The sequence below is a fragment of the Acomys minous genome (genome assembly GCF_964271855.1).
Source record: "Acomys minous genome assembly, chromosome: 16".
NCBI classification, from domain to species: domain Eukaryota; kingdom Metazoa; phylum Chordata; class Mammalia; order Rodentia; family Muridae; genus Acomys; species Acomys minous.
In genome coordinates, this window is record NC_140498.1 from 71,274,755 (window position 1) to 71,409,954 (window position 135,200).

At 48.8% G+C, this 135,200-nt stretch overlaps 13 protein-coding genes and 1 pseudogene across 29 annotated transcripts in view; 7 read left to right on the top strand and 7 right to left on the bottom strand.

Moving 5' to 3' along the window:
• The window catches only part of ZNF3 (zinc finger protein 3), a 12,074-nt gene extending 3,399 nt beyond the window's left edge, over nt 1-8,675 (bottom strand). The window contains exons 1-5 of one of the 2 annotated variants that reach the window (XM_084764538.1): nt 8,572-8,675; nt 5,079-5,198; nt 2,826-2,917; nt 2,260-2,386; nt 1-347 (exon numbers count right to left, since the gene is read on the bottom strand). The exon at nt 1-347 is cut by the window's left edge and continues 3,399 nt beyond it. In XM_084764538.1, coding sequence (XP_084620664.1) covers nt 1-347; nt 2,260-2,386; nt 2,826-2,917; nt 5,079-5,133 — 621 coding nt within the window. In that variant the 5' untranslated portion in view covers nt 5,134-5,198; nt 8,572-8,675. Of the gene's footprint in view, nt 348-2,259; nt 2,387-2,825; nt 2,918-5,078; nt 5,316-8,571 lie in introns of those variants that run through there. The other variant, XM_084764537.1, reaches the window with a different exon arrangement.
• A 5,883-nt stretch (nt 8,676-14,558) lies between these two features.
• Nucleotides 14,559-18,069, top strand: COPS6 (COP9 signalosome subunit 6). Its single transcript, XM_084763216.1, has 10 exons — nt 14,559-14,703; nt 14,913-15,035; nt 15,543-15,674; nt 16,035-16,123; nt 16,228-16,290; nt 16,848-16,895; nt 17,213-17,327; nt 17,405-17,497; nt 17,590-17,690; nt 17,818-18,069. Exons 1-10 carry the CDS (start codon nt 14,562-14,564, stop codon nt 17,956-17,958), a joined length of 1,047 nt encoding a protein of 348 aa, XP_084619342.1. The 5' UTR covers nt 14,559-14,561; the 3' UTR covers nt 17,959-18,069.
• A 569-nt stretch (nt 18,070-18,638) lies between these two features.
• On the bottom strand, nt 18,639-26,172 carry MCM7 (minichromosome maintenance complex component 7). 3 transcript variants are annotated; one of them, XM_084763200.1, is made up of 15 exons: nt 25,997-26,172; nt 24,576-24,655; nt 23,747-23,911; nt 23,534-23,658; nt 23,281-23,461; nt 22,842-22,979; nt 22,347-22,496; nt 22,072-22,186; nt 21,854-21,985; nt 21,605-21,688; nt 21,118-21,511; nt 20,747-20,830; nt 19,959-20,127; nt 19,102-19,211; nt 18,639-18,969 (listed from the first exon to the last, which is right to left on the bottom strand). In XM_084763200.1, exons 1-15 carry the CDS (start codon nt 26,025-26,027, stop codon nt 18,768-18,770), a joined length of 2,160 nt encoding a protein of 719 aa, XP_084619326.1. In that variant the 5' UTR covers nt 26,028-26,172; the 3' UTR covers nt 18,639-18,767. The 3 variants fall into 3 exon arrangements, with proteins under 3 accessions (XP_084619326.1, XP_084619328.1, XP_084619327.1); XM_084763202.1 differs by lacking the exon at nt 25,997-26,172 and adding an exon at nt 25,470-25,573; XM_084763201.1 differs by lacking the exon at nt 25,997-26,172 and adding an exon at nt 25,084-25,276.
• A 66-nt stretch (nt 26,173-26,238) lies between these two features.
• Nucleotides 26,239-32,445, top strand: AP4M1 (adaptor related protein complex 4 subunit mu 1). The gene is made up of 15 exons (XM_084763215.1): nt 26,239-26,533; nt 26,637-26,725; nt 27,107-27,213; nt 27,293-27,389; nt 28,567-28,677; nt 28,823-28,903; nt 29,723-29,785; nt 29,869-29,935; nt 30,027-30,080; nt 30,195-30,301; nt 30,426-30,520; nt 30,758-30,802; nt 31,649-31,699; nt 31,799-31,910; nt 32,022-32,445. Exons 1-15 carry the CDS (start codon nt 26,365-26,367, stop codon nt 32,244-32,246), a joined length of 1,473 nt encoding a protein of 490 aa, XP_084619341.1. The 5' UTR covers nt 26,239-26,364; the 3' UTR covers nt 32,247-32,445.
• TAF6 (TATA-box binding protein associated factor 6) lies at nt 32,418-42,717 on the bottom strand. Of its 5 annotated transcripts, none has more exons than XM_084763207.1 (15): nt 42,695-42,717; nt 38,984-39,199; nt 38,474-38,560; nt 38,198-38,351; nt 37,928-37,984; nt 37,686-37,805; nt 36,961-37,106; nt 36,795-36,872; nt 36,597-36,698; nt 36,299-36,481; nt 35,125-35,199; nt 34,895-35,020; nt 33,576-33,749; nt 33,194-33,391; nt 32,418-32,928 (listed from the first exon to the last, which is right to left on the bottom strand). In XM_084763207.1, the coding sequence occupies exons 2-15, from the start codon at nt 39,137-39,139 to the stop codon at nt 32,548-32,550; spliced, it is 2,037 nt and encodes a 678-aa protein (XP_084619333.1). In that variant the 5' UTR covers nt 39,140-39,199; nt 42,695-42,717; the 3' UTR covers nt 32,418-32,547. The 5 variants fall into 5 exon arrangements, with proteins under 5 accessions (XP_084619333.1, XP_084619329.1, XP_084619331.1 ...); XM_084763203.1 differs by lacking the exon at nt 42,695-42,717 and adding an exon at nt 42,539-42,668; XM_084763205.1 differs by lacking the exon at nt 42,695-42,717 and adding an exon at nt 42,113-42,531.
• A 157-nt stretch (nt 42,718-42,874) lies between these two features.
• CNPY4 (canopy FGF signaling regulator 4) lies at nt 42,875-49,671 on the top strand. Its single transcript, XM_084763219.1, has 6 exons — nt 42,875-43,117; nt 45,986-46,112; nt 46,211-46,307; nt 47,204-47,326; nt 48,555-48,672; nt 48,763-49,671. The coding sequence occupies exons 1-6, from the start codon at nt 43,003-43,005 to the stop codon at nt 48,918-48,920; spliced, it is 738 nt and encodes a 245-aa protein (XP_084619345.1). The 5' UTR covers nt 42,875-43,002; the 3' UTR covers nt 48,921-49,671.
• Nucleotides 49,672-49,952: 281 nt separating this feature from the next.
• On the top strand, nt 49,953-58,890 carry MBLAC1 (metallo-beta-lactamase domain containing 1). 2 transcript variants are annotated; one of them, XR_014775686.1, is made up of 2 exons: nt 49,953-51,213; nt 58,818-58,890. XR_014775686.1 is itself a non-coding variant. In XM_084763217.1 (1 exon), exon 1 carries the CDS (start codon nt 50,274-50,276, stop codon nt 51,054-51,056), a length of 783 nt encoding a protein of 260 aa, XP_084619343.1. In that variant the 5' UTR covers nt 49,953-50,273; the 3' UTR covers nt 51,057-51,247. The 2 variants fall into 2 exon arrangements, 1 of the variants encoding a protein (XP_084619343.1); XM_084763217.1 differs by lacking the exon at nt 58,818-58,890 and having other exon boundaries at nt 49,953-51,247.
• Nucleotides 55,882-72,641, bottom strand: LOC311586899 (NXPE family member 3-like). Of its 2 annotated transcripts, XM_084763213.1 has the most exons (6): nt 72,335-72,641; nt 68,092-68,828; nt 66,995-67,077; nt 62,993-63,058; nt 61,065-61,277; nt 55,882-58,306 (listed from the first exon to the last, which is right to left on the bottom strand). In XM_084763213.1, the coding sequence occupies exons 1-6, from the start codon at nt 72,389-72,391 to the stop codon at nt 57,774-57,776; spliced, it is 1,689 nt and encodes a 562-aa protein (XP_084619339.1). In that variant the 5' UTR covers nt 72,392-72,641; the 3' UTR covers nt 55,882-57,773. The 2 variants fall into 2 exon arrangements, with proteins under 2 accessions (XP_084619339.1, XP_084619340.1); XM_084763214.1 differs by lacking the exon at nt 62,993-63,058.
• LOC311586905 (large ribosomal subunit protein eL22-like) lies at nt 61,335-61,804 on the top strand (annotated as a pseudogene). Its single transcript has one exon. The product of its transcript is annotated as a large ribosomal subunit protein eL22-like (transcript).
• A 13,147-nt stretch (nt 72,642-85,788) lies between the features above and the next one.
• LAMTOR4 (late endosomal/lysosomal adaptor, MAPK and MTOR activator 4) lies at nt 85,789-93,440 on the top strand. The gene is made up of 5 exons (XM_084761311.1): nt 85,789-85,914; nt 89,316-89,629; nt 90,113-90,193; nt 92,764-92,881; nt 93,126-93,440. The coding sequence occupies exons 2-5, from the start codon at nt 89,627-89,629 to the stop codon at nt 93,221-93,223; spliced, it is 300 nt and encodes a 99-aa protein (XP_084617437.1). The 5' UTR covers nt 85,789-85,914; nt 89,316-89,626; the 3' UTR covers nt 93,224-93,440.
• A 367-nt stretch (nt 93,441-93,807) lies between these two features.
• TRAPPC14 (trafficking protein particle complex subunit 14) lies at nt 93,808-98,451 on the bottom strand. Its single transcript, XM_084761294.1, has 11 exons — nt 97,848-98,451; nt 97,484-97,579; nt 97,247-97,376; nt 97,025-97,111; nt 96,725-96,845; nt 96,461-96,608; nt 95,967-96,049; nt 95,718-95,881; nt 95,004-95,158; nt 94,662-94,855; nt 93,808-94,540 (listed from the first exon to the last, which is right to left on the bottom strand). Exons 1-11 carry the CDS (start codon nt 98,244-98,246, stop codon nt 94,387-94,389), a joined length of 1,731 nt encoding a protein of 576 aa, XP_084617420.1. The 5' UTR covers nt 98,247-98,451; the 3' UTR covers nt 93,808-94,386.
• Nucleotides 98,452-99,318: 867 nt separating this feature from the next.
• On the bottom strand, nt 99,319-108,404 carry GAL3ST4 (galactose-3-O-sulfotransferase 4). Of its 7 annotated transcripts, XM_084761290.1 has the most exons (6): nt 108,276-108,362; nt 107,467-107,599; nt 106,981-107,072; nt 106,770-106,871; nt 106,259-106,562; nt 99,319-100,691 (listed from the first exon to the last, which is right to left on the bottom strand). In XM_084761290.1, exons 4-6 carry the CDS (start codon nt 106,865-106,867, stop codon nt 99,699-99,701), a joined length of 1,395 nt encoding a protein of 464 aa, XP_084617416.1. In that variant the 5' UTR covers nt 106,868-106,871; nt 106,981-107,072; nt 107,467-107,599; nt 108,276-108,362; the 3' UTR covers nt 99,319-99,698. The 7 variants fall into 7 exon arrangements, with proteins under 7 accessions (XP_084617416.1, XP_084617414.1, XP_084617415.1 ...); XM_084761288.1 differs by lacking the exon at nt 107,467-107,599 and having other exon boundaries at nt 108,276-108,391; XM_084761289.1 differs by lacking the exon at nt 107,467-107,599 and having other exon boundaries at nt 106,770-106,890; nt 108,276-108,391.
• An 809-nt stretch (nt 108,405-109,213) lies between these two features.
• Nucleotides 109,214-115,787, bottom strand: GPC2 (glypican 2). Its single transcript, XM_084763933.1, has 10 exons — nt 115,358-115,787; nt 114,521-114,679; nt 113,873-114,195; nt 113,127-113,207; nt 112,270-112,432; nt 111,852-111,982; nt 111,577-111,723; nt 111,349-111,488; nt 111,081-111,250; nt 109,214-110,129 (listed from the first exon to the last, which is right to left on the bottom strand). The coding sequence occupies exons 1-10, from the start codon at nt 115,521-115,523 to the stop codon at nt 109,870-109,872; spliced, it is 1,740 nt and encodes a 579-aa protein (XP_084620059.1). The 5' UTR covers nt 115,524-115,787; the 3' UTR covers nt 109,214-109,869.
• A 490-nt stretch (nt 115,788-116,277) lies between these two features.
• STAG3 (STAG3 cohesin complex component) overlaps nt 116,278-135,200 on the top strand; it is a 33,928-nt gene continuing 15,005 nt past the window's right edge. Inside the window, exons 1-14 of the mRNA XM_084763932.1 lie at nt 116,278-116,437; nt 117,560-117,735; nt 119,111-119,213; nt 119,532-119,651; nt 126,513-126,609; nt 127,677-127,753; nt 128,044-128,248; nt 128,605-128,756; nt 132,568-132,641; nt 133,415-133,538; nt 134,039-134,137; nt 134,342-134,421; nt 134,735-134,842; nt 135,024-135,138. Coding sequence (XP_084620058.1) covers nt 117,572-117,735; nt 119,111-119,213; nt 119,532-119,651; nt 126,513-126,609; nt 127,677-127,753; nt 128,044-128,248; nt 128,605-128,756; nt 132,568-132,641; nt 133,415-133,538; nt 134,039-134,137; nt 134,342-134,421; nt 134,735-134,842; nt 135,024-135,138 — 1,518 coding nt within the window. The 5' untranslated portion in view covers nt 116,278-116,437; nt 117,560-117,571. The remainder of the gene's footprint in view (nt 116,438-117,559; nt 117,736-119,110; nt 119,214-119,531; nt 119,652-126,512; nt 126,610-127,676; nt 127,754-128,043; nt 128,249-128,604; nt 128,757-132,567; nt 132,642-133,414; nt 133,539-134,038; nt 134,138-134,341; nt 134,422-134,734; nt 134,843-135,023; nt 135,139-135,200) is intronic.

Sequence of the window (135,200 nt, forward strand, 5' to 3'; positions counted from 1 at the left end):
GCTGCACTCGTCACACTTGTGGGGCCGGCCGCCCACGGGGAGTCTCGGATGCGGGGTGAGTCTGGAATTCGCGGGGAAGCCGTCCCCAAACTCGCTGTACTGCGCCTTCCTTTCTGCCGTGCGGGTGAGCTTTCCCTCCACCGTCGCTTGGTGAAACTCCTGCATTTTCCTGTTCAGTCTTCCAACAGAGGAGTTCCCTAGCTGCCTCTTCAGACTGACTTCTTGTTCATAAACGTCTTCAAACTTAAGACCCTGAGAAACGTCCCTTGGGAATCGTCCCAATATCATATCACATAACCCCATACCTTCGGAGACTACGTGATCACTTCCAGCTTTGGATTCACCATCTAGCACAAGAAAAAGAAAAAGAAAAGAAAAAAAGCAATTGTCATATGTTACTTGTGAGAAAAAGAACAAAACTCAGGGGACAGATAATCATGTGTGGCATTTACACGTGCCCCTTTGCTGGCCTGAAGAGAGGCCTTCCAACTTGTATGTATAACTAAAGCAAAGCAAGACAAATGGGCTAAAGAAACAGAGAAGGAACACGGGAGAAAGCAAAGTCAGGGAGAAAAGATGTGAACCTAAAGACGCCAAGGATGTGCTGAGGAGGGGAGGGGATGGGATGGGAGGGGAGGGGAGGGGAGGGGATGGGAGGGGAGGGGAGGGGAGGGGAGGGGAGGGGAGGGGAGGGGAGGGGAGGGGAGGGGAGGGATAGGAGGGGAGGGGAGGGGATGGGAGGGATGGGAGGGGTGGGAGGGGATGGCCTCCTTTACTGGAAACAAAAGTTAGTTAAAGGGCGGAGGGCTGAGGAGCTGGCTCGAAGGTTACCCTGCAGAGGACCCAGGTTTGATTCCCAACACCAAACAATACATTTCTACAAGGGGCGTATAAGCTCCTAAACAAAAGTAGGTCCTTGGAGTAATCCAAGAGAAAAAGGAGGAATAGAGAGTTCTAGAATGTTCACTTAGACAAGGCACACCACCTTACATGTTCAGGAATGCCAACATACTAACCCTTTAGTAAAGTATCTGAGCGACATAGTAACCTCTGAAAATCCATGACTAAAGCACCAGGCTTCGTGTTCATAGGTGTGTGTGTATGTATGCGTGTGTATGTGTGTGTGTATGTGTGTGTGTGTGTGTGTGTGTGTGTGTGTGTGTGTGTGCATGCCTGGTGTCTGTGGAGCCTAGAAGAGAGCATCAGAGTCCCAAAAACTGGGACTACAAAAGTTTGTGAGCCGTCATTTGGGTGCAGGGAATCGAACTCAGGTCCTCTGGAAGAGCTGCCAACGCTCTTACCCACTGAGCCACCTCTCCAGCCCTGCTTTTGCGCTGCCTGATCTCACATTCCACAGCATAAAATGAAGATAATGCTACACACCTCGACTATGGAGTCACTGCGGGGAGGAAATGCAAGGACACCCATGAAACCTCCCTCTGCACGTGGGCTGTCATGCTTCCTGCTACTAGGGTTCTTTTTACTTTAATTTTTCTATTCACTGTAATGTGTATGAATGTTTGTCTGCAATGTACGTATGCACCGTGTGTGTGCTTGGTGCCCTCAGAGTCCAGAAGATGACTTTCGATCTCCTGAAATGGAGTTACAAACAATTTTGAGTCTCCATGTGGGTAACGGGAACTGAACTTGGGTCTTTTGTTCAATCAGAACCAGCACCCAGGAGGCAGAGGCAGGCAGACTGTTGAGTTAGTCTGAGGCCACGCAGAGCAATTCTGGGCCAAGAGAGAAGCCAGAGTGAATCAGTCAGCAGGGAGAAGAGTTTGAGCCAGAACAGCTGAGTTGAACCAGCCAGCCCAGAGCTCAGAAAGAACAAGTGAGGGGGAGCTTGTTAAGCAGTAAGTCTCAGAGGCTGAAAACATTCTAGGCCTAGGTTAGATTGTTCGGAGGCTAGAAGCTTCCAGAACTAGGCCTAGGTTAGCAGAAGGAGGCAGGAAGCCTCCCAAACAACAATCAGAACAGGAGGATGTTACTTTTACAGTAGAAAGTACCATCTCTCTGGCACCATTAGAGTTTTCTAAGACTACACCACAGCCGGCTATGGCAGCACACACTGTAATCCCAGCACCAGGAGGCAGAGACAGGCGGATCACTGTGAGTTCGAGGCCAGCCTGATCTACAAAGCGAGTCCAGGACAGCCAAGGCTCCACAGAGAAACCCTGTCTCGAAAAACAAAAACAAACAGACAAAGGACCGCAGCGCCAGCCGCAGGCCCTGAAGCCCGAGACGGCGCGTGCTTACCCAGCGAGAAGACATGGCCGTAGTTCTCCAGCATCACGTCCCTGTACAGGTCCCTCTGCGCAGGCGCCAAGCGCTTCCACTCTTTCCAGATGAAGTACACAGCTACATCCTCAAATGTCACCAACTCCTGAAAACGGTCGCATGGCCACACATGCCGTCTCAGGGTAAGGGTCGGGACTGGCAGGACCGAACGGCCAACTAGATGGGGCCAAGTAATAGCTCTCTGGCGGCATGAGTGTCCACAGCAGGACGCAGCACTGCGGGGACAGTGCTGAGCGGACCGCCCTCCCAGAGTCCATAGCGGAAGGCATTCCTTTCTTAACGCTTATTTTCTCGGGGCAGGGGCATCACCGCACACGCACGGAGGTCGGAGGGCGACCTGCAGCTGTCAGCTCTCTCTTTCTAACATGAGGGCGGTAGGGCTGAACTCGGGGTGGCAGGGTTGGCAGGACTGAGTCGTCTCACAGGCCGCAGGGCCGTGTGGTCCGATGGACAGAGTCAGAGTGCAGGGCACTGCGTGAGACGTCGGAACCAATCGCAACCGGACGCAGGGAAGCACGGCTTACCTGGGACTTGGCCTTCAGAAGCGCAGCAGCCAGCATCTTGTCCCGCAGCCTGTCTTTGTCAGGAGAGGAAGGGACTTTGGAAGAGGAAAGAGCTGAAGACAGTACAGGGCCAAGAGTCAGTCTACCTGCTCCTGACCCACGGTCCATGTCTCAGAAAACCACCCAGGCAGTCTCTGCTTCACGAGTGCCCTATTTTTCCCCTTGGTGACACTGGGGAATCAAACCTAGTGACTGCCCAGCACGTGCACTGAACTCAACCAATGGCTCCTCCGGCTCTTCACGCCCTTTCTTCAGCTGGGCCACGAACCAGTTACGCTTTCATTTCCCTTCCAATACTGCACGCTTCTGCAGGAGATTTCTGGGTTTTTCTGGTTTTGTTTTGTTTTATGGTTCTTAGAGATAAGATTTCTCTGTGTAACCCTGGCTGTCCTGGACTCACTCTGTAGACCAGGCTGGCCTTGGCCTCACAGAAATTCGCCTGCCTCTGCCTCTCAAAAGTGTTGGGATTAGAGGCGTGCACCACCACGCTCAGTTTTGTAGGAAAATCTTTTTGGGTTTTTTTTTTTTTCAAGACAGGGTTTCTCTGTGTAGCCTTGGCTGGCCTCGAACTCACAGAGATCCACCTGGCTCTGCCTCCCAAGTGCTAGGACTGAAGGCCCATGCTCAGCTGTGTAGGCGATTCTTTTAGACAGAGGAAAATAAGTACCTTCCCTCAAGCCCTGACTGAAAACACAACACCCGCACCTCTTTTTTTCCATCTGCAGACCAAATCTTTATCTATACAATAGAAACGTTTCCTCACTCTGCCCTTGACCACATACCTTTCCTCATCAGCCGTGAGGCTTGGGTTTGTCTCTCGGCGCCTACTCCACTACACATAACTAGATCCTGAGTGCTTTGCCCTGGCGAGCATGGGAAGTATGCACAGCCACTGAGGTTGAGACCCGAGGCTGTAGCTCACTGCTAAGGGCTTAGCTAGTGTGTGTGTGGCCCTGGGCTCCATCCCGAGTAAGTACCCCGTAAGTCACAGCTCCCACAAACGCCCTAATGTCTGGGGAATTTAGTTGGGGGCGGGGATGGACATCCGCATGCTATCAGCGCACATGTGGAGGTCAGAGGACAACCCCCGGGGTCAGTCCCGGCCTCCCACCCTGTTTGAGACGGGGCGTCCTTGTTGCCTTTCTGCTATGTATACATGCTAGCTGGCCTGTGAGCTTCTGGGGAGCTTCCTGTCTCTAGCCCCGTCTCTCCATAGGAATGCTGGGATTACATGACTCCACTCTTAGTGTACGTCCGGCTTTAATGTGGGCTCTGGGGATTCAAACTCATGTCCTCGTGCTTGGGTGGCAAGAGCTTTTAGCCAGTGAGCTCCATCTCTCCAACCCTACAACCCTTTCATGTTTAAACAGAGTATGAAGACGTAACGAAAGCCATTATGATAGATATATAACTGCTATATGACAATATAGTAATTTCCAAGAGAGCTCGGAGCAGGTGAGCTAGCGCAGTGAGTAAAGGCACCTGCCACTGACAGGCCAGCTACCTGATGCCCACCCCACACCCCACAGGGCAGAAGGAGAGAACCAACTTTAGAGGTTGCTTCTGACCTCTGCACATGGACCATGGTGCGCTGCAGCTCACACGTGTATACATACAGCACACACAGTAAATAAGTAAGTTTGATTTAAGAAATACAGTTTAATAAAAGCTTATTTTGATTTGGGTGTGATACCATATGCCTTTAATCTCAGCACCCTGGCGGCAGAAGCAGGTAGATCACTAGGACTTCCGGGGTAGCCTGGCCTAAAGCTATAGGAAGTCCTGCAGTGTAGGAAGTCCCTGACCACCAACAGCAAGAGCCTGTGTCAACAAAAATAGACAAGAAAAGAAAAAGAAAAGGGGAGGATAGTAAGAGACCGAGGCAGGCAGAGCATGGTGACAGATATCTGGTTAAGCCGGACACTCTAGACACAAGTCAAGAACATGGAAAATACAAGGCCAGCCTGGGCTACACAGCGAAACCTTGTCTTTAAAAACAAACAAGCATACCAAATGTGCTAGCCCACATCTTTAATCCCAGCACACAGGATGCCCAGGCAGGTGGATCTCTGTGACAATCAGACCAACCTAATGTACAGAGTGAGTTTCTGGCCCGCCACGGTAACAAAGTGTTTCTCAAAGGAAAACAGAAACGCAAGCCAGTAAACCACAGGAAAAGGTGAGACTAACCCCCCTCCCCACCCCGTACCTTACCGCTCTCCAGTAGGGGCTGCGGTTCCTGAGGTGCACGGTCTGCCTGAGCTTCCATGGGGAGAGTGAAATGTGCTGGTCGCTGGTCCCCTAGCTGTAGACTCAGACGGAAGGAGAAGAAGCCGTGCATAAGGAAGAAATCAAAGCTGACCTTTAAAAATGCCTCCTGCTTTCAGAAAGAGGGAACTGCACCTCAGCACCCAGGAACAGCGAGCAGCCGCACACAGGGCGACTTTTACAGATCCCTGTGACTATGGCACGCCCTCCCTGCGATGAGACCACCAAGCAATCCATATTTCCAATGTTTGCTCCACCCACCCAACATTTTGAGTGACAAGTCTAACAGGGAGGTAGGTACCATTCACCAGAATGAAAGGACTGACCCTGAGCCAGGTATGGTGTCATACGCATGTAATCCCATCACTAGGGAGGTGGGGGCAGGAGGATCAGGAGTTCAAGGCCAACCTGTGCTATAAGAAACCTGACCTTGGGGCTAGAGAGATGGCTCAGTAGTTAAGAGCACTTGTTGCCCTCCCTCAAGACCCAGGTTCGATTCCCAGCACCTACACTGTAACTCATAATAACTGGAAAGTCAGCTCCAGGGAATTTATTGCACCTCTTTCTGCCCTTTACAGACACCAGGCACATATAAGATGCAGAGATACATATGCACACAAAGCACACACATACACATAATAAATAAATTAATTTAAAAAAGAAACCTTAGCTGGGCATGGTGGCACACACCTTAAATCCCAGCACTCGGGAGGCAGAGGCAGGAGGATCGCTGTGAGTTCGAGGCCAGCCTGGTCTGCAAAGTGAGTCTAGGACAGTCAAGGCTACACAGAGAAACCAAAACAAATAAAAAGAAACCTTATCTGGGAAAAAAAAAAAGCAATTTAAAAAACTAGCCCCAGCTGTGCTTCTTGTAGCTCTTCATGTGATCCTGTCTCACAAAACAAACAAGGGGCTGGAGTGATGATGGCCAGTGGTTTAGAGCACTGGCTGCCCTTCCAGAGGACTCAGGGGTTGATTCCTAGCATCCACATGGTGGCTCACAACAGTCTGTAATGTAAACTCCAGTCCCAGGGGATCTGATGCCCCTTTTGGGCCTATGGACACACTGTATCCTCACGCTACATGTAGTGCACACAGGCAAAACACCTATACACACAAGATAAAAACAGAAATAGACCCATCTTATATGAGTATGAGACCTCATCTCAAACAGGACATAAGCAACAAAATTACCTCCCTTTAAAAAGGACAATTGAGGGCCAAGCAGTGGTAGCACATGGCTTTAATCCCAGCACTTGGGAGGCACGGGCAGGTGGATTTCTGTGAGTTTGAGGCCAGCCTGGTCTAGAGAGTGAGTGCAGGACAGCCAGGGCTACCCAGAGAAACCCTGCCACGAGAGGCAAACAAAAAACAAGTGAACCAACAACTTGGAATGGATGGCATAGGCCTAAAACACACAAAACACACACACACACACACACACACACACACACACACACACACACACACACACTGTAACTTAAAGGCTGACTCCAAAGTAAAAGGTAAGCAGCACATAGGCATGCCTTTGATGCCTGCACTTGGGAGGCAGAGGTAGACAGATCTGAGTTCAAAGCCAGCTTAGTCTACATAGAGAGCTCAAGGATAAGCCAGGGCTAGAGACACTCTGCCTCAAACAAAACAAAACAACAAACAACAGAGTATAAGGTAATATTCTGCCCCTCCCCTACTTCATCCCCCAAGGCTGGGCTAATTGAAGCTGGACTCAGAGGCATACAGTTGAGTACAAGTCTTCAGTGTCTGAGTCAATAAACAATGTTTTTTGTTTTTTTGTGGGGTTTTTTTGAGACAGAGTCTCTCTGTGTATAGCCTTGGCCGTCCTGGACTCACTTTGTAGACCAGGCTGGCCTCGAACTCACAGCGATCCACCCACCTCTGCCTCCCAACAATGTTTCTTAAAAAAAAAACAAAAACTGTGCTGTTGTACCCCTTGCCATCTGGGTGTGGGCAGGGCCTGTTGCCAACTCCATTTCCTCACATTGCTACAGGGGACCATGACAGACCACCTGACCGAGGAAGGGTCAGGAGAGGCCTCGCCGCCCCCGACCCTTCCTTCCTTCCTTTCTTCGAAATTAATCCCTCTAAGATTAAAGTAGCAATAACTCGAATTTAAGCACCTTTTGGTTTTGTTCAGAATCTGGGAATTTGGGGGGGGGGTGATTTTTTTTGAGGGGTAGGACATCAGGGTATAGCCCAGACTAGCCTAGAATTCACTGTATAATAGAGAGGATGGCATTGAGTTTATTTTCATACCCCTGCGTCATTTGCCTCTGTGCTGGGATTACAGATGTGAGCCAGCAAGCTGAGCTAATTGCTGGAAATTAACTTCAGGCCAGCGTTTCTCAAACCTGTGGGTCGCGACCCTCTTGGGGGGGGTGGTTGAACGTTCCTTTTTTTCGGGGGTCACCTAAGACTGCTAAGACCATCGGAAAACACAGATATTTACAGTATGGTTCATACCAGTAGCAAAAATAGTTATGAAGTAGCATCGAAAATAATTTTATGGTGGTGGTGGTAGTGGTGGTGGGGTCACCACAACATGAGAAATCTTATTCTAGGGCCGCAGCATTTGGAAGGTTGAGAACCACTGCCTTCGGTGCTACCGGAGCCGTATGATTAAGGGGGCAAAATGGAAACATCAAGTGAAGTTTATTTCTAATCTACTTAAATGTGGAGAGGAAAGGGATTATGTACTAATAACCAGCGAGGACCACCACATAGGGTCTTTTCCTTGCATCTGGGGAGCCACAAATACTCTGAAGGCTTCTCTGTGTCGATCTAGGTTAAGTGTTTTAGTCAGCTAATGAACTGGGCATACCCAGCCACTTCTGTCGGGAGCCTGCTTCAGCGTCGTACAGCTTCTCCACGAAAGAGGATCAGGCAGTAATCTAAAAACCTATTCACAGGACATTAGGTCTTGGGGAGGGTTCCCCCCCCCCGGGGATCTTTCTGAGGACCCGAGTTCGCACCTCCTCCCCAAGCCTTAGTCCTCACTGCGAGCCAAAACTACTACTCTCTCGCTCTCTGGTTCTCAGATCCAGTTAAAGTAAAAAACAAACGTCCTTCTCCTGCCCCCGGCACAGAAAGCGGGGCAGTGAGAGTACCAAGTGAGGGTGGCTGGCTGTCATCAGCTGTTTGGAGGAGAAGGGGACACCTCTGCAGCGACGCCGGGAATTTTAAACACTTAGGGCTGTGGGGGGACGGTGGGAAGACACAAAAGCAGGCCCCTGAGTCCCAATCCGCGACACGCAGGATCACGCTGCGTGCGTGGAGCTGGGGGTTGCGGATCGGGACGGCGACTGCAGGAGGAAGGTGGGCCCAGGACCCCGCGGACCGCAGAGGTGTGAACACCAACAACCCCCTTCCCCGGCGACCACAACTTCCGCCTCACCGCGAGTCCGGGAGACGGTCCCACTCACCCTGGGGACAGGGACGTAAGACTTAGGGGGGCCGGACACGAACCAGGCCCTGTTGGACCCTGTCACAGACCCACAAACCGAGAACAGAACAAAGGACGGAAATTCCCCCCCCCCTCCCCACTTCGTTTCCGGGTCGCCCTTTCTCACCACCCACTGCAACCCCCAAGAGCCAAACGCCCACTTGCTCTCTCTAGGAAAATGGGAGGTCTGCATCTCTCGATGGTTCTCTGACTCGAGAGAGGAGACTGGTGTCCTAGGAAAACAAGCGCATCGAGACTGCGCCACTTGCTGGCCCGGTCGGGAAGGAACGATGCTTAGGTGGGAATTCAGGGCTCAAATTCTGGTGGCTCTGTGAAGAGTACAGTGGGTGGGGGCCGGGCCCCCCCCCCACATACACAGCAAATATAAGAAATGTAAAGACTCTGTTAATATAAATGTGTACCATGGGCTGAAGGCTTAGCTCGGTTTTTAGAAGATTTCCTTTATCGGTATGAGTGTTTCCCCTGGCCGTATGGATGTGCACTTGATGCAGCTGTGGGTCAGATGAGGTCATCGCGACTTCAAACAGCTGTGAGTGGCCATTATGAGTGCAGGAAATTAAACCCGATCCTCCGGAGGGCCAACCAGTGCTCTTAACTGCTGAGCCATCTCTCCGGGCCTTTAGATTTGCTCTTAGATTGCTTGACTAAGCAGACAAGATGGCACAGCATTTGTATTCCTAGCGTTGGGAAGGTGGTGGCAGGAAGATCAAGGATTCAGAATAATTCTTCTATACGTACTGACTTCAAAGCCAGCCTGGGCTACATGAGCCATCTCACAGAAATAATAAATGATTTTTGCACTTCTGGCCCTGACATGGGGGTACTCGCCTATAATCCCAGTACTTTAGAATAGAACAGCAAAGACTTTGAGGCCAGCCTGGATTACAGAATAAAACTGTCTTAAAACAAACAATGGCAGGGTGGTGGTGGCACACAACTGTTATCCTAGCACTCTGAAGGAAGAGGCAGGGAGATCTGTGTGAGTTCGAGCCCAGCCTGGTCTACAAAGCAAGTTCTGGCATAGCCAGGGCTAAACACAGGGAAACCCTGTCTCAGAAAATAAATAAATAAATAAATAAACAAACAAACAAACTATAATAATTATCTTTTTGTTGTTGTTTATTTTTCGAGACAGGGTTTCTCTGTGTAGCCTTGGTTATCCTGGACTCACTTTGTAGACCAGGCTGGCCTCGAACACACAGCAATCCACCTGCCTCTGCCTCCCAAGTGCTGGGATCAAAGGCGTGCGCCACCACACCCAGCAATAATAATTATCTTAATTAGTATATAATTAAAATAAGCTTCCTATAAAGTCTCATATTTGGGGTTGAAGAGGAACACTGACTGAGGCATCCACAGAGGTTGCAGCGGGAGTTATGAAAATTCCAGGCCAGAGACACTAACAGGAGTGAGGGGTGGTATCCCGCCTTACAGGGTCAGAGAGGTGGGTAAATCCCATTCCACGTAATTAAACAATAGTCAGTAGTGCGTGCTGGGGAGACGGCTCGGTGGGAAGGAGCACGTATTGCTGCTAATTCCAGAGGACTGGCGTTCACTTGCTAGTACCCATCTCTGTGGGCCCACAACCACCTGTAACTCCAGCTTTAAGGAGGGGAGGGAAAGTTGGACTCTTTAGCTAGTGTGTGTCCAGCCTATGAGATGTGCCACCTGTAACCACTGATTGCTGGAGTTTGGTGCAGCCTCACAGTCACAGGATGATTTGCGTCATTTCTTTATAGCAGCTGTGAGGATGGAGAAAGGCAAGCCAGCACGGCCTGACTAGCCCCCGGCCCAAGCCTAACATTTTCAAATAAAATCTTTTAATTAATTAACTAGTTGAACAGGGTTATATCACCGTGCAGTTCTGGCTGGCCTGGAACCTGCTATGCAGACGAGGCTGGCCTCGAACTCACAGGGATCCTTCTGCTTCTGCCTCCCCAGTGCTGGGATGAAAGGGGTGCACCACCATGCCTGGCTCCCAAACATTTTGTTTGACATAAAATGCTCTCCTCGAGCTAGTGAGATGGCTCAGGGAATGGAAGCCTTTGGAATTGATGATGTATAACCACAGCCCTCACTTTAAAGCGAATAAGAGATAGCTTATTCTAAGTCCCATCTGACTGACCGTGGCCCGGGAACACAGATTTTGGTTACCCCAAACTCCATATTTCCAAATGGAAGCAGTTTCGTGTAATGTTATAGTTTTACAGAACAGTGGAAGTCACACATTATGGCAGGTTAAAAATACATTATTGGGGGGCTGGAGAGATGGCTCAGAGGTTAAGAGCGCTGGCTGCCCTTCTAAACGTCCTGAGATCAGTTCCCAGCAACCACATGGTGGCTCACAACCATCTATAATGAGATCTGGCGCCCTCTTCTGGCCTGCACGTGTACAATGTACACACAATTTAAAAATAAAAATTTTTTAAAAGAAGTAAAAAAAATATACATTATTGGGTACATCAAAGAGAGGGCTACAAAAAGCTGGAACAAACTTTTCTATAGGCCTCAGATGCCATCTGATGACATTCTTAGCTTTTAGATTGGTGGAAGATAGAGGTCTGTTAGTTAATAGATTCTAAAAGGCATCATCATCATCATAGTTTTTCGAGACAGGGTTTCTCTGTGTACCCCTGGTAGTCCTGGATTTGTTTTGTGGACCAGGCTGGCCTCAAACTCACAGAGATCCACCTACTTCTGCCTCTCAAGTGCTGGACTTTCTACAAGGCTCCCCCCCCCCCACCCCTTTTTCAAGACAGGGTTTCTCTGTTGTAGCCTTGGCTGTCCTGCACTCACTTTGTAGACCAGGCTGGCCTCGAACTCACAGCAATCTGCCTGCCTCTGCCTCCCGAGTGCTGGGATTAAAGGCGTGCGCCATCTACAAGGCTTTTTAAATCTACAGGTCACAGGATGTTTTGACACAGAGGTGGGGAAGGAATGGCTGTCCAGGGGGCTACCCGAGTCCTCAGACTCTGGACCAGCCACTTACCAAACTGTCCACCTGACTGCAGTTCTAATCAGTCAATCAAAGTCCGCAGACACATCTTCCAAGCTGACAGCTCCCACCCAACTCACTCCTGCAGGCTGTCCTCTGATCTATGCTGTGGCATGCACACCACACGCGCGTGCATGCGTGTGCACACACACACACACACACCACAAAATAAATAAATAAATAAATATTCAAAAATTAGTAAAATCTGAAGAAATCATTTACAAGGGGATGAAGAGGACCCAGCTCTCCTTGGATCCTAGACAGGTGTTGAGCATTGATAAAAATATTACTACACTGCCGCTAGCATTAGTAATGCCATTTTCTTCACCTTGTTTTTCTTCTAATGGTAACTTCTTTATGTTTATAGTATCAAAACGCCCAATGTGTGTTTTTTTCCCTGTAACTAAAGGCATTGGGAATAGGGCACTTAACACTCCCTAATTATCATCGCGTGTCCTCCTCTGTGCCTTACTTCCCAGGCTACCTACCCTGAGCGAAAGGACTACCAGTCTCAACGTTAGCCAGACTCTACCCTTATACCCGTGTCAGCTGTCGGGGATACACAGCAGAGGCCTTGAGACAGCTGTGTAAAGACTGCAGCTGATTTCCCCAGCTTCTGAAGACACAGCCCGGCCTGTGTTGGACACAGTGGCTACCAGGTATCTTTGCTGCCACAGGGGCCTCTATGAACTGCAGATACACATGACCACATTTCCACCTTGACAGGAAGGGAGTTCTTCCCCCAATGGAAGAACTACTGTGAGTTGGTGCGAGGCCATGATTGGTCCCAAACACACACTGGATGACTGTGATTGGTTAAACAGACGGCTGTGATTTGGCCCAATATGAATAGTGATGGGCCAAAATATCCTTTCTTGGCTATATAAGCTGGCTGCTTGGCCTCACTGATCCAAGTAGGAAACAGGAAACACTTGTCTTAGTCACTGTTCTGTTGCTGTGAAGAGATGCCATCATCAAGATGCTTCTTTTGTTGCTGTTGTTTTGTTTTTTTCGAAACAGGGCTTCTCTGTGTATCCCCAGCTGTCCTGGAACTCACTCTATAGACCAGGCTGGAGTCGAACTCAGAGATCTGCCTGCCTCTGCCTCCTGAATGCTGGGATTAAAGGCGTGTGCCACCACCACCCAGCAAACAAGGCAACTCTTATAAAAAGAAAACAGTTACTTGAAGTCTTGCTTATACTTTCAGAAATCAGTCCCTTATCATCACGGCAGGGAGAGTAGCAGCAGGCAGGGCAGTCGCAGAGGGCTACATCCTGACCTATGGGCTGAGAGATTCCAGGCTTGGCATGGGTTTTTGAAACTCCAAAGCCTCAAAGTGTGTCACTACACCTCCCAATTCTTCTAAGCCTTCCCAACAGTGCCACTCCCAGTGACTAGGTATTCAAGTATATGAGTCAACAGGGGCAACTCTTGTTCCGTTTTGTTTTGTTTTTCAAGACAAGGATTCTCTGTATAGCCTTGGCTGTCCTGGACTCATTTTGTAGACCAGGCTGGCCTCGAACTCACATCGATCCGCCTGCTTCTGCCTCCCGAGTCCTGGGATTAAAGGCGTGTGCCACCACTGCCCGGCTAACGGGGCAGTTCTTACTGAAACCACCACAGCACTCCAACCTCCCTGGTTGTACAATCAAGGCTTCGCTCTTGTGATTTGCTTCTGGCATCTTGATGGCTAAAGAGTCCTCTGTATGGCTGGGCGTGGTGGCGCACGCCTTTAATCTCAGCACTCGGGAGGCAGAGGCAGGTGGATTGCTGTGAGTTCGAGGCCAGCCTGGACTACAAAGTGAGTCCAGGACAGTCAAGGCTACACAGAGAAACCCTGTCTCGAGAAAAAAAAAAAAAAAAAAAGAGTCCTCTGTATGACTCCTTGGCTGTTGAAGAAGTAGTGGAGACACCTCTGAGGCTGCTTGATCACTGAAGAGGTTTCGCCAGTAAGCAGCAGATGCCCATGTCAAAGGGATCCCAGATTCACCTGACACTCGTACCACAGGATGCGCTGTGTAAGGAGTGGGTTGCTGTGCGCCTGAAGAAGCAGCTGAACACTTCAAGGGTAATTAGAGCTCGGTAGATGGCTCAGGGGGATAAAGTCCTTGCCTTGCAAGTGTTAAGACCCGAGTTCAGATCCCCCCCTTTTTTAAACATAAAGTTAAGTTTATTAGTGGCTATTTTGAAGCAGCCATTTTGTCCAATATTTAAATAACAAGCTATTTAGTATTAAAGCAGAAAGTACTGCCACAATGTGACAGAAATACGGCTCTATCCATAAATTCTTCACACAATTATACATTAAATGTTAGTTTTATTAAGCAAGGCACCCCTACTTGTTCTAAATTATGGGATGGCTACCCCAGTGGAAAGCAATGAGGAGACTTGGATTTTGTTTTTGTTTTTGCACACACCTTTTTTTTTTTTTTTTAAAGCCAGACACCCTGGCCATGATGGCGCGCACACCTTTAATCTCTTGTCAGGTTGAAGTCAGCAAGTTCTCAGCCAGCCGCCCTATCTCAACAAACAAGTGATCAAGTCTCTATAGATTCTGTGCAACATGAAAAATTTTAATATCTTGAATAAATTGCCTTCCCCCTTCTCCTCACAGCCTTGCCTCCTTTGATGGCAATTTTCTCTGCGTCGAGTTATCTACAGTGCAACCATGGAGCCCTGGAAAGTCACAGCCCTACTCTACAGTGATCTCTGGGCTTTGAGCATGAAATATCAGGACTTGTTGATGCACACCTGTAATCGCAGCACTCGGGAGGTGAAGGCAAGAGGATCAAAGTTCAAAGTCATCCTCAGTTACACAATACAGAGTTTACGTCCAGGCTGGTTTACTTGAGAACCGGTAATAACCCTACAGCGTAGCGTACAAGTTAGCATCCAGGGCTATCAAGTACTGGCAGACGCCCCGCCCTCCTGCAGCGCCAAGTACACACTGAGCATGCGTCACTCGCCGACGGAAGCCGAGAAGGAAGGGGGCGGACCGTGGCTGGCGGGCGCGGGGAAAATGGCGGCGGCGGCGGCGGCGGCGGCAGCGGCGAACGGGAGCGGAGGGAGCAGCGGCATGGAGGTGGATGCAGCAGGTAACGGGCTGTGCGAAGCGACTTCTGGAGAAGCCCTTGCAGAGTGCCTTGAGTACTTCTTAAACCTGGGAGGAGCGACATCTATCCCAGGATAACTTGAGGGCAGGGATGGATGGACGGCCCTGCTCTGCCGGTCCCCTTCTCCCATGTTAGGAGACTTGTGTGGGCCCAAGCTCTCAGCCGCTATGTTTTCTTTTCACCTGAAACAGTCCCCAGCGTGATGGCCTCCGGAGTGACTGGGAGTGTTTCTGTCGCTCTTCATCCCCTTGTCATCCTCAACATCTCTGACCATTGGATTCGCATGCGCTCCCAGGAGGGGCGGCCTATGCAGGGTGAGTGTTGTATGTAAATTTCAAACCCTCCTCTTGGAGACCTCCAATCACGTTTTTCCTTCCTCCCTGCTCTTCCAAATGACTGTTTCCCCAATCTGTGATTCACACTGACCTCAGAGCCTTGGTTTGTTTGTTTGTTTGTTTGTTTTCCTTTTTTGGTTTTTCGAGACAGCGCTTCTCTGTGGCTGTCCTGTCCTGGACTCGCTTAATAGACCAGACTGGCCTCGAGCTCGGCCATCCGCCTGCCACTGCCTCCCAAGTGCACCAAGCTCAGCTGTTTGTTTTCAAAGATTTATTTACTTACTGCTAGCGTATACAGTGCTCTGCCTGCTTGTACCCCTGCAGGCCAGGGCGTATATGGTTGCTGGGAATTGACTCAGGACCTCTGGAAGAGCAGTCAGGACTTTTAACCACTGAGCCATCTCTCCAGCCCAGAGCCTTGGGTTATTAGGAAAGCTTTTAGATGCCTGTTCCTCACCTATTTTCCATGCGTTTCTCTCCCTTTAGTGATTGGGGCTCTGATCGGAAAGCAGGAGGGGCGGAATATCGAAGTGATGAACTCCTTTGAGCTGCTGTCCCACACCGTGGAAGAGAAGATTATCATTGACAAGGAATATTATTACACCAAGGAGGAGCAGTGTGAGAGGGGAAGAGAAGTGGGTGGGAAAGAGAAATGGGAAGATTTTTTGTTTTTGTTTTGTTTTGTCTTAAGGAGTAAAAGAGCTGGGCTATAGGACAGGGGGTAGATTGCTTGCCCGAACATGCAGGAATCTCAGAGTTTGGTCCTCAGTACCATATAAACCAGGAGACGTAGGCAGGAGTTCAAGGTTATTTATCTTCAGGGAAAAGTTGGGAGATGACAGAAACAGAGATGTATTTCAAGACGGACCCAAAATTTGAGGAGGGAAAAGAAGAGCTGCCGGGGAAGTACACACCAGGTCCATCAAACTCAGGAAGAGAAGTTTCAAGAAATATTTACTCTGGCCTCTTCTTCTCCAGTTAAACAGGTCTTCAAGGAGTTGGAGTTTCTGGGTTGGTATACCACAGGGGGCCCGCCCGACCCCTCGGACATCCACGTCCACAAGCAGGTATAAAGGCTCAACTGTGGGTGCCTGTTGGGAAGAGAACCGAAGGTTAGGGGGCAGAGGAGCTACTGATTTTTTTTTTTCTGGGCCTTGACTTTTTTTTCCAGGTATGCGAGATAATTGAGAGTCCCCTGTTTCTGAAGTTGAACCCTATGACCAAGCACACAGACGTGAGTATTGCTGCTCCCCCCCGCCCCTCCATCCCCCCCCCCCCCCCCGCCCCGCAGGTCCCCTGTGTCCTGGCGGTCTAGCGCTGTGCCTCTGCTCCCACTTAACCCTGTGGTCTCATCTGTATGAGAGAATACTTGAGTCGAATCTCCATGCCGCTCTCTGCCCATCTGTTGCGTGACTTCATCTCTCTTAAGTGGCATTGCCATATCTCACAGGGGTAAAACCTCCTGTAGGTTTTAGGGGGAAATTAGCCAAGCGTGGAGACACTTGAACTCAATCTTAGCACTCGAGAGGTCGAGGCAGGAGGGTTGTAAGTACAAGGCTAGCCTGGAACCCGTGTTAAGTTCAGGTGCATCAGCTCTTAGTAAGAGCTGTTCTGTTGCTGGGTGTTAGTGGCCCACACCTTTAATCCCAGCACTCGGGAAGCAGAGGCAGGTGGATCTTTGTGAGTTCGAGGCCAGCCTGGTCTACAGAGTCCAGGACAGCCAGAACTGTTAACGCAGAGAAACCCTGTATCTCCAGAAACTAACCAACCAACTGTTCTGTGTTTTTACAGCTTCCTGTCAGCGTTTTTGAGTCTGTCATCGATATAATCAACGGAGAGGTAATACCTACCCTGCAACATGCAAATCCTGCTTTCAGTCTGTTTCTCCTGCATGGCATGCACACGTGCACAGCCACAGGACAACCCTGGGCCGCTCTGGCTTTCTCCTATGAGACAGGATCTCGTTTGCCAGGCCTGTGGGCTTGTGGGAAGTCTTCTGTGTCCACGTCCCATCCTGCTGTAGGGCTGGGATCACAGACTCACGCTAGCTCATCTAGCTCAGTGAGGGTTCTGAGAATTTCAAGTCAGATCCTCAGACTTGCCATCTGCCCAGGCCTGTTGCCTGATTCTCCCGATGGGAACCCTTTACTCTGCAGGCCACAATGCTGTTCGCTGAGCTCACTTACACCCTGGCCACCGAGGAAGCTGAACGTATCGGTGTGGACCACGTGGCCCGGATGACAGCCACAGGCAGTGGGGAGAACTCCACTGGTAAGGGAGGTGAATGCTTTGGCGACCTGGGGTGGGCGTGGCCAATTCCCCTTTTGATTTGCCCCGTTCCCCTGCAGTGGCCGAACACCTGATAGCTCAACACAGTGCCATCAAGATGCTGCACAGCCGCGTGAAACTCATTTTAGAATATGTCAAGGCCTCTGAAGCAGGTAGGGACAGGTGCCTGTCACTTGTAACCACTTCCCCTCCTTCCTGGAGAAGTGACAGCATCCACATCAGTGCAGCTTCATTGTACCCGTAGGAGAGGTTCCCTTCAACCATGAGATCCTGCGAGAGGCCTATGCCCTATGTCACTGTCTTCCGGTGCTCAGCACAGACAAGTTCAAGACAGACTTTTATGATGTGAGTGTTGTTGATTCCCCTGTGGGGAGGTGGGGCTCACGCCATCCTCTTGCAGGCAGGTAAACTCAGTTGCCCTCAGCTAGCGCGAGGGGCGCCTGGGGAACTGGTTCTCTCTGTTCCCTCCCAGCAATGCAATGACGTGGGGCTCATGGCCTACCTCGGCACCATCACCAAAACGTGCAACACAATGAACCAGTTTGTGAACAAGTTCAACGTCCTCTACGACCGACAAGGCATCGGCAGGCGAATGCGGGGACTGTTTTTCTGATGAGGGTTCTGGAAGGGATGATGTAGAGGGCTCAGACAACTTTCCTGTGGGACTGGGCACCACATTCCCCTTAGAGAACTTGGCGTTAATAATAAAAGAGCAGCCCCTCAAGTGGTTTCTCAACTTGGAATCCTCAAGGCAGCCTTGCTGAGGCAGAGTCCACTCACTGGCATTTTGACCACCTCACCCCAGCCCCTAATGACTTGAGGTGACCCTTGTCCAGACAGGCCGAATGTGATGATCACAGAAGTAACAAGTGAGTGTTTTTCATAGAGGGGAGGGATATCAAGCCTATCTTTCTAATTATAGATGACTCAAGCCCTTGCTCTCGTCCCGGGGGCACTGAAAGTACTGAAGGGAGTGATTTCTGTGTGCCTTACCCTTAACACTTCGCACCTGTGAGACTTCCACTTGAGTAATTTCTTGTGCCAGGCTCTTTTTGCCACCCTCTAGGGGAGGTGGGGATTTTTAAAAAAGATTTCAAGAAATGGTGTGCACCTCCCAGCCTGTCTAGCACAGTAAGGCTCAGTGTAGATAAAGAGAAAAGGTACCATTAACTCCACAGGCTCCATCAGTCCTTGCCACACAGTAGTTACTTGGCACATGGCAGAAACAGTGGACACTGACTAGGATGTACCCAGAAGGGAGCAGCTATCTCAACAAGCCAGGCCCAGGCAGGAGGCAATTAACACTTTATTAACAGAATAAAAAAAAAAGTGCAGCGTGGGAAGATGAGATCTTCCTCTATAGGTATCTGGAGCATGCTCAGGGGAGGCAGCAGGCTTATAAAAGGAGGCTTCAAAGCTGGCTCAGACAAAGGTGATCTGCGTCCGGGAGGTGTTGACCTGCCACACGTTTAGCTCTTCATATTCATCCAGTGCTGCCTGGAACTGGGCTGGTGTGAAGCCACGTGATATGCAGCGCTGCTCAGCCTCAGAAAACCGGATGCTTCGCCCGCCTGAGACCAACTCACGCACTGTGGCAAATATCACATCTGCTGGCCTCTGGGTCCTGAAACACATGATGGAAAAGGTTAGGGTGCAGGGCCACAGAACATGATTTTTTGAGTGCAGAAGCCACAAAGCTAGTGACCAGCTCAATAAAGTCAAGTGGCCCAATTCCATTTTTCATTATGATACCCACCTAGCTGTTTGTCCCTTTTCCCCCAGAAGGGAGTCCTTTGACATCTCCATCAGCCTTATGGCCTCATTCACATCTTCCTTCTCCACAATGTCTACCATCCGCAGGCGGGCCTAGGGAAGGCATGGAAAAGACGGGGATAGGAGGGGAGGGGGGTTGAAGTCGACGTCTTTGCTCCAGCTTCAGAGCTGGGCAAGCCATAATTCCCTACTCATAAAACAAAAATGGGGACTCCTCCCTGCCCCCCACATCTGCAGTGTTGGGCCGGCACTGTCAGACCGAGACAAGTGCAATGCCCAGGGCAGCGTCCAGCAATTGCCCAAGTCTCCGCCTCTCAACACTGGCCAGTCCCGGTGGGTGTTCGCTGTCCTGTGATGGAGAGCAGACCCTTCTGAACTCCACTAGGCTCCCCATCGTGACAAAGGGAGCCTGGGGAGCTCAGCTAGGGCCACTGTCAGAGAGGTTGTGTCCTGGGGGCTCGGGAAGTGCTAGCTCAGCAGTAGGTCAGGTAATTACACTACCTGCACGAACAGCACTTTGGAGCCCCCATGACTAAGGTCCAAGAGGACAGAATGGAGATTTCTAAGATTGTATCTAGGACATCAGGAATTCAACAAGAGTCTTTCCGCCCCTCATGGACTTAAGCAGCAAGCAGCCTTTCCCTCCATGGGTGTTGCACGTGCCCTGCTGGAGCAGCAAGTACCCACAGTGCGGTAGCACAGAGAGGACCACTATCTGCACTGTCAGCACTTTAGCCCCAGCAGGGCTGGTGGGAGGCAGGGAAGAGGCAGCTTGAGGGTCATTAAGGTGAGGTGGCAGGCACGGGCCAGCCGTCCCGCTGACAGGGACCCAGCACTCACCAGAGCAGTGGAAAGGCGGAGAATGGCCAGCAGGGTCCGGGCAGAAGTGTAGGTGGCATCCTTACTGGCCCGGGCCTCTCGCCTCATCTCCACATAGGCTGCTGTGATGTAGTCAGCCAGAGACTCGGGCACCGTGGGCTGCCTCTCTTGACACATGGCTATGTACCGTCTGTGGGCAAGCAGAACAGACCCTTCAGAGAAGATACCCACTTGATATTCTAACGCAGGACAGCTATTTACCTAGGCATCACTGAGCTGCTTCTCTACACAGGGCTGCCAGTGCACTTCAGTGGCACATGCCTGTAACCCCAGCACTGGGGGGGGGGGGGGGGGGGGCAGGTGGATCTCTGAGCTCAGGCTATCCTGGTCTACAAAGCAAGTCCAAGGCCAGCCAAGGCTACACAGAAAGTCTATCTTACCAAAAAATAAAAATAAAGAAGCCTGAAGATCACTGAGGTGCTCTGAGCCATCTATGCCACATGACATGACCAAAAACTGCACCTGTCTCATCCCAGCATAGGATAACGACGGTGAGGAACTGTGTAATTTATGGACACCCCCACACAGCAGCTGGGATCACAGCCTGCTGCTCTACCACCCCAAGCAAGAACAACGACGTGTCTGGCAAGACTGCAAAATGAGGCCTGGCTCACTCTTCTCAGCTCAGCAGCACTGAGGGAGCGAGTAAACACATTCCCCCCAAGACGGAAAGCCATCCTGGTACACCCGGCATAAGACAATGCCACACACCACACCCCCGAGACACGCCCATCTCTTATGCCCCCTACCTCATAAGTTTCATGTTCAAAGGTTCAAACTGGGCCGGGGGCTGCCGGCTGTGCTGGTGGACATAGGTGATGTGCTGGGCCAACCTGCAGAGAGCACAGGCCAAGTTCTTCAGAGCTCTACACCCTGCTGACGACTCTGACTCAGTTTCCCCTTTCAGCCCCACCTCTTCTCCATAGCAATGGAGGCTTCATAGCAGATAGGCTGCCAGAAAACCCTCAACATCTAGCCACAACCTTCCATATCCCCATGAACTGTAGACAAGGAAAGTGACGTGTCTATACACACACCTGAGTTGCGTGGCTTTCTGATTTTACCCCCTCCCCCCAACCAGTGAAGTGGGCTGTTTCTATGGGTGCTGCACTTCACTCACCGGAGGTCATTGTCGCGGTCGGGCCGATCCTGAATCAGCCAGAGGAGGTCGAATCGGGAAAGCAGAGCAGCAGGAAGCTGTATGTTCTGCTCCAGACTGCGGCGGGGGTTGTACCGCCCATAGGCAGGGTTGGCAGCAGCCAGGATAGAGCAGCGGGCATTGAGTGTGGTGAGAATGCCTGCCTTGGCGATGGAGATGGTCTGCTGCTCCATGACCTCATGGATGGCTGTGCGGTCAGCTTCCGCCATCTTGTCAAACTCATCAATGCAGCACACGCCCTGGTCAGCCAGCACCAGGGCACCACCCTCTAAGGTCAGTTCCCCACTCACAGAGTCTCTCAGCACGGCTGCTGTGAGCCCTACTCCAGAGGAGCCCCGGCCTGTGGTATACTGACCTGCGAAGAGAAAGAGCAACCCGATGAACTGCTTTCCCCAGGCCTTCTAGACTGCCTCATTAAGCACTAAGCCACATCCCTGCCCATACTCACTTCGGGGGGCCAGGCGATCAATGTAAGACAGGAGCTGAGATTTGGCCACGCCAGGATCTCCCATAAGGCAGATGTGGATGTTTCCTGGAAAATGCGTAGGAAGCCTGAGTGATACTCTCAACCCAAGTTGTTCACCACCGGGGAAGAGCACCTCAGACCTCTTCTAAGACCCCGAGAGCCACAAAACCAAGTCATCAACTCTTAAGTTGTCATTCACGGGACATCTGCCTTCCCAACTGCCTCTCTTACCCCTTATCTTCATGCCTTGCGGAGACTGGTCCACGCCACCCACCAGGAGCAGCAAGAGCGCCTTCTTCACGTCTTCGTGACCATAGATCTCAGGAGCAATAGAGGCAGCCAGCTTTTCATAGAAATCCTCCTCTGGGAAAAGTTAAGCCACAGCGTTTTCTTCAGGGCAGAAGCTAGCGTGACACTCAACTCTCAGCCTGAGCGCTGTGGCCCCTCACCTGTAATCTGCCTCAGCTCCTCCCTGCTGAGCTCTCCGGCCCCCGATGCATCGTCCTCACTCTTCGTCATCTTCACGATCCGATGGGCTTCCAGGAAGGTCTCTGAGAGTAAGCCCTAGGCAGGAGAACGCCAGTCAGAACTGCCCGCCTCCAGAGTCCCTGAAAATCGTTTCCGTCAACCACAAGTTCCACCTTTCTGGTTTTAGTTTTCTAAGGGTGTGAAGAGAGTGAGTAGGTGGAAAGGCCACTATTTCCTCATTTCAAAAAACCCTCACCTGTGCCATCTGTTGAAACCCTGTGCGCAGCACTGGCAAGAAGATACCGGTGACACTGACGTGGTCACCAGGCTGGGCAATCCTTGTGTTCTCTCCTTCTAAAACCACAGTGATGCTACGAGGGATGTTTCCCACAGGAACTTGGTCACTCTAGGGGTTTGGGGACGAACATGACACAGAACACACAAGACGAGAAGGATGAGAGGCAGACAGGGACCTGCCCCATCCCACCTCGCTCCGGTAAGACGCTCATTTTACGGTAAGACTCAGCCAGCCCCGTCTAGAAGACTCAGAAAGGAAGCTGAGCTGTTACCCTCCTCCCAACACCACCGGAGAACTTCAATGAAATCATTTCTTGACTTTCTGGTTAAGAGCAAATATTAAGAAAATTCTAGTTAAGCCTCTTTCCCACTACAGCTGGCTTCTCTTCCCCAGCTTTTCACTCATCTTCCGGCCATTTCATAACCAACCACAGGATCCACATCCCCCACTCACATGTTCCTGAATCTTCATTTCCTGAAATTTAATAAATTTGGAGCCACGAGTCTGCAGGTACAGCCGCCCTCCTGAGCGGTTGGTTTGGCACTCCTGGCTGGGACACATGATCAGAGGCATGAAGGTGGGGGACTGGATCTAGACACGAGAGAAGGGACAAAGGAAATAAAAAAACCTTCGTAATCACCACTGGAACCATTTCTGCTCTGTGTCAAGACATTTTTGAAAGTATAAAAATATGTTGAAGTATTCCGAATCAAGCAGAAACAAAATAACCAGCGAGATCAGATCACTACCAAAAAACTAAAAATGAATACCAAAGCAACTTTTGCAATAGTCAGAGAGAAAATGACAGATTATAATCAGTGCAACAAGTTATATATTTACTTCAAGGACAACGAACACAGGCGTATTTTCCTGTTCCCTACTGAATACATACCGGCTGGTAGGTCTCTGCCCCACACTGGTCACAAGTGTATGTGGCTACCACCATCCTGGGTTTGACTTCAGACACACGAGTGACAATCCCACGCACAGTTAACAATTTCCCCACAGAATCAGCCCGTACTTCCCGGATCACTCGGGGCTTGCTGCTACTCGGGCCTTGGAAATACAACTCGCTAAGAGAAGGAAATGTCTGTCAGCAAGGCCCTGGAGAGCAAGTCCCTCACCTTCCCCACAGAGACACTTACAATCGACGCATGAGCTCAGAAGGATACTGGTTCTGTGGGTTCCGGACCGCCCCAGGGTCTCTGCTCCGCTGCTCCATCATCAGTCGGTGCTCAATGTAAACATCCAGGACATCTTTATTCACCACCTATAGAAGACAGAAAAGGCGATGGGCAAGACCAGAAGAGGAGACCAGAGGGGCACCAGGCAGAGCAGCTCAGGGACCAACCACCTACCTCCTTCTCCTTATAGTCAGGCAAAAGCTCTTGCACAACATCAGCAAACAGCCTTGAGTAGCGCTTGGCATTCTCGCAAATTGAGTCGACCAACTCGGGGTCATCTTCAGCAACGTCATCTAGGTCCACGTACAATGCCACTTGTTCCCGATGAGCCAGGTGAACCTAAGGTGAGAAAGAGGCAGTAACACTTTAGGGTCAAGTTCACCTCACCCACCAAAGCTCGTCTAAGTCACTGGCCATCCCCCAGAGGGAAAAGAACAGCATAGTGAAGCACTTACTTTTTAGAACTCCCGATTCCAACAAAAACTTTGCTTTTATAAATGTGGCGTCATACCCACACGCCAGGCAAGCACTCTGCTAAACTAGCTGCTGCAGCCCAGCAATGGTGGTATGTGTTTATACTCCCAGCACTTGGGATTCAGAAGCTCAAAGCCATCCTTAGCTATGTAGCTACATGGGGCATTCTCGAAGCCAGTCTGAGCCAAACAAAAACTATCTCTAAAAAAACCCCAAGAGCTAGGAATGTGTGAGATGGCTCAGCAGGTTAGGCTGAGATCTTGAGTTGTATTCTCCAGGACACACATGGTGGGAAAGCTGACTCCCACAAATTGTGTTTTTTGACCTCCACACACATGCTATGGTATGCCCATGAGAGCCCACACATACACAAACAAAACACAGTTTAAAGTTAAGAAAAGCTAAAAATGTGAACTAACTGCACAAAACAATCAAAACCACGCCACCCACTGATAGCCACACTTGCTCTAACACGGCGGAGCACGGCTCTTATGTGCACCCACTCCAGACAACCAATCCCGGAACTCACCAACTGGGTCCCATACTTGAACTGCTTCTTCCCAAATTCATCGTCATAGTAAAACTCTTGCAGGAACTTCTTAACTTTTTCTACAAATATAAAACCAAAACAAAGCTATGGGGACAGTGAGGAGTAAAGACCACTGCGGCCAATCCTGAGGATCAAGGTTCAATCCCTGGGGCCCACCCACAGGTTGAAAAGAATAGACTCCTGCGGGTGTCAAACAACCACTTGTAAGCTACACACACACACACACACACACACACACAATAATGCAGCCAAAAAAACCTTATAAAACAATCTTCCTTCCTTTTGAATTCTTTACTTCAAATTCTCAACAGAAACCTAAGAAAACCCATTTTCATTTAAGATGAGACCTATGAACTAATTAGTTAAGTGAACACTCAAAAAACAAGCCTACCCAGTCTCCCCAAAGTAGGCAGTACTTTTCCCAAGTCTGCTGCTTTTTACCTGGGGGACAGAATGCAGGTCCCCAGGCTGCTACAAAGAGTCTTACCCAACCGACCCTCCAGAGAATTCCACTCTCTGCCTCAGCTAGGAATCTCAGTTCCTTCTATTCTTCCAACTTGCATCCAGTCGACTCTCAAGACTTTAGGCTCTCTCTCCAGCAGTACAACACTTTTTCTTTCGGCTCCCGCCAGGACGCCCGCCACTAGGCCTCCCTTGTACCCCACGCCCCATTCCCGCCACTGCTTCCGCTCTTAGTAAACAAAGAAGCACATGGGCCCGTATTCCAGCCGCCTCACAGCCCAGGATTCCTCCGCCCGACGCGGGTGGCCGTGCAGCGATTGGCCAGAACGCCAAAGGGCCACTCGGGTCCACCTCACTGCCACCTCTCGCCACCGGGGCTCTCAGCCACCCAGTTGCAGGTACGTCCCTTACCAACTAGCCGCTATCTTCGAGGCCACGGCGCGGAAGGACACTGTTTACACGCCACATTCCCTCCGACGGAGCAGCGCCACTTCCGCCCGCCTCTACTTCCGCTTGGAGAGCGGCCGAGAATAACCAATCACGGCGCGTAGCGGCCCGGCAAGCCCCGCCTTTGGACTCCGGCGCGTCTCGAGTGGACGCGGGAATTCGCTAGCGCCCCAAGGTGCAGAGGCTAGCCCGGCTTCCCGGTCCCTCGGGCCATGTACTGAAGGTTCCACGTCACCCAGCCTCTCCCGGGCGCGCCCCTCCAATCGTGGCCTCCACTGGGTCCTCCCCATCACTCAACCACATCTCCTTTTTTTGCAAGCATGATTGCTTCCTCCATCCAGACTCCCCGCTACACTTGTCCCGGGCGCAGCCCGCCTGGCCCCAGAGCCACAGAACCCGAACCCCTCCGCACCCCAAAAGACTCCAGCTCCCCTCCACAGGTGTAGGTAGAGGTTTCCCTCCGAGGACGCCGCTGCCCTATAGAGCATCACCTTTCTCGATCGCGTAGTCCTTAAGCGCCATCGCTGCCGGGGGCCGCGCGGCAGGGGTCGGCGGGCTCGGAAAGTCTCCCTCTCGCTGGAAGCACAGAACGAGCGCGCGGCGCGATGTAGCCGACCAACCGAAATTGGCGCGAAACGTCGTCACCCATGTGACCCACGCCGCTGAAAACGGGCCAATCCGAGAAGGGGCTCCCAACCGCTGCCGGCCCCCAATTTTAACCAATCACTGGGCGAGTCTCGGTTGAGTGACAGACGATGGGGGGGAGACGAGGGGGCGGGCCGGAGGGAGTTTGCCAGGCCCTGGCGGGTTGGGCACCCTTGTTTCCCGCGGTTCAAAATTACAGCTCGCGATCGCGTGCATGTGGGAGGAGTGTTTCTTAAAGCGCCAGCCTCTGCGCGTCCTTTTGTTCCGCGACCGCAGGGCGGGGTGGCTTCAACTTTCACCGTCTTGTCGATCCTCCAGAACGGCCATGATTTCCCAGTTCTTCATTCTGTCTTCCAAGGGGGACCCGCTCATCTACAAAGACTGTATCCTTGACCCCGCGAGACGGGTTGGAGTAGCTGGGGGAAGAAATCGAGCCCGGGGTCGGTCTGTGTCGCCTGCTCCTTAACTATCCTTCCACCCGGCCAGTCCGCGGGGACAGTGGTGGTCGAGACGTGGCCGAGCTCTTCTACCGGAAGCTGACGGGACTGCCTGGAGGCGAGTCCCCGGTTGTCATGGTAACTGCTTGTGGCGGGCAAGCCGGGGGTTTAGGACTGTGGAGTTGGGTGGGTGCCACATCTCTCCCTGTCAAGGCTGCTTGCGAGGAAGTTTTCAGGGAGGTTGGGTGCGTTTCTCCAAATAAAAGAAATGTATTGAGTGCTAACAAGACGCCAGATACAAAGCTTTGCACCCCCATCTCTTGACTGTCAACAACGCTGAGGTAGGTACTATGGTCTCTTTCACGTTAGGAGGCCAGGTCTTAGAGAGGTCGCAGGGATCGCCCAAAGTCACACTTTGTACTATATCACTAGTAGAGACCTCACGGTGCCGTCTCTCTCTGGCTAGATTACTACAGTTCTGGTCTTTTGATAGTTCCTCTCTCCCCGACTCTGCCTTAGTATCACGATGGCCGTCATTTCATTCACATCAGACACAGTGGTCTCTATTTGGTGGCCACCACCTCAGAAAACGTCTCTCCTTTCAGCCTCCTGGAGCTGCTTTCCCGGTGAGTGGGGCCGGGACAGGCACCTAAGAAGGAGGGCGTGTCAAGTTGATTCACACACCCCTGCGCTGTGTTTCCTTAGGTTAGCCACTCTCTTGGGTGACTACTGTGGCTCACTCAGTGAGGGAACCATCTCCCGTAACGTGGCTCTTGTCTACGAACTCCTGGATGAAGTGCTGGTAAAGCTCAAAAATTTTCCACTTTTAAAAACATTATTTATTCATTTGTGTGTGTGTGTGTGTGTGTGTGTGTGTGTGTTTGCCCCATATCACTGCACACATGTGGACAATGGACATCTTGACATCTTGCTGGAGTCAGTTTTCTCCTACTGTCTAGGGTTCTAGCACCTTTACCGGCTAAGTTCTCTCTCTCTCTCTCTCTCTCTCTCTCTCTCTCTCTCTCTCTCTCTCTCCTCTATTGTACAATATCAGGTATTAGTCCTTACCTCAGAGTCCTATGCTGGTCATGGTGGTGCATGCCTTTGATATGCGAGCACCCAGAGGCAGATGGATCTCTTTGATTTTGAGGCATTCCTGGTCGACATAGTGAGTTTGAGGCCAGCCAGGGTTACATAATGAGACCTTGTCTCAAAAAATTGGAAAAAGAGGGCTGGAGAAATGGCTCAGTGGTTAAGGGCACTGCCTGCTTTTCCAGAGGTCTGTAGTTCAATTCCCAGCCACCACATGTTGCGTCACAATCATCTATAATGTTATCTGATGCCCTCTTCTGCAGATAAAGCACTCATATGCAATAAATAAATCTTTTTAAAAAATTGGAAAAAGAGCCAGACGCAGTGGTGCACACCTGTAATCCCAGCACTCAGGGAGGCAGAGTCAGGCAGATCTCTGAGATTGGGGCCAGCCTGGTCTACAAAGCGAGTCCAGGACAGCCAAGGCTACACAGAGAAACAAACAAACAAACAAAGGCCAGTCTGATCTACAGAGCGAGTTCCAGGACAACCAGGGTTACACAGAGAAATCCTGACTTGAAAAGCAACAAAACAAAACAAAAAAGGACAGAGGCCAGGTGTCTTTGTTCGTCCTTGCATGTGCACTAAGCGAGCTGAGCCTGCAAGCTTCCTGGGACTCTTCTCTGTCTCCGCCCATCTCTGAGTGGAAGTGCCAGGATTACAGGTGCTCATTATCATGTCTGGCTTTGTTTTTATTTTGTTTTAACTTGAGTTTTAGGGATTGAGTTCTGGTCCTCACACTTGCTCAGCAAGCCTTTTACCCACTTAACCAGCCCCCAAGGTCTTTCCTCTTGGGCCTCGTGCTACCCTGAAGAAATGGCCTCTCTGCTGTCATGGAGGTTTGTGATTGGGAGGCTAAATCCACTCCATTTCTCTCTGTCCCTTAGGACTATGGCTATGTGCAGACTACATCCACAGAGATGCTGAGGAACTTCATCCAAACTGAAGCCGTGGTCAGCAAGCCCTTCAGCCTCTTTGACCTCAGCAGTGTGGGACTGGTCAGTAGCAGAGGAGGAGGAGGAGAAGGAGGAGGAGGAGGAGGAGGAGGAAGAGGAGGAGGAGGAGGAGGAGGAGGGAGGGAGGGCCAGGAGGGTTGGCTATGCACATCTAAGCTGAAGACTGGTTGCCTTGGGTGCCTTACAGTTCGGGGCAGAGACACAACAGAACAGAGTGGCCCCAAGCAGTGCAGCTAGCCGCCCCGTCTTGTCCAGCCGTTCAGACCAGGTAAGGGAGGGGCCAGTGAGGCCAGACTTGATTTTTTTTTTTAAATCCTAGGACCCCAGAGTCCTAGAACACGGCTTACCTTTTCACTCCTTTACCCCTGCGTTCCTACCCAAGGGCTCTACTTAAACCACCCTGCTGCTCATGTATACGTGTATTTGTTTGGTGTATGCTTTTGTGTGGAGGCCAGAGGACCAGGCCTTTGATGTCACCCTAGCTCAGGAATGCTGTCACCCTCAGGAATGCCACCCACCCCCTTTGAAACAGGCTTTTTTACTAGCCTAGAGCTCATTGGCTAAGCTGGGCCGGCTGGCCTGCCTATGTGCTAAAGGAATCTGCATTTCCCTAGTGTAGGTACCGTGGGCTCCATCCCCACCTTTGACTTTCACTGGATTTGGGGGATAAGACTCAGATTGTCTTATTTGCGTGACAAGCACTTTATTGATTGTATCATCTCTGCAGTGCCCGGTCTTTTGATTTTTGAGACAGGGTTTCATCTGGTAACCCAGGCTCTCCCATTGGAACCCACGCTGGCCTTGGAACTAATGGCAGTCCTCCTGCCTCAGCTTCTTCCCAAGCGCTGGGATTACAGGCATGTGTCACCATGCCCAACATGGACAGTTTATTATTTTTTAAAAATATTTATTTATTATTATGTATAGTATTCTGCCTGCATGTACGCCTGCAGGCCAGAAGAGGGCATCAGATCATATTATAGATGGTTGTGAGCCACCATGTGGTTGCTGGGAATTAAATTCAGCCCTTACCTGTTTATTTAAAACAAGTTTCCAGCCTCCACAACTCACATCCTCTCTTCCTTAGAGCCAAAAGAATGAAGTGTTCTTAGACGTGGTCGAGAGGCTCTCTGTACTGATTGCATCTAATGTAAGTCTGGGCCCCCACCTGGAGTGGAAGGGAAATGGTACCCGGGGAAGGCTGAGTCTCACCTTCGTCCTTCCCACTCCCAGGGCTCATTGTTGAAGGTGGATGTCCAAGGAGAGATACGGCTCAAGAGCTTTCTTCCCAGCGGCTCTGGTGAGGATCCACGGTCAGATGTGGCACCAGCTTCCTGGTGATGCGTACGGTGGCATTTGCTGTCCTTTTCTCACGTCCTTTCCTCCCACAGAGCTATGCATCGGCTTGACGGAGGAGTTTTGTGTGGGAAAGTCAGAACTGAGAGGTGAGAAGGACATGAGCTTTTCTCTCCAAAAAGCATCATGGAGCGACACTGGAGATGTTCTCTTCCCTTCAGAAACACGGGTCACTCAGGAGACCCGTCTCCTTCTCTTTGCAGGTTATGGGCCCGGGGTTCGAGTTGATGAGGTGTCATTCCATAGCTCTGTCAACCTAGATGAGTTTGAGGCTCATCGGATCCTCCGCCTGCAGCCACCTCAGGGCGAGGTCAGGTCCAGGGTGGCCCGGGCTCACTCCATCCACGGGGGTTGGGGGGGGGAGGGGGGGAGGGGAGGCAGGGGTGAGGCAGTACTCATGCAAATCCAAGCTGACTGCTCCTCTCTGGCCTCAGCTGACTGTGATGAGATACCAACTGTCTGATGACCTTCCCTCACCGCTCCCCTTCCGGCTCTTTCCCTCAGTACAATGGGACCGAGGCTCAGGCCGGTGAGTGGCCTTCCTATGTTTTAGAACTATTCTAAGCCATGCCAAGGCTTCTATGTTCCCAGGGCTTAAAGTGGAAGGGTGGTGGTAGAGAAAGTATTGGCTAGTGTTGTTGGAGTGACCCTCAGTCCTTTTCCTTCTTGGGGTGCAACTTTCCCAGCCTCCCTTGGAGGCCCTGGATAAGCGGTGACGGGCTGCCAGTAGGATATGATGTAAGTAATTGTATGTCGCCTTTTCCAGGCTCCAGGTTTACCTGAAATTACGCTGTGACTTGCCCCCAAAGAGGTAAGAGTCGGGGCTGGTCAAATTTGGGCATGGTGGACACACACCTATTAGCCCAGCACTTGGAGATAGAGACAGAACGGTTGGGAGTTCAAGCCCAACCTCAAATGTGTACAGAGTTTGAAACCAGGTGAGGCTACATAAAAAGCCCTGTCTCAAAAGCCAACGCACAAAAAAGTAGTGGTGAGTCAAGCCCACTTCAAGTGTGTATGACAGAAAACAGGGCCCAGGGACCGTAATTCATCCTCCAGATGGGTCCACTAACACTTTGTAGTGTGATGAGTGCAGCAGTTGGGAGGCTAAAACAGGAGATTGACCAGTGAGACAACCCTGCCCCATCTCAGAACAAGCCAGTGTTTGCCTCTACCAGCTTTAAATTCCAGTTGAGTCAGAGGCTGTGGCATGTGGGAAAGGGTTCGAGGTGAGACTGCATCTGTGCCGAACTCCTATTGAGACATTATTGAGGGGAACTAGAGCAGGGGCTGGGGGTGTAGACCAGTGTATAGAGTGCTTGAGTATTATGCACAAAGCCCTGGGTTTCATCCTCAGTTCCACAAAAACAGTGTAGTGGTGCAAACCTGGAATCCTAGCACGGACGTGGAGGAAAGGCTATCCTGAGCTGCTTAAGATTGTCTCGGGGGGCTGTGGCACACGCCTTTGGTCCCAGCACGCAGGGCAGCAGAGGCACGTGGATCTCTAAAATGAGTCCGGGACAGCCAGGACTACAGAGAAACCCTGTCTTGAAAAAAATAAATAAATAAATAAAGACTGTTTCAAGAACAACGCAAGCAAAACAATCCAGGGTACGACACTGCCATACCGGGGCTAACTCTCCTTTCCTCTTTGCAGCCAAGCTCTCAACATTCATCTGCACCTTCCCCTGCCTCGAGGGGTAGTCAGGTCAGTGTGCTTGCTTGCTGGGGAGACTCCCTGGGTGGAGCCTCTGCTCTACCAAGGAAGTAGCCCCTTAGTTCAGCATCTTCCCTGTTCGCCCTCCAGCCTGTCTCAGGAACTGAGCAGCCCAGATCAGAAGGCAGAGCTGGCAGAAGGTGCCCTCCACTGGGACCTGCCCCGGGTACAAGGAGGCTCTCAACTCTCAGGCCTCTTTCAGGTATGCACGGCTGATCCTCACGCCCCTTGGGCCACAGCCCGGTCCCCTGGTACCTGGTAGTTGTCTGTCACTGTCTATCCTCCCATCTTCCCTCACATCTTTCACTTACAGATGGATGTCCCTGGCTTGCAGGGGCCTCCCAGCCAAGGGCCCTCCCCCTCGGCGCCCCCCTTGGGGCTGGGTCCTGCCAGCCTCTCCTTTGAACTCCCTCGGCACACGTGCTCTGGCCTCCAGGTTCGATTCCTCAGACTGTCCTTTAGCACCTGTGGTAGTGCCAACCCTCACAAGTGGGTGCGACATCTGAGCCACAGCAATGCCTACGTAATTCGGATTTGAAGCTCCCCAAACAAGGATATGAACAGCAAACTTGGCACAGCTGAATTCGGGAAGAGGACATTTTCTTTCTTGTGACTTTTATAAAGATCTGGACAGGAAGAGACCCAAGACCAGGAAGAGCTCTCGGACTCGCCCCTTCTGTTGTTATGTGGCGCAGGGAGGCTCACAAACTTACAAATCCAACTTTTATTCTGAGGAACGTACTGTACAGTATCTAAAAAGAAAGTCACCGGGGGAACAGCTCACTCCCTCCTCCCTCACTCGATCCCTGTGCGTGCAGGAATCTGCAGAAGTGACATTGTCACAGCGCAGGCTGAGGGGAGCCAGGTCCAGTAGGCTGGGAGCCGTTAGCCTTTGGAGTCCCTGGAGCTGGCGGGGGGCTGTCCCCAGCTTCCTGCTTACCCCCACAGAGGGCACCGCCTCCAAGTGGGGATGGTGAAGAAGATGGAGGGGGGACTGGAGACGGATGAGAAGGGGGGCCTCCTTTGCCGTCCCCTGTCGGGGGAAGGGAGACCACGATGTATTTCTGAACACTGCCAGGACCCGCAGGGGCGGTGCTTGGGGGCGCAGTGGTGGCAGTGGACACCAACTTGACAACGGGCTGCACGCTGGGAACTGTTGTGGTGACGGGAGAGGTAGTGGTGGAACCTGAGCCAGGAGCTGAGGTGCTGAGGGACAGGACCTAGGGGAGAAAGGAAGGCCTGGGGTCATGTTGCCTTTGCTTCCCCAGCATCCCTCTCCAGGCTGTTGACCCACACCCTCTGCTCCCCTGTGAATGGCCAAGACTCAGGAGACTGGTGCTAGCTTGAGGCTTCCAAGACTCCAAGCTTTCCATTTGTTAGGACAAGTGGCCCTTCCACCTTCTGAGTTTGGGCCTGGAGGGATTAGGCTCTACCTGGAGGCTTCCCTGGGGTGTTGGTCACATCCCTCACCCTGGCTCCACATACCTGCTGGGTCGATGAGGCACTGGAAGATGAGGACATTACGATAAACTTGGTTGGAGGAGGAGAAGGCTGAGGAGGGGCAGCAGCTCTCGCAGACACCAGTGTCTGGACAGGCAAGGCAATGGAGCCAGGGACCTTCAATAAGCCAGGGGTCCGAGGGCCTGGCTGAGGGGCCTGTGAGAGGGTCAGTGTGGGCCGAGGCTATGAAGAGAGACAGGAAGAAAATGTCAACATGGAAGAACAACCTGGGTTGCTCTTGGTTTTAGTAGCTCTTCACTAGGGGTAGGCGTGGGGTGTGCTCCCTGAGACTGCTGGCTATGGCAAGTCCTATCCCAAATGGGGGGCCTTGTGCATTTCCTGTCAGCCTCCTCCCTCAGTAGCTGACCTGTGTGATGGTAAGCGTAGTCCTGTTGACCTGTTGAGCTTGTAGAGCAGCCTGGGCCCTGGCCTTCACCACATGGGAGCAGAGAAGAGGACCAAGGGACCCAAATTCTGCTCGGTAGGCATCCTGATTGTCAGGTGGAGGGCGTAGCTTCGCCAGTACTGGGGCACAGTGTTTCTGCAGAGAAGGCAAAGTGAGGGCTGGCATTCTACGGCAAAGGCGAAAGAGTAGCTTATCCACTGCTACTGTTTGAAGCCACAGTGAAAAGTGCATGCACAGGGAGGGCATCTGAGCTGGGGGGGTGTGTAGCCCCTGCATTCAAGCTGAAGCAGGGAGGTTACTGAACTCTAGACCAGTCAGAGCTACACGGAGAACGCCAGGGTAGCCTGGGCAGATGGCATAGCTCAAAGTGTGTGTGTGTGTGTGTGTGTGTGTTGCGGAGGGCTGAGATCCAAGGAGAATATGGCTCAGTGGCAGAGTGCTTTGCGAACATGCATGTGGCCTTAGGTTAAACTCCCAGCAGTGTAAGAAAAAGAATGGGGACTGGAGAGGTGGCTCAGAGCTGTAGAGAACTTGCTCTTCCAGAGATTGGTGGCTCAGAGCCACCTGGAATCCCAGTTCTAGATTTGTCACCTTCCTCTGGCTGTTGTTGAGTACCTGTACGCATGGTGTGCACTCATAAACACACACTCACACTTTTAGAAATAAAAAGGACCCGGCACTTGGAGAGGCAGGTGGGATATTTGTGAGTTCAAAGCCAGCCTGGTCTACAAAGCGAGTCTAGGACAGCCAGGGTAACACAAAGAAACCCTGTCTCAAAAAAATAAAATAAAAAGGAATAATCTTAGGGGTGTGGTGGTACATTCCTGTAATCTCAGCACTCAAGAAGACAGAGGGAGCAGGACCGCGCAAGGCCAGCATGGTCTACCTCTCAGGTTCCAGGCTTGCCAAGGCTATATAGAAAGACCCCATCTATAAGAGTCAACAAATAAAAGACAGCGTCCTTCCGTAAGGACCAGCTGGTGTGAACAGGATTTTCTGTGTCTATCGATGACATGCACAGGGTGTTTATGTGCCCTGTGCAGAATGAGCCAAAGGCTGAGATAAGCAGGATGAGGGCAGTGCAGCCCAGAAGCTATTGACTGTCAAGGCCTCTTGCCCCTGTTGTGCCTAGCTTTCCGTGTGCACAACAGTCCTGGCCTTCAAAGAGTAAGAGTAGGATGTGCCTCGTGCTTGCTAAACACCATAGCCGTGTCTGTGGGGAGCGAGAGGTGCAGCTGGGGGTGGTAGGGGAGCAGGGGAGGCATGGTGGGGCTCATCACCAGGAGAAGGCTCTGCACATGGTCTGCTCCGATACGGTCAATGTTGCTCAGGACGGGGCCGTCCAAAACACTGCGGATCCGTTCCCCTTCCTGCTGCAGCCTTGGCAGAATTAGCGTCTTAATCACCTGATGGGAAGGAAGGGGAAAAGCCCAAGTTAGAAGGTCTCCAGAGGCCTCTCCCACCCCACGCAGAACTGCCCCTCTCCCAGCTCTTCCCCCAGGGGACTGACATCATGTCCCAGCTCTGCCAGACCCGCGATGGAGCCGTATCGAGTTGTCCACGGGGTCTTCTCATCTACCCAGCTCTGCAGAGGAAGAAGAAAAATCCAGATGAAAAGGTTCAGAAGGGTTAACTAAGCCAGGTCTGGTGGTATACGATGGTAATTCTGGTGCACAGGAGGCAGACAGGAAGATGAGAAGTTCAAAGCCATCCTCAATTACATAGCAAGTTTAAAGCCTGCCCGGGGTACATGGCACACTTTATTTATTTACTTAAGGTACATGAGTGTTCTGTTTTCAGGCACACCAGAAGAAGGAATCATTCCATTACAGATGGTTGTGAGCCACCATGTGGTTGCTGGGAATTGAACTCATGACCTCTGGAAGAGGAGCCAGTGCTCTAACCACTGAGCCACCTCTCCAGCCTGACATGGCACACTTTCAAAAAGAAAAGGCTGCCGGGCAGTAGTGGTACAAGCCTTTAATCTCAGCACTCACAGGAGACAGAGGAAGGTGGGTCTCTTGAGTTCAAGGCAAGCCTGATCTACAGAGCGAGTTCCAGGGCTACACAGAGAAACCCTGTCTGGAAAAACCCAAACTGCGCCCCGCTCCCCCCATGCCCCACCCCCTCACCCAAAAGAAAAGAAAAAAAGAAAAAGCTAATTGCTAAGGGCTGGCATCACTTATAAACAAAGGGTTAAGGCAAGGTGGTGCATGCCTTTAATCCCAGTACTTGGGAGGCAGAGGCAGGTGGATGGATCACTGTCAGTTCACAGCCAGTCTGGTCTACAAAGTGAATCCAGAACAGCCAAGGCTACACAGAGAAAGCCTGTCTCAAAAAAAAAAAAAAAAAAAGACATAGAAGTTTAGCCGGGCATGGTGGTGCATGCCTTTAATCCCAGCACTTGGGAGATAGAGACAGGCAGATCTCTGTGAGTTCAAGGCCAGCCTGGTCTACAAAGAGAGTTCCAGAACATCTAGGGCTATTATATAGAGAAATCCTGTCTCGACAAACAAACAAAAAGACATAGAGGTTCAAGTCCCTTAGACCCCATCTCTCTGAGTCCAACCTCTGCCCCATGTTCCGGTGTCATTTCCACAGCGGATGATGACGCTCTCACCCTCTTTCCCCGGGTTAGCCCTGGGAGGGTAGTTTGCATCATCTGATACATTTTTGGTACTTACCTTGGTAAAGGTCTTAGTGATTCGGGACTGGATGTTGTTGGTGGTTGTGCTGAAATGCTTACAGATCTGGGCCACTAGACGGGCAGCAAAGTCCCGGAGGGCCCAGTGATTGTCCACATCTGGCCGCAGGCACAGCTGTCTGCTCACAATGCAGGTCATTACTGCTGGAATCAGCTCATGCACCTTAGGGAGACCAAGGGCCGTTAGCCGGTTCTGACTGGTACCCAAGCTCCTGTGGTGCAGTCGGCAGAAGGGTCCCTGACACTGGAAAAGCCAGGAGGTGGGCGAGACCACTCACATATTTCTCTAAGTACAGTGTGGGGTTGTCCATCAGGGCCTTCACCATGCGCATCAGGTAGATGAGCAGAGCCAGGTTATTCTGAACCACATTCACACGGACCTAGGGGAGGAAAAGCTGGTGAGCAGCGCAGAGAAACCCCTCAGACAGATGCCTTCGGAGCCTCAGCCTGGGTCTGGCCGTTTCCGGTTCTCTCACCCCCTCTGAGATGAAGGTACTAAACCGTGGCAGCATCTGATAGAGCCCTGGGTCCGTGGCAATGCTCTGCAGAGCTTCCTGTGGAAGGGGGCAAAGAGTCAGAGGGACCATTCACTGTAGGGAAGGCTCACCCTCGGTGTGGAGGCAGGCCACAGGGCAGGCTTACCGCTCTCTTGGCCTCACAGGATCCCACACAGGCTTCGGTGATCTCCTTGTAATACAGCTGCTGTTCCACAGACAGCTCATGAATGCTGCGGGACTTCAGGCGGTAAGGGGCCCCCTCCAGCAAGGGAGGTGCTTTCTTCTCCTTTCCTGTGTGGATTGGGAGACAGGGTTGAGAAAGAAAACTTGGGCTTGGGAGATAGCTCAGTCAGTAAACTGCCTGCCTTATAACTTATAACCACAAGGACCTGAGTTCATTGCCCAGAACAACAACAACAACAACAACATCATCATCATCATCATCATCATCATCATCATCACCATCGTGGGCATGGCAGTGCATGCTTATAATCCCAATGGAGGGATAGCCAGGTAGATCCCTGGCTGGTCAGCCTAGGCTAACTGAAGATTTCCAGGACATTGAGACTTGTCTCTAAAAACCAAGGTAGACAGCACATGAACACTGATAACTATGATGATCCTCTGGCCTAGACACACACACACACACACACACACACACACATACACACCTGTGCCTGTACACACGAACATACATACACACATGTTCCAGAAGAGGCTTCTGTACAAAACAATCCCTAATAACAACCTGTGGCCCTTTTGTAGGCTTCTGGGCCTTTCTGGGGTTTCTTTGTCCCTGACCTGAACCACTTCACTGAGGACCATCTGGTTTTGGGATAACAGTAGAAGATACCTGGCCTGCAAACTGACCTTTGCCATCAGCGGCAGCCGCTCCTTGACCTTTGCCTTTCAGGGGTCCATCTTCTTCTTGGCCTGGCTTGGCTGACTTCAGGGGTTCCGTGGCCTCAGCTTTCTGCTGCTCTTTAGGAGCTGGTGGGAAAGTGGTCACAGTGGGAGTGACGAGAAGGCAGAAGGGGCCCTCGAGGACCAGGGGTGGGGGACCAGGAGAATAAGGGAGAATAACGCATAGTCAGGCGAGGGGACAGCATTACCTGGGGGTGGATTCTCTGGTATAGCCGGCTGGCAGCCTTCAATGCTCAGCCAATGAGCTGTAAGGAAGATGGCAAGCTGAGGTGCTGGGCATGGACACTGGGGCGTCACCCCGTCTGAAGGGAGGTGTATATCCCTTCCTGGTCCCCTTCCTGCCATTCACCAGGGAACCTCACGCTGGGGGCTTCTTTGTTTCTTCACTGGTGAGGGTCCTCCCAACCACAGGCCTCCTTTCCCTCCTCCCTGCGCACCCAGCTCTCCCCTCCCTCCACCTTTGAGACAGACGTCCAGAGGCACCCGAGGCAGAGGGGTGTTGATGATGTCACTCAGGTCCACTTCCTTCTCCTCATAGAAGTACAGCTCCCGGCCCCCGCCAGAGGCGAAACGGAAGGGGATGAACTCCTGAGCGTGGAAGCCATACAATGGCTACGTGGGGGGGGGGGGGAGACAGAGAAAGCCGTGAGAAACATCTCAGAGGAGCCATGGCTGCATGCACTTTGTCCTCCTACTCTGAAGCCTCCTGTCCCCTCTGAGGCCGTCCAAATCACCTCCACATTCTTTAACTTCAAGGCATAGTCAATGTCACTGGTCGTGAGCTTCTGTCGTTTGCCCATGTGCATGAATTTCAAAGCATCCTAAAGGAGAAAAGAGGGGTTTTTGTTTTGTTTTGATTCTTTATTTATTTGGTTCTGTGTTAGCCTTGGCTGGCCTGGAACTCACTCTGTAGACCAGGCTAGCCTCAAACTCACTGAGAGAGGCGCCCCTGCCTCTGCCTCCGAGTGCTGGGATTAAGGATGTGTGACATATCAGCGCCCGGCTGAGATGTTAATCTAAGACCCTGAGGAATATAGCTCAGTGAGTAGAGCACACGCCTGGCATGCACAGGGGACCCGAGTCCAATCCCCACCATCATGTGAACAGGTCATGGTTGGTTGGTAGTAACGCAATCCTAGCAGTGGGAGGAGGAGGCAGGAGGACCAGAAGCTGAAGGTTCTCTCTTCTGTTACATAGAAAAAGTCGGAGCTTTAATACAAAGCAAAGCAGGGCAGGAGGGTTACCTGGGCAATCTCTTTGATCCGGTAGCTGACCTCATCTGTCAGCAGCTGGCACGTCTCCTCCTGAATCTGGGCAATGCCCATGGATTCAGCCACCACCTTCATGGACTCGGAAGGCAACACGGTATTGCTGAGTTTCAGCTTCTTCTCCTCGGCCATGCTGGAATGTCAACTCCTGTCCCTGGAAGGTTGCCACCCCAGGGTGGAGAGGTGGAGGTCCTGGGAGCGGGACGGGACGAGAGAGAAAAGAGAGAAATAATTCGCGCCCAGGAGGTGGTGGTGCACGCTTTGAATCACGACCCTCAGAGGCAGAGGCAGGTGGATCTCAGTTCAAGGCCAGCTGGTGTCTACAGAGTGAGTCCAGGACAGCCAAGGCTACACAGAGAAACCCTGTCTCAAACAAAACAAAACAAAACAAAACACCCCCCCCCCCCAAGAAGAAAAACAATTAAAATCCTAAATCTGAGTTCTTTCCCAGCCTGCTTCAACTTCAACTCATCTTCGGAGCAACGCTACCATCCAACAGCTTGGCTTGTCCTTTTCTTGACACAGGGGCTCTGTGTGTAACCTAGACACTTTAATCTCCAGCCTCCTGGTTCTGCTTTTCAAGCGCTGGGATTATAAGGCATGCACTAACACGCCCAGTGACATTTTTTGGTTGTTGTTGTTTGTTTCTTCCTACTTTTGGGGACAGGATTTCTGTAGCCCAGCCTTAAACTCTGTAATGAAAGCACACCTCGCCTCTGGAGCCTTTCGCCTCTATCCCTCCTGAGGCTGGGATTACAGACAGGAACCTCCATACCCAGTTTTGTGGTGCTGGGGGATGAAACTCAGGACTTCAGCCGGGGCGTGGTGGTGCACGCCTTTAATCCCAGCACTTAGGAGGCAGAGGCAGGAGGATTGATATGAGTTCAAGGCCAGCCTGGTCTACAAAGTTAGTCCAGGACAGTCAAGGATACACAAAGAAACACTATCTTGGAAAAACAAAACAAAACAAAAAAAAAGAAAGACAAGAAAAACGGAAAAGAAAAAGAAACTCAGGGCTTTGCGTATACTGGGCAAATATTCGCAACAATTGATCAACATCTCCAGACCAGTCTGTCTCCCATCCCTACCACATGAGGCAGCTCTAGCTGACCTGGTACTTGCTCGGTAGACCAGACTGACCTCAAACTCAGAAAGATCAGACTATTGCTGCCTCCTGGGTACTGTGATTAAAGTCCTGTACTTTTTTTTTTTTTTTAAATAGAGCCTCTTGTAGCCCAGGCTAGTCTCTTACTCTACATGTAGCTGAGGATGACCCTGAACTAAGTCCTAGTACTGCCACCTCCCAAGTGATGGGACTATAGGCATGGGTCACCACATCGAGCACAACTCATTCCTACCTGGACCCTTGAATCAAATCCACCAAGAAAGGGCTAGAGCATGTGGCTCAGTGGTAGAGTACTTAGCAGGCACAAGGGCCTGGGTCTGATTCCCAGCACGGTTTCAAAACCCCCACCAAGCAGCCCAACCAGACCCGTTCTGGCCTAGGGGACAATCATCTATCACCTGCTGAACTCCAAGTCTCTGGGTAAGGTAATCTCTGCTTCCATCTTAGCCTTCTGGCATTTACTCCTTAAAACCAAAGCGCTGCTGTCAACATAGAAACTAGATTACCATTTCTTTGCTGTAAGGGTTCTCTTTTTGCCATAAGACCCTTCCAAGACGTGGCGTCACACACTTTTAATCTCAACACGTGGGGAGGCAGAGGCAGGTGGATCGCTGTGAGTTTGAGGCCAGCCTGGTCTATAAAGCGAGTCCAGGACAGCCAAGGTTACACAGAGAGACCCTGTCTCAAAAACAACAACAAAATCTGTCTCCTGTCCAGGCTTGGGGTTAGCACTTGTCATTTCAGTGGACTGCCTTGAGTTTCATACCAGACTAGGCTTCAGAGTGAGACCCCCACATGGTAGTCACCTGTAACCCCAGCACTCCTGGGGCTGAGGTAGAGAGATACCAAGTTTGAGGCCAGCCTGGGCTACGTAGTAAACTCCTGTCTAAAGTGTCTCCCAGGCCCCTTTCCTCTCTCTTTCATTTCTCTCGTCCTACCTCTAAGCTTCCTTCTCCCACCTTACCTGTCACACCATCCTCCTCACTGTCCTTTAAATCTGAAAGATACGCACTTGGTTTTATAGCCTGTTGTTGTTGTTGTTGTTGTGAGACAGGGTTTCTCTGTGTAGCCTTGGCTGTCCTGGACTTGCTTTGTAGAGCAGGCTGGCCTCGAACTCACAGCGATCCACCTGCCTCTGCCTCCCTGAAGGCTGGGATTAAAGGCGTGCACGACCATGGCCGGCAGTTTTATAGATTTTGTTGTGTTTTTCCTAAATGTGTTAGGCTGACTAGCTGAACCCACCCACCTCTCTTTAGGGATAGGGTCCCCTGTAGCCCAGACTGGCCTCAGAGTCACTATGTAGACAACGCTGGTCTTAACTCCTGTTCCTTTGGTCTCCACCTCCCAAATGCTGGGATTACTTCTTTGCTACACACACACACACACACACACACACACACACACACACACACAAAAAAAAAACCACTCTAGATTAAAGTTGGGGCCTTCCACATGTTAAGCAACCCTTCTACAACTAGGTCTCAGTAAGTCGCCGAGGCTCGTCTGTCACTCACTCTGAAGCCTTGAATTTCAGATCCTCCTGCCTTACTCAGCTGTGCAGCACCAAGCCCTGGCCATCGTTCCTTTTTGTCCCTCCCCCACCAGTGGACAGGAAACGTGTCTGTTATGTTCACTGACCTATCTGGTGCCTAGATTGATGACTGAGACAGTGTTAAAGAAACTGAATTGCCAGTCTGAAAAGGTGTTAAGTGACCAATAAATACTTGGTACAACGATTACCAAAATGAAAAAGACACAGACTCGAGCTTGGAGTTTACTCTGTGGTCAAAAGGAGCCTGTGTGGCACGGGGCATGAGGAACATCCACCTCAAAAGTGTTCAGGGTTGCTAGGGAGATGGGGGAAAAAAAAAAAAAAGAGGCCAAAGGGCACTGCTTCTTTTCAAGCCATCCCAGGTCTTCTCAGACGTTTGTTAAATCTTGTCTACAGGAAATACAATTATTCAGTACATACTCTGTACCTGGAGCCAGGTATACCAGAAGTAGTCGGGTCCCAGTCCCTTGCGGTACCCTCTGCCTCTAAGTGTTCACAAAACACTCTTTAACCGCCTCGGGAGTTTTCTCAGAGCAGTGGAAGCGACAGGAAGACTTCTCAGAGCACGGATAACTTGGAGCTAGATCTGTGCACCGTTTTCCTCAGCAGAGAAGTGATTCGAAGATTTTTTTTTTTTCCTCCCCGGGCAGCGCTTACAGGAGGTTCACAATCTACATCTCCCCAACATCATCCTCCCCAGTGCAAGCACGCACGGGGTCCCCACGAGCACGGACACACAACCAACCGTCCTCTTCCCAGTCCTCATATGGGCCCTTTCTAAGGGTCTCCTCCCGGATTACACCTCAGACCTTCCCCCGCCAGCTAAGCACCGGGAGCAGTAAAAGCCTCTCACCGCTGCCAAAGCGCCGCTCACCCGGCGCTCGGCGCCATCTTGGCCCCGCCCCCTGACAGGAGTAAGGTCCTGGCAGAAGCCAAGAGGTTATCGCTGTTCTTCCCTACTTCAAATTATATCATATGGTCTCATAGTCTAAAATTATATAAAAATTACTTTATGCGTGCATGTGTGAAGATCATGTTATTGCACTCTAATTACTTCAGTTTGTTTCTTCACTACCCAGCTGCCAGGACCTTCAGGAGGCGCCACAAAACTGAGGCGGGGAAGCTCAGAGCCATGACGCTCCACCCACTTCCAGGCTAGCTGTGAGCATGCGCTGACGGTTTCATCACGGAGTTTCCCCCCCCCCCCCAAAAAAAAGCTTGCTGCGAGTTGCGTCTAAATTTAAAGGGCCCGCTGCCTTCCAGAAGTTGGTCTGAAGGCAAACGGTGGTTGTGTTTTTGTGCGGACTGCGTTTCGTCATGGGACCTGTGCGCCTGGAAATACTGTTTTTCATCCTGGCAGCTTACGGTGCTTGGGCTGGGAGGACCAAAGAGGAGGAGGATGACACAGAACGTTTGCCCAGCAAATGCGAAGGTACAGAAATGGAGCAGTTCCTATGTGCATCTCCCTATCCTGCCTCCTAACTCTCTAACTCTAGCCTGGGGCAGATGAATTCGGATAGATGGGTCACCCGACCATCTTGACAGAAGTTCTTCTGGAGCTTGGTAGCGCTTGAATGGCGATCAGGGTTAAAGTGGCACTACATTTCCCAGGCGACATCCAGAAGGAGCCAGGTTTTTCTTTGCAGGCTTGGGCAACACTAATGAATTGTGGGAATTGTAGTTCAAGAACCTTAACGCAGGCTGACTGCGGAGCATCTTTTCCTCAGCGCGTCTCCCCTCTTGGTAACCCCCAGACCTAAAAATCTGGACAGCCTACCTGGATGGGGTGTAATGTTCATACCTTATAAACATCCTGTGCCCCGCCCTGGCAGAGACGCTCTCAAATTACAGGCCTGGTGACCCCCTTCGGGGATTTAAAGATGAGTAAGTCGGCAGCTGAGGCTCATAAACAAAAGACTGGAGAAACTGCACCACTTACAAGTTGCCCATCGGTGTGAGGCTTAGCAGTTGGGGTGCACTGTAGGGATTTTTACAGTAAACAGCACGGTCTCTGACTACATTAGTAAAGGTCCCCCATCTGTGAGGGGCCCGGGTCACCGAATGCCCTGTGGTTCCTTGTTTTGTCGCCTTCCTGACATTAACTTTTTCCTTGGGTTTGTTTGTTTGGGAACAAGCAAACAAAACAAAACAAAACAAAACAAACAAAAAACTGATTCTAAGTACTAACATTTTGTTTTCAGATTCCACTTAATCATAGAGGGAAAAACTAAGTTCAAAGTCCCGGGCCCTAGGGTTGCCAAGGACTTCCAATAGCAAAATAACTTCAGTTGTACGGAAACAGTTGTTTTGAGTCCACGCCATCTCAGAGACAACTTGTTTTGTTTTCTTTGTTTTGGTATTTTGAGACAGGGTTTCTCTGTGTAGCCTTGGCTGTCGTGGTCTCACTTTGTAGACCAGGCAGGCCTCGAACTCACATCAATCCACCTGCCTCTGCCTCCTGAGGTGCTGGGATTAAAGGTGTGCGCCACCACCCGCAGGGGCTCTCAGAGACAACTTGTAAGGAGACAGCTGTCTGAGACTGTCCCAAGGACTGACTTCGCCATCTTACTGGCAGGGTCAATCAAAGTTCATGTTCCCAGGCCAAGGAACCTTCTCCTATCATGAGCGATGGCAACTCTCTTGCTCAACCCCTTATGTCAAAACATGACTGAACAGTGCTACAGGCCACCCTGCTGCCCCTCGCTTTATGGCTTCATCCTTTAAATATGCTGTACAACGTCCCTTCAGGGTCGCAGTTCAGCTCCCAAGTCTGTTCTGCAGCCCTGATAGATCAGTAGCGGCTTGATTACAGTCAATTTTTGTCATCTGCATTGAGCTGGTGTTGGAGTTGTGTTGGATTTCAGGAGACCCCACAACACTTTGTCACTTCACCGTACACCCAGCTGCATTTATTATCATTGTCACTCTTGACTTGATTCTAATTCTCACTTCAATTTGCACATGTGCCCCCCTCTCTCCATCCCCCCATCCTCCCACCCCCACCCACCCAACACCGCCGAGACAGGGTTTCTCTGTGTAGTCCTGGCTGGCCTCGAACTTGCAGAGATCCGCCTGCCTCTGCCTCCCGAGTGCTGGGACTAAAGGTGGGCGCCACCACTGCCTGGCATCTCCTAGGGCTTCTTAATCTTCCTAAACACAGGCACTAACCTTGACACGCTTGCTTTATTACCTTTATGGTCCAACAGAGACCTTGTGTGTGTGTGTGTGTGTGTCCGTACACCTGGATGACACACATGTGGAGGTCAGAGGTCAGCCACGGGCGTCATTCCTTCAGGAGAGACATCTACCTGTAGTTTGAGACAGGTTTTCTCATTCCCCTGGAAGTTAACCACATAAGCCAGCGGTCTCTACTTCTCATGGCAGAACACTGGCATCACGTGTGCCGGCCACACTGCCTAACACTTTATGTAGGTTCTGAGGCCTTGAACGCAGGTCCTCCGGCTTACAAGCACTTTACTTACTGAACTATTTCCTCAGATCCTAAGCCAACTTTTTGGCGGGGTGGAGGGAGGAGAGTTGTAATTGTCTTATATATACATTTTATTTGTTTTCTGTGTAACAGCCCTGGCTGTCCTGAACTCCCTTTGTAGACCGGGCTGGCTTTGAACTCACAGACATCTGCCTGCCTCTACCTCGTGAGTGCTGGGATTAAAGGTGTGCACCATCACGCCTGGCCTATTTTTGTTTTGTTTTGTTTTGTTTTCTTTGTTTTTCGAGACGGGGTTAATCTGTGTAGCTTTGGCTGTCCTAGACTCGATTTGTAGACCAGGCTGGCCTCGAACTCATGGAGATCAGCCCGCCTTTGGCTCTCGAGTGCTAGGATTAAAGGTGTGCGCCACCTTCTGCCCACTCCCAGACTACACTGGCAATGTCTCGTGGACAAATCACGCTGGCTTTATGTTCTCTGTACCCGGAAGTACATATGAAAGTAGCTCAATACATAAAATCAGAGTGACCACCAAGTGCTCGCTAGATGCCAGAAATGACTCTCAGGGTTTCACATATATTGATGAGGTGTGATCGGTGTGATCATCGTCACACCTCTATAAGGGACACGCCCAGTCTTATCCCCGTTTCAGAGGAGAAGGAGCTGAGGCACAGCAAGAGCGTCACGCGCAGCTCCTGAGATTGAGTCAGTAATGTCTTCTAAGTCATTCGGCCTCCAGAGGGTATGTTTGTATGCTCTGCTGCCTTGGAGCACGGGCAGAGTGACCCCCGGTATGGTCACTTGCCTTCTGTCATCTGACATCCCCCGCCTTGGGTGTCTCCTTCCTACCAGTGTGTAAGCTGCTGAGCATGGAGCTACAGGAAGAGCTGAGCCGCACCGGCCGATCTCGGGAAGTGCTGGAGCTGGGGCACGTGCTAGACACGGGCAAGAGGAAGAGACACGTGCTTTACAGCCGCTCGTGAGTCTTGGTGCCTCGTCTCCGCCTTCTAACCGGCCCCAGAGGAGCTGCAGCGGTCCCCGAAACATCACGGGGTCTTATTTTCCTTGTTCCCACAGGGAGACGAGGCTGGAGGAGGCTCTGGAGAATTTATGTGAGCGGATCCTGGATTACAGTGTACACGCTGAGCGCAAGGGCTCACTGAGATATGCCAAGGTCAGCTGCTTCTTAGGAAGGGCACTTTGTCTTTATTCTTTTCCCCCAAAGTCTTGCATATGTCCTTTTATGTTCACCTGCGTGCGTGCATGCGTGCATGCCTGCATGCGTGTAGAGGGACCGGAGAACAACTTTGGGTGTCGTTCCCTGGAGCCATCCACCTTGGCTTTTTAGTTTGGTTTTGATTTTTCAAGAAAAGGTGTCTTCGTGTGGCCCTGGCTGTCATGGAACTCACTCTGTAAACCAGGCTGGTCTCAAACATCCTGGCTTGCATGTGTGTGCCTGCCAGAAGAGGGCACCAGATCTCATTATAGATGGAGCTACCACGTGGTTGGCTAGAAATTGAACTCAGGACCTCTGGAAGAGCAGCCAGTGCTCTTAACCCTCTGAGCCATCTCTCCAGCCCTCTTTGGTTTTTTTTTTTTTTTTAAAGATTTATTTATTATGTATACAGTGCTCTGCCTACATCTACGCCGCCATGACAGAAGAGGGCATTAGATGGCTGAGAGCCACCATGTGGTTGCTGGGAATTGAACTCAGGACCTCTGGAAGGAGCAAGTGATGCTCTTAACCTCTGAGCCATTTCTCCAGCCCCCTTGTTTTGGTTATAATGTGGATCTGGGGACTGAACTAAGGTCCCCAAGCATTTTATCACCTGAGCTATCTCCCCAGCCCGGGACCCTGTTTCTCAGAAGAAACGGGAGACCTATCATCATCCAAGATCCTCACAGGCTGTCTGCCAGTCTCCCTCTGAGTCTGGGGTACCCCTTATTATGGCAAGACTCTTTCAGAGAACACACTGCAGTTTCCGGTAGTTGATAAAGCCGATGTGGTGATGAAGGAAGAGACGGGGTGGTGGACTGGACTGATATTAAAGGTTTTTTTTCATCCCTCAGGGCCAGAGCCAGACCATGGCGACACTGAAAGGCCTAGTACAGAAGGGAGTGACAGTGGATCTGGGAATCCCTTTGGAGCTGTGGGACGAGCCCAGCGTGGAGGTCACATTGCTCAAGAAGCAGGTAGGGCGGAATGACCACTTTGCCCAGGGAGGTGAGATCTAAATCCTAGGACTCGATGTAGGGGATGCCTATCTCTGAGTAGGGAGAAGGCAGAGAGTGAGGACGGTGCCATTTGTTTTTCTTTCTTTTCTTTTTCTTTTCTTTCTTTTTTTTTTTTTTTTTTTTTTGAGACAGGGTCTCTCTGTGTAGCCTTGGCTGTCCTAGACTCGCTTTGTAGACCAGGCTGGCCTCAAACTCATAGTGATCCGCCTGCCTCTGCCTCCAGAGTACTGGGATTAAAGGCATGCGCCACCACACCTGGCCTGATTGTGCCATTTTTTTAAATATCATTTTTTATTAATTCATTCATATTACATCTCAATTGTTATCCCATCCCTCCCTCCCTCCCACTTACCCCCTACTCTCCTCCCCTATGACTGTGACTAGTGGGGACCTCCTCCCCCTGTGTATGCTCACAGGGTATCAAGTCTCTTCTTGGTAGCCTGCTATGCTTCCTCTGAGGGCCACCAGGTCTCCCTATCAAGGGGACGTTGTCAAATATGGTAATTGTGCCATTTCTTTCTTTCTTTCTTTCTTTCTTTTTTTTTTTTTTTTGGTTTTTCGAGACAGGGTTTCACTTTGTAGCCTTGGCTGTCCTGGACTCGCTTTGTAGACCAGGCTGGCCTCAAACTCACAGCGATCTGCCTGCCTCAGCCTCCCGAGTGCTGGAATTAAAGGCATGTGCCACCACTCCTGGCTCTGACTGTGCCATTTCTTAAAGCAGGCCCAAAAGCATATCAAGAAGTGATATTTTCAAAAAAGATTTATTTATTTATTATGTATACAGTGCTCTGCCTGCGTGTTAGCTTGCAAGCCAGAAGAGGACATCAGATCACATTACAGATGGTTGTGAGACACCATGTGGTTGCTGGGAATTGAACTCAGGACCTTTGGAAGAGCAGACAGGGCTCTTAACCACTGAGCCATCTCTCCAGCCCTCCGAACTGGGATTACAGGCATTTGCCACTCAGCAGGGTCGATACACTAGTCCATAGTAAAAGATACTGGTGAAGGTTGGAAAAAAGAAAAAAAAGAAAAGAGAATTCCACATCCAGTAAGCCAAGTGTAACCGTCTGGCCTCCCGCCTCTGTCAAAAGGCAGCGAGGAGAGCAGGAAGACAGGGAGTGACCGCGCAGAGGCCTCCCAAAGCCCATCAGGACAGGTCTTCTTCCTGCTCTTCTTCCCCCAGTGTGAGACGATGCTGGAGGAATTCGAAGAGGTTGTGGGAGACTGGTACTTCCACCACCAGGAGCAGCCCCTACAGCATTTTCTCTGCGAAGGTCATGTGCTTCCGGCCTCCGAAACGGGTACGTGTGGGGACCGGGGCTCCTGCTCTTCTCCCAGCTTCCCCTCTGCCCAGCATCGAGCCTGAAAGTGTTTTCTCTCATTCTACCTAGCTTGTCTACAGGAAACTTGGACTGGAAAGGAGAAGATCGGTGATGGGCAGGAGGAAGAAGAGGAGGAAGAGGAGGAGGAGGAAGAGGAGGAGGAGGAGGAGGAGGAGGAAATAACCAAGACTTCAGGCAATCCCAGGCATGACCCAGAAGATCTTTGACCCTGACTTTTGAACCCCAAGGAGGGGCCATAGAGAGCTTTCTAGACTCTGAGCTCTCCCTTCCCCACCCTAAAGGCTTGTCACTGTCCCTTTCGTATGATCTCAGGCATGATCCTGGGGTGGGGGTGGGGGGACCCCAGAATGGCATCATGAGAGGAGGGGAAGCGGGGAGGAGCAGGGACAAGTTTCGCCTTCAGAGATGAGCCACATGCAGCCACTTAACTGACCGGGTGTGTACGGGTGACGGTGTTGAAACGTTTCTCTACGGCTCACCTCACCAGCACCGATTGTGATGCTGTCAGTGATGGTACGAGCTGCGGGGAAGTCATTTTGCTTCCTAAAGAAGTCGATTTTATACCGTCTCAAGAGGCCGGAGAAGGGCCAGGGATGGAACTCCGTTGGTAGAGCGCCTGCCTAGCATGGACAGCGTTGTGAGCTGGACCACACAAAACCTGATGTGGCGGCAAAACCTCCCAAATCTCAGCACCTGAGAGACGGAGGCAGGAAGATCCAGCCACTTGGCAGATGACCAAACGGAGCTACACAAAACCCTGCCTCGAAGTAAGAGGCCAAAAAGAGGCGCTCAGCAACCAGTACACACTGCAAACATGAGGCTGCGCACCGTCAGGCTGGAAACAAGAACGGGACACGGGAAGACGGTGAATCAGGGCTGATGGGCTAGACATGTGGCGTATTTCATATTTCACAGGTGCCATATTTTCTATATCGCTATTAAACTTTTTATGAACCAGTTTGAGTCCCATTTCAAACATGCACACGTGAGTGGATTGCTGCCAGCATGGTTCTAAAACACGAGTCCAGGACATCCGAGGACACACAGAGAAATCTTGTCTCAAAACCAAAACCCAAAAATAAACAAAAAAGCCCTCATGCTGTGGGAACTGCACAGGGATTAGGGTTTTACAACGTGTGTTGGTCTCCATAGTTTGTAAGGGAGCCCGTAAAGGGCAAAATAACTCGGTTTTCTCGACTTTGGAAATTTCCCAGAGTTTAAAAAAGAAAAAAAAAAAAAGAAAGACTTAAGGACCGCGATAGTTGCGTTTCAAAATAGACAACAGCTAAAGCTAAAATGAAGAAAGAAAAGATACTCTTAAAACGTGCGTAGGTGAAGACCTAAGGGGACCAAAAAGTCCTAGGAAGGCGTGGTCGGGTGGAAAGGCGGGTTGGGCGATACCATCTTTCGCAGGGGTGGTGATGGAGGGCGGTACCACCTTAAGAGCTGGGAGTGGCCGCCATGAGTTGCGACTTAAAACGAGTGGCGGGCTTGCCGTAGGAATTCGGAGGGACTGAGCAGACGTCGGTGGCGGTCGGGCACATCTCCCTTCCCCTGTCATGAGCGGCCCCGTGCGCACTGAGCCGCTGCTCGGTGAGACCCCTCTGCTGGCCCGCAGCGACTCCTACTCGGTGGCGGTTCTGCTGCGCGGCTACGCGGAGCCGCAGGGGGCAGGCGATGCGGTGCGCGCTGATGGCACGGTGACCCTCGTCCTGCCCCGGGCCTGGACCTCCGACTCCATCCCCCGAGTGGCCCTGTCCGCAGACTGCGACGCGAAGACTGCCCTGGAGGAGGCGGTGCGTGGCCCCATCCTCGTGGACACCGGAGGCCCCTGGGCTCGGGATGCGCTGCTGGAAGCCCTGGCTAGGCAGAGCGTGGCCCCCGGGGACGTGACTCTGGTGGTGGGGACCCACGGCCACTCGGATCATATCGGGAACCTAGGGCTGTTTCCCAGGGCTGCTCTGTTCGTCTCTCATGACTTCTGCCTTCCCGGGGGCCTCTATCTGCCCCACGGGCTGTGTGAAACGCAGCCCTTGACACTGGGCTCGGGATTGCAGGTGTGGGCCACGCCGGGCCACGGAGGACAGAGGGACGTGAGCGTGGTAGTGGAGGGCACCAGCCTGGGCACCGTGGTGGTGGCTGGCGATGTGTTCGAGCGCCTTGGTGACGAGGACTCCTGGCAGGCCCTGAGCGAAGACCCAGTAGCTCAGCAGCGGAGCCGGGAGAGGATCCTCGGCGTGGCTGATGTGGTGGTTCCTGGCCACGGAGCCCCCTTTCGGGTGGTCAGGGAAGCAGTCAAGAGTTCCGAGGATTTGATACTCGAAGACAGGGAGGCCGCTTGACCGGACTCCAGTCAGGAAAGCCTTTCCGGCAAGGAACTGGAGTCAGTCAAGCTTTGTCTTGAGCAGTATTCCCAGGTGGCGGCTTCCAAAGCGGACAGAGTGACTGGCATCACGCACCTTTATTAGGACCAAGAACTGGCTCAGCTCTGGATCTTCTGTGAGCCTCAGTAAAATGCAGAAAAAATTTAAAATATTTATTTGGGGTGTGTGTGTGTGTGTGTGTGTGTGTGTGTGTGTGTGTGTGTTAAATTCAGATCTACAGGCTTGGCAGCAGGCACTTTTGCCCACTGAACTATCTTGACGAATAGTCTTGTACAGATCTTCAAAATTGAAAATATTCTGGGGGAGGGGGGGCACTGTCATACTATCCTGATGCAAGTGCAACGTGGTGGTAGCAGTAAATCATTGGAATTCTAACCAGAGGAACACTGGCCAATAGGAGTCTAGGGTGCACACTGGTGAGAAGATGCCATACACAGAGATGACCCCTTGATCATTTGTTTTTTTTGTTTTGTTTTGTTTTGTTTTTGAGACAGGGTTTCTCTGTGTAACCTTGGTTGGCCTGGATTCGCTTTGTAGACCAGGCTGGCCTTGAACTCACAGGGATCCACGTGCCTCTGCCTCCCGAGTGTTTTCTCTACTCTCTGACCCTACTTTTCTGCCACCCAAGATCCTCCTCCTCTCTCTCTCTCTCTCTCTCAGCCTCTGCTGGCTTTTCGTATCCTCTCCTGTTCCCAGAAGTCCAAGAGGCAGTGAGCATTAATCAGTCATTCTGTTTTACGTTTACAAGATAAATAGCTAAGGACAAAGACTAAGCTCGGATATGTTGGCCCTCAAGCTTGTTAGAGATCTGCTGAATATGGCATTAAATATATTTAAGCTTATTATGACAGAGACTTCCCAAATCCGTACCAGTAACTCCCCCCAAGGTCTCCAAGAAGATTTGGCCATGGCAGATGACTTCAGCGATGGTTTGTGGTGTTCTGAGCACTGGGCAAGACTGCCCCAGTGCATTGCACATGGCTAGGCCCAGCCATTACTGTGGACAAACTAGACACCTCGAGAGTTGTCGTCTTACGTTGCTAAAAATGAGGTGAGGTCAGTCTCTCTCATGTTCTTCTTCCACAGAAACAGCCTCTCACCTTTGCATAATGAGCCCAGTTGGAGAATGAGTTGGAGGCAAAAATAACTAAAATATAACCCACCTTGGGATCTATGCTATGCAAATATGCATCTTGTAGTCCTTTTTTTTTTTTTCTACTAAAGTTAACTCTTTTTACTAAAGTTAACTCTTTCTCTACTTCCTTTGTTAGAGGTTTTGGGCTGTGAAGTCTGAATTTCCTTTTAACATTTAAAACAAATTACTTAACCCTTGATTAGTTCATCCAGTAAGGGGCCGTAGGCAATTAATATCTCCCATTAATTTTTGAAAGACACTAAGAGTTTGCAATTGATCTCTTCTGATCTCTACCTTCTATGCCTGAATTTTTTGTTGACTTATTTTATAACCTAGATAGTGGGTAGAATCTCCTTTCTGTATTTTTTTCAGATGCAATCTCGAAACCCCAACAAGAGAAAATTCTTTTTGTTTCACCAAACATTTTCTCTAAATTATCTGCATCAGAGTCAACCAACACAATACCACCCAGGTAATAGTAAATAATGGGCAAAGCCGAGCAAATATATAACATCTTGCCTGGTTTAGACACTTTTCCTTTTTTTGGTTTTTCAAGACAGGGTCTCTCTACATAGCCTTGCGTGGTCGGGACTCTGTAGACCAGGCTGGCCTCGAACTCACAGAGATCCACCTACCTCTGCCTCCCGAGTGCTGGGATTAAAAACATGTGCCACCACTGCCCTTCCACAATTTTTTTTTTAAATAGTTATTTTTAAGGTGTGTGTGTGTGTGTGTGTGTGTGTGTGTGTGTGTGTGTGTGTGTGCTGTGATATATGTGGGGGTGGCCAAAGAAGCGGGGGATGTCAGATTCCCTGGAGCTGTGCTTACAGGCTGCTGTGAGCCACCTGACATGGCTGCTGGGAATCTAGAGGAGCTCTACAGACTCTTAGCCACCGAGGCATCTCTCTAGCCCCGGCACATGATTTTCAAATTATGCAACACCGGGCTCTGTGGCGCACGCCTGCAATCCCAGCCCTCAGGGAGGCAGAGGCAGGGAGATCTCTGTGAGTTTGAAGCCAACCTGGTCTACAAAGCAAGTCTAGGATAGCCAGGGCTACATAGAGAAACCCTGCCTTGGGGCAGGGGTTGGAAGATAGGGGGTGGGGTGGGGAAGCAACATTCTGTAATCTATTATTACTCATAAGATTGAGGCAGGAAGCCAGGCATGGTAGTGCATGCCTTTAATCCCAGCACTCTGGAGGCAGAGACGGGCAGATCGCTGTGAGTTCAAGGCCAGCCTGGTCTACAAAGTGAGTCCAGGACAGCCAAGGCTAACACAGAGAGACCCTGTTCTGGGGGAAAAAAAAGACTTTACATTAACACTGGTAATCCATGCATACGTGAATCTTTGTCACATCAGGGAACACCACAAGAATGTAAGGAGTTAAATGACAAGCTGCTAAAAGGAGCAGAGAAATGGAGGAATTTTCAGAGTCTTAAAATATTTTATAGGGTTGAAATGATCCTTTTTTTTTTCCCATGAGAGATCAATACCCTAAACACTTGCACTGAGGGAAACTGGTCACAATCACATTAAAAGAAATCTTCAGGGGCTCAAGAAATGGCTGACCTGCTAAAGTGGAAACCATGTCAAGTGTTCTTTCTCTTAATCTGGACAGAAAGGACAACAGCTTCTAAAGGCGAGAGAGCCGAGACCTTGAGCTGCTGGTGTGGAACACAACCATTACCACCTTCACAGAGCAGCTAGCTTCCTCAACCTAGACAAAGGTAGAATTGCTCACTTTGCTGCTGGTGCCCAGTGTAGGCCATCAGACATTTCTTTAGGCCTTTCCAGAAATGGCTCATATACTCACTCAAAAAACAGTCTCCTTGGGAGTCTCTGAACAGCTTCTGAGCTTGGCTTCCCTGGTGGACCCCAACCTGCCACCTGCTCACACTCCTTCTAGAATGATGTTCTCCTCTGCAGTTGTGTCCCCAAATACCTCTCAGGAGTAGGAGTAGGCCGAAGGAGAGCTTCCCTCAGTCCACTCCCTGAGCATTGGGCAAAGCATTTACCCAATCCAAACACAGGCAGAAGCAGTAACGAAAACAACAAGGGGCAAGAAACACACTCACCAAAACCAGAAAGACCAACCCCACAGTCAGAATCTTGTAGCCCTTGAATTGCCCCATGAACGGATCCAGGCAGCCTAGACTCTTGTTGAATTATGAATGCATGTACAGGCAGATCACATGGAATCTTAAGTTTAACAGGCTCTCCCAGATAAGAGGGTTGATGCACTCTGTTGCCTTCCAATTTCCACGAACACAGTCACATGATACAGCTACACAACATCCAATAGAGGAATAGAGGAATAGATGTACTGCCCACCCTTGTTGCCGAACTGAAGCTGGCTCACAGGATTAATTTCTTACTTTCTTTACAATTATTTTTCTTATTGCCTCTACACCCACTAGAATTATGTGCCAAAAAGGTATTGAAGTTTATGCATGTTATAATTCTCTGCAATTATCTGTAACTTCTTATTTACAAAAAGGAAAGCATAGACTTGAAAATGATGGAAAGTACAAATTTTAAACAACTTACTGGTAAAGAGCCTATAGAAATAATTGTGTCACTAAATAAAACTATATGGACTATATGTTCCACACGATACTAATTGGCAGGTGCATTAGCATGTTCCTCAAGATACATAGAGAATCATTATCCAAAATATTTTCTTTTAAGTTTTTTTATGATAACTCATACATATTGCCCACAATTACATCTAAATATAACCTAGAATTTGTTTACTATGATTTCACAGATGCCTTTTAAAAGGACAAGGAACATATGTTTTATATGAAATTCCACATGCTCACAAGAAAAGAGTACCCACTCCTAGTTGTACAGTTGATTGGTCTAAACCCAACACAATCAATCAATTTTTATTAAATGTTTCTCAACCATTGAATATTTTAACTCACCTCATATATAAATTAGCACAGGAAGGATTCAGATGCACTGAGAGTGGAACCTGGCCTGACTTGAGAGACAAGGAATGTTGCAGAAGACGTGGGAATGCAGAGAGTATAGATGAAGACTAGGAAACATTTGGAATTTGGTCTTTGAGTCAGAGTCTAGGACAGAAAGTTGTAGTAGATGGGGAATGAGTAGCTTGAGATAGAAACACAAGAAAGACCCAGAAATGAAAGAGAGGTTTTGTGCACTCCTTCCTGCAGCTGGGTTTCCTTGTCTAGAGAGAAAATCCCAAGATCCAGGTTTTTCTATGATTTTGTTGAAAATATATTCTGGGCATTTGAGTTGTGAATTTTCTCCTTCTTCTATTCCTATTATTCTTATGTTTGGTCTTTTAACAGTGTTCCAAATATCCTGGATGTTTTGTGTTAGAAACTTTTTAGATTTGACATTTTCTTTGACCAATGTATCAATTTCTTATATCATTTCTTTTTCTCCTTCTTCTCCTCCTCCTCCTTCTTTTTCTTCTTCTTCTCCTCCTCCTCCTCCTTCTTCTTCTTCTATTTGCCAAGCTCTGGCTGTATATTAACTGACCAGATGACAAAAATATCATGGGCAATACCTTAGTACTTCTGTCTAATAAGCCTGTTTAGGCCATTGACGTTAAGAGATATTAGTGACCAATGATTGTTGGATCCTTTTATTGTGGAGTTGGTGGTGATTGTGCATCTTATGGTTTTGCTATTGTGAGAGCATCTAGATACTGTGTTTTCTTGGGTGTAGTTGATTTCATTGTGTTGGAGTTTTCCTTCTCTCTTCTGTAGAGCTGGGTTGGTGTTTAGCTATTGTTTAAATATGGGTTTGTCATGAAATATCTTGTATTCTACATCTATGGTGATTGAAAGTTTTACTGGATAAGGTAGTCTGGGTTAGCATCTGTGGTCTCTTAGTGTCTGGGTGACCTCAGTCCAAGCCCTTGTGGCTCTCATGGTCTCTGTTGAGAAGTCAGGAGTAATTATGATGGGTCTGTCTTTATGTTACTTGGCCTTTTTCCCTTGCTGCTTTTAATATCTTTTCTTTGCTCTGTAGATTTTGTGTTTTGATTATTATTTGGCGGGAGGAATTTCTTTTCTGGTCTAGTCTAGTCTACTTGGTGTTCTGTAGGCCTCTTGTATGTTCAAGGGTATCTCTTTCTTTAGGCCAGGGAAATTTTCTTCTATGATTTTCTTGAAAACATTTTCTGGTCCTTGGAACCTGGTATCTTCCTTTTCATCTACTCTTATAATCCTGAGATTGCACCTTCTCATGTTGTCCTTGATTTCTTGGATGCTTTGCATGACTAATTTTTGTTTTAGTATTTTCCTTGAGAGTTGTATCAGTTTCTTCTATTGTATATTCATCCCCTGAGATTCTCTCCTCCATCTGTTGAATTCTGTTGGTTATACTTATTTGTTTGATTCCTGATTTCTTCTTTAATTGTTCCATTTGGAAGGTTTTCTCCATTTGTGTCCTCTTGTTTCTAACATCGTTTTCATGTCTTGAACATCTTTACTCATTTCCTTTGCCTGTTTGACTGTGTTTTTTTCTCCTCCATGTCCTCTGTTTGTATTTTCCTGTAATTCTTGGAAGGATCTATTCATTTCCTCATTCTAATTCTCTAATAAGTGTATTAGCATGGCTTTAAGGTCATTTTTCCTGAAATTCAGCTGCATTAGAGTATCTGTTGCTGTCTGGGCTTTCTGGTGGCACCATCTTGTCCTGGTTTTTGTTGTTTGTTTTTTACTCTTTCCTTTAGGCTTGGCTGAGGGGCCTTGGGATTTCTAAGATGGCAGTGCTGGGGGTGAGTACCTGTGGAAGGGAGCTGCTTCATATACTGGATTAGCAGACACTGTCCTCTTGGAGCTGGATTCATCTGAGCTCTGCCAACTAGTATCCAGGCTTTAGTAGGGTTCCTCTAACTACTTGTCCTCCTCAGAGGAATCAGTCACAGAGTAGAACAGTGACTTGGAGGCTAAAATGCTGTGTTGTTTCCACTGTGTTGATCCTTTGTTCTGCAGGGGACCTGCCCTGCTCCAGTCCTCAGAAGAGTGCAGAGTGCTTGGACCTTGTGGTTCTCAAGCTCAGAATCCACGTAAAATCTGATATAAATTTTGTGCCTGTAACCACAGGGCAGTTGGTGAAAGAGACAAGAAGAATGATGAGTCTGCCTGTCTGCCAGCCAAGCTCCAGGTTCAGTGACAGTCCCTTTCACAGGGGAATAAGAAGACAGTGACAACGGAGGACAACCTAAGATAGCCTCTGGCTTCTGTGTACCCATGGGAAAATATATCTGTGTGTGTGTGCGTGTGAGTGTGTGTGTGTGTGTGTGTGTGTGTGTGTGTGTGTACATACACCACATGCAACGCCTTATATTCCTACATTCAAAATGAAGAAAATATATAAAACATGGCCTCATTTGTATAAAACTAGGTTTATCTGTGTGGTACATAGAGAGCTGTATAAAATATGGAACCAAAGTTTTATAGTGGGTAAGCCAGGAGACGCTTCCATTTTCTATCATTTGCTGTTCCTTTTTCTGATGGCCACACCCAGGCTCTCCATCCATTCAGCCTCCTAGCACTCAGGTGGGACAGACGAAGGAAAGAAATAACTCCACTTCATTGCGGACAATAAGCTTCCCCGGGTGGATGTTGTCTGGCAGAGCCAAGCTGGAGGTCATTTCCCAGGCGTCCACAAAGGCCACTGGAAGACCAGCAAAGGCAGCTCGGAGGATGCGGTTCACCTGGAGCGTGAACCAGTCACTGCTATACACAGATTTGTAGCCAGTATTGGCCAGTTTGATAATCACCAGAGTACTGGGTTCCCGGTCCAGCAAGGCTTTCACAGATGCCTGAATCCCCGCCAGTCTTTGAGCAAAGATGGAAGGAGGAAAAGTGGTAAAGTGGGCTCCTATGCCCAGCACCACCACTGTGTGGGGTCCTCCAGCCAGGCCATGGAGTTCTCTGGCCACAGAGTGCAGGGAGGCCACTGGTGTCCGTAGAGAACGCAGGGGCCAGCTGTGTGCCCTCCAGTGCAACACTATGCCCCGAGTAGTCTCCACCGCCATCAGGGGACCTACTTGATAAGTGACATGTAGATCAACTGGCTTTAGGGCTGTTTGGAGGAGAAGAAAGAAGGTTTTAACATAGGGAACCAATGTGGTAGCCCAGGCTGGCCTTACAGTTCACGTAAACCAACAATTATCTTGAGTTTCTGATCCTTCAGACTCTGCTTCCCCTTGCTGGAATGGCAGGTACATAGCACCTTACCCAGTTTCCATCTTATTTTGTTGACCCAGAATCTTTCTGTGTATCCCTGGCTGACCTGCAACAAACTCACCTAGGCTACCCTCAAATTCACAGAGACATCCCTGCTTAAGTATCTCAGATCCTGGGAGATGTGAGCCATTACACTCAGAAGAAGTTTTTGTCTTTTAATTATATGTGTACAAGTGTGTGCACGTACATGTGTGTGTGCAAGTGAGGGCAGGTGCCTGAGGAGGTCAGAAAGGGCATCGGATTCCCTGGAGCTTGAGTTACGGGCAGTTGTGAGCCATGGGACAGAACCATGTTTAATCCTGCTTGTTCTCCCCGTGATGCCACTACTTCCTTCCTGTCTTCTGCAGGGCTGGAGGAGGAATCCGGGGCCTCTCAGGTGCTAGACAAGTTCTCCACTGCTGAGACACACTCCCTAGGCCCTCGCTGGACCACCTGCGCATCCCAGGCAAGTGCATCATCACTGTGGGTGTGGCCGATGCATGGCCCAGTGGTGCAGCTCCTGTCCACTGCTGAGACACACTCCCTAGTCCCTCGCTGGACCCCTTGTGCATCCCAGGCAAGTGCATCATCACTGTGGGTGTGGCCAGTGCATGGCCCAGTGGTACAGCTCCTGTCCACTGCTGAGACACACTCCCTAGTCCCTCGCTGGACCCCCTGTGCATCCCAGGCAAGTGCATCATCACTGTGGGTGTGGCCAGTGCATGGCCCAGTGGTACAGCTCCTGTCCTCTGCTGAGACACACTCCCTAGGCCCTCACTGGACCCCTTGTGCATCCCAGGCAAGTGCATCATCACTGTGGGTGTGGCCAGTGCATGGCCCAGTGGTACAGCTCCTGCCCACTGCTGAGACACACTCCCTAGGCCCTCGCTGGACCACCTGCGCATCCCAGGCAAGTGCATCATCACTGTGGGTGTGGCCGATGCATGGCCCAGTGGTGCAGCTCCTGCCTAGGATCTCTCAATGAGGGAACTGGGGCAGGGATGCCTCAGTGGTAGAGTCCTTGACTATAAGCCCCCAGTGATATGCTGGGGTCGCTCAGTGGTGAAGACTTGCCTGCAAGTATAAAGAGTTTCAACCCCAGAATCCAGAGTTTACAAAGTCAGACATGGTGACTTGTGGTTGCCATTCGTTCTATAGCTGCTGAGGTACAGAAAAAAAATTCTTAAGGATTGAGGGCTAGCATGTGTGCCACCATGTACACACAAAAACATGTGTGTCAGAGTCTCATGTAGCTAATGATAGGCTTTAACTGTCTTTAGAGCTGAGAATGCCCTTGAATTACTAACATTCCGACCATCATATCCAGAGCGCTGGAAGTGAAGGACAGCACTACCACACTCAGGCTGCAGGAGTGTTTGCATCTCCACTTAGAGATGGGGATGCTGAGATCCTCGAGTGCTAAGTATTTTACCATGATCCTAAACAGTGATGGCAGAATATGGAGCTCAGCGTGTAGAACGCTTACCTAATGTGGGAGGGCAGGTGAGAGGACTCATTTTCTGTGCAAGCCTGATGACCTGAGCTCCATCCCTGGAAGAAGTGAGCTGACTTCTGAAAGTTGTCCCATGACCTCCACACATGTGCCGTGACATGTGCACAACCCTGAGTGTGTGCCTATGTGCACACACACAATAACACACACACACACACACACACACACAGAGTAAAAACAAAAAAAAACCCATAGAGGTCTATATCTAAAAGGGAAAGCAAAAATTGTTTTCTGTCCCCCAAAACACATATGCACATACACACATATGTGCACATACACACATGTTCACATGCACACACATACACAAGAAGCTGGCTGAAGATTTTGTTTAGAAACTCAGTGATGACTCTTTTGTTATCGTCACACATTGCATTGTTTGAAAGTTTGTTGCACTGTCCTTCAGCGATTTTCATGGCCTCTGGTTAACTCAACAGTTAAGTCGCTGGTAATAGCTCCATTCTTGCAGGCTAGGGGTATGGCTAGGTTACTAGAGAGCTTGCCTAGGCTGCAACTCAGAATTATATCCAAAATATCCCAAGCATTACTCAAACTGGGAGTAGTAGCATATGCCTGAAATTTCATCAGATGCCAGTGGAGCTTCCAGATCATCCTTGGCTAAAAATGAAGTTCCAGGCCAGCCTGGGCTATCTGAGATATCTCTCTCTCTCTCTCTCTCTCTCTCTCTCTCTCTCTCTCTCTCTCTCTCTCTCTCTCTCTCTCTCACACACACACACACACACACACACACACACACACACACACACACACAGAGTTCTTAAAGCTCATTCCAGCTGGCCTTGGTGATGTATGCCTTTAAGGCCAGCATGCAGTATGCACAAGGCAGGTGCATTTGGTGACATTGAGGCCATCTTGATCAACATACTGAGTTCCAGGCCAACCAGGGACAGACACATATGGAGAACCTGTCTCATAAAACAAGTAAAAACCCATCACTCCTTCCCTCACTTGCCTGTCAAAAAGCCCCAGCACCTTGCCTCACCTTTCTAGTAAGCAAGGGACTCTCTACCCGCGCAATTGCCCTCCGGCTTTGCCTATCGTGACTCCACTCATGCCCTCCCCCCACCCCCCGCAGCTCACTCACAGGGCACTGTGTCTCGCAGATACTCCCACCACTGCCGAAGGGTGGAGTCCCCCATCATGTGGACAATGCGGCCAGCCAGGCAGGTCAAGATGCTGTCCACAGTGGGGAAAGAGCGGCTGGAACAGAACGTTGAGTGCCATCTGTCCTGGTAGTAGAAGCCAGAGGGTTTAGGAGATTGGTGGCCAGGGCGGCATGGGGGCCGTGAGGGCAAGGCTATAGAGGGGAGAAAGGCAGAGCAGATTTTTAAAAAATAGGAACACCGCCCTTTCTGCCTCCTCTGCCGTCATGGCGCCCGTGAAAAAGCTTGTGGCGAAGGGGGGCAAAAAAAAAAGAAGCAAGTTTTGAAGTTCACCCTCGACTGCACCCATCCTGTAGAAGATGGGATCATGGATGCTGCCAACTTTGAGCAGTTCCTCCAGGAGAGAATCAAGGTCAACGGCAAAGCGGGGAACCTAGGCGGAGGGGTTGTGACCATCGAGCGGAGCAAGAGCAAGATCACTGTCACTTCTGAGGTGCCTTTCTCCAAAAGGTATTTGAAATATCTCACCAAAAAATATTTGAAGAAGAACAATCTTCGAGACTGGCTGCGCGTTGTCGCCAACAGCAAAGAGAGTTATGAATTGCGCTACTTCCAGATCAACCAGGATGAGGAGGAGGAGGAGGAGGACGAGGATTGAGACACATTGGTCTGGAGTATTTTGTATTAATTCATAAATAAAACTTAGGAACAAAAAAAAAAATAGGAACACCTTATAAAATGTTATGGATTGTTTCCACGGTTTTTTTTTTATGTTACATTTGTTTATTTGTGTGTGCATGCCACAGCATATGTGTGGTACTGAGAGGGTAGCCTTTGGGAGTCTGGTTTTATCTTTCACCATGTGTGTCCCAGGGTTTGAACTCAGCTCGTGTCTTCCCATTGAGCCATTTCAATGGTCCAGTCTGCATTCTCACAGAGCATTGTGAAGTTCTATTTATGGTGTGTTTGTGTGTGTGTGTGTGTGTGTACATGAATGTGCGAAATAGTCTTATATAAGTCATAGTAGTCTTAAACCCCTATGTGGTCGAGAATTCCTTTAACTTTCTATCTTCACCTCTTCAGTGCTGGAACCCTGTAGTGGAAGTTTTGCTTCCTTTAAAAACTCATTTATCTTATGTAAGCACGGTTTTGTTTTAATCCCAAGTGTGGGATATGGGGCTGCTCCAGACTGTCCACAGCAGTAGACGGTTTACCTACCGCTTGCTCCAAAAAAGGCATGAACTTTTCTAGCAGCAGAGAGTTTAATTCTGGGGACTCTCAGAAGGAATTAATGCTAGAGCCAGGAGAGAGACTGGGCTCAAAGAAAGAAGGCTGCTGCTTCTGGTTGCTGTTGATGCAGTTTGATGAGAAGAAGTTGAGAAATATTCTAAAACAAAGGATGGATTTGCCCCAAGGAACCCAAGGACCCCAACCAGAAGGAAGTAGCTAATGTGAATTACACTCAGACTTCCCACTAACCTTCTTTCTCTCCTACCTGGTGTTGGGCTTTTGGAAGGGATTGGGGTGGGTGAAAAAATGGAGGTAGAGATATTAAAAACCCTAATAAAATAGGTTTAAGACTATGAGTTCACGGAACTCCATGTTGAGCACCTCCACACCCAGGATGCAGCACTGTTCGTGTCTCTACTTATAGATGGAGACACTGAGGTCCTAGAGTGTGATGTAATTTACCATCATCAAGAACAGTGATGATGCTCCAGGCACAGCAGCCTGAGCCTTTGGGACGCAGAGGCAGCCAGATGTCTATGAATTTAAGGCCAGTTTGGTCTGCGTAGCAACTCCAAACCAAACAAGTCTACATACCGAGACCCTGTCTCAAAACAAAGAAACAAATGAAGAAAAAGACCATAAATGGCTGGAGATGCAGCGGAGCTTGTAGAATGCTTACCTAGTATATTTGATGCCCTGGCTTCAAATCTCAGCACTGAATAGAGCAGCCGTGTCAGCCTCTGGCCTGTAGTTCAGGAGACAGAGGCAAAGGGATCAGGAATTTGAGGTTGTGCCCACGAGATGGCTCAGTGGGTAAAGGCCCTTGCAGTGCCAGCCTGGTGGTGACTGGAATTTAGTTCTCCAGGATGCACACAAAGGCGATGATGAGAACCAACTCCACAGAGTTGACCTCTGACCTCATATACACTCACCATGGCACATTCTCGACCTCACTCACACATACACATACATAATCATAATCCAGTAAGTGATTTGTAAAAGTCATTAAGATGGCTTCATCTCCAAGCTTGATGGCCTGGGGTGAATCCTGGGATCTACAGGGTGGAAGGAAAGAACCTATCTCAGCAAGTTCCCCCTGCCCTCCACACCTTTGCTGTGCTATGCATTGCTACACACACACACACACACACACACACACACACACACGCACACATACATACACACACACAGACACACACACACATAGACACACACAAACACACAGACATACACACACACACATACACATGCACACGAGCGCACACACACGCACACATACATACACACACACAGACACACACACATAGACACACACAAACTCATACACACACTTTTAAAAAACTCAGTTAATGGCTGTAGAGACGGCTCAAGGATTAGGAGCACTGTCTGTTCTTCCAAAGATCATCAGTTCAATTCCCAGCAACTCCATGGAGGCTGGCACCCTCTTCTGGCCTGTGGGCAGAGTACTACATAAATAATAAATAAATGTTTATAAGAATTCAGTTAAATTTCATGTTCATCCTTGGCTATATAGCAGGTTCGGGTCACCCTGTGTTACCCAAGACTCTGTTTCAAAAATAGAAAAGCAGCAGGTGTGGTGGCAAATGCCTTTAATACCAGCGCTCATACACACACACACACACACACACACACACACACACACACACACATACACACACACATACACACACATAACGTAGAAGGAGGTGATTTTCTATGAGTTCAAGGCCAGCCTGCTGCACACAGCATGTTGCAGGCCAGCTTCATAGTGAGACCCTATCTAAACCAACAAAGCAACAAAAACCTCAGTTGAACAACAACAACAACAACAACAACAAAAGTCCTCTCAGAACCAGCGATTGGAAGCATGAGAAGAAGAGATGGGGGAGAGCCCTGTACAGACCGAGGCTGTGTCCTGAATCCAGTGGTTAGGCCCTGGAACACGCACTACACACTAAGAAAGGCTGCGGGGGAGCCCAGGACACAGAACCAATGGACAGGACAAGCCACTGAGATGGTCAACTCAAATGTTTGTTCAACCTTGTCCTTGTCCTTTGAGGACCCTTCAAAGTAGAGAGAGGGTACCCAAAGGGAGAAGGGGAAAGCTGGTGCTGTCAAGGATGGGACGCTATAGAGGTGGCCAGGACTTAGGAATGCAACTCTGCTGGGAGAATGCTGGTCTAGCATCCAGGAAGCCCTGGGTTTATCCTAAGTTTAAATTCCATATTAATTGAGGCTAGATTTGAACTTCTGATCCTCCTCTTGTTTCCAGAGTGCCAAGATGGTAGGTGTGCACCACACTGCCCATCAGAAGATGGATTTACCCTTGGTGATTTTTATCTTTTTAATATATGTGCATGTGTGGAGGCAGACATGGCTGTTGAATTAATTCCCTTATGCTGAAGTCACAGGCAGCTGTTAGTCATCCAACATGGATGCTGGGAACTCAGTTGAGGTCTTTTGGAAGAACAGCAAGGGTTCTTAAATTCAGAGCACCTCCCCAGCCCCTTGATAGTATATTCCTCAGTTCTCACGTCCTTAAGCTTAGAAGTTTGGCTCAACGAGGTGATTGGTGTGTGTCTAGCACGAATTGTGGAGGTGACTTCAAAGGTTTATACTTACTATAAATTCAAGATGTTGTATATATCATATATGTACAGCTGTTGTTTGTAAGTCTATTATACCTCAATAAAATATTCATTTCTTTCTTATCAGTGCCAGGGGTAATATCCTGTGGCTTATCCATGCTAGGCAAGTACTCTACCATTAAGTCATATCTCCAGCCCATAAAGTGGGTTTTTAAAAAGAACAGTGCAAGACATTGATAGCATTTGAACCCAGGAAGTACGCTGTTACAGCCCCAGTACTAACCTCAGGACTAAATTTCCCTGGAGGGAAAGAGGTTAAACTCCTGGAATAAAGCCCATTGAAGGGCTGGGGTGGTGGCTCATTGGGCGATTGCAAGCATGTTCAAGGGTGAGAGCCTAAGAGTGAACCCTAGAACATGTGTGAAATGTGGGTGTAGCATGCCTGGAACCCCAGCACTTGGGGAGGTGGAGACTCCAGGATCTCACTGACCAGCCAGCCTAGCTGAGATAGCAAGCTTCAGGCTCAGTGAGAGACCTTGTCTCGAGAAACAAAGAGGACCTTTATTTATGTGTCCCCGTGTTTACTGTCCCAGAACATTGACCTGCCGGCTGGATCCTTCCTCCATACACCTGCAGTCTCCCTCCAGCCTGGGGCTCATGACGGGTGGTCCGATCCTTCCCTGGCAGGAATGGTGGCCCACACATGGAAACAACTTAAGTACTTCTCTCAGTGACCATCCATTTGAGGCTTAGAGGATGCTGAGGTGATTGGTGCGTATGAAGGGTAATGTAACTCTGGCCCAGACCTTCCAAGTGACTGCAAACAGCATCCTAAGGTCATATGGACGGACACTTGATCCTTGCACCTGAGGCTCTAGACCCATCCTTGCCTGTATCTGGCATACTCAGGGACAGTGCATCAAGTAACTGGTACATTCCACCCTGTGCCCAGTGCTCTTTAGTGGGTGAGAAGATTTTCTACAAAGACATTATTCTCTGACTCTTTGTCTCTGTCTCTCTCTGTCTCTCTGTCTCTGTCTCTGTCTCTGTCTCTCTGTCTCTGTCTGTCTGTCTGTCTCTCTCTCTCTCTCTCTCTCTCTCTCTGTCTGCTATTAGGGAGGATCTGCCTTGCCCTGACTTCAGTGTCACCTTTGCATTGGGAACATGATGAAGACAGCGGTCCCTTACTTCTCTGAGGGAGGCATCAATGCCTCCCTTTTTCCTTTTTTGAAGGAACACCAAGAAAGAGGCTGGGTCCCTCTGAATACTGGAGGGTTTGGCTAGTCAGGGCTCCTCAGTTGGTCACTATGCAAACACTACAGTTAGAACCTCTATGAGCAATAATATGGACACTGGCCATCCCCTGCTTGCTTGGAATGGCTGGGAAGGTCAGATATTTCTCTTCCTTCATGCTTGAGTTTTGCCCACACCTACTCAGACACCCTTGGGATGGCAGAACCCTAAATTTTCCTGCTTTGAGCACTCTCAGTTAACAAATCACTGCCAATTGAAACTGCCTTTCCTGCAAAAACATAGCACAACTTAATATAAAATAAAATAAGGTAGACAGGCAACTATGGAGAACATTCTGACATCAGTGTGGTCTCCATATACTTCTGCACAGGAAAGTGAGCCCAACCCCTACACACACACACACACACACACATACAAACACACATACACACACACACATACACACACATGTAAACACAAACACACACACCCCACACAGACACACACACACACAGAAACATAAACACACCCATATCCCCCACACCATATACACAGACACACACACATACCTCACACACATGTATATACATAAATGCACACAGAAACACACACTACACAGACCTGCATACACATGCGCACACATCATTCTGCATGCACACACACACACACACACACACACACAGACACACATCACCCTGCATGTATTTACACACTGACACAGACACACACAAGCAAGCAGATAGACACAGACATAGACACACACACACACACACACACACACACACACACACACACACACACTCAGAACCCATCTAAGCTGATGACCATCCCCAACCCCACCAGGCCCCAGCCTCACTCACCCACATCATTTGTGTTCCCAGGGGCTGTTGGTGTGACCAGGATTGGAGGTATGCCTGAAGCGAGCTTCTGGTCAGTCACTTTCCTGAAGAAACACCGAGTATGAGCTTTGGAGGGAGGATGACCAGCAGAAATGTGATTTGCAAGGAGCATCCCATGATCGATCGAGTTAGATTATTTATCCTGTGCCTAACTCCAGGTCACTACAATAAAGCGAGCTCACTGCCGGGGCGAGTAGTGTGGTGAAAGGAACAGAGAAGGAAGAGAAAAAGTCCTGTCACTTCAGTAGTAGTTAACAAAAGGGCCACAAAGTTCTCTTTTCTAATAAATGGTGCTCCACAGTATGTGAGAAAATACAATTTTCCTGGCACTACAGTCTAGAAAGAACTACTAATTTTGTACTTGTTACACAAACACTCAGTCGCTAGGGAAAATAATCCCCCACCCCCCCACCTCACTCCACTTTTCTACATCGGGCCTTATGTTCATGCATCCTAGGCCAAGGATGTTCCTAAATTCTGGCTTCTCTGCTGGAGAATTCAAAGGTCACCCTCAACCACACAAGAAGTTCAAGTTCATTATGGACTACAGGAGGCTCTGATGATGATTACCACAGTAATGATGGTGGTGGTGGTGGTGGTGGTGGTGGTGATGGTGGTGGTGGTGGTGGTGGTGGTGATGGTGATGATGGTGATGGTGGTGGTGATGGTGGTGATGGTGGTGGTGATGGTGGTGATGATGGTGGTGGTGGTGATGGTGATGGTGGTGGTGGTGGTGATGATGGTGGTGATGGTGGTGATGATGGTGGTGGTGGTGATGGTGATGGTGGTGGTGGTGATGGTGGTGGTGGTGGTGGTGGTGGTGTTCGTGGTGATGTTGTTGTTGTTGTTGTTGGTGATGTTGTTGTTGGTGGTGATGTTGGTGGTGGTGGTGGTGGTGATGGTGGTGGTGGTGATGGTGGTGGTGGTGGTGGTGCTGATGTGCTTGCTGCAAGCCTGACAGACTAAGTTTGATAGCTAAGCCCCATGTGGTGGAAGGAGAGAACTGACTTCCTCAAGTTGTTTTCTGACCTCCACACCCAAGATTCTAGATTTCTTACCCAGCCAGCAGGTCTTCCTCATGTGCTGTGGTCACATTCAGGTAACGGCCACTCGAGTGACCCACTAAAGCATTGCAGGGCATAGTGGAGGGTTGAGCACAGAACCAGGTCTCCCCAGAAACCACATCCCTGTACTGGCAGGTAGGCCCTTTGGTTCCTGTTGACTGGGGATCCACGTTGCAGATAACCACCTCTTGAGAGCCATTCTTTCCTTGGAAATACCCTCTAAAATCAACAGTGACCCGTTTTTCTCTCCAGACTCTCTGCAGGGCCCCAATTGCCTCGCTGGAGTGGATCAGTCGCACTTGTGCCTGGGCCCACCCAGCCCAGAGCAGGGGGAAGGACAAGAGGTAGGTGCCATTCTCCAGGTCCTTCACCTCCCCTGGGACTCCTGCTCTCACGCTGGGGCCCAGCAGCTGTGCCCGAAACAGATCTCCGCCATGCGCCTTGGGCCTACCCCGGTGATCTCTAGCCACAAGGATGGCCTCCAGGTGTCTTCCCAGAGCATAGGTGGCCTGGGCAGGACCCTTCAAGTGGTAGGTGGAGGTTTGGGGGCTGGTAGAGGCCAAAAAGTCATCCTTATCTCCACCAGTTGGAGGCCAGTATAGAAGGCTGGTTAGGTTGGTGAGGTTTTGAAGGAAAGAGTCCCAGTTGATGGAGACATGCTCAGAGGCAGGATGAGGTTGTGGGAGCCAACGGATCATGGGCTTAGGCCAGCACATCATGAGATAGAACACCTGTGGGTAAAGCAAGAGGAATAAGCCAGGGAAGCTATTGGCTAGTGTAACTACAGAACAGAAACCCAGAAACCCATATTCATCTTGACCTTTACTTGCTGATGCCCACTTTAATATCCAGTTGTATGGAGAAAAGGAAATATATAAAAATTTATCTTCTGAGACAGAAATACAAGCCAGGGGTGGTGGCGCACACCTTTAATCCCAGCTTTCGGGAGGCAGAGGCAGGCGGATCACTGTGAGTTTGAGACCAGCCTGGTCTACAAAGTGAGTCCAGTACAGCCAAGGCTACACAGAGAAACCCTGTCTAAAAACAATAACAACAAAAGAAGAAGGAGGAGGAGGAGGAGGAGGAGGAGAAAGAAAGAAAGAAAGAAAGAAAGAAAGAAAGAAAGGAAGGAAGGAAGGAAGGAAGAAAGAAAAACAGAGTTTACAATTCGTCTCTTGCCCTGTGGCTGGGCTCCTTGGTTGCCAGATACAACGGAGTTCCCATTGCAAAAATAATGGTGGTAAAACTGAAGCTTCCAGGGGAGAAGGAATTCTTTAAAAATTTCTGGTCTTTGGGAAACAGGTAAAACCTGGGGAAACAGACTCTATGCCTCAGGAAGGGACCCTGGGGATAGAGTTAATCATTTACCAAAACACAGCAAAAAAAAAAAAAAATCACCCAGGACTGCTGGTCATGCTTAGACATCCAGTCTCTGGACTCTGTGTGGATAGGAACTAACCAGACTGTCAGCCCACTGATGGCCCAGACTCACTGTGACTGGAGAAAGCCCACTTTAACATTAGAGGACTTACAACCTAGGCACTTCTGCTTATTCTGGTGCCTGCTATTGTGCGTTAGGGGCTAATTCATGGGAACAGCAACAACATGACTGGGCCTCTGAGACTGTTTGGTGGGCACGTAGTGGTTTGACTAAATACACCTTTTCTGATGCCTTCCAAGCTAAGTACATAGGGCGATGATGACCCAGAGGTACTAAAAGTTTCCATTTCTGAATGAAAGCAACATTTTTAGATGCTTCTGCAGAATTAGTCCTTGAAAATCAGAGTGTCTTAGACTTCTCAGGAGCTAAAGAAAACTATGTATGACTTTGGGAGAAAGTCTGTTGCTTCTATGCTAATTGATGGGGAGTAATTGCCATGGTTGGGGAAAGAACTGGTCCCAGTCTCTGTTTTCTTGGTCCCCCTGGCTAACTACTCTGCTAGCAGCACTCTGAGGAGATTAACAGTGAGGCTCTGCACCTTAAACTAAAACAGGATGAGTCCATGATTTGATCCATTTACTAAGAGCAATGGGGAGGAAAACAGTAGTAGGCCCCAAAGACCTTAGCACAGCTGACTCCATGGTGGAAGTGCTATTCTGGCTGTAAAACTCAGCACACGATAGCATCGCCTGCCAAAACTAAAGCAAAGGCTTCATCCATCAAAGTCCTTATAGTTCTGGGAAAGTCTCAATGTGTATTATTAACCTTGCTTCTCAGCGTCTGTGGTTCTGCTTCTGGCTAACTGTTCTGTTACTGAAGTATGTCAACTTAGAACATGGTTTTTGTGTTTAAAAGCTCACCCTGAGAAAGGCTCAGGGCTACAGTGGGATCTTGAATACCCAGTGTAGTCACTGGACAGCTAAGAACAGCTTTCTATTGACTTAAGCCCATGTCTGAGCAGTGTTCTCTGGTGAATAACCTACAACACCCACAATTCCTTTCAACTGCAGCTCCAGGATGTCTGATGCTCTCTTCTGAACTCTATGGACACCTCAGTCCTGTTGCAAATACCTATACACAGACAGATACGCATTTATAAATAACATTTATAAATTGACAAGGGAGCAGGGCGGTGGTGGTGCACGCCTTTAAGCCCAGCACTCGGGAGGCAGAGGCAGGTGGATCACTGTGATTTCGAGGCCAGCCTGGTCTACAAAGCGAGTCCAGGATAGTCAAGGCTACACAGAGAAACCCTGTCTCAAACAACAACAACAACAACAAATGGTAAGGGAAATGCAGGCAATTTAAGCCAATCAAAAATGAGTGGAAAGGCTGGAGAGACGGTGCAGTGGTTAAGAGCGCTAGGCTTGCAGAAGACCTGTGTTCAGTATCCAGCACCCACATCAGGCTGCTCACAGCTAGCTTTAACTCCAGTTCCGGGGGGACTGATGCCCTCTTCTGTCCTACACTGGCACCTGCACTCATGCAGTGCATCAGATAAACAAACAAACAAACACATGAATAAATCTAAAAGATGCGCAGAGCTCTTAAGAGTAATTTTTTTTTTTTTTTGAGGCAGAGCTTCTCTGGGCAGCCCTGTCTGTCCTGGAACTCACTCTGTGTGGATCAGGCTGGCTTTGAACTCAGAGATTTGCCTACCCTGCCCGCCAAGTGCTGGGGTTATAGGCATGCACCACCAGCACCCGGCCTAAATTAAAATTATTGACTGTGTCAGTTTCTTACATGTATACAAGGCATTTTGATCATATTCCCCCACATAATGGTCTGTCATCTTCCCACTCTCATTGGCCCACTTACCCACCCCAGTTCTCTCTCTCTCTCTCTCTCTCTCTCTCTCTCTCTCTCTCTCTCTCTCTCTCCCTCTCTCTCTCTCTCTCTCCACTCTTCCTCTCTCCTCTCTTCTCCCCCCCCCTCTCTCTGTGTACTTTTCTATTCTCTGACTTTTTCCCTCCAGGCTAAAAACAGAAACAGACACCCACAGACTTTTCTTTCTTAGTCTGGGACAGAGAGGACAACATCTTCTAAAGGCGAGAGAGCCGAGACCTTGAGCTGCTGGTGTGGAACACAGCCATCACCACCTTCACAGAGCAGCTGTGAGGACAGGCAAGGGAGCCTCACAGAGGCCCAGTCTGTAGACTTCCCCTTGCTGAAGGAGAGGTTGGGGAGGTCATCAGAGCCTCACCTGGAATCCAGCTGCCCCCACCTCTAACCCTTTCCAGCTGTCTGCAATTCTGCTCCAGCCTCATGTGGTGCCTGAGGGGCTGGGGCATCTAGAAGGTGAAAGCTAGTAACAGGGAGACTATGCAGCTATGAGGAAGTAGTGAGCACAGCCCATTTGCTGATGTGGTTGCTTGGGGACAACCAGTAATTAGGCTCTTGAAAGTAGTCCAAATAAGTCCATTTATTCCTCAACCTAGACATGGGTTCAATTACCTACTTGTTTGCTGCTGGTGCCCTATGTAGGCCAGCAGACATTTTTTCAGGCCTGCCCAGCAATGGCTCATATACTCACTTAAAACTGTTCTCCTTGGGACTCCTGAACAGCTTCTTCTGAGCTTGGCTTCCCTGGTGGACCCCAACCTGCCACCTGCTCACACTCCTTCTAGAATGATGTTCTCCTCTGCAGTTGTGTCCCCAAATACCTCTCAGGAGTAGGAGTAGGCCGAAGGAGAGCTTCCCTCAGTCCACTCCCTGAGCATTGGGCAAAGCATTTAACCAATCCAAACACAGGCAGAAGCAGTAACGAGAACAACAAGGGGCAAGAAACACACTCACCAAAACCAGAAAGACCAACCCCACAGTCAGAATCTTGTAGCCCTTGAATTGCCCCATGAATGGATCCAGGCAGCCTAGACTCTTGTTGAATTATGAATGAAGGTACAGGCAGATCACATGGAATCTTAAGTTTAACAGGCTCTCCCAGATAAGAGGGTTGACGCACTCTGTTGCCTTCCAATTTCCATGAACATGGTCACATGATACAGCTACAGAACGTCCAATAGAGGAATAGATGTACTGCCCACCCTTGTTGCCGAACTGCAGCTGGCTCACAGAATTAATTTCTTACTTTCTTTGCAATTATTTTGCCTATTGCCTCTTCACCCACTAGAATTACGTGCCAACAAGGCATTGAAGTTTATGCGTGTTATAATTCTCTGCAATGATCTGTAACTTCTTATTTACAAAAAGGAAAGCATAGACTTGAAAATGATGGAAAGTACAAATTTTAAACAACTTATTGGTAAAGAGCCTATAGAAATAATTGTGCCACTAAATAAAATGCATATGGACTATATATTCCACACGATACTAATTGGCAGGTGCATTAGCATGTTCCTCAAGATGCATGGAAAATCATTATCCAAAACGATTTTCTTTTAAGATTTTTATGATAACTTGGATGTATCTAAATGTAACAAAGAAATTGTTTACTATGATTTCACAGATGCCTTTTAAAAGGACAAGGATCATATGTTTTATATGAAATTCCACACGCTCACAAGAAAGGAGTTCCCACCCCTATTTGTACAGCTGAATGGTCTAAACTCAACACAATCAATCAATTTTTATTAGATGTTTCTCAACCATTGAATATTTTAACTCACCTCATATATAAATTAGCACAGGAAGGATTCAGATACACTGAGAGTGGAACCTGGCCTGACTTGAGAGACAAGGAATGTTGCAGAAGACGTGGGAATGCAGAGAGTATAGATGAAGACTAGGAAACATTTGGAATTTGGTCTTTGAGTCAGAGTCTAGGACAGAAAGTTGTAGTAGATGGGGAATGAGTAGCTTGAGATAGAAACGCAAGAAAGACCCAGAAATGAAAGAGAGGTTTTGTGCACTCCTTCCTGCAGCTGGGTTTCCTTGCCTAGAGAGAAAATCCCAAGACCCGTGTTGTTGTTGTTGTTGGGCTTTTTTTTTTTCTCTGCAAATTCATTGATAATATTTTCTGGGCATTTGAGTTGTGAATCTTCTTCTTCTATTCCTATTATTCTTATAACAGTGTTTCAAAACTGGATGTTTTGTGTTAGAAACTTTTTAGATTTGACATTTTCTTTGACCAATGTATCAATTTCTTATATCGTTTCTCCTTCTCCTTCTCCTTCTCCTCCTCCTCCTCCTCCTCCTCCTCCTCCTCCTCCTTCTTCTTCTTCTTCTTCTTCTTCTATTTGCCAAGCTCTGACTGTATATTAACTGACCAGATGACAAAAATATCATGGGCAACACCTTAGTACTTCTGTCTAATAAGCCTGTTTAGGCCATTGACGTTAAGAGATATTAGTGACCAATGATTATTGGATCCTTTTATTGTGGAGTTGGTGGTGATTGTGTGAGGCTGTGCATCTTATGGTTTTGCTGTTGTGAGAGCATCTAGATACTGTGTTTTCTTGGGTGTAGTTGACTTCATTGTGTTGGAGTTTTCCTTCTCCTCTCTTCTGTAGAGCTGGGTTGGTGTTTAGCTATTGTTTAAATATGGGTCTGTCATGAAATATCTTGTATTCTACATCTATGGTGATTGAAAGTTTTACTGGATAAGGTAGTCTGGGTTAGCATCTGTGGTCTCTTAGTGTCTGGGTGACCTCAGTCCAAGCCCTTGTGGCTTTCATGGTCTCTGTTGAGAAGTCAGGAGTAATTATGATGGGCCTGTCTTTATGTTACTTGGCCTTTTTCCCTTGCTGCTTTTAATATCTTTTCTTTGCTCTGTAGATTTTGTGTTTTGATTATTATTTGGCAGGAGGAATTTCTTTTCTGGTCTAGTCTAGCCTACTTGGTGTTCTGTAGGCCTCTTGTATGTTCAAGGGTATCTCTTTCTTTAGGCCAGGGAAATTTTCTTCTATGATTTTCTTGAAAACATTTTCTGGTCCTTGGAACCTGGCATCTTCCTTTGCATCTACCCTTATAATCCTGAGATTGCACCTTGTCATGTTGTCCTTGATTTCTTGGATGCTTTGCATCACACATTTTTCTGTTTTAGTATTTTCTTTGAGAGTTGTATCAGGTTCTTCTATTGTATATTCATCCCCTGAGATTCTCTCCTCCATCTGCTTTTTGTTTGTTTGTTTGTTCATTTGTTTTTAAGACAGGGTTTCTCTGTGTAGCCTTGGCTGTCCTGGATTTGCATTGTAGACCAGGCTGGCCTCGACTCTGATCGATCTGCCTGCCTCTGCTTCCTGAGCGCTGGGATTAAAGGCGTGCGCCACCATGCTCCGGCTCCTCCATCTGTTGAATTCTGTTGGTTATACTTATTTGTTTGATTCCTGATTTCTTCTTTAATTGTTCCATTTGGAGAGTTTTCTACATTTCTGTTCTTTTGATTGTTTCTAATTTGGTTTTCATGTCCAGCCCCAATATTTTACTTCTTTTACTCTAAACACTGATTTTGTTGAGAGACTAGATCCTAGAAGTATGTAAGTGCTTCTGTTTATCTCTGTCTGGACTAAAGCTGGCTCATGGCACTCTGCAGTTGTGTTCCCAAACATCTCTCAGGAGTAGGAGGAGTAGGACGAAGGAGAGCTTCCCTCAGTCCACTCCCTGAGCATTGGGTAAAGCATTTAACCAATCCAAACACAGGCAGAAGCAGTAACGAAAACAACAAGAGACAAGAAACACACTCACCAAAACCAGAGAGACCAACCCCACAGTCAGAATCTTGTAGCCCTTGAATTGCCTCATGAGTGGATCCAGGCAGCCTAGACTCTTGGTGAATTATAAAATATGAATCCAGAAAGCTCATACAGCATCCTGAGTTTAACAGACTCTTCCAGCATAAAGGAGCCGATTCACTGTGTTGACTCTCAATTTCCATGCACACTGTCCCCTGCCAAAGGTTCTGTCAGGAATAAGACACTACTAGCTGCAGTGTCCGTGCTGGGCGGGAAGGCCTTAATTACCTAGGTGCTGAGGCCAAATTCAAGTGGAAAAACAGGACCTTCGCTCACAGGTGCACTTCTCTTGTAGGAAGACTCCTGGCTCCCAGGGAGCCAGCAGGAAGGTGTGCCCAGGAGAGTGTCCTCTCCCGACAAGACACCCACAGGGAGTAAATGAAAAACCTAACTCTCCACTCAACTGTGGAGAATGTCCTGTCCATTGGCTAGATCTGGGTAGGGGTTTAAAGTTTATGGCCTGTATTGTCCTTGGCTGGTGCCATAGTTTGAGCGGGACCCCTGGGCCCAAATCTGCCTATCATAATATTCTTCCTGTAGGTTTCTAGGACCCTCTGGATCCTTCTACTTTGTTATTCTCCCATGCTTCTCTCATCTATAGTCCCAATAGGATGCCCTCCCCTCTGTCCCAGTTTCCTGGTAAGTGAAGGCTTTCATGGGACATGCCCCTTGGGCTAGTATGCAGATTAAGTGAGTTGAGTGGAGAGTGGGGTATGGGTATGAGTTTCACAGGTATGGTACCCCATATTTGACCATGTCCCCTGGAGGGGGAGACCTGGTGGCACTCAGAGGAAGGACAGCAGGTTACCAAGAAGAGACTTGATACCCTATGAGCATATACAGGGGGAGGAGGTCCCCCTCAGGAACAGTCATAGGGGAGGGGAGTAAGGGGAAAATGGGAGGGAGGGAAGAATGGGAGGATACAAGGGATGGGATAACCATTGAGATGTAACAAGAAGAAATTAGTAATAATAATAATAATAATAATAATAATAATAATAATAATAATAATAATAATAAAAGAAAAACCTAACTCTCACATTGTTCCCTGAGGGCTGGAGTGTAATACCTAGTCTAGGTGTAAGAGTGGGAGTGGGGAGGGACGAGGGACAGGGAGTCTGTTTCTGTGCGTATATCTAGTCAACAGCCTTTAAAAAAAAAAAAAGCTCTATTTGTTGGGAGCAGCAGACATATTTGGAGTTTACTGTCCTAGCATGCAAACTGAAGAGCAGTGAGTCGGGAGGCGCAGGTGGGCTGAAGAGGCACAGAGAAAGGGTACATTCTACTCTGAAAAACAGGTGTTGAGGAGGAAGGAGAAAAGGTGACAGCGATGGGGAAGCCCTGTCAGAGTGGGGCTCCCAGAGAGTCGGGGGTCGGCGGGTAAGGGGGCGCCAAGGTTGCTCTGGTTAGAGCTTGGAATTACATATTTGGATTAGGGTTTGATGTGTTTTGACGGAATAGAAAATTTCTGTATGTGTCCAGATAATAAGACGAGGAGGTTTTGGAACGAGCAGGCATTACAAGTTTCCTTTGTTTGTTTGGACGTGTGTATGAAGGTCTCTGTGTAAGTGTATGCCACATGAGTGCAGTGCCTGTAGAGGCCAGAAGAGGGCATCAGATCAACGGGAGCTGCAGTAACAGGCAGTTGTGAGCCTTATGACATGGGTGCTGAGAACCAAAGCAGCAAGCTCTTGTAACTTCTGAGTCATCTCTCCAGCCCCAAAGGCCATTTTAAAAATATTTTAAATCTTTTTACATATACATTTATATTGTTACACATACATAAAATGAACTACACATTGCAGGAAGAACCATGAAACAATCAGGAATTATATTAATGCTACATTCATAGTGTTTTGGCTGTTTGTATTTGGCAACCTTGAAGAAAACATCTTTCCTATCTTGGTGAGTCTCAAATTCTGAACGTAAACCAACATCTATCATTATCTCATCTCTATCAACGTAAAACAACTATCTAGACCTAAAAACACCGTAACCCCTAAACAACTAAGCTTAATTGTAAAACTGAACTATCTGCTCTTCCACCCCATCAGAGACTTGAGAAGAAATGAAATTGATTACCTGAGTAAACAGGAAGTGTGGATTATCAGCTTCCAAATTGAAAAAAAAAAAAGATAGAGACAGTTAGCTGCCTGATGGCCATTTTAATCCTTCTCAGTTTCACTTCCTGGTGACAACAAAGCACTCAAATACATGAGCCTATGGGGGCCGATCTCATTCAAACCACCATAGCCTGTTTCGTGTACCTGTAACGCTGGCACTGGGACGGAGGCAGGAGGACCAGACACTAAGGTTATCCTCAACTACAGAGCGAGTTTGATGCCAGGCTGGGCTACAAGTAACCCTGCCTACCATCATGGAAGACCTGTGGTCCCAAGCTTGTATTTAGGGAGGACCCGGATGGAAACAGTGTCTTCTGCCCATGACCGGATTGCGTGTGCAGAACGCAGCAGCTTTGGTTTCCTACAAGTCCCGCATAAGATCAAGGCAGCCGATATCCCAGCAGGGGGATGGCTCACCACCTCCCATGGCCAGCTAAGGAGCCGCAGAGAGTCCCCGGCTGGAGGAGGAAGGGCTGGAGTCCTCAAGGGTGCAGCCTCTGGTAGATTGTCTGTGCTTTCTCCAGTGGATGCCCATAAACGCTAGAGTGTATTAGCAGTATAAACTGTACTCAGTAGGAGATACAGATAGAGATAGATACAGATACAGAAACAGAAACAGATACAGATATAGATAAAAGGACACAAAGTTGAAAAGAGCTGAGAAGGTGGAGATGGGACCTGGGGGAGTTCGGGAGAGGAACAGAGGAGTGAGGGCATCAAAATTACATTATAGGCAAGTATGGAATTACCAATAATTAATAAAAAAATATTATCTATATATGCATGTGTGGAAATAAATGAACGCATTTCAAAAAAGAGATACTACCTCAAAAAGCAAAAGCAAAACAACAGTAGAAAATAGCTAAATTTTAGTGTCACCACCGCCTAGCTGCATTCAAATGACAGAAGTTTTCTACATATGCCTCAAACTGGTGTAAAAACTAAATTACTTCCCTGATAGCTCTGCCATCCGTCAGATGACTTATGATGTCTGTAATTTTCCTATAAATTAGATATTGTATAAACACATAATATAATGTATAAGTATATGTGTCTATGTTTTATTGTTCACATTATATACAACATAATGTATTGTGTTATTAAACGTATATAAGATATAGTATCTACTAATATACAATACATAATATGTAAATATATTATATGAAGTACAGCTATAATGCACACACACACACTTCTGTCTTTTCCTGGTTTTAACTGATAATTAGGTGACATCAGACCATGTATCTCTCCTTCTACAACTTCCTTTAATATTTATCATCATCATCATCATCATTAATTATTCTGTGTGTGTGTGTGTGTGTGTGTGCATCTTCCATAGCATGATGTAGGAGTCAGAGGACAAATTTTGAGAGTCAGTTTATCTTTTCACTTTCTTTTTTTTTTTTTTTTTTTTTTTTTTTTTTGGTTTTTCGAGACAGGGTCTCTCTGTGTAGCCTTGGCTGTCCTAGACTCACTTTGTAGACCAGGCTGGCCTCGAACTCACAGCGATCCACCTGCCTCTGCCTCCCGAGTGCTGGGATTAAAGGCGTGCACCACCACGCCCGGCTTCTTTTCACTTTCTTGAGGAGGCCAAGTCTCTCTCACTTCTCTGCAGTCGGCTGCAAGCTGGGCGGCCTGAGAGCTTCTAGGCAAGTCTCCCCTCTGCCTCCTGTGGAACGCTGTATCCAGCTTTTTTTTACATGGGTTCTGGTTATTCAATTCAGTTTTCCAGGACTGGCTAGCAAGTACTTTTACCTGCCGTGAAACTTGCTTTTACCCCTCTTGTTTTAAATTTTATTCTTGGTTGGTAGATATAGCTCTGATTTAAGTCATTTAACATGAGAATTGTTTTCTATTATATGAGTATTCCAGAAACCCAACCCCTTCCCCTCTCTCTCTCTCTCTGCTTATAGCATTTCAGCTGTTTCTGAATCTTTGCTGTAGAAATAGCTAATACTGCATCTTCTAAAAATTGTTTTTATTTATTTATTTATTTTTATTTTGGCTTTTCGAGACAGGGTTGCTCTGTGTAGCACTGGCTGTCCTGAACTCACTTTGTAGACCAGACTGTCCTCGAACTCACAGAGATCCTCCTGCCTCTGCCTCCAGAGTGCTGGGACTACAGGAGCATGCCAGTGTGCCCAGCTTTTAAAATAATGATTTGTAAAAATTTATTTATTTTATTTTCTCTGTAGGAGCGTTTTACTTGAATGGGTGTACGTGCACCACATTGGTGTCTTCAGGGACCAAAAGAGGGCATTGGTGGCGTCTTCTGGAAGTTACAGATGTCTACAAACCACTGTGTGGATGCTGAGAATTGAACCCGGGTCCTTGGCAAAAGCAACAAGGAATCTTAACTGCTGAGCTACCTCTTCAGCCTCCAGACTCCGTCTTACACTAATCTATATGAATATGATGAGGCCAACCTGGGCTACCCTAAAAATAAAAAAACAACTAGGGCAATATTAGCTTGATGAGGGAATTAGCTTATTAAGGGTTAACTTAAGGGCAGCATCTGCCATTCACCCCTTACCTGCCTCCTCTCTCTCCCTTCACCTTTTGCACACCTATTTTATTTATTTATTTATTTTAATTTTTTGAGACAAGGTTTCACTATACGGCCCTGGGCAGCCTGGAGCTCGCTAAGACCTACTTGCCTCTGTTTGCTGAGTGCTGAGATTAAAGGTGGGCACCACCATACCCAGCAGACACTTAACTTCATTTAAATTACTTATTTGACTCCCCCGACCCCCGGCCAATGTGTGTGTGATGTGTGGTGAGTCTGTATGATGTACGTGGAGACGTATGGTGTGGTGTGTGTGTGTGCAGTGTGTGTGTGTGTCTGTGTGTGTGTGTGTATAGTGTAGTGTGTGTGTGCATGTGAGACATATGGTGTGGTGTGTGTAGTATGTGTGTGTGTCTAGTATAGTGTGTGGTGTGTGTATGTATGATGTATGTGGGGACGTATGGTGTTGTGTGTGTATGTGCAGTGTGTGTGTGTGTCTGTGTGTGTATAGTGTAGTGTGTGTGTGCATGTGAGACATATGGTGTGGTGTGTGTATGTGTAGTATGTGTGTGTGTGTGTCTGTGTGTGTATAGTGTAGTGTGTGTGTGCATGTGAGACATATGGTGTGGTGTGTGTATGTGTAGTATGTGTGTGTGTGTGTCTGTGTGTGTATCTAGTGTAGTGTGTGTGCGTGTGAGATGTATGGTGTGGTGTGTGTATGCGTAGTATGTGTGTGTGTCTAGTATAGTGTGGTGTGTGTGTGTGTATGATGTGTGTGGTGAGTCTGTGTGTGTGAGAGATGTGTGGTGTGATATGTGTAGTGGGGTGTGTGTGTGTGTGTGTGATGTATGGTTAGTCTGTATGTGTGTGAGAAATGTGTGGTGGGGTGGGTGTGTGTAGTATAGTGTGTGTATGTGTGTGATGTGTGGTGAGTCTGTGTGTGTGAGAGAGATGTGTGGCATGGTATGGTGTGTGTGTGTGTGTGTGTGTGTGTGTGTGTGTGTGTGTGTGTATGACGTGTGGTGAGTCTGTGAGATGTGGTGTGTGTGTGTGTGTGTGTGTGTGCTGTATGTACCTCTTAGAGCAGTCGTGTGCACATATGTATGTGCACGTGGAGGCCAGAGGTCAACTTTTGGGTATCTTCCTACCTTATGGTTTGAGGTGTGGCCTCTCACTACGCTAAGCAGTCTGTTTGTTTTAGCCCCTCTCCCCACCTAGTGTTGGGGTTAACAAGAAGCTGGAACCCCAGGATTTTATACCAAACCCTAGGTTTCTTCAATATGGAGGACTCAGTGGACCAAATAGTTCTTATCAGTAAAAAAACCCACCTAACAGAACCTCTATGTGTGTAGTAGTTTAGCAAACAGCATGCTCTTTGTAAAATGTCATTACAGCCCTAACGTGCTGGCACAGGAAAAGCCCAGCTCTGTTTCAGTCCTCAGCCTATTACATAGCCAAGGCCCAGCGCACAGACGCTTCTCCTAGCACAGCCCTGCTAAGTACACCACCCTGAACTACACAGCACTGTAATCCCAGCACATGGGACGCTGAGATAGGGATGGTCAGGAGTTCAGGGTGGTCCTCAAAACCAACCAACCAAAACCCAAACAGGGTAGGAAAGAAAGATACGAATCAAGAATATATCAAGATATGTTTAAAAAAAATTTGGCAGGAGGAGTGTAAATTCCAGGCTAGCCTGGCTATAATAACATGCCACAACAGCACAACAGAATATTTGTCTAGCTTAAAGCCTTGTGGCTCCAAATGGTATAATACACACACACACTTCTTTCCCCTCCCGCAAGGTGAAGGATGTAGTTCTATTTGTAGATTGTTTGCCTAGTGTGCAAAAATGCCTTATGTGCGACCCCCAGGGCCACATAAACTGGTCTTACAGCACGGTTACTGCAGCCTTCAGGAGAAGAGACAAAAGGAGAAGAATCGGGAGTTCAAGGCCGCGCTGGGTGTGGTGGCCCAGAAGGCCTTTGCAACGTGCCCATTCACGTCGACCTATTTCCCACCCTGTTTTAGGGATTCTATTCCTTGGTGATAAAACACGGTGACCAAAAGCAGCCTGAAGAGCAAAGGGTTTCGTTCTGCTTACAGCTCTCAGGTCACAGTCCATCACTGAGGGAAGTCAAAGCAGGAGTTCGAGCCGGGTACCTGGAGGCAGGACCTGAAGCAGAGGCTGTCGGGAAACACTGCTTCCTGGCTTCTCTCTGTGGCTTACTCATCTACCGAGGACCACCTGCCTAGGCTGGCCCCGCCCGCCCCGGCCCCGGCCCCGCCCCCCGCCCCCCCCGCCCCCCCCCGCGGCCCCCCTCCACCCCCCCCCCCCCCCCCCCCCGCCTCCGCAGTCTGGGTCCGTCCGTCCACACCAATGGCTAATCAAGAAAACACACTGGGGACTTGCCTACAGGCCAATTTTAGGGAGGGATTTTCTCAGTCCCTATTCCTGAAAGACTCTAGCTTCCCCCTGGAGGGGCTGCCTTGCCAGGCCACCATGGTAGAGAATAGGCTCAGTCTTGATGGGACCTGATATACTGGGATGGGTAGGTGGAGAGGGGAGCTCCCCTTTCTGATGGGAGAGGGATGCGGGGAAGACGGAGAAGACGGAGGGAGGGAGGGAGGGAGGGAGGGAGGGAGGGTGAGACTGAGAGGAGAGGAGGAAAGGGACGACCATTGGGATGTAAAGTGAATAAATAATAAATTTCTTTCTTTCTTTCTTTTTTTAAAAAAAATGATTATTTATTTATTTATTTATTTATTTATTTATTTATTAAATACACAGCATTTTGAATGCACATAAACCTGCAGGCCAGAAGAGGACACCAGATCTCACAATAGATGGTTGTGAGCCACCATGTGGTTGCTGGGAATTGAACTCAGGACCTTTGGAAGAGCAGGCAGTGCTCTTAACCTCTGAGCCATCTCTCCAGCCCAATTAATTAATTTTTTTTTTAAAGCTCGCCCTTTGGCTACCCTAATTAACATGCCCAATCAAAACTAACTCACTCATCTTAATGAGGGTTTCTTCCTTTTCTTTTATAAACTGTCACTTGCCTGTGGGCCAAGTCTGCCTTATCCAAAGGCAGTGCTTTGTCCCTTTGGAGCAAACATCCCCTCTCCTTCTTCCCTGCCCCGCTTCCTCCTCTCGCTCGCTCGTCTTCTATCCCATGCCTTTGTCCCACTGGAGCAAATAAGTCTCCTTTGTGCTGCGAACTTGGTCTTGGTATGTCTTGTGCAGACTACAATCTTTTCAAACCGAACACCAAAAGAGCCCAGGCATGAAAACGTCGTGCCTGTCAGTGAACGGCACGCCTTTAATCACAGAACTCTGAGGGGCAAAGATAGGAGTGAGTTCCAGCCGGCCTAATCAACATGGTAAGAGCCTGTCTCAAAACCAACCTCAAGCCAGGGTGGTGGTGGCGCACGCCTTTAATCCCAGCACTTGAGAGGCAGAGGCAGGTGGATCTCTCTGAGTTTTAGGCCAGCCTAATCAACACAGTGAGATCCTGTCTCAAAACCAACCAAGCAAAGTGCCTTGAGGACAGCTGCCAGGTGAACCATTCCCAACGGAGGTCACCACTGCCTGCAATGGATAGATAGTGTCATCCTGGCAAGGGTGTGGAGCAAGGGGGACACTCCGCCATTGCTGATGGGAGTCCAAACTTGTACAGTCATTTTGGAAATCAACTTGGCACTTTCTCAGAAAACTGCGACTAGATCTACCTCAAGACCCAACTACACCACTCCTGGGCATATACCTAAAAGATGCTCCACCATACCACGAGGACACTCGCTCAGCTGTGTTCATAGAAGCTTTATTTGTAATAGCCAGAAACTGGAAACAACCTAGATGTCCCTCAACCAAAGGATGGATAAAGAAAACGAGGTCCATTTACACAATGGAATACTACCCAGCTGTCAAAAACGAGGACATCATGCAATTTGCAGGCAAATGGATGGAGCTAGAAAAGATCATCCCAAGTGAGGTAACCCAGCCCCAGGAAGACACGCTTAGTATACACTCACTTATAAGCAGATTATTAGCCATAAAGTACAGGATAACCATACGACAATCCGCAGACCTGAAGAAGCTAAGTGACAAGGAGGGCTCAAGGGGAGACATGTGAATCTCACTGAGAAAAGGGAATAGGACAGATACAGTGGGTGGGTGTGGGGACACTAGTGGGCAAGGGTGGGGGTGGGAACGAGGGCAGGAATGATCAGGTGGCAGGAGGACAAAGGGGGAGAAGACTGAGAGAGAACTGAAATGGGGGGCCGTGCTGATGGGATGAGCTAGGGCAGTAGAAACTCCCCGGAATCTATGAAGGTGACCCTAGCTAAGCCTCCTAGCAATAAGGATAGGGAGCCTGAACTGTTTATGTCCTGTAACCAGGCAAGACTTCCAATGAAGATATTGGGACCCAGAGACCCAGGCCACAAAACCTTACGCCTACAATTTGTCTGGTGTACAAGACGTTCAGGGGCAAAGGAGGAGCAGAAATTGAGGGAATGGCCAATCAATGACTGGCCCAGCTTGAGACCCATGCTGTGAGAGAAAGCCCACCCCTGACACTATTAGTGATATTCTGCTCTGCTGGCGGGCAGGAACCTAGCATACCCATTATCAGAGAGGCTTCACCCAGCAACTGATGGAGACAGATGCAGAGACCCACGGCCAAACATGAGGCAGAGTTTGGGGGAGTCAGGGGAAGGAGGGGAGGAAGGATTATAGGAACCAGAAGGGTCAAGTGCACCACAAGAAAAACCTACAGAAGCAACTAAGCTGGGCCCGTGGGGGCTCACAGAAACGGAAACCCCCAACCAGGGAGCCTGCGTGAGACTGACCTAGGCTCTCTGCGCATATGTACCAGCTGTGCAGCTTGGTCCTCGTGTTGTGGGACTCCTACTAGCAAGAGCAGAGGCTGTCTCTGACTCTGTTGCCCGCCTTCGGATCCCTTTCTCCCTACTGGGCTGCCTAGACTAACCTCAGCAGGAGAAGCTGCTCCCAGTCTTACTGTAACCTGACATACCAAGGCTGGCTGATTGATGTCCATGGGAGGCCTGCCCTTTTCTGAAGAGAAAGGGAGGAGGAGTGGATGGGAGAAGGGGGAGGGGAAGGACTGAGGGGAGCGGAGGGAGAGGAAACTGAGTTTGGGATGATAATTAATTAATTTTTTAAAAAGTGCCTGCAATGAGAGAGAGAGAGAGAGAGAGAGAGAGAGAGAGAGAGAGAGAGAGAGAGAGAGAGAGGAAGCTCATCTGTGGGGTGAAAACTTAACAAGGAACCACAGCTAACTGTCTCAGCCTCTGCTGGATGTCTGTAAACTGCCAATTTGATAATTTTTGTTGTTGTTGTTGCTGTTGTTGTTTTAATTAGAAGCCTCCCCTGAAGAGGCTCCTGCTCAGGATGCTGTCTGTTGGCGGTTGAGATCATCTTCACAACAGTTGGTGATATTTGCATTTCCACTTCAAGCCATTGAGTTGTCTTGAGTGACGTGTTTTTCCTCTCATTCTTCACACTGTCCCTCTTTCACTTCCTTAGCTACGTAGAACTTATTCATCACGATGTAGTCCTGTGTATTCTTTAGTTTCCTCGTGGGTGTGACAAAAATCCTGCAGTTGAGGAAGAGGGGTTTATTTCAGCTCATGATTTTGGGGGGGATGTATCTTGGCAGCGGGAAGGTTCGGCGGTGGGAGTGCCAGGCAGCTAGGGTCACAAGGCATTCTCAGTCCAGAAGCAGAGATGAACCCTGGCGCTAAGTCTGAGGTCCCAGTCCAGTCCACTAGATGGCGCTGCAATCATTGAAAGTGGGTCTTACCTCTTACTCGTAGAGAGGCCTCTGGCGTGTCTCCTTGGTGATTCTAAATTCCGTCCCATTAACAACAACCGTTAACTATCACATCCCACTTGCTTTTGCTTGGGAGCTATGAGTTGCTTTTGTTGCTACGTTAAACACTCACTTACCACGGCCAGTATCAACGTTTGCTTCAAGTCTGCATGAGATCCTGACTCAGAGAAAAGTCATTGCTGAACCCTTCGATTTTAAGGTCAGTGTTTTGGAACACAGTGAATGCTCAATACACGTTTGTTGATAGAACAAAAAATATTGTTATCTACATGAGTAGTGTGGATCAAGTTATTACAAAAGGTAACAGTACTGACTGATGAACAGGGCCTTGCAAAGAGCTCTTCCCTGTTAATAAAAATGTCAGGAGGAAGTGTAGAGGTAAAATTAAATGTAATTTACTTTATCATATGGGCTGTCTGTTGTTGAAAACCAGTGTTCTATGTGCTGTTAATAGTTGCTGTGATATCATGTCTGGCACTACGTCTGAAAGGAAATGAAAACTTTGCTTTATGACTTCACATTCTTTTTAAAAATTATTTTTTATTTTTAAGTGTGTGTGTATGTGTGTGTGTGTGTGTGTATGTGTGTGTGTGTGTATGTGTGTGTGTGTGTGTGTGTGTGTGTGTGCAAGCACTCACATATGCATGTGGGTGTCCACAGAAGCCAGAAGAGAGAGGACATCAGATTCCCTAGAGACGGAGCTCGTGCTGGGAACCAAAGTCAGGTCCCCTGGAGGAGCAGAGCAGCGCGTGATCTGAACCACCAAGCAATCTCTCTAGACCCCATCTCCTTCTTGACCCCTGAATCCCAAGAATTCTTCAATGCCTTGGTCACTTGCAATCCGAAGGTTAAATGTAGTTTTTAAAGAACTGCATAATTGTGTAGAGGAAATTTAATTTACAATGCGGCTGCTCTGGTAAGAGATCACATCCAAAGATCTTCTAGGTCTGTGTGATCTGGCTGGAATACAAACACGCCTTTAATCCAGGAAACTGAGTCAAGCAGATGTCTAAGTTCAAGGCCAGCCTGGTATAAAGCAAGTTTCAGGTAAAGAAAAGCTTAGACCCAGGCATGATGGTACACGCCGTTACTCGCAAACAATGATGGTGAAATCAGTTTGTAGAAGGAAGCCCCCGTGTTTGAAAGTGATGTCTAATTGAGTGGCAGAAAAAGTGACAGATCAGAGAAGATTTGACCAAATAGAATATGCACAACTATCACGAGAAAAGAGAGGGAAGGGAAGACACTTAAGGGAGCAACACAGAGAATGAGGAGAGGAGGCAGTTTTAACCAGGAGAGCTTTACAGAGAGAGGGCTGCATGAAAGAGCAAGCGAGACATGAGCTTGTGAAGACAGAATGAGCCAGAGAATGAGAAGGAACCAGAAGAGTAGAGCAGATCGCTGAGCTAGTTTGAGGCCAAACAAAGCAATTCAGGGCCCAAGAGAGAGAAGCCAGATTGAATAAGTCAGCTGGGAGAAGAGTTTGAGCCAGAACAGCTGAGGAGAACCAGCCAGCCCAAGTTTGAAGAACAATACAAGACAGGAAAGAGCAAACAGTTTTTCCAGAACCTTCACTTTCAGGTTTTGTTTTGTTCCCGAGAGAAAGAGAGAGAGAGAGAGAGAGAGAGAGAGAGAGAGAGAGAGAGAGAGAGAGAGAGAGAGAGAGAGAGAGAGAACTGTAGAATTGGTCCATAGAGCAAAGGAAAAAAGCATTCTTCTTGGCATAGGAACTGACTCTGCCACTGGCCAGTTGTATGCCTGAGAGCAAAGCTTGAGCTCTGCGCTTCCCTGATCTGCACCATGCAGATGCTACAGGGAAGCTAAGGGGGATGTTATTGTGGGGTTGTGAATGGGAGTTTGAGATGAGGATGCTCTGTGTAATGAATATGAAGAGCGTGCTGCTGCAAGCCAGCAGTGGGAGCACATAGCCGCAGCCTCTGCACCTGAGCTCAAGGCCAGCCTAAGCTACAGCAGGACACTCTGTCCCTAAGCGTCACAAGTATCTAAGGCCAGGGAAGGCCTGGCATCTTGGAACAACTTTCTCTCTCTCTCTCTCTCGCTCTCTCTCTCTCTCTCTCTTTTTAAGATTTATTTATTTATTTATTATGTATACAGATTTTGTTATAGATGGTTGGGAGCCAACATGTGGTTGCTGGGAGTTGAACTCATGACCTTTGGAAGAGCAGTCAGTGCTCTTACCCTCTGAGCCATCTCTCCAGGCCCTGAACAACTTTCTCTTGTCAGCCTTCACTAATACAAAATTCTTTCGAGACAATCTTACTGTTTAGGTTAAAAACAGCCTCAAACTCAAGATCCTCCCAAAGTGCTCCTGAGTTCGGGAGCATAGATATGCATTATTGCACCCAGTTAAACTTAAATTTTATGTTGTGAATATGCTTCTGTTTTTATTACTTTATCGTGTGTGTGTGTGTGTGTGTGTGTGTGTGTGTGTGTGTGTGTGTGTGTGGCCACGAGTGCCATGGCTCTCCTGCGAGGTCAGAGGACAATTTGTGGGAGCTGCTTATTTCCTTTCACAGTGTAGGGACCCAGTGATGGAACTCAGGTTCTTAGGCTTGGTGGCAAGCACCTTTGCCTGCTGAGTCATCTTGCTAGCCCGACTTCGATATTTTTGTCGTGAAGACTGAATTTGGTGGTGCCCGTCCATCTCGTGTTTTATTTGTTTGTTTGTTTGTTTGTTTGTTTTTTAAGACGTGCATTTTCTCTAATTAGCTGCTTCTCCTAAAACAAGAGGATTGGGGTGGAGAACTTTCTCTGTTGAGCTCTGGTTTGTTCTGGGGACGGAGCTCAGCTGCAGAGTACCTGCCCAGCAAACACAGGGCCCTGACTCTGATTCTCAGTACTGAAAGGGGAGGAGGGAGAATTCACACGTCTTAATTTTTTTTTTTCAGCGTGTGTGATGCGCTGACTTTACACATTCAGGAAGATATGCAATCTTTAATACGAATCCCCAAAAGCTGAAACTACACCACCCCAAACCCTCACTAACAGCCACTTCCTATTTTCTCTTGCCCCACCACCACCCTCTTTCAGTTTTTCTGCATTTGCCACAAGTGTGTGTGTGTGTGTGTGTGTGTGTGTGTGTGTGTGTTGGTTCAGGGTCTTGGCAGGTAGCTCAGGCCTTGGACTGGCTTTGAACTCGTTATTCAGCCCGGTCTGGCCTTGAACTTGCAACTCTCTGCGTTGGCTTCCCAAGCACCAGGTTTACAAGCAGGTGGCATCACTCACAGCTGAGTATCATCCATAGATGGAACCACAAAATATGGGATCCTATGTGCCTGCCTCTTCACAACCCATCTTTTTGGTTGTGAGCCTGGACCTTTAACAGCCGAGTGGTCTCTGGAGCCATCTTTCCAGCCTGCTTTCTCCGTCTTGTATCATGTTTATGAAAGTGTCATGTTGCACTGTGTGTGGGGACTTTATTCCCTTGTATTGATTATATGCTAGTGTGTGAACACACCAAATTTGACTTGCCCATTCAGTTTTATTTGGGTTGCTTCACTTTTATGCCTCCTCAAGGCAGAAGAGTTAACATGCGAACAGCTTTCCATATGCGACTTTCACGTTAGTTTCTCTTTTCAGGTTAAAGAGTGACATACTAGGGGGTCTCCCCTTACATCACCGGACTGCGCTAATTTCCCTTTTGAAGCCGCGGTCGCACTTGCGCACGTTCGTAAGGCCGGCAAATCCTGAGGGGCGGGGAAATGCAACCAATCCACGAGTGTGTCCGGAAAGCGGCGCTCCGCAGTGGTTGATGAAGTCTGATGACGTCCCCGCCCTCCAATCCTCACGCGAAGGGCTGGGCTGGAGTCAGCTGCTGAAACCACATGACCCGAGCCTGGCGCCGGAAGCTACCTACCCCGTAGACAGCTCCCCCGGCACCTACGGCTGCGATGGTGAGTGAGGACGCATGCGCGGGCGTGCAAACCTGGGGTTCCGCGTCCCCGATCCCCCCCCCACACACACACCAAGCTTCGGTTGCCCCCTTATGGCGTGCACTCCGCTGTCACCTCCAGTCCACTCTGAGCCCGAGAGGGAACGGAGATGGGAGGGAGGCGACTGGGAGGGCTGGAGAAGGCTCTGCTACCGGGTGTTCGGAGGCTGGGGAGTAATCTAGATGGCACAGGGGCGGGGCCCAAGGGGATTGGAGTGGAAGGGGCCATGGGGAGGGGCTGTGGGGCTAGGAAGTCCTCCTGGGTCGTCTGCGTGACGAGTATAAGACCCGGGGGTGGGTGGGGGAGGGGGTGCGCCGGAATAGTGACCACAGATGGAGACATAGTGTCACAAGACATTTAGCGGGTCTGGAAGGATCACGTCTAGGAGGGCAATGGGCTTACAAGGGTATCATGTTTCTCACCCCTTGCCTCTTTACCCGCTAGACTTCTGCACTGACTCAGGGGCTGGAGCGAATCCCTGACCAGCTTGGCTACCTGGTGCTAAGCGAAGGTGCAGTCCTGGCGGTGCGTTGTGGGAAAGCGAGGCGTGGGACGGGCGCGGGGTCCTTTTGGGACACATGGCCTAGAAGTCCCATCAAATACTGTCTAGTTTCTCCCAGTTTTCTGTTTTCTTGATCTCTGTCTGGTTCCCCAGTACTGCATAAAACCAAACACGATGAACGTAACCTGTAATCCCAGCTCTTGGAAGGTGGAGACAGGCAGATAGCCGGGCATGGTGACGCACGCCTTTAATTCCAGCACTTGGGAGGCAGAGGCAGGCAGATCACTGAGTTTGAGGTCAGCCTGGTCTAAAAGCGAGTCCAGGACAGCCAAGGCTACACAGAGAGACCCTGTCTAAGAAAAAAATAAAAAAAAGTTCAACATCATCCTTGGCTAGACATATCAAGTTCAGTTCCAGTTCTAGCCTGGACTACATGTAAACCCTGCCTCAAAAAACAACTTTAAAAGCCGGGCGTGGTGGCGCATGCCTTTAATCCCAGCACTCGGGAGGCAGAGGCAGGCGGATCGCTGTGAGTTCGAGGCCAGCCTGGTCTACAAAGTGAGTCCAGGACAGTCAAGGCTACACAGAGAAACCCTGTCTCGAAAAACCAAAAAAAAAAAAAAAACTTAAAAAAAATCAATGTCATACAATTAGTTACCAGTGTGTTGATAACGGATTACTTGTAGTATGTTATTATTTTGTAGATCTTTAAAACTCAGTGTCTGTGTGTGTGGTGCATAAGGGTGTCTAGTGGGTGAAGGTCAGAGGTCATCCTCCCGGAGTGAGGTCTCCTTCTACCACGTGGGTCCTGAGGATTGATCTCAGGGCACCAGGCATTGAAGCAAGTGCTCTTGCTCTGAGCCATTTGACCTGCCCCTAGAACCTTTTTTGTTGTAAGACGTCTTTAGAGGCGGGAGTTGAGCTGAGCTGAGTTGTAAGGGCAGGGTTGCGAAGGGGGAAGGAAAAGGCCACCCGGGGCTGGGAGCTGGTGCCCGATGCCTGGCTGGGTTGGTTGTGGGTGTGTGTTGAAACGGTTTGCACAGGAAGGATGGTGTGGTTAAAGTGATAATGGAGAACTTCCCATGGCTTGCTTCAACGTCTTTGCACCAATCTTGAGGGTCACTTAAAGGGTTTTAAAACAAAATGGAGCTGGGCGTGGTGGCGCACAGTTTTAATCCCAGCGCTCGGGCGTCAGAGGCAGGCGGATCGCTGTGAGTTTGAGGCCAGCCTGGTCTACAAAGCAGGTCCAGGACAGCCAAGGCTACACAGAGAAACCCTGTCTTGAAAAACCAAAACCAAACCCCCAAAATGGTGTACACAGAAATGGTGTAGCAAGACTGGTCCAGGATAGTTTAGGTAGGAAATAGGCTGGTAGCAACGAGGAGCAAGGGCAGAAGACATTGGATTTATTTTCTAGGGTCTGCACACAGGTATGTGTGTCCATACATGTGCTGAGGCCAGTGTAGAGCATTATAGAGGCCTGCTCTTACCACTCTCTTCCTTATTCTTTGAGGCAGGGTCTCTCACTTAGCCTGGAGCTAAGCTGGCAGACCTCAACAAGCCTCAGCAACCAACCTATCTGGACCGTCACACACAGTCCTGGGGTTAATTATGAGTTCGAGTGTGGCCGTGCCTGGCTGGGGATTTGAACTCAGGTCCTCTTGCTTGTGCAGCAAGTGCTCTTATCCACTAAGCCATCTCCACAGCCCAGACAGAGATCACATCACAGAGGTGTTCATATGTGTTGGCAGTAACTAGGTAAAAGTACTTCTGCACGTCCATTACCTTTCTGAATACTCATCCAGTAGGACTTTGAACTGGGAAAACCAGAAAGACGCCAGGGTGCCTGAACAAGTAAGAAATCCAGAAAGGAGTTGACCAAGGCGGCAGCTAAGGGAAATGTTGGTGGCCCGTGGACACTGATAGCAGTTATATGGCACATTCACTATGCAGGCAGGGTTTTAACGTGCTCTCGCTTTCTCATGAAACTTTCACAAGCCCATAAAACAGGTCTTGCTGATTCCAATACACAGATGGAGAAACTGAGAGCAAAAGGGACCAAATCTAGTAAAGGCCCCATTTAGAAGTGGTGGGAACCGGGAGTTGAGACAGTCTGCACTGCTGTCCAGAGGAATAGCCAGAGGGAAAGCTTCAAAGATGCCGTGGGTGTTTCAGCTTCAAAGCCTACACACAGGACAAGTGGGAAGATGGGGAGCAGGTGGAACCTTTAAAGACTGGGCAGTTGGCTTGGGGGACAGGGCGTGGAACATCTGCCTAGAATCCTAGGTGAGGCGCTGGGGGCGTGACAGATCACTTGGTGAACACAGCCAAGGTTTTGGTCCCCAGCATGGCTAGCGGGAGAGTTGCTCTCGGCAGTGAAGCCTGGTATTTCAGGGTGAGCAACGGTGGCACAAGGGAAGGCAACACCATCATAGAGAGGTTTAGATGGGATTTCCCCAAAGCTGGGCCACTTGGGACTGTGGGAAGGTATAAAGGGAGACCATACAAGTATGGGAACCAGCCGGAGGTCCTGTGCCTTGAATCTGCTAACTCTGGGCTCTCTTTGTTCCTACCGGCTTCCATCTGCATGCAGTCATCTGGAGACCTTGAGAACGATGAGCAGGCAGCCAGCGCCATCTCAGAGCTAGTCAGCACAGCCTGTGGCTTCCGGCTGCACCATGGCACCAATGTCCCTTTCAAACGCCTGTCTGGTGAGCTCCTGTCTTTGGTCACCCCCCAATTCCTCCAGGGTCCCTGGTTCAACCTGGGCCTTCAGTTTGAGACCCCTCTGGCATGAGAACAGAGTAATAAAGAGGAGAAGGGGTTCACAGCTGCCTCTCCTCCGTAAATTACAGAATTGCTTCGTCCTGTCCCATCGCAGCCGATTTTGTTGTGACCCCCCCCCCCCCACGGTGGCCGCTATTACACCCACTAACAGCTCCCTTCCCTCTCCAGTGGTCTTTGGTGAACACACGCTGCTGGTGACTGTGTCAGGACAGCGGGTGTTTGTGGTGAAGAGGCAGAACCGAGGCCGGGAGCCTATTGATGTCTGAGTTGCATGAGGCGCTGGCTGGAGAAGTGGACTGCCTGCCCCTGGGCCTGAGATGGAGGACACCGTCCCCACCGCTCTTGCTGCTGGAACCTGGAGCTGGGCGCACGCTCACCGCCTCCTCAGCCCAGCCCCAGGCACAAAGGAAAACTATGACGGGGGAATCCCCTCCTTTCTTCCCTTCCGCATAATAAACACCAGTGCAACCCTCCTGGGGCTCAGGACGTGTGCAGAATGGTTCGTTTGCGGGAGTGGGGGGTGGGGGTGGGGGTAAGGCTACACCCTGTGCCTGTCCTCAGCCCTCTAAGGAGACAACTGTACCTTGCTTCATCAGTCGGTGGGTCAAGATCACTGCCAGGCAGAAGACTGAGAATTGGAGACAGATGTGGTCGTGCACATCTGTAATCCCAGCACGTGAACATCAAGTTTTCAGATGGCCTGGGCTGGCTGCCTAGTGGTTTCAAAGCCAGGCTAAGGTGTTTCAAAAAACCGAATTAAGTAAGACTAGAACTGGAGAAGCGTGCATAGGAAGGCAGCGGTGCCGTCTCCCGGGTGGTCGACACGCAGACAAACCCGTCCTCCCTCCCAACAGCTTTAAATAGTTTTACTTCAGTTGGAAGATGGAGACAGAATAAGTTACAGCAACAGACAAAAACAAAAACCAAGAAAACAGAACTTAAAGTGCTTCAGGCTGCCAACGTAAACATGAGGGGCAGAAAGAGGCCACCTAGCTATGTCCCCCAACCCCTGAGACACGAGAGCCGTTTGTCATTGTCGTGGGTCCCTTTGCCACTACCACCCTCTAATCTCAGCCCTGCGGGTGTGTGGAAAGGAATTTCAGAGGCAGAGGAGACGGAACCGGACTGAGAATACAATGTAAACTCGGGACGAAGCGGAGGCCTGGGGTAAGGGAGCTCCTGCAACCCTTGCCCTGCTGGGGTGGGGCCAGCCCCTCCCCCCCTTACAAGAACTTGGGGGAATACTGTTGGCTGAGCTGCAGCCGTACTGCCCATTTCACAGCTTCTGCCCTCATCCCTCACCAGCAGACACAGACAGGCAGCCCCGTGGGGCCTCTCTGCCCACAGTGGGAGGCGCAGCCTAGGGACGAGGAGCCCTCCGGGGCCTTAGGGGTTCTGGAGTGTCCGGAGTGCAGTGAGCAGGCTGCTGCTACTTGACAGGCTCCACCACCAGGACTTTACACTCGCGCTTGGCAATCTTGTCTAGGGAAAGCACAGCCTTGTCCGGGGGCAGGTAGAGGGGACGACCGACGGGGGAGGCCACAGGGGGGGTGATGGCCCTGCGTTCCATCACGCTGCCTGACCTGGAAGAAGACAGAAGAGGCTGTGGGCTCTGGGAGGCCATAGCATCCCACTCCTCGCCCTGCTCCTGACCCCAACTTGGTTTTTGGTCAGCCATCAGTTGGGGGTGGGGGGTTCCCTTACCTCATGAGGTGGCTACGGGAAGGCTGTTGGTGGGAGAAGGACTGAGAACGGCCTAGGCTAGCCTGGTGCCTCTCCACCAGGTCTCTGACGGCAGGGCTGCTGGGGCTGCTCTTGCGGGACAGGGGCCGGGCCTCGGGCGGAGGGTGGGACACACTGGCGGTGAACTGGAGCTTCAGTTTCATGTGCTGGCTCAGCTGGGTGGGAAGATGCAGACCTTCACACAGACCCAGGTCGGGCTGGGCTTCCTTCCACCTTCCCTGTGCCCAGTCTTCTCGTGCTACCTCAGCCATTTCCCCTCTAGGAGCTAGAAGCCCTCACTGTTACACCCAACACTGAGCCCACCTCAAAGAGTCCCGTCCTCAGGGCCTGGAAGGCCACACTGAAGGTAAGCGCGCTGCCCTTCCGGGAGAAGCCAAGGTTGTTGAGGGGTGTATGGCAGACGATGGAGTCTAGGGCTGCCTGCATAGCACGGCGTTCCTCCTCACACAGCTGCTTTCCTGAGGACAGAAACACACAGATATCCCTGAGCACTGGACTCCTTTCCTCAGCTCCCACAGGTCTTTACCGGCACAGGAAGGGTTGGAGGAAGTGGTTAATCTGCAAAATGCTCTGTGTAGTAAACTGAGTAAATGTTATCTTTTGCTGAGAGTTGCAGACAATGGGTTAATGCTGTGCGCTGAGGTCTGCTCTAACCCGTATCATGCACTAACTGTTAATATGTATATGAGCCATGAGATGTTATTTGCTCAGTTTTAGAGAGGATAGAAACTCAGAGAGATGAATTAACTTACCCGAGGTCACACAGCTAGTAAACAGGTGCGTGGGGGGGGGGGTGCCAGAAAGCATAGGCCCAGTGTTTCTACCCCCTGCCTATCTCAGTTCCCCATCTGTGACCCCAGATGGCTACACAAGTCCCCAGCAGAGCCATCCGGGCACTACAAATCACCCACTGAGGCGGGGCTGGCCACCACTTTGAGCTGGTCTTCCTCATCCTGCCTCTTCTTCCTTTTCCCGTCCCTCCCAGGGGACAAGGTCTCAGCCTGGCAGGTGACCCACCAGCCTGTGCGTGTTCCGGGGTCCACACAAGCCTCACAGCAAGGAAGTCTTGGAGGTTGTTGAGCAGCGTGTAGGTGACAGTGAAACGCTCGTAGGTCCGAACAGGGGACTCACAAGAAGCGGTCATCACAAAGCAGGGGCGGTCTAGGCGGACACTGGGCAGGCTGAGAGCAGTGAGAGACGAAGCTGGGTATGTGTGTTAGGCAGAGGTGAGCAGGAAAGTGTCTGGTGGCTCTCCCTCACACTCACCGGTAATGGGTGTAGATGCTCTGGGTGAAGGGCAGCTTTGGGGTGGACCACTGAACCACGGCAATCAAGGGGACTTCAAGACCCTGCAGACGGAACAAAGCGAGACGTCCCATGTTCAGAGAGACCTATGGCCTTTCCCTTCCACTCTCTTGTTTTGTTTTTTTGTTTTTCGAGACAGGGTTTCTCTGTGTAGCCTTGGCTCTCCTGGACTCACTTTGTAGACCAGGTTGGCCTCAAACTCACAGCGATCCGCCTGCCTCTGCCTCCCCAGTGCTGGGATTAAAGGCGTGTGCCACTAACACCCGGCAGGTCTCATAGCCTAGACCGTCTGATCCTCCTGTTACCTCCCAAGTGCTAGGATCCCAGGCGCACGCCACTGTGCCTGATTTATGCAATGCTGAGGGCAGAACCCAAGGTTCTGTGCTCCCTCCGCGCGCACTCTACCAACTGAACGGTTCCCACTGTCGATCATTTCTGTGAACACACCAGCTCACCTCCTTGGCCCCGGGAGGGGGCTGCTCACCCCCTCTCAGCTGAAACAGGAAGTTGTGTTCCTCCAGGGCACTAAGCGGACAGGGGAAGTAGCCAGAGGTACCAGGAAGCCGGCAGAAGGAACCCATGGAGACTTCCCCAGACTGGTGACTAATACAGAAGAAAGGGAAGCAGGGTAGGAAGGAGCTGGCCATGTCCCATCTCTGTCCCCTGTCCCCCCACCCCCACCCCATTCAACAGCCGCACGTCTCTCCACAGGACCTCACCAGACATTGTCCACCAGCAGGACGGAGCCGTCGGGCATGACAGGTAGGTAACTGGCATTGAAGTTCGGGAGGATTCGGATATCCCAGATGGAGATTTCTTCCTGGGAAGAGCTATTGAGCACTGTGTGTGTGTGTGTGTGGGGGGGGGGGGGGGGATGCAGGGAGGGAAAGAAGCCCAGCTGAGCGTAGTGAGACCTCCTCATCCCCAGCCCCACCCTTAGCCTATAGCATACAGGACCCATCCCTGCTCTCCATTCCCTTGCTGCCAAATCAAGCCTTGAGGCGGCGTTATCTGCTCACCCTTGAGCACAGTCAAGTGTTTTCCAGCCACAGTGAACTGCCGGTATTTCAGAACCGGAGGGGGCAGCAGCGTCAGCAGGGTGCTCACTGCGGAAAGAGGATGAGGCAAGAAGTGAGACCACCTCACAGTTCTTCCCTTCCAATGTGGGTGCCTCCTCTAATCTATCTACTCCTCTCCGAGCTCCAGCTCTTCCCGCCCCCCTTCCCCCACCTCTCCCCCACCTTGAGCCTTGAAGGCGCTCTGTTCTCCACGGAAAGTGTCCCCAGGAGATCGAGTCTGCAGCAAGCGCAGGTAGCCTTGGTCTCTGACTTCTGGGGCCTCGACCTCTCGCTTCCACACGGTCACTACAATCTAGGCAGGTACAGGGAGCCATCGGCCCATGCTCACGAGGAGTGATAGATGGGTCTCGAAATGTCATCCGAATTTATAGGGCATCGGCTCCAGCTTTGTCACCCTACCTTGGCCTTGGGTGTCCCTGGGGGCAGTCTATCCAGCGAAACAGTGAGTGGGAAGATGACCTCATCAGTGGACACGATCGGCTCTTCCACAGGCAGCTAGGGGTTGTCAAATGGATGAAGAAGTCAGGAAGGTGTCAAAGACGCAGGAGGCTTGAACCTCTCTGCAAGACAGGCCAAGTAGTCTGTATGCCCTCCCGTCACCTGCTCCTGTCTTAGGTCACTCTGCAAGGCAGGACAATGCTGTCATCTGCCTCCTCCATCAGGTCCCTAGGGAGTCCATGCCCCAAAACTGCCTCTCTTGCTTCCAGCAAACCTTCCCCCACCCCACCCCCCGCCTCAGCCTTTGTCACCCAAAGATCCTCACCGTGGTCGCTCCCCCTGAGGTAGCAGGGCCCGGGCCGTGAGTGAGAAGGGGGCTGCAGCCTCGAAACAAACCTCCGCCCCCCGGATCCCCTCCCCCCGGGGGCTCGGCATCCTGGTCGCCGGTGCCGCCGCATCCTGGCAGGCCCCCTCCGGCGCTGACCGAGGCCAGGGCGGCCAGGGCGGTGGCCAGTTCGGTCCATGCCCCTCGGGATGCCAAGCCCGCGCCGGGCCCCGTGCCGCCCCGGCAGCGCAGCACCAGCAAGAAGCGGACCGTCTCTCCCAGGTACAGATGGTTGCGCCGGGGCAGCGCCCGGTACCGGCCCGGATCCCCAGCCAGCTCGGCGCGTGGCGGCAGCGGCACGGCCGGGAAGTACATCGAGTAGTCGCATTGGGATTCCATTGGGCGGGGAGGGAGGGCGCCGGGATCCGAGCCCGGGCCGGCGGGGGAGCCACGGGACCGGCGGGAGCTCGGCCGGCGAGTCCCGACACCAGAGGACCGCAGCTCCGCCCGGCAGCGGGAGACTCCAGCCGGGCCCGGAAACCAGGGAAACGAACCCGGAACCCAGACCCCGCGGCGCCGGAACTGGGGTGCGGGTCTGAATGACTGGAGAGAAACCGGAAGCGGAAGCAAAGGGGCGTGGCCGCCGAGGTTTCACGGAAGGGGCGAAGGATAAATAGCAGGCTGTTGAGGCACCTATAGGATACTAGACAGGCTTCTTTGGGTAGTAGTTATTTTTATTTGTTCCTGCCTCCCTCTCCCCCGCATCATTCCTTTCTTTTCCTCCCCACTCTCCCTTGCTTTCTTCCGTAACTTTTTATGACAGGGTTTCCTGTAGCCCAAGCTGGCCTTAAACTCCCTATGTGACTGAGGATGAACTCAGACTTTTGACCCTCTTGCCTCCGTTCTCCAGAGTCCTGGCATTACAGGTATGTGCCATCAGGTCTGACTTATGCAAGCCTAGGGATTGAGACCAGGACTTCAAACACGCTAGGCAAACATTCTAGCTTACATCCCTGTCTTTTTCCTGCATTTTTGGTGGTGGTGGTGGCGGCGGCGGCGGCGGTGGCAGCGGCAGCAGCTTGTGGGGTGTGTGTGTGTGTATGTGTGTGTGTCTGACATACTTGAGCCTCAGCCAAATGCTAGCCAGTCGTTTTACCAATCTCTGTATCCCCAGCCTTGAGGGAATATTGAAAGAAAAGAAAGAACCCTTTTCAGCCTAATTTTTATCCAACAAAAGATTCTCCATCACTTCCCCTTTGAGAGCCCTACAGAAAACAAATAACTGGGCTCTGAGGTTACAAGCACTTGCTGTTCTTACAGAGGACCAGAGTTTGGGTCTCAACAGCCACATAGTGGCTCACAGTAATTCCAGGAGATCTGTGGGCACCAGGCATGCACGTCGTGCACATTTAGACATGCAGGCAAAACAGTCATATGCATAAAATCAACCTAATAATTAAAAAAAATTAAGTATATGTCTCATAGCATTTATTCATCCAACAAATATTTTCACAGTAAAATCAACACAGCTTCATAACAAATATCTCGTAGAGAAATGGATGTCTCACGCCCCACACTTTCTCTGTCTCAACTCTCATCTTTTGCCCCTCCAGGGGGCTTTGTGGAACTGCTGCATGATGACTCTTGTCTTGAGGCTTGAAGAGGCAAAGTGAGGGTCTTGGGGAGGGGGCTGGATGCGGCTGGGATTCCTACAGAAAACCCAGATAGCTCCAGTCTCGCCTTAGAGCAAAATTCCTGTTCCTTCCACGGGAAGCGGAGATGCAGCTGGAGGTCCTTCACCCGTCACGTGCGTCCTACTTTGTAGTCTGATACCTATAGGGTCAGTGGCCTTTAGGTCCTGAGAGGCCGGGAGACTGTAGGGGGAAACTGCTTGGCATCAAGTTTGTCCTTATACTGTAGTTCAGGCGTAGCCAAGCGTTCACATTCCTCCTGGTCTTTCTGGTTCAGTCCGCTCTGAAGTACATAGCCCAATACCTTAGCCGAACCAAATTGGAAGGGACGGAGCCTTACATCGGTGATGTATTTGGGGTCTAAAGCCTCACCCCCCATCAGACAACGTTTTGCCAGAGCTTCTCTTCGGGCCTGGAGCTCAGCCACAGCACGTTGCAGCCGACTCCGGCCGTATTGTTCTATCCGTGCCCACAGACTACGGTTGAAGTGAATATAAAGAGCCCAGTCTAGATTATTCCAAGCTCGGGCCCTTGCGCTCAGCTGCCGATCTTCACCAGTCTCCGCAGTCTTATTGGCAGCGCTGAGCCTCTGCTCACTGCCGGCCTGGGCGTTGTGCATGAAGCCCACCACATCGTCCAGGCTCCAGCACAGAGCATCTGCCAACAGAACCAGGGACTCATCAAAGTACTCCGCCACCATGACCAGGTCAAAGACAGAGTCCAACCAGGCCAGACCCCACTGGATAAAAGATGAGGGCTCGAAAGCTGAAAAGGCGAGGCTGGACGGCTGCTCGTAATTAGCTGCAGCCGTGGTAATAGGTTGGAAGAGAGTTCTCAGGCCAGCGCCGGAAGGTACGGTATGTAGCCGGAAGGGGTTGGGGTCTCTGGGGAGATGGGGAATCATTCTCATGGTCTTCGTCTCTGGGGGGAAGGGCAAACCGAAGTCAAACCATAGTAAGTTTCGGGCATAGTGGTTCCCACGGGCCCCGGGTCTGTAGAAGGCTCGAGGATTGGCTAGGAAAGCAGCCAAAGATGGTGCCTTCCGGAAAGCCGATGAGGTGGATTTGTAATAGGAGAAGGCAGAGCGGGCTAGAGCCGCCGGATCTCGGACAATGGAAAAGAAGAAGCTATCAGAAGGCATGACCCGGAGTACCTGCAGAGGAGAGAAAGAGCAGGCCAGTGAGGAAAGGCCTGACTGAGGAAGGAATAAAGACAAGTTAAGGCTCTGAGGAGCCGTCAGAACTCCGCTGTCGACCCTCGGCTTCCCCCTACCAGCTGGGTGGGTGATTGTGGGGAAATTATGTGATGCCTCTGAGATTCAATTTGCTTGTCTGCAAAAGGAGAGTCGTCCGAGGGCCCTAGGTGGATGAGAAGAGCACAGGAGATGACAGTCAAAACCCTGGGACACACAAAGCTCAGCGAGATCACTCGTTTACTTGGGTCTTTGTATCTTCCTTGGTTGGTAGAAACTGAAACCTGGGCCGGGCGGTGGTGGGACGCTCCTTTAATGCCAGCACTTGGGAGGTAGAGGCAGGTGGATCTCTGTGAGTTCGAGGCTAGCCTGGTCTACAGAGTGAGTCCAGGACAGCCAAGGCTACACAGAGAAACCCTGTCTCAAAACAACCACAGCAAAAACAACAACAACAAAACCAAAAAAAAAACAAAAACAAAAACAAAAAACCTGAAACCTGGGCCTGGGGAGATGGCTCTCAGTAAAGTGCTTGCTACACACAAGCATGAGGATCCAGGTTCATACTCCTGGTACCCACAGAAAAGCCAGGCATGGTGGCGCTCACCCAGAAGCTGAGAAGGCAGAGACAGCTGGAACCCTGGGAGCTGGTTGGCACACAACTCAAAACCTCTAAGAAACTCTGCATTCACTTCTGCAACAAAAATGTTTGTCTTCAGTTTGTGTGCCGTATGTGTGAGTGTGAGTGTGTACGCACTTGTGCATGTGGACTCTGGGGGAGACATCACTCCTGAGGCACCCTCTACCTTTGTTTTCAAGACAGAAGCTCTCACTGGCCTGGAACTTATCAACTAGGAAAGGCTGGCTAGTCAGAGACCCTCAGGGACTCTCCTGACTCTGCCTCCTCAGTGCTGGCAACACAAGAGCCTTCTGCCATGCCCAACTTTTTTTTTTAAACATGGGTTCTGGGGATCAAATTCAGATTCTATTGCTGGCATGGTAGGCATTTTTACTCTTATCTTCCCAGCCCTGCCCCTTTCTGAGATAGGGTCATGCTTATGTGGCCCAGGGTGGCCTGGAACTCCTGCCTCAGCCACCCGAGCATTGCAATTACAGACGGGTGCCAACACGGCCAGCACAAAAACCTGTTAAATGCCTTTTCTGGGACTCTTGGTCACAGCTTCAGAAAGCAACTGGCCTTGAGGCTCCTCCGGGTGGAAGCAGCTGTGCTCCCTGGACAGTCCAAGATGGCTTCAGCGAAAGGTACTTCTGGAGCTGGGGGGGGGGGGGACTTGGAGAACAAAAGACACTTCTGCAGTAGGGTATTGGGAAAGGGGGTGCTGGAAAAGCTAAAGTCTAGGGCGGGCGGCTTTATTTCTCAGTGGGCATCTTGAGAATGAGGCTGAGATGACCATAACAGGGTCCTGCAGACTGAACCACATATTAATAGTTCCTAGATTCCCTTGTTGAATGATTATTAATATTTAATATTGAATTGTTATTTTAGTAACATCAGTGGCTACTCCTTATTCTAGCTTTCTACCCAAATAACCACACAGAGAAAGTAGGATCTGCTTTATTAGCCTATAGCACAATGCTGAGCAATGATTACTCCATCCTAAACCTCCAAGCTAGCATAGTTTCCTCTCATTCTGATTTCCCACTTTATACTTGCTTTTTACTCATGTGCTACCGGCTAATAAAATAGATCCTAGTCTCTCGGTGTGGTGATTTTGATATAAAGCTGGAATAAGGAGTAGCCACTGTTCTTACTAAAATAACAATTCAATATTAAATATTAATAATCGTTCAACACTCCCTGAAGGTTTCTGCTCTTATAATGACGTTTATCGTGGACTCTAACCTTCCTCCATCACAGTGGTGCTTGATAATAAGTCTGTCCTTAAGGAGGTTTTAAACTTTACCATCGGGATGGACAGATGGCTCAGTGGTTAAGAGCTGTTAAGCTGCAGTTATAAGAACTGGTGTTCAGCTCCCAGCACCCAGATAATGAGCTGGGTGTCTCTGCAGGTGCCTGTAAGCCTGCCTGCAATCAAAGCAGCCGCAGGAAGCTCACCGGGGCTTCTAGGCTAGCTGCGAACCTAGCTCCCTGTTGAGAGAGGGACCCAGGCAGAGCGCGGTAATGAGAACCCTGCTGTCTCCTCCAAGCCTCCTCGCACAGTCGCAGGCACCACTCACAAATACACAATAAATCTTTAGATGAATAGGACAAAGCTTGGCTCAATCTCCAAAGTGATAATAGGAACCTGTTTGGGACTTAAGGTGTAATGCTGTGTGTCTGGAAACTGTATGAGCCCGCCCCAAAATCACCCACAAGGCATCATCAGCCTTTAACCATCCCCAGCAAATGGTTACATTTCTCACACTGTCAAGACATTTCATTTGCCAGACTACCTCTATCACCCCAACTCTCCAGGAGTCAATCAGGGTGATGATTTAAGAGTGGGGATATAGGGCTGGAGAGATGGCTCAGAGGTTAAGTGCACTGGCTGCTCTTCTAGAGGTCCTGAGTTCAATTCCCAGCAGCCACATGGTGGCTCACAACCATCTATAATGAGATCTTATGCCCTCTTCTGACCTGCAGGTATACATGAAGGCAGAGCACTGTATATATAATAATAAATAAATAGATATTTTTAAAAAAAGAGTGGGGATATATACCAACAGACTAAACAATCATTGAGGGGGAAAAAAAACCAAGCAAATTGATTTTTTTTCTTAAAGGAGCTATAATAGGCCAGAGAGATAGCTCAGTGTATGAAGTGCTGTGCAGGGGTGAAGACCTGAGTGCGGATCCCTGAGAACCACGTACATGAAGCAGATGTGGTAGCATGCCTCTGTGGTCACCAGTGGGGACATGGGAGGTAGAGACGGGCACTCAGCCCCGAAACCCGCAGACCAGCCACAGATGCAAAAGAGACCCTGTCTCAAATGAAGGGGAAGATGAGAGCCAACATCAAGGTTGTCATCTGACCTCCACACGTACACACACACACACACACACACACACACACACACACACACACACACACACACACCATGGCACACACATGCCTGGATCGGTTATGGACACAAACATCCTACGCAAGATTTTTTTTTTTAAGTTTCTTTCCTTAACTGAATTAAATTTTTTTTTCTTCATTAATAAGGGCATACCTATTTGAACTCTGTCTTTTGTTTTTGTTTTTTCAGCAGAAGTAAGTAGTTAATTGTCTTTGGCATCGAAACTAACTTCCCAGTTCGACCATTTGGTACTCGTGTGACTTTGGCCTTTCAGTGATGTTAATAGAGCCTTTGTTTCTTGGAGTGTAAATCAGGATTGGTATGTCTGGAGGAATGCGGAAGTGCCTGGAACATAGTAGGTAGTCAATGGATGGTAGTGACAATGAAAGTCATCCCTCGGCCATTACAGGGACTTACTTCACTGACCCTTGTCAGGGTCCCACTCTTGACACTTGCCCCGCAGTGTTCAGCAGTGGCCCCTTGCTGCCCCTAACATCAGCCTCACAATCCTCAGCTGTCTCCTGCTCTGCCTTCAACAAGGGTGCACTGCATATGCCGGTTCGCAGCTGTAGTCCTAGCACTTGGAAGGCTGAGGAAAGAGAATAGCTGAGAATTCAAGGAAAGCCCAGGGTACACTAGCAAGAGCCTGTTTCAAAATAAAGGGTTTGGGCAGTCTCTCCTATTCACTGCACATATCTCCTGATACACACGTGTCTACGTGCACCACCATGCCTTCCTAAGGGTTTACTTTCTTTAAGAATGCCCAATCTGCCAGGCATGGTGGCGCACGCCTGTAATCCCAGCACTCGGGAGGCAGAGGTAGGTGGAACTCTGTGAGTTCGAGGCCAGCCTGGTCTACAGAGTGATCCAGGACAGCTAAGGCTACACAGAGAAACCCTGTCTCGGGGGGAAAAAAAGCCCATTCTGTGCTGGGAACATAGCTCAGTGGTAAGGTGCTTGCCTACCATGTACGGGGAAGCCCTGGGTTTACTCCCCAGTACTTCTGTAAAAAGCAAACAGAAGAAAATCACTGAGAATGTCTGATGTTTGTAGGGCATTGTTCACATCTATGATTCTAGTACTCTGAGAGACGGATATAGAAGTATTGCTGTGAGTTCTAGGACATTCTGGGGTAATGGTGAGCGTCATGATGGTGGCTGTCTCAAAAAAAAAAAAACAACAAAAGTTCCCCCCAAAGAATGTCTGAGCTGGAACTACAGAGTGAACTGTAGCATGCTTGCCTAGCATGCATTAAGAGCTGGGTCCCATCCCCGCTGCATAAACTGATGGAGTAGTGGTGCACACCGGTCCCCGGCGCTCGTAAGATGGAGGCAGGAGCATAGGAAGTTCAAGATTAGCCTCAGCTGTTTAGAAGGCTGGGCGCTAGTTGGAACTACGTGAGATCAGTAACAAATACAGACACAGAAAGACAGACACGCGCGCACACACACACACACACACACACACACACACACACGCAGAATGCGTAAGTCTTTACTAGAAACTCCCATCTGATCTTTTTTTTTTTTTTTAACTTCCTTGCCCACCACACCAATCTCTGTTCTCTTTGCAGGTGCTCTTTATCCCTCATGGGGCAAGGATTACAGTGTGAGCCATCACACCCAGTGCCAGCCTGCTTGTTTTTTCTTCCTACAAGTGATCACTGCCTTAAGCATGTGAGAAAATGTGCCCATATCTTCCATAAGTAGTCCCCTTTGGGATCAGAACTGGGATCTCTTTTCACTGTGGTTTTTGAGACAGAGACCTGGTACTTCTGCTCAGTCTGCCCTTCAACCTTGGTTTTGTTTTGTTTTGTTTTTTTGAGACAAGGTGTCAAGTATTCCAGGCTGGCTTGAACTGACTATGTAGCCTCTTGCCCCAGGTCCTGAGTGATGGAATTACAGGCGTGCACCACCACACTTGGTCTGTGTGGTGCTCAGAATCAAACCCAGGGCTTTCTGCACGTTAGACAAGTACTCTAGCGACAGTGTTACATCCCTAGTCTGAGCCTCCTGTCTCAACTTCCAAAGTTCTGAGATTACAAGTGTGTTCCATCACACTTTCAAAGTGTCCAGCTCCTCTGTGCTCTCTTGAAGGCTTAACACAGAGTTGACATGAAGTCTTAATGTGTAGTGCTTACATACAACCCCAGCACTAGGCAGATGGAGACAGAAGGATCCTAGGGGATCACTGGCCAGCTGGCCTAGCTAGAAGAACAAGTTCCAGGTTCCGTGAAAGAGCCTGTCTCAAAAACTTAGGTGGAGAGGGCCCGAGAAACACACCTGGGACTGACCGCTGGCCTCCACACGCCCATGCACCCTGCACACACAGGTCCCATATGAGCGAAGGGAAGCCTTTTGGCTCCCAACACTATACCTGACCCAGAGAAATCACATACGTAGAAAGAGCAACAGGAAACCTTGCCTTTATGCCCTAGGGTCCAACTTGTCAGCAAATCCCCATACCAAGGCACAGGTCTCCTCTCTTACAGAGAGAGGTATCCTCACCTCTTTCAGGTTGAACCTCATGTGATGGCAGAGGATCTGGAAAGGCTTCTGGGTCTCTGAACTCTGAGGATGGTAGCCTTTGACCTTAGAGGCCTGGAAAAGCTTTGGGTAGCCAAACTGGTAGTGGGTGGGGAGGGCAAAACGTAGTCCCTGCTTGTCCCCGTAGCGATGAAGGAGGTTGAGCACAGAGCTGCTCCCAGATTTGTGTGTCTTCAAGAACACAAGTTGCTGGCGGGCTAGGCAAGGCTTGATAGTTGGTCTGAGAGAAGGGATCCAGGACTGTGGGAGCTGTAGCCCAGGTATCCTGGAAAGAGATAGGAAATGTCCTGTCCCTTGGCATTATTTGGAGCAGATGGGGGTTTTTTTGTTTTTGTTTTTGTTTTTTGTAACTGGGCAGTAGGGATCCTCCCACCCCACGTGTTCTCCCCTTAGAGTCACATCCCAGATGGAATCAAGGAAGATTAGGTTGGGGTGGGTATAGTCAGAGAGGTAGGACAGGCTAGGGACTCACCTCCTCTGGAATGGTCCCCCCAAGAGCTGGAGGCCAAATCCGATGGTCATAAAGACTCCCAGAGCCACCCCCAGGCTCCGAGGCCTCCGGAGCTTCATGATCCTGGCAGGAGACAGAGGGCCTATGTGTCACAAGGGAAGTGACATTAGACAGGGGACAGAGCCGGGGCCAAGGGCCGTGGGTGGCAGTGGGCGTCCACCGGGGAAGGCACCTTTTGGAGATCAGGTGATCGTTTCCCTAGGCTTGCTCGCTGCCCTGGTTGAGTCTGCCCCTGAGTTAGCACATTTTTGCCTCTGTCAGCGTCTAGAAGGGAAATGAGGGGGAAGGAGAGGAGTCTAAGGAGGAGGGAGAACCTTTTCTTTTTGTTCTTCTGCCATTGAGCCCTGAGGCAGGGATGGGGAGTGGCCAGGGGTGTGTGTGTGTGTGTGTGGTGTGTGTGGGTGTGTGTGTGTGTGTGTGTGTGTGTGTGTGTGTGTGTGTGTATGTATGTACATGCTCTTTACTCCAGACCCTTGTAGATGACCTGGCATCTATTCCTTGTGCTGCCAAGCTCGTTTGTCTATAGCCCCCCCTCCACCCCCCCACCCCGTGGCTCTCCAACTGTACTCACCTCCTTTAAGCTTTGGATATTTAAAAGAGAAGGAGATAAAGCCAGGACCCAGATCTTAAGTGAAACAGACATCAAATGAGATTGAACCTTTCAGCTCAGGATGATGACCTTCGCATCAAGGCGTTGTCAAGCCAGGTCCTGGCTGCCTTCTAGGTGCCCCTGTCAGTCTCAAGCAGGAATGAAGACCCTCCTTCCGTATGTAGCTAGTACATGGGGAAACCTTAGTGGGGAATGGGAGATCAGATAGGAGGAGGCAAGGCGGTGGGTGGACCTGGAGGAGTGGCATGAGCCACTGTTGATGGAGATGTGGGTCTACAGAGTCCCTGGATGCACCCCATCTCACGCCCTAATCCTATCTATCAGTGCACAGGGCGGAGAGAGAGAGACACAGAGACAGACAGACAGACAGACACACAGACAGACAGACAGACAGAGACAGACACAGAGAGATTCTTTTCTCCCATCCTTAACTTGGGCTGTAGCTTTATCTTTTCAGAGCACACCCTACAATCAAAGATCAAGGTCCTTCCAACAGAGCCCCCTTCCCCGAACTAGCCAGGGTGACCCCAAGAGAAAAGAATCCAAGCTTGCTATCCAGAGGTCTGCCTCCTTCTGGCACTATCCCCAATTCCCTCCCCCAGCACAGCCCCCAGGGTTCAGCCGGGAACTCACTCCTCTATGCCGAGCTATATTTGCTAAACTTGATTTCCTCCCCATCTGTCTCGAGCTCCTTTTTTTCCCTCATCCCGGGCTCACGGTCCTTTCTGCAGCTTTGGTGACCGCTTCATCCGTCGCCAGCCTTTTGTTAAGGGTCTTCTGTGAACCCTCCCAAGTCTCCTTTTATAAATTCAAAGGCCCCTCCACCCGTTCCAGCCTCAGCTTCCCTAGCCACTCACCAGGCCATGAGAGCAGTGGAAAAATCAGGCCGGCCTGTCTCAGCCACCGCCCGGCTCCTCAGATCAACTTTCCCCACAAACTTTTCTCAGTACCCAGACTCCTCCCCCTCCCCTCCCTTTGTCCCGACAGTCCAAGAAGCTGCTTAGGCTTGCTTGCTTGCTTGGGCCTTGATCTGTCCTGAGTCTTTCTCGGTCCCTCCCTGCCCTTTAGCAGTGGTTGGGGGTGTGGGGGGGGGAGGGGGCGGGCGGGGAGGAGGAGGGGGGGGAGATGCCCTAGCCTGCCTTTAGGCCCTCTTTCAAGTAGGAATCAATTGCATCTTTTTCTTTTTGCTTTCCAGAAAACAAAAGATTTATTCAGGTGAAGTGGAAGGAGAGGGGGAGAGGGGGACGGGCAGACCGAGACTTCCAAGAACAGCAGCCCTCACCCTGAAGGTGGCAAGGGCAGTGGTAGGCCTGGTGTCCTGCACAATTTACAGGTATTTCCTTATGTGATTTCTGTTTGATCTCCAACAAGTCTTTTTTAAGACTAAGATACTCACACCTCAGTTTTGGGAAATCTAGAGTTGCTCCTTAGGGGCTACCTGTTCCAACAAACAAGAAGCAGGTGGAGCTGAGCCAGTTACAGTCGCCCAGGGCTCACGGAGGGAGGAAGTGCTGGCTGCACATGGGTGAGTCCCCAAGTTCAAATCCCCTGCACCCATGTGAAGAAGCTGGGCTTGGCCACAAGTGCATCTGCCTGTAACTCCAGTGGGACAGGAGGATAAGAGGATGATTGGGGCTTGCTGGCTGCCAGCCTCGCTCCGGGTTCAGGGAGAATGCCTGTCTCAAGGGAATAAGGCACGAGTGACATAGCAGGACAGATGTTCACTTCTGACCTCTGGGTATGCACTGCACCACACACACACACACACACACAGTATAGAAAGCCACACACAGGCTCCAATAAATTATCATTTATTTACCAATAAACACTGACTTGAACACTGAAATATGACATGGAAGCTTGTGAAGGATGGCAAAGGTCACAAGCTGCCCCCAATATTTAAAGATGACTTTAAAAGAGCCAACAGAACCCAGGCCCATCTTCCCCCCAGCCCCAGCCTCTCTCCCAGCGTCAGCACTTAGCTTTGTTGGTTTCCAACTCTCACTCCTCCTGCCTCCGCCTCCCAAATAATAACAGTTTACAGGCATGCGACACCACTCCCAGCTAGTTTTATTTGTCCATTTCCAATACCAGGTGCCCCCATGCCAACAGTCCCACCCCTCCCCACTTCCAAGACCCTTCAACCCATTTCCCAATACCCCACCCCCTGTCTGTTGCATCAATGAGCCCCAAGCCTTAAGAGCTGAACCATACTCCCTTCCTAAATAAATATCCCCAGTTCCCAAATGAAAAAATAAATATTATGAGCACCTATCTACCTCCCAACCCAGCAATGGGAAACTCCTGGATTTGGGGCCCCAGCCATTCACCCACAAAGTCCCTCTCTACCCTCTCTGTAGCCCCCTTCCACTCTTCCTCTCGCTCAGCAGAGGGAGGGAGGTGGAGGCAAAGGGCCATTAACCCTTCTGATGCTAGGGCACCCCTCCCTGGTTATCGAAGTCCAAGCAGGGTCAGAACTGCAGGGAAAAGAACGACACTGCCTGGGCTATGGAGAGCGACAGATGATCCCAGATTCCTGCTTCTGCCCTGGTTGTATCTGGCACTGCCACTTCCTCCTTTGACCCCAAGACCGTCCCTTCGAGGAGGACGAGGTGGCCTTGGCGGCCTGGCTGGGGGAACCACTGGTGCTGCCCCAGCTTTCCAGTCATCCGCGTACTGCTGCCCTCCTCCGGAGCCACTGGCGTCTTCGTCTGTGCAGGTGAGAGAAGAACAGAGGTGAATGGTAGAAAGGAAGCAAGAGAGAGATGTAGCAAAGATGCAAGTGGAAGGAACACTGAGATAGAGCATCAGCGCATGCTTTTCTATGTAGGCACACGTGAAATGCCAAAGTGAGACCCGTTATTTTACGTCATTAATACAGACACACAGATAAAGAGAGGCAAGGGAAGGGTACACAAGTGAGAGTGATTGACAGGAATGCATAATCAGACTGCGGACACGGAAGTGGGACAAGGAAATGAGAGATGGCCAAAGACAGAGACAGAAAAAGGAAAGAAATGAGTAGATGGGGAGAGAAGCCATAGAAAACACAAGTAGAGAAGCAGGAGCGGGGGAGGGAGGAAGAGTGGAGACAAGACAAGGCGGGCTTGTTTTCTCTTTTTGGCTAATTTCATGCGGTGGCGGCGGGGGTGGGGTGGGCGTGGGGCAGCCCAGTGGCACCACAGCTAGCTCCCCTGTCCCCAGTACTGCTCTATACAATAACTTTCCTAAGTGTTCTCGTTAGGAATGCTTGTGCCTCCCGCTGCAATCAAGGATGGAGACCTTTGAGACAGGCACTTAAGGCTTAAGCGAATACAAATGAATGAAGCTAATTAATGCGGGGCTGGGGTGAGGGGTGGAAGGGGAGCCCGAGGAGCAGTGAGTGGCACTCAAAAGGAGGTGGGCAGGAGTGGAGCCACAGAGTGTGTGTGTGTGTGTGTGTGTGTGTGTGTGTGTGTGGGTGTCAATAGGCAAAGCGGAGTTCCAGGAGCAGGGGCGGGACTCGACAGGGCAGTAGGCAGAGCCCAGAGGCATTGGGCTGGGCTCCAGAGCAGTGAGCCAGGCTAGAAGCCATAGAAGAAAGAGGGCAGTGGGCGGGACTTGAGAAGCAACAGGTCAGGGCCAGGTCAAGGGGCCCTGCAGAGTGGGTCTCTGGGCCTCACCAGCATCGCGCATGTCAAGGTCCTGACCCAGCGCGGCTGCCTTCATTCGAGCAGTAGCCGCTCGGAGATGTAGCCTCCGCCGCCGCGTCGGGACGTCAGGATCCGAGGTATCCAACTCAGGGTTGCGGAGCTGCTCGTTCAAGGAGCCCACAACCACAGGCGACAGATACCTGAAAACACAGCAAGACCTCGGAAGCTCCCGCAACCGCCTTCCCTCCTTCTAGCTGCCTGACTCCTAGTGCCCGCCCGCCAGAGCCCTACAACTTACCGGCCTCTCCCAACTCCAGTCCAGCAGGGTGCCGCCTCCTGCGAGAGGTCCGCTGCCATGCGGGAGTCCCCACACACGGTCACCGGCAGTCCAGCCCAGAAGCCCCGCACTCGGCTAAGTCTCTCGCGGAGCTCCCACACCTGCGCGAGAGCAAACAAAGCTGCCGAGGACCCGGGCGTTACTCTGCCATACCCCAGGCACCCGCAGCAGCTGAGCTCCCCAACGCACCAGACGGTGCAAATTAGTGCCCGCAGCAGTCGTGGGTCGTTCTTCCTCAGCGGATGCCCTCCACGACCGGCTTGCCTCCTCTCTGGATGCTGGTGCCCGCCGGTTACGGGACTGCACCGGATGGGGCGTCCCGCATTCCTGAAACACCTGCGCGCAGGAAAAGACCTCAACCTTCGCTGTGAAGCAAACCACACTGTGTCCCATCTCTGACTCCACAGTCTCCCCTTACTGTTTCTGACACCCACGCTGTTCTTGTAAGCCTCTCCTCTCTATACCTTGGCTGACACCTTAACGCTGTTTTCCTGCAGATGCATCAAGCCCTCTGAGATCTTCACCCCAATGGACTCAGCAGCCAGTTCAAAGGAAAAGGGTCCCTGGAGCTTCTCAGCCAGCAGCAGGAGACCATCTTAAGGGAAAGGGAGAATGAGAAACGAAGACAGTAGGGGGACAGCACTGAGCTAAGATGTTCCCACAAATCTGACTGGGGCCTTTAAAAGGAAAGAGCAATTTGCTATTTTCTGTGGAGTATGATCGAATGAGAAAAGCCCCCTCCCCCTCAGTTTACCCCACCCCGACCCACAGTTTGGTTTTATGCCACCCTCTCCTTAGACAAATGGCCCCCAACCTTACTCAGGGCCCTCCTCTATCTGGGGCTTTCTTGAACTCCCTTCGGGCTTTCTTGAGCCCCCTCACCCAGATATCCGCCCCATTCAGGCTCCAGTCCCCTGCTGCTGAGGCAGCCATGGGCCACATTGAGGCAGAAGCCCCTGCAGGGCATGAGCGAGGGGACTCCCCGACAAAGTGGGCAGCCGATCAGACGCATCAGGGCCTGCCTGCAGCCTTCCAGCACGGGAACCTGGGGGCAGAGAATGGCTGTGGGCATCCATGAACACCTAGGCTGCTCTTAGCAAGCCCGGTGCTGGGCATAGAAAGGTCAAAGATCCTGACCCACCTCCCCAGGCTATTTGTTGGAAGCTGGATGTGAGCAACTGTGGCTGGTGACCCCCATGTGGCACCCGGTGATACCACAGGACTGCTACGGGACTGAGAAGCGGGTACCTGGAGGCAACGCTGCCGACCCTGCTTCTCGAGAGGGGACTGACTAGGGTGTTGCTGGGGAGGAGGTGGTAAGGAAAGATTCAGGGTCAAGAGTGAGCCCAAGATGGCTGAGGAGAGAGGAAGAAGGCGGGAGGTGAGGGTGGGGACAGGACCTGTGATGAAGAGAGGCCTTCAGCAGCAGGGAGGAGGGAGGGTCACTGAGGGGCTCACTGCAATCTAGAACTGCTATGGAAATGAGCAGGCCCTCCAAGACTGGCAGAAGGCACGTGAGTCACCAGGCAGGGGTGGGAAGAGAGACCAGAAGCCACAGAAGATCATGTCAGACACCCAGTGGAGGCCTGACTCTGGCCTGCCTTCCTGATGTCCTCTGGAGCACCAGAGCTCAGGGGCAGAGAAGGGGCAGCTCCAGGCCTCTGATGCCAGCCGGTGCCTGTCTTCTTCACCCCCCCACCCCACCCCCGGGCTCTGTCCACACTCAGGTCCCCTCTAACCTTAAGCGCGTCACTGACCACATTTCTTCCAGTCTCCAGACCCTGGACCAAGGCCCGGGCTGCCACAAGTGCCCGGGTTATCTGGGGGAAAGAAGGTGAGAAAGGAAAAAAAAAACCCACAAAAAAGATTATGCGTTCGTCAAGACTGAGGTTGGGCTTGTGGGGTTACTCTGGGCGGGTACCCTGTTGGGTGATACGGAGAAGGAGGAATTACAGTCTAGAAGGGTTGGGTGTTTACAAAGAGCTGGCAGGACTGTGTTGTGTAAGGTTTAGAGACAGGCTGTGTGACAGAACCCTGAACTTAAAAGACTGAGGGGTGCGGCCCAGCATCACTACTTATTGGCTATGGGACTTGCTTGGGAGACCCATTTTCCTCCTATATAAAACTCTCTCATTTCACTCTAACAATCACGGTGACAATTCAATGTGTTGCCGTGAGCGAAAAAGATTCCCAACCTATGGAATGTCCGCTTCTTGCTTGGCTGAAGCCCAGGAGGTCCCTGGGTTAGGATTGGAGAGGTGCTGGCGGACAGCAGCTGGGGGTGGAGGGCCAAGAGCGTATGTACAACTATGACAAAGAAGGACAGCGGGCGTGTAGTTAGAGGGGACCTCGGGGGGTGGGGGGTGGGGGGCGGCGGACTGGTGGGGCATCGGTGACCTGAGATGGGGATCACCAAGTGAGAGATGCAGGACACGAGGTCAGAGGTCAGAGGTTGCTGCAGCTCACGTCGTGGGGCTCCCCTCACCTGTAGGCGGAGGCGGCGGGGTGAGTCCCCGAAGGGCTGCAGGGAACCATCGGCGGTTGAAGTGAGGCGAGTAAGGCAGAGCAGGAAGTCAGGAGGAAAGCTGTACTGTGGGTGCAGCAAAGGGAAAGCTCTCTCCAGGAGCTGCGCCCAGAAATCCGCCAAGGTGTCATCCAGCCCCTCGCCAGACTTCTCATAGTAGTCACGCAGGCCAGAGAACAGACTATTGAAGATGATGGCGTGCTGGGAATACAGGCGGCCATAGGAGTGCGAGAAGAGCTGGGCCAAAGAGTGCTGGGATATAGACAGCATCTCCCGAAAGAACTCTGACAAAGGGATGGGAAGAGGAAGTGGAGACAGGGAGAGAGGGGAGGAAGGGCAGAGGCAGGAGGGACGAGCAAAAGAGGAGGCGAATGGATTAGAAAGTGAGCGAGTCAGACATCAGGCAGACTAGGGGTGAGGAAGGGCAGGGTCCTGGAGAGAAGGCGGGGTGGGTATTAGAGGTAAGTAGGGCTGGGGCAGTTGCCGGGGAGCTCCGGGGTAAGAGGTGGGCTGGCTTATGGCTGCAGGGGGTGGGGGATAGGACACTGCAGAGAAACCATACAACTAAAGAGGCGTGAAGCACATTTGGGGAACCCCAAAGCTCCTCACCATTAAACTTTCTGTGCCGGGCGGCCAATGTGTGAATCAAGAAGGAGCCACTGTCCTCCACCAGGCCACGGAACGTGACCTCTGCATCCCTGATCAACTTCTGCTCCGTCTCACTGGAACAGCAGGTGTACTCCTGAGGGCAGATCTGAAGGTGCTCACCTGGGCAGAGGAGACAGGGAGGAACAGCAAATGACAAAAATGGATATTAATGAATTTCTTTTCAACCCCCAACGGTCCCCCTACCCCCACACCTATCACCGGGGGCTGATGATTCTTTTCCACCTGTGTGGCCGCTTTTTCCTTTGTTTGGCCCTTCAGCCCTACCTTAACCCTCCTTCATTGTCCCTCGCCCATCCCAAGTTCCCCCCTATTTGTCATGGGATCATCTAATTTGACAGTCGCCTTGCGGGCCAAATTAGTGACCGGTGTCTTCTGGGGACCTTCCCCGACACCGCACACTCCATGCCTCCAGGGACATCTATGGGCTGAAGAATGGGGTTTGTAGGGGTGGGGCTACCTGGCGAGCAAGAAAGTATCATCATAAAAGCTCACAGAAATTGCAAGGGAATTTCTAGCTGTTAAAGATACTAACAGGGTGTGCAAATTACAGAGAAGGGAATTCCTTGGGTGGGGAATTGGATGAGGGCTATTATGTGAGCAGCAGGGTTATTGTGATCCTGGTAAAGAAGTTGGAAGAGGAGATGGAGGAAGAGGAGGAAGACGCCTAAGAGATGAAACAATTATCACAATGGTCACTGAAAGGGAAGAGTTATTGTGAGATGGGGAGGACCCGTCCCCGCCCCCTCCCACTCCTGACTCTTTTCTCTTTCTTCTCACCTGAGATGAGGGAGGGAGGGATTAGGTTTAAACTATATCCCCGGGCTCCCAGCACCTGCCGAGTCTCTGCACAACTCCGGACGACCTTTGCCTCACTCCCACGCCCCGGTCCTGGACCGGGACACAGAGGGAGCAGCAATAGAAGGAGAGGTCGCAGGGCAGACATAGCTGTTCTCCTCCCTGAGACGGGGCAAAGTGGGTCCTAAGCGGGGAAGAAGAGCTCACGGAACTCTAGAATTCCGCTCTCGGCCGCGGGACGTCTGGAAGAAAAGAATGAGAGCGTGCTCCCCAAAACTGAGCAACCCCAGCACCGTAGCTGGACCAGGCGGCATCTGCGGAGACAATGGGAGCCAGGGAGCGGGACAGGGGGCGGGGCCCGAAGCGGGGACCCGCCAATCATAAGGAGAATCCGGCCTCGGGGGCGGGGTCAGGGTAGATATGGAGCCAATGTAGAAGGGGAAGTCGGCGGGGGGGGGGGGGGGAATGCGGCCGGTATTGGGGAGCTTGGTGAGGTGGGGGGTATGTGTGTGTGGGGGGGGAGGATAATGTGGTCTTAAGAAAAGGCGTGGCTTTCTCGTCCAAAAGGCGGGGCTTGTGTGAAACTGAGCCTATTGCAATTGACAAGCCGGACTGAAGGCTTGGCAGAACGCTCGGCCAATGGAAGGGAGCACAGGGGCAAAGGAGGTGTGGCGAGGGCGGAGCGGCCCGCACGCACTGGAGCCCACGTGACGGGAATGCATGCCTCATGCCTGGTGGCCGCTCGAAGCCGAGCGGGCTGTGTGGCTGGAACGTGCTTGGCACGAGCTCGCTCTCCGCGAAGTCTCGCGAGACTTCTCGGCCGCGCGAAGACCAGTTAATCTCGGCGCGCGGGTGCGCGCGACATATCTCGTGCCTTCCCGCTTTTTTTTTTTTCACGCGCCCCCTCCCCAGACTTACCCGCCCGCCATCCGAGGAAGGAAAGCCGCTGCGGCCGGCGTCCCTGTGAGAGGTGGGATGTCCACTGAGACCTGAAAGGACCCCTGAGGTGGTGACCTTTCTTCAGCCGTGGTCATCTAGAGGTCACTCTTCCAAGCTCAAACAGTGAGGTTATCCCTTTGGGCCCACAAATAGGCCGCACGCCGACCCTCCTGCTCCCTCTTGCCCCTCGGACGTCTGTAGCTCTGTGGTGTCCGCCATGGAGGCCCCGGGGAAATTCCATCTGGCCCTGAGAGATAAATAGTCTCTCCCGAAGGGAAAACTCCCCTCAGCTCAAGCAAGCGGCCGGGGGTGGGGGTGGGGGGGGGGTCAGCCTTGGACAGTGCTTTCTGGAAACAGAGAAAGCGAACTTTCCTTTACTCTCTGGAATTTTCCAGCCTAATTCAAACAACAACAATAACAACACACCTCTACCTCCAAACCTTTCAGAACCTCCCACTTCCTGTATCGTCAGGGAATGATTTCCAGAAATGAAAATCTGAGGTGCTTTGCTGCTGCTTTGTTTTTAGCAGCCAAGCCGCGTTCTCTAACAGTGTAACCTCCCCGCCCCCGACTTCTCTAAGGGGGAGTTGCTCCAGACGCTGCTCTTGTGTGTAAATCCTCTGGCATTTATTTATTTATTTATTTATTTATTTATTTATCGAGACAGGATTTCTCTATTTTTCGAGACAGGGTTTCTCTTCGCTGGTATAGCCTTCGCTGTCCTGGACTCGCTTTGTAGACCAGGCTGGCCTCGAACTCACAGCGATCCACCTGCCTCTGCCTCCCGTAATGCTGGGATTAAAGGCGTGGGCCACAACTGCCCAGCTTGGCTTTATCTATCAATCATCTATCTTTAAATTCGCTCGTTTATTTACCTACCTATACTGAAGATTGGACCTAGTCTTGGACAAACCTTAAACAAACCTTGTACCACTAAAGTATAATCCCCAGGCTTCCTTTTTTCAGATGAGGTCTCACTAAATTGCCTAAGCTAGTTTGGAATTCCAGGCTTGTTTTCACTGTGGTGAACTTCCTGCCTCAGCCTCCCATGTAGCTGGGATTACAGGCCTGCACCATCCCCTAGTTTCAGGTTTCTGTTTTTCAGCCCTTAAGGCTGTAGGGACCATAATACCTCAATATGGCTAGGTTGACTCTTGATGTTGGTGATCCATCCCATAGTACTAGTGATGGTCATGACAGGGATAGAGTAGTAATAAGAGCTCGTCCCTTTCTTTTTTTTCCTAGAGCTGGATTAACATGCCTACTCTGTGGTCACCCTCCTCCCAGCTCCATGGCTCCTCCGAAGGCACTGTGGCCTCCCCAGTTCAAAATTCTGTGGGAAGTACACAGATGGCCTTGTCACCTTGCTCCTCCATCAGCCTGCCCTGTGATGACAGGGACTCGCCGGATACTGCAGAGTGGTGAGTGCATGTTGGGCCCCTTCTGTGTTCTCGGTAGCTTTCCTGTCTTGGTTATAGTATGTGTGGGGCTGTATGCCAGCACCAGAAACGCCGTGCTGAAAGCTGGGTGTGGTGGTAACGCACCTGGAGTCCCACATGGAGGCAGGAGGATCAAAAGTTAGGTTAATGACGGTTACATAGTGAATTCAAGTTAGCCTGGACTGCATGAGAGTCGTCTGCTTTAAAACTAAACAAAATAAACCAACCAAAAAAATGGAAGGGAGGGAAGGGGAAGGGAGAAGAAAGGAAGGGAAGAAAGTCTATAATGGTTCAGATTGGAGGCTCCTCCCAGACCGCTATTTCTTGGCTGCCCTCCATCTTATAAACATCGAGTCACACATCTTAACTGTAAATTCAAAGGGTCAGCCTGGGCTACACAGCAAGACCCTGAAAGAAGAACAGAGTACATGTCTAGTTTTGAGTTCATCTTGTTACCTCACCCTATCTTGAACATGTAACTGCCCCTAGCATATAGAGTTGCTGGCGGAAGTAGGGACTAGGAGAGACTGTATGAATAAAGAGTGCTTTGTCGTTTGCTTGAAATTTTGTGGGTATTTTAAAGTTGGTGTCCTGTAGTTCTGTTTTAGATTTATAAAACAGATCCATGATCCTTATCTGTTACAGCTTTATGAGATTAATTCTGTGAAGGTTATAATAGTATGTCATGTTCTTGTAATCTTTCCAGGGAAAAAAGGTATCCTTTTTCCCTTTATTCCTTTATCTTTATTCCTTTATTTTAATTGGCCTTTTCTGAATCATTTCTGTTTCTGCCAGTGCTATTGAGAACTAGATTATATCAGCACTATAAACTTGAATCACTAAGGTGCAAGGTGATGTATCAAGGGTTAACTATAACTCCAGGTAAACACTAGTCTACTTATGTGTGAGTGATGAAATATTTCTTGAGCCATGTTGATTTTTCTGCACACCGAGTAGAAGTCTGAATATCATCTGTGAGTATCAGTTGTTTTATTCGCCTATTTCAGTTCCTCATTCTTAAAAAAAAATTAAGTACCTCATATGTGCAATGCCACAACATACATGGAGGTTAAGGACAACTTTCAGGAGTCAGTTCTCTCATTCCGCCGTGTGGCCCTGGGAGTTGAATTCTGTTCATCAGTCTGTGGTAGCAAGTGCTCTTACTTGCTAAGCCATTCCTCCTGATTTTAGTTCCTCATTTTTCATCTCTACTGCTTTGAAGTGTTTTTTCTTGTCCTGTATTTCTAAAATTTTTTTCATGTAGATGTGGCACAGTTAGAGATAAATGGAAATTATAATTAACTCTTAATATGGAGGGAATGGGTGATACTTAAGGGAAATCGCACTCTCTCAACAGGCATAGTCCCTCTGTGTCAACTACTGAAGACAGTGACTTTGAAGAAAGCTCAAGATGCAAAGTGAAGAAGAGAGCAGCGAAAGGACCACCCAGAGCTGCCCCAGTGAGTCCATTTTATTTAACTCAGAATCTAGTCTGGGAGTTAGCAAAGAAAAACCTGGAAGGACCGGACTCAGGTGATGGGATGGAAGAAGAGAGAACATTAGAATGGAGAGGTACCAGAATTCTTTAAAAAGAGAAAAGATTAGTAATGACAAATTTCACAACAATAAAAAAAAATCAATTACTTAAAATCTGAAACAATAATGGGAGCAATGCTGCGGAATCAGGAGCTGAAGGCTACTTACAGTGATAACAGTGAAATCAAATGTTAGCATCGTTTTTAAAGCTTTTGTATTCTTCATGTTTTTACACTAAATAGGTGGCAAAACATCGGAAGAAGCAGTCCCAAGTAGTGCCTAGTAGGAATGGCATAAATGAATCAGTGTTACCAACCAATGACCTCTTTGATGCTGTGAAAGCTGCCAAAACTTGCATGCAGGTAAAGAAGCGCCTCATCTTTCCTTCTCTTCCTCTTTATAGCAACAAGAAATTTAACTACTTTTTTTTTTTCCAAGACAGGGTTTCTCTGTGTAGCTGTGGCTGTCCAAGACTCACTTTGTAGTCAGGCTGTCCTCAAACTTAACAATGATTCACCTGCCCCCCAAGTGCTGGGATTAAAGGCGTGTGCCACCACTACCCAGCTTTAACTACATTTTAAAAAATTGTATTTTCCTGAAAAATGTTTTACAAGTTTGCTTATAATTATTACAAAAGTTGAATTGTTATTTATGCTTTAACTTGCATTAATGCTTTACAGCTTGTGTTTATATTAAAAACTTATACACAAATGAAAATGGAAGCCAACTACTAATAACTGTTTTCCATCCCCTTTTTTCTACTAGCAATCATATACTTTTTCACCATATGGAAAAAATATGTAGCATAGGTAGATAGGAGGATGAAGACAGGAAAATTCTTTTTTGAGAATGAGCTGTTTCCCCTCATAGTGGATTTGTAAGTTTGTAAGTGTGTTTTCTTTTTTTTTTTCTTTTTTTCTTTTTTTTTTTTTTTTGGTAAGTGTGTTTTCTATGTGTAAGTCATACTATCTGGATATTTTTAGGATCAATTGTTAACATATTTGGCATAAATAGCACACAGATTGGTATCTTTAAAAATGCCCCCCCCCAAAAAAAAAGCCGGGCATGGTGGCACACACCTATAATCCCAGCACTCGGGAGGCAAAGGCAGGTGGATCACTGTGAGTTCGAAGCCAGCCTGGTCTACAAAGCAGGTCCAGGACAGCCAAGGCTACACAGAGAAACTCTGTCTCGAAAAACCAAAAACAAAACCAAAACTGCCACGCAGATAGTTCTCTATGGCCTCCCTCAACGCACCGGTAGCTGTACTCTGGAAGGGCACATCTGTTTGGAAGGCCTGGGCAATTTTTCACAACAGACACTTGAAGGGGAGCCTGTGAATCAGCAATTCAATGGGCTTGTGAAAGGGTCTACTTTCACAGAGGGCCACAATATCAGGCCTAACATCTTCACCCTGCCAGTAGGAGGCATACTCTGGCTAGCAGTATCTGTAGCTAATTGTTGGGTGCTTTCCCACCTGTGGATTTTCAGATGGTTTGCTTTATACGGGCCATGCTATTGAGACCTTGCTTACTCTTCTTCAGCTTGAGCTCAGTGAGCAAGAGGCTGTGCTGAATTTAGAGTGTGGCAACTGCAAACTTCCACCTCTCTGTTGAGATGGAGTTTCTCAGTGCATTCCTGGCTGACCTGAAACTCAGTTTGTACGTCTGGCTGGTTTCAGCTCATAGAGATCTACCTGTTTCTGCCTCCCAACTGCTGGAAATAAAGGTATGTGCCACCACACCAGACTCCCCTGTTTCTTGATACCATCTGATTGTAGGATGAGACAGTCAGGGTCAGAATTACAAATTTAATTTGTTGTTGGCATTTTATTGAGCATACCTAAACCAGTAGAGACTGGAATGTGAATCCCTACAATGACAGTAAGAGCCCTCAGAGGAGGACGTTTCTTTTCTAAAGGTATAGCAGAACAGGATCAAGTCTGCCTTTCTAAAAGAGACAAGGGAACCTAGGAAGAGCCATAGATACTTCTCTTCTTGAACAGTTATATTAAATATTTTTCTCTCCCCACATTTGTCCTTTATTTTTTATTGTTTATCATTTAAAAGTGTATAAAGCTTGGCAGGTCTGGTGGCACATGCCTTTAATCTCAGCCAAGCCTGAGCTACATAGTACATTCCAGACCAGTCAGGAATATATAGTGAGACCCTGTCTGAAACAAAACAAAAGTGTATAAAGCCTATGTGTGGTTTTAAAAGTTACAGCACTAGGCTGGGCATATGGCTTAGATGTACAACACTTGTCTAGCATATGTAAGGCACTCCTAGGTTCCAAATCCAGTACTAGAAAGAAAAATCACTGAGACTGCTAGCTTTCTTTTTTTTTTTTTTTTTTTTTTTTTTTTTTTGGTTTTTCGAGACAGGGTTTCTCTGTGTAGCCTTGGCTGTCCTGGACTCACTTTGTAGACCAGGCTGGCCTCGAACTCACAGTGATCCGCCTGCCTCTGCCTCCCGAGTGCTGGGATTAAAGGCGTGCGCCACCACGCCTGGCTGAGACTGCTAGCTTTCAATTCAAGAAACAAGATAGCTGGGCAGTGGTGGCGCATGCCTTTAATCCCAACACTAGGGAGGCAGAGGCAGGTAGATCGCTCTGAGTTCGATGCCAGCCTGGTCTACAAAGCAAGTCCAGGACAGCCAGGGCTCCACAGGAAAAACCCTGTCTCGAAAAAAAACAAAAGAAAAGAAAACCAAGATAATAGAACTGAAGAGACATTTACATAGTTCCTCTCCACCCCACTAAGTCCCCCAGTTTCCTTATCAGCCAGAGATAATGCTAACCTGAGTGTTATGTTAAACATCTCTTATCGGTTCTACCTTTATCATTAATTAATGCTTTTCTTAATCAATTTAAGCAAATCATTCTTTGGTAATCTGTAACTTAATTATTTTGATTTATACTGGAATCCATTCATATTAGTGCATAATGTAGATTTTGATCATTTTAGGGGGTATTTTAAGTTTTCTGGCATAGTTTTATTGGTTGTATTTTTGTTATTTGGCCTCTCAGTTTATAGCAGTGTATTCAGAGAATGTGGTCTTTCAAACCTAAGCTTTCTGACCTAGTATGTAGTAAGTTTTTGAAACTGCTGTACAGGTATCTGAAGAGAGTTCATATTCTCCAGTTAGTGTGCTCTTGAGCAAGACTGAGAGTATTAAATATGATGCTATTTGGTATTTCTGCTGCGGTTATATTTTATGCTTTGTTCTGTGTGATAAATCAGTTACAGAGAGAGGCATATTAAAAAAAAAATGTGTGGAGGTCTGGGAGTGGTGGTACATGCCTTTAATCCCGCACTCAGGAGGCAGAGGTTAATTTTTTTCAGCTATTCCTTTTATATTTATACCCATATTTGCTTAAAGATTATGAAGCATAATGTATAGAGATTTAGAGTTTAGAATCTTATCTACTTGGTAAATCAAACATTTTCTAGTTAAGTTCTGTCACTTCTAAAATTGCTTTGTTTGTGGTTTTGGTTTTGGTTTTGGTTTTGGTTAGTAGTGCCCTGGTAACTTACCCAGTCGTCTAGCTTACTGCGCATCTTTTGGCTCCGTTCTTCTCAGATCTAGACCATGTCCCTTATTTTGCTAATCTGAACTTCAGAGAAATTTAGCCCGTTTGCATTTATTATCATTATTGACATATTTCTATAACTTTGTGTACCCCAGCTTTATTTTGTCTTTTCTGGTTTTTTCTCCTTTTACGTGCTTCATTTTCGCTGTCTCTAAAGGGCCTTAGTATACTTAATAACAGCTGTCTCCTGCAGTATACACCAAGTTACATTGTTTTCTTCTGTCTGTTCCTGGTCCCCAACAAGTCACATCTTATTTTACATAGTATTTGTTTACATATGTATATTTTGTCAACTTTTTATTCATTATTCCTTCTTGAATCTTCCATGTAGAATCACTCTCTTCTTGTTGCGGTTTAATGGTATAGCCTAAATAATGTTTATTATTAGGCATATAATTATTATAGTGGTATTACCTCACTTTTGATACCTGATGTATTTTAGAGTGGCCTATTTTCATTGGGGCAAGGCAGTTATTACCTCCTAACTATCTTCATTTACATCTCAGCTTCCATACCATGCCATCTGCTTATAATAATTTCTATTTGGGCTACCTCTCATCCATAATCTCAAAATATTTGCTAAGGTATTGATGACATCTGGATCATTTCTTTCATGTGGAACTCAGAGTTCCTCCTGTGGGCCCACATGGCTCTTTCTTATCCCATGGCGACTCCCCTCCTCCTTCCTCCTCGGGTACTGTCTGCTTCTCTTCCCAAAAGCCTGTCTTCCTCCGGCCTTGCCCAGGCATTGGCTTTTTACTGGTCAAACAGGAATAATCTCTCAGGCAAGGTTTACACAGTGAGGACAGGTATATGTGAGAATGTGCAGCTAGATCTTGGGAGCCAGTAATTAGCATCAGAATACATCACATCAGACCAACCTCCAACATCTTTTGTCTCCAGATTACCCTTGAGCAGGGCTTTACTAATAAAGCTTTTCATAATTTGCTTGTATAAAAATATGTTTGTTCATTAAAGACCTTTTACTAGATACAGAATCCTAAAAATTATTTTTTTGAGATAGTATTGCTATATAACCCTGGTAGCTTAGAATTATGTATACTAGGCTGGCTTGGAACTTGCCGAGCTATGCCTGCTTATACTTACTGAGTGCTGGGATTAAATGTATGTTCTACACAACACACACACACAACACATACACACACACACACACACACACACACACACCTTTTGAGGGTCTCACTCTAGCCTAGGCTGGCTTGTAATTGACTCTATAGCTTATACTGGCCTCAGACACAGAGAAATCCTCCTGCCTTAGCCTCCTGAGTGCTGAGGTTACAGGCATGGGCCACCACCCTGCCTAGACTAAGTATAACATGCTAAGATGATACATTTTTCCTTAGCACACTAAAAATATTACCATTTGTTTCTTCCTTTCCTTGTTGCTACTAAAAATCAGTTACCGTAATTAATTTAGCACTAATTATTACAGTATTTTAGGGCTGATGGGATGGTCCAGTGAGTAAAGCAATTGCCACCTAAGACTGAATTCAGTTCCCAGAACCATGTAAATGTGGAAGGAACCAACTTGTGAAAGCTGTCATCTGTCCTCTATGTTTGTGACATGCTCACCCCCATATTCACATCATACACACACATACATACTAAGTAAAAACTTAAAAGACATAATTTTATAATGGTGCTACACATCAGTGTTTCTAGTACAGTATCTACTAGCCATATGTGATTATTGAGCTTTTGAAATGTAACTTGTACAACTAAGGTATTTAGTGTTTAAGTTACCAGTATTGTTTAACTCAAGGCCAATCAGTGTATTTGCATAGTTCTCATTTGTAAATGTTTTGGTGTGTAAATGTTCTATAGTATTTGTAAATGATTCTTTTTCACTATTTTGAAGATTTCATGGTTTTGTGTTCTCATGTCTTACAGGCTTTTAAAAGGTTACCTTTCTTTTTAAATTTGTCATACTAGAGAAATCCATTAGTATCCTGGATCTTAGAATTGATGTCTTTCAACAAGTATGGAAAATTCTTTTCAGATATTACCCTTTCTTCATTTTCAGTACATTCTAGAATTCAGTTAGATGTTAGAACTTTTCAGTCCCTTCTCAGATCTCTTTTATGCTTCTCTGACTTCCATCTGTCAGCCATTCTGAGTTGCATTTTGGATACTTTCATTGATTCACCTTTCCATTTTTTCTTCTGTGTCCAATTACCTGTACCCTATCCAGTGAAGTTTGTGGTTTTATTAGATTTTTAATTTTTTTTAAATGAATGCCTAGTGTTGTATGTGTATCATGTGCTTGTAATGCCCTGAAAACCCAGAAGAGGCCACCAAATCCTCTGGAGCTGGAATTACAGGTGGTTGTGAGCCACTCTGTGGTGCTGGGAACCAAACCCAGGTCCTCTGAAAGTGCTCTTAATTAATTAAGCCAATCCCCAGCCATATGCAGCAAACCTCTACATTTTAGTGTATTTCTCGTTTCTGCTGTTTTTAAATTTCTACTGTATTTTTCTACTTTGTATATTTTATTCCTTTAATTATATGAAACAATTTTATAATTGGTGATACCTCAGTCTTGTAAGTGAATGCTTATAATTCTGTTTCTTGTAAAAATAATTATTACTTTCAATGCCTTTTTCCTCATATGTTTCACTAGGTTTTGGCTAACATTCATTCTTTTTTCCAAAGCTCTGTGTGTTGGAATTCTTTGGGATCAGGGTAAAGGTATGCTTATAAGGGAGGAAGCTGCATTTTTCCCAACATGAGAACACTTCTTTTGTTGCTGCTGTTGTTTGGAGACAGAATATCACGTAGCCCAGACTGACTTCAGACTCACTATGAAGCCGAGGATGACCTTAAACTCTTGATCCTCCTGCCTGTACCTCCCAAATCCTGCAATTAGAGATGTTCATAATACCCTGCTGGAATCATTTACGTTCTTTTTTTTTTTTTTAAAGATTTACTTATTAAGTATACAGTATTGTCTGATTGTAGGCCAGATGAGGGCATCAGGTTACATTATAGATGGTTGTGAGCCACCATGTGGTTGCTGGGAATTGAACTCAGGACCTTTGGAAGAGCAGGCGGTGCTCTTAACCACTGAGCCATCTCTCCAGCCCCTCATTTTATGTTCTTTACCTGAGATTATTCTGTCCATATAGGTAGAAGGAATCTGGACTGCAGATCCAGTCCCAGGGGCTAAGTATGGTTCTACTTCTTGAGAGAGATTCACTTGTTCTCTCCAGCTACACTACAGTGTACATTTTATTGCTGTTCCCAATGGCCCTGTATATTAATTTTCTCTTCCTTGTTTTCATAAGAGTATATAGCTCTGTAGGACTCCTCCTTATTTGGGAGCCTTCTCTTGGAATGATTATCTTAGCTCCATTTCCTGTGCTATGGACTCCACATAGCCATCTTGTGTAGTGAAACCTTTCCGTCAAAAGTCAGCTTCTTAACTTCACAGGTGCTACCTTCTCATTTTTAACCTATATAGACGTCTACCTTCCATTCTACTTCAACAGTATGTTTAAAAAGAGGTTTGTAATTTTTTATGAGAAATTTGCATATTTCACTGGGAAAGATCAAATAGGACAATCTGTTCTGTCATATTGTTGGAATTGGAATCATCTACACTTTTCCCCTAGGCTTTGGTGGATGAGTGGCTAGAAAACTACAAGCAAGATGAGAATGCAGCATTCTTGGAACTCGTTAATTTTTTCATTCGATCCTGTGGATGTAAAAGTGAGAAAATTCCCCCACCTGTTCCTGATTGCCATTTCTCATGTTTAAAACTTTCCCTCTGTTTGTGAGTACTGTTGAAATTACAGAAATAAAGAAGGTAAGACATGAAGAGCTGAGGTATTTACCTACACGTTGACGCATAAGTATTAGAAGTAATAATTTAGGAGGCAACTATGATAGATTTTGAGGCACAACCTTTTTTTTTCTTTTGAATATTGCTTCTGTCTTAATGATGAAGGCACAGGTTTAAAACTGCGCTATCATATCATACCCTTGGAGGCTTAGTGTATTTGTTTGAGATAGTTTCCACTATGAATTCCAGACTGGCCTTGATCCTGAAGACCTCCTCCTGCCCCACTCAGTCTTCTGAGTTCTGGGATGCACATGACAGATGGTGCACTTTAGTTTTTGTATATCGGGCAATCTACTACTTTTTCTATTTATCAGCCATTTCACCTATATTTTCCCTCAGCCTCCCGAGTGCAGGAATTGCAGATATGCACAAAACACTGAGTGCCTTTTAGTTTTTGTAGATGAGATAGTCTATTTTTCTTATTTCTCAGCCACTATGTTTTCCACGTGCTGCTCTGGAGCCCTCAAAGAGCTCCATGCTTTACATGCTAGAGTTTAGTTTATTGGGCCAGGAGTGTCAAGTATTATCATCTGACCTGGTCTTGTTTCCTTTTTCAGTTTTTTTTTCAGAAGTCATTTCATAGCAGTTGTACAAATTAATGGTGACATGCTTATGACTAGGAAGGATTCAAATTTTCTGTTTGTTCCCTAAGCTCTTTTCAATATTTCCTCTAGTCTGTCCTTAAGTGTATCTGTGTCCTATTATTTTCTTTTTCTTTCTTTTTTGTTTTTTTTTTTCTTTGTTTTTTTGGTTTTTAGAGACAGGGTTTCTCTGTGTAGCCTTGGCTGTCCTGGACTCACTTTGTAGACCAGGCTGGCCTCGAACTCACAGCGATCCACCTGCCTCTGCCTCCCAAGTGCTGGGATTAAAGGCGTGCACCACCTTGCCTGTCTTATGTTTTCTTTTTATATCTCTTGTCTTCTTCAATTTCCAGGTACTGTGACTTCTGAGATGTTCAAGACAATGTCCAACTCAGAGATTATTCATCACCTAACAGAACAGTTTAATGAGGTGAAAGAAATTGATCAGGATCATCTTGCTCCTCTTAGTCTGAATTCAGAACACATGGCTCATTACTCCTTTATTTCTGATTCCTGGAAATAGCTTTTATAAGGAGGAGCTCAGCCTCTTTGAAAATAAGGGGACTAACAGACATTAGCTAACAGGCCTCTGGGGTTAAGGGATAGCTTGAAATGAAGTAAATTTTCATTATGCTGTTGGATTTTTACTTCAAATCCCTGGACCTACTAATTTTCATAGACCTAGTAATTTTCTTATCCTTTTCATAAAACCCTTTTTAGGACTCAGGGGACTATCCCCTGACAGCTCCAGGTCCATCTTGGAAGAAGTTCCAGGGAAGCTTCTGTGAGTTTGTGAAGACACTGGTCTACCAGTGCCAGTACAGCCTCCTCTATGATGGCTTTCCTATGGATGACCTTATCGCCCTGCTCATTGGCCTCTCAGATTCCCAGGTCCGCGCCTTCCGTCATACTAGTACCCTGGCTGGTGAGCACTCACACAACTCAGTGGGCTCTCCTGAGATTAGTGAGACTTTATTCCATTTTCTGGGTTTTGTACATTGTTGGTTTTATCCTAGACCTCCCTCTTGCTTCCCACTACTGAATATAGGAACGGGGAGACCTAAGGATTCACAGCTTTTATATCTTCCCAAAGCATACCCCTGCCTGGCAGTAGAAGGTGGCCAAACATGTTGCTGGGGAGGGCCACTCCCAGACAGAAAATTTTAGGACTTTAGCGTCAATCTGCTTTTTATTTTCTTTAGCCTTTTCCCTTTTGCTTTTGCACTCAATGCTCTTTCATCTGACTTGAACAATGGCTTCCTTGTTTCCTCTGACTCAAAGCCATGAAGCTAATGACTTCTCTGGTAAAAGTTGCACTCCAATTGAGTTTGCATAAAGACAACAATCAGCGTCAGTATGAGGCTGAACGGAACAAGGAGCCAGAGCAGAGAGCACCTGAGCGACTGGAAAGTCTGCTGGAGAAACGAAAAGAGGTGAGGAAGGTTCCTGGCCCCTTCCCTCTTCCAGCTTTCATCTTCTGCTGCCCAGACCTCAGCAGGCTCTGTCACTTCTCTCAGTAAGCACAGGTCTCAAGCAGCCTTTCAGATAAAAAATAATAGGGACTGGCAACATGAGCATTGTGTGTTCCTCTTGTTTTGGTGACATTGGCTCACAGATGTTTAGTTTGGAATAAAGTTAGAGTTCTGTATTTCACTTTCCATTGGTCTGCAAGGTTTATCAGTAGTGTTTAAATGTTATACTGGCGTGTCAAGTTAAGTTTGAACTTAATATTAAATGTACAGTGTCAGTTATCATAGGAGTGCTGAAAAACAACAAGTGACAAGGCCAGATTACTGGGAAATGGAGAGAACACACACCTTCCAGTCACCCTTGGATATAAATTTTGTTCTGATAACAAAACAAGGCTCTCTTTCTTACTGAGGGCCCTATCTAACTTCTAAAACTTGAGTTTCTTTTTAAAAGAATAATACTTTTTAGATAGGTAGGGAATGGGGCACATGGGAGGAATTGTGAGAAGGGAACGAATATGACCAAAATATGTTGTATGAAAATTCTTAAATAAAAAAATAAAACGGCAATTCTATCTTTTAATCAATTTAAGTGAATGAATTGGTTACCCAGCCACAGTTAGTTTGGCTTTGTTTTCTTTGTAGTAGGCTTTTTTTTTTTTTTTTTTTTTTTTTTTTGTGGTAGGCTTTTTATCACTCTCATAGATACCCGAGAGAAGAGAAACAGTCCAAGGTAGGGAAGTTTTTGTTCTGGCTCACAGTTTCAGAGGTTTCCGTCAATATTCAGGCAGTTCTGTGGCTTCGTGCCTTTGTTGAGGCTGAGTATTGTAGCACAGAGATTCTGATAGAGCAGGATGACTCACCTCAGAGAAGATGCAGAGAGAGGAGGGGAGAAGGGTCGGGGGACAATCTGTTTTTTTCAAGACATGACCCTAGTATCTAGCATCATCCAACTAGGCCATACCTCTTAATAGTCCATTTAGCTATGGACTCATCTATGGATTAGTCCATCGATAAAGATAGAGCCCTTAGGATCCAGCCACCTCATAAAGGTCCATCAGCTGGCAGCCACACCTTTATATATGACTCTTTGGATGAGGCATGTTTAGATGTAAACTATAAAACTTTTGGCAGCCATGGCCCTAGGAAAACAGTTTAGACTGATTAAACTTTAAATAGCAGTGTCTGAGTCAAATACTGATATACCTATCTTGTGTTCCTTGCTAGTATCAGACTCTCCTCCACCTTGAGATTGGTAGGACATAGCATGTCTAACTTTATCTATTGACGATTTTTCCAATCCTCATTAAAAACAATTGTTTTTCTGCTATATAGTAAGAGAAGGAAATATTTAGCACTGTGTGCATTTATTCCCCCCTCACTCGCTTGATCTTTTTCTGTGGCACTGAAAATTGAATCCAAGACCACCCACCTGCCACGTAGGCACTGTTACTGAGATGAGCCAGCCTGAGAAGCAGACTTTGTGTTACTCCATTCTCATTGGCTGTTTTTCACCGTCAGGATGATACTAAAGGCCTACACATACTAAGATCTATCTAGGATCTTTAATTATGTGTCATAGACCCATACTAGGTTTGCAGGTTCTCTTTCTGTGGTTTCAATTTCTCAAAGTCAATAAAGTAGCTGGCCATGTCTTTAATCCTAGCACTCAGGAGACAGAGACAGGAAGATCTCCGAATTGGAGGCCAACCTGATCTACATAGACAGTTCTAGGCCAGCCAGGGATAAATGATAAGGCCTTGTCTCAAAAAACAAACAAACAACAACAACAAAACAAAGTATGTTAAAACTTTTAAGAGAGAAGATAAGTTCAAGAGAGATCAAAGTTGGTTTTTTGTTGTTGTTGTTTGTTTGTTTTTGTTTTTTGAGACAGGGTTTCTCTGTGTAGCCTTGGCTGTCCTGGACTCGCTTTGTAGACCAAGCTGGCCTCAAACTCACAGCGATCTGCCTGCCTCTGCCTGCCTCTGCCTCCCTAGTGCTGGGATTAAAGGCGTGTGCCACCATGTCTGGCGAGACCAAAGTTTATGTAACGTTATTTTTGTTACTCTGTGTAATTTACAAACTACTTTCTCATAGGTGCACACATGCGTAAATACATAATACAGGTTGAACATCCTTAATCTGAAAATCTGAATTCTGAAATGCTTCACAAAACTCTTGGAGCAATAATATGACACTCAGAAAATTTTCATTTTGGAAAGCATTTTAGATTTGGATTTGGAAATCCTGTTTCCAATGAGTAAAGTCTATACAAATATTCCAGAATCCAAACACTGTAATCTATAACACTGCCAATCCCATGAATTTTATATAAAGATATATTTAATTTATGTGGATGGTATTTGATGCTCTCTGTAGTTTAAGCATTGCTTGAGAGTCTTTGGGGTATGTTTTCTATGAAAAGCAAGACACACTACTGTGAGTCTTTTTTCTTGCTTTCTGGACTGTTCATCAGCTGTCATTCACCTTTAGTCTCCCTACTATTACTGTTTCTTCTGTTCTTCTGTGAATGTGTATCAGCCCTTCAGTCTGCTTCTCTATAATATACTTTATTTTTCTTTACAGTATTTCCTTACTTCTGTGACTTCCCAGAATGAGACAATACCTAGATTCTAGCCCCATTTAGAAAAACAAAAAACTTCTCTCCAAACCAATGCATCTAATCATCAGTGGTCTTTTCTCAGTGTCCCCTTTACAGACGCATCTTTTAAATGTGAAAAACTTAAGACATTATAGAAAACATCTGTAACAAATGTCATGTATATGTATATATGTATATATGGTATTTATCTACTCAAATATATATCCAAATAACCACACAAAGAGTCCAGGATCTATTTAATTAGTGTATAGCACAGTGTTGTGCAGTAGTTAGTCCATCCTAAACCTCCAAGTCAGTATAGCTTCCTCCCATTCTGATTTCCCACTTTGTACTTGTTTTTCACTCATATCCTAGGTCCAGCTCATTCCTCCTGGTGCTTCCCGGTCCTTTCCACATGCATCCCTCCTCTCCTTCCTGCTCTCTCTCCTCCCCTCACTGGACCAGGTTGCCCCACCCTATTCTCTGTATTGCTCAGCATTGCCTAGGTGTTGTTTATTGGCAACACAGAGAACGAATGGTGGCATGTTTACACAAACCTGAGACTGGAGACACTTAGAATAAACATCACAGTGCAGTGTCTGGATTGAACCAGATAGTGGGGTAGAGAAATCAGCATTTGAATGAATAAGCAGTCCACAAGAACATTATGCCAACAACATGAACTAATGTTTTAAATTTTCATTTTCCCAATTAATCGTAGTCAAAAACATAACTGTGAGTTAGGTATGAATAGAATAACCCCGATGAGGATGGATTTTTTAAAAGATTTGTTATTATTTATGTGTATCTATGTCTGTTTGTGCCCAGAGGTGTCCAGAAGAGGATGTTAGATCCTCTGTAGCTGGAGTTATGATATTTTTGAGCCACCAACATGGGTGCTGAGAATTGAACTTGTGTTCTCTGGAAAAGCAATATGTGCTCTTAACCACTGAGTTATCTCTCCAGTCCCCGGAGACATGGTGTTCTACCAACACAAAGCAACCATTCAGGCATTAAACTATACAGCTTCTTCTGGAGTTAGAAGGGAATGTCGGCTGTCTGGGCTTACACTGTGTGTCCTTCAATATACAGAAAGTGCACAGAAGTTTATATCTGTGACATTATGCTGTTCAGATACATGAGGGATAGACTTGACCTTGTTTCTTCCTCTAGTTTCAAGAGAATCAAGAGGAGATAGAGGGGATGATGAATGCCATCTTCAAAGGTGTCTTCGTCCATCGGTACAGGTGAGTCAGTTACAGACTCTTACTGAAGCCTCTGTCCTTGCAGTAGCATAGGGCATGACAAGGACCTTTCCAGTTCTGAGTCATGTGGTTAGTTCCAGGACTGTTGTAGCTGGAGTGAAAACTGACAGATATGTTAAATTAGTTAAGATCTGGTTTATCCCTGCCTACAAAGGATCTTGTGAGTTCTTCTGGGAAGGAAAATCAGAGATCAAGCTATCATTCAGGATTCTCCTCCTCTTGACCTTGCCCAAGTCGTAGCCCTTCCTCCTGTGTTTCTAGAGTTGGAGGTTTGAGCAGACAAGGGCAGAGACCTGAAAGGTGGCTTTCCTGAGGCATGTCTGGATCAGCAAGCCTTTTTATAGCCTACCCTGTGTTTTCACTGTGGTAAGGATTGGGGAGTTTTATAGAGTTTGAAGAAACGGTAGAATTAAGTCTTACCTGTTTTATAATTAGAGTATTTATAGTAGTGTCTCACATTTGTCTAGATTTCAACTTCTGATTCTTCAGAACTTTAATCATTTCTTGAGTGGAATTTAAAAACAGCACACTTTAGCTTTTTAAAGGAGTATGGAGATACAGTTATATAATCTTAAACTATCTCATATGCTGATTAAAGAAAGAAGATTTGATTTCATATATCTTGTACATTTCCTTTGTAATGAGGAAATGAAAGGCCTAGTACCCGCTGTTTGTCACAAATATAACTTCTTTGAGTGTTAGGCCAAAAAGTAACTTTTGAAGAGAAGTTAATATGTCAGTTTGTCTCTGCCTAGGGACATCCTTCCTGAGATCCGTGCTATCTGCATTGAGGAGATTGGGTGCTGGATTCAAAGCTACAGCACTTCCTTTCTTAATGACAGCTATCTAAAATATATTGGCTGGACTCTGCATGATAAGGTAAGGTTAAGTCCGCCTCTTTCTCCTGCTACCTGCTTTTCTAACCTATCCCAAAACACTTTACCTCTTCTTGCTCCACCATAAAAACATTTCAGACAGTGACCAATGATCTCCCAGTCTAGATATGGAATATTGATATTACTCTATTGCTGAGGAGGGTAGGATAAAGCAGAAGGGAGAAAACATTCAGGAGTCAGAATACCTTTGAAACCGTTTATGTTATAGAGGAAGGTATTCCCCAGGAAACTGCAAGTTGGTGATGGGAACACAAGTGCCACAGTGCTAACCAAGGGCATTCTTTTCATCACGAGTGTCCAGTTCTTCTGTGAGCCTTTTGTGTTTTCAGTGAGAAGACAGTTCTTCACTGTTACTTACATTCTAAAAGTCCTCAATGTAGACATCACACATGCCCAGAATGAAGAAAAATGAGGGGCTCTTGGACTCTCTGTGGTGATCACTTGTCAGCCATGTTTTCCTTCTCCTGTCTCCTTCCTCAACAGCACAAGGAAGTCCGCCTGAAGTGTGTGAAGGCTCTGGAAGGGCTGTACGGCAACCAGGAGCTGACCACACGCATGGAGCTATTTACCAGCCGCTTCAAGGCAAGAGGGGGCAACATTCCCAGGCTTGCCTCTTTGCTGTGGCTCCCATTTCCCCACCCCAGGCATTTCCATCTTGTTTCTAGCAGACTGATAGCTATTATGGGTATAGCTCCTGCTCCCTCTGCGTTAGGAGTTTCAAATCTCAGGAGACTGGGATGTCTTGGAATGGGTGCCGTGAGAGACTGGATGATGTTCTTTGCACAGGACCGAATGGTTTCCATGGTCATGGACAGAGAGTGTGAAGTGGCAGTGGAGGCCATCAAGTTGTTGACCCTCATTCTAAAGTGAGTTGTGGGAAGAGGGGAGGTAGCCTCACAGACTTGCCTTTATTTTATAGCCTCAAACAAGCCCACACCCCCAGAGTTCTTTCCCCCAACCTGTTACAGTCGACCCTTCCTTGTGTGCTGATTGGAAGACAAGGGGCATTCTTGAGTTGTAGGATGGAGGGACACTTCTCTACCTTTCCACACTCCTCTTCCTGACTCTTCACTTAAATGTTTTCTGTGAGCTGTGTCCTTGTAGGTGTTGCCTTGTTTTGTTCTACCCATGGCTGTGTGAGAAGACCATCACACACACGCTCTCCATTGCTCTTGACAGGAACATGGAAGGCGTGCTGACCAATGCAGACTGTGAGAAAATCTACTCTGTTGTATACATTTCTAATCGTGCCATGGCCTCTTCTGCAGGGGAGTTTGTGTACTGGAAGTGAGTGGTGTGTGTTTGTCACACTGTCCTTTCTCTCACCTCTCTGCTCCACCAAGGAACTTATTGAAATTATTGAAGTCTCTCTTGTCTCTTTTTCTCTTGTCTCCTATGGGATGTCCTCCTTACTTGTCCTTTTGTCCTTCTTCCATGCTGTGTTCTTTCCATGTATCCATCTTACCAGGATCTTCTATCCTGTGTGTGGGGTGAAAGCAGTAAGTGACAGGGAGCGACGCCGGAATCCACAAGCTCAGAGGACTTTCATCTGTCTTTTACTGGCCTTCTTTATGGAGAGTGAGGTAATGTAGGAAGGGGTGTTAGGCTCAAGACCAGAAGTAAAGGACATGATGGACAGTGGGTG

Coding starts and splice junctions, on each gene's coding strand:
- COPS6 (XM_084763216.1), top strand. CDS start 14,562: ATGCGTCACTCGCCGACGGAAGCCGAGAAGGAAGGGGGCGGACCGTGG. Junction 15,675..16,034: donor TTACACCAAGGAGGAGCAGT/GTGAGAGGGGAA, acceptor CTTCTTCTCCAG/TTAAACAGGTCTTCAAGGAG. Junction 17,328..17,404: donor CAGTGGGGAGAACTCCACTG/GTAAGGGAGGTG, acceptor GTTCCCCTGCAG/TGGCCGAACACCTGATAGCT.
- MCM7 (XM_084763200.1), bottom strand. CDS start 26,027: ATGGCGCTTAAGGACTACGCGATCGAGAAAG. Junction 22,980..23,280: donor GGGCAGAGACCTACCAGCCG/GTATGTATTCAG, acceptor TCTCGTGTCTAG/ATCCAGTCCCCCACCTTCAT. Junction 22,187..22,346: donor GGTTTCAACAGATGGCACAG/GTGAGGGTTTTT, acceptor TCTCCTGCCTAG/GGCTTACTCTCAGAGACCTT.
- AP4M1 (XM_084763215.1), top strand. CDS start 26,365: ATGTGGGAGGAGTGTTTCTTAAAGCGCCAGCCTCTGCGCGTCCTTTTG. Junction 26,726..27,106: donor GCGAGTCCCCGGTTGTCATG/GTAACTGCTTGT, acceptor ACTCTGCCTTAG/TATCACGATGGCCGTCATTT. Junction 28,678..28,822: donor ACCTCAGCAGTGTGGGACTG/GTCAGTAGCAGA, acceptor GGTGCCTTACAG/TTCGGGGCAGAGACACAACA.
- TAF6 (XM_084763207.1), bottom strand. CDS start 39,139: ATGGCCGAGGAGAAGAAGCTGAAACTCAGCAATACCGTGTTGCCTTCC. Junction 33,750..34,894: donor ATGTGCAGAGCCTTCTCCTG/GTGATGAGCCCC, acceptor CCTTCTCTGCAG/AAACACTGTGCCCCAGTACT. Junction 33,392..33,575: donor CTACGCTTACCATCACACAG/GTCAGCTACTGA, acceptor CTCTCTTCATAG/CCTCGGCCCACACTGACCCT.
- CNPY4 (XM_084763219.1), top strand. CDS start 43,003: ATGGGACCTGTGCGCCTGGAAATACTGTTTTTCATCCTGGCAGCTTAC. Junction 43,118..45,985: donor TTTGCCCAGCAAATGCGAAG/GTACAGAAATGG, acceptor CCTTCCTACCAG/TGTGTAAGCTGCTGAGCATG. Junction 46,113..46,210: donor CACGTGCTTTACAGCCGCTC/GTGAGTCTTGGT, acceptor TTGTTCCCACAG/GGAGACGAGGCTGGAGGAGG.
- MBLAC1 (XM_084763217.1), top strand. CDS start 50,274: ATGAGCGGCCCCGTGCGCACTGAGCCGCTGCTCGGTGAGACCCCTCTG.
- LOC311586899 (XM_084763213.1), bottom strand. CDS start 72,391: ATGGGGCAATTCAAGGGCTACAAGATTCTGACTGTGGGGTTGGTCTTT. Junction 68,829..72,334: donor GGTTGGTCTTTCTGGTTTTG/GTGAGTGTGTTT, acceptor CTTTACCCACAG/GTGTTCTATCTCATGATGTG. Junction 61,278..62,992: donor CAGGGCATCAAATATACTAG/GTAAGCATTCTA, acceptor TCCCCTCTATAG/CCTTGCCCTCACGGCCCCCA.
- LAMTOR4 (XM_084761311.1), top strand. Junction 90,194..92,763: donor GCGAAGGTGCAGTCCTGGCG/GTGCGTTGTGGG, acceptor ATCTGCATGCAG/TCATCTGGAGACCTTGAGAA. Junction 92,882..93,125: donor CCCTTTCAAACGCCTGTCTG/GTGAGCTCCTGT, acceptor TTCCCTCTCCAG/TGGTCTTTGGTGAACACACG.
- TRAPPC14 (XM_084761294.1), bottom strand. CDS start 98,246: ATGGAATCCCAATGCGACTACTCGATGTACTTCCCGGCCGTGCCGCTG. Junction 96,609..96,724: donor CTGCTGGTGGACAATGTCTG/GTGAGGTCCTGT, acceptor CTTCTGTATTAG/TCACCAGTCTGGGGAAGTCT. Junction 94,541..94,661: donor TCCCGTAGCCACCTCATGAG/GTAAGGGAACCC, acceptor GTCTTCTTCCAG/GTCAGGCAGCGTGATGGAAC.
- GAL3ST4 (XM_084761287.1), bottom strand. Junction 106,563..106,769: donor GGGGGACCATTCCAGAGGAG/GTGAGTCCCTAG, acceptor ATCTCTTTCCAG/GATACCTGGGCTACAGCTCC. Junction 100,692..106,258: donor TGAGGTTCAACCTGAAAGAG/GTGAGGATACCT, acceptor TCTCCTCTGCAG/GTACTCCGGGTCATGCCTTC.
- GPC2 (XM_084763933.1), bottom strand. CDS start 115,523: ATGTCTGCCCTGCGACCTCTCCTTCTATTGCTGCTCCCTCTGTGTCCC. Junction 114,196..114,520: donor CCGGCACAGAAAGTTTAATG/GTGAGGAGCTTT, acceptor TCCCTTTGTCAG/AGTTCTTTCGGGAGATGCTG. Junction 111,489..111,576: donor GCACTAATTTGCACCGTCTG/GTGCGTTGGGGA, acceptor GCTCTCGCGCAG/GTGTGGGAGCTCCGCGAGAG.